At 39.4% G+C, this 144179-nt stretch overlaps 1 protein-coding gene across 1 annotated transcript; it reads left to right on the top strand.

Moving 5' to 3' along the window:
* The first annotated feature begins 34843 nt into the window (after positions 1–34843).
* CENPF (centromere protein F) lies at positions 34844–93955 on the top strand. Its single transcript, XM_065880293.1, has 20 exons — positions 34844–34960; positions 37603–37801; positions 38808–39004; positions 43531–43652; positions 44067–44158; positions 46607–46898; positions 48372–48574; positions 57192–57317; positions 58493–58621; positions 61396–61518; positions 67610–67745; positions 69926–73320; positions 74612–77353; positions 78582–78734; positions 81865–82041; positions 82382–82543; positions 84830–84992; positions 86213–86689; positions 88097–88275; positions 92978–93955. The coding sequence occupies exons 2-20, from the start codon at positions 37640–37642 to the stop codon at positions 93179–93181; spliced, it is 9234 nt and encodes a 3077-aa protein (XP_065736365.1). The 5' UTR covers positions 34844–34960; positions 37603–37639; the 3' UTR covers positions 93182–93955.
* The last annotated feature ends 50224 nt before the right edge of the window (positions 93956–144179 follow it).

The raw sequence follows: 144179 nt of genomic DNA, 5'->3' as shown, positions 1-144179 counted from the left end.
CTTGCTGACTTCTTCTGCTGCCCTCGGCCCAACCTTGTCTTCCAGCTTTCCCAGGCTTGATGGGAGCACACAGCTTACTCCCCACACTGTCACATGCACACACACGTCCAGTCATCACCATATCCTCTGTGGGGCACGCTGCCAATGGAGTGTACCCACCCCTTACTGCTGAAAACCATCCACCATCCATCCAGTGAAGAAGACTTTACCTCCAGAATCTCTTCTGGAGGGCTACTTCATTTCGATTTAAATCACTTTAAACTTTGTAATGGAATAGAGTCATTAAAAAAAGGAAGGAAGGGAGGGAGGAAGGAAGGAAGGAATGAAGGGAGGGAGGGAGGGAAGGAGGGAGGAAAGAAAGAAAAGAAAGAGAAGAAGGAAAGAAAGAAAGAAGAGAAAGGAAGGAAGGAAGGAGGGAGGGAGGGGGGAGGGAGGGAGCGAGGAGGGAAGCTCTTCATAGTCATTTACATGTGATTGGTAAACTCAAAAGCATACTCTAATGTTGGCTGCAACGGATCTGGTACTTAGGGCCAATTGTCTTAGTACAAGTTCCTTATTGTTCAAGCAAAAAAGGAAGATATTGGCAGGATACTGGAACTGTCTTGGAATAACAAGAAAGAAAGAGGGGCGGGACCAGAGAACCTTGAGGGTATTCTGCTTTCCTCCCTTTGGCTGGGGGGATACTATCTTACTCTTTTGCCTGTACCCAGACTTGATAGCTATGTGACCCTGGACAAAGTACTAAAGCTCTCACACCTGAATTTCCTCACCTGTAAAAAGGGGAATGATGAACATAGCTATCTCATGGGGTTGTAGTAAGAAGTAGTAGTAAGACTGTGGTGAGTGAGTCAATAGGTAGGAACCCCTTAGAAGAGTACCTGGTACACATTGAGCTGTCAATATGTTACCTATTAATATTATCATCAACGTCATTCTGTCTCTGCAGACTGGATTTCTCGCCTTCAGCAGGAAAACCCAAATTTGAATCTCAAATCCAAATTCCCAAGAGAAGGAATATGGCTTCAGTTGTGAGTCTAGGGTCTTGAAGAAGGAACAGGCTATTGTGGCTGGGCTCAGCCCTTTGGGTGGGAAGGACAGTTCTCAGAAAGCAGGAGGGGCCAGGGAGTCACCTGAAAGCACAATAATCAAGGAAGGGAGACATTTTTTACCAAAGTCAAGTCTCGAAAACCTCTGTTCACCCTCTCTAACTGTCTACACCATCTGTGCAAAGGGCCAAACTTGGCTTCTCATGTGTAGGGAAGAAAGTGACCCCCTAGGGAGACGAGTGACACAGGGCTGAAAGGAAGGGAACCAATATTCATTGAGCACTTGCTATGCTCTAGGAGCAAGGCTAGGTCCTGTATATACACAGTCTGAAGTAATCCCTGTGACAGTGTTTGCGTGTTTTGGACTGAATTGTGTCCCTCCAGAATTCATATGTTGAAGTCCTGACCCCCCAATATGGCTATCTTTGGTGATAAGGACTTTATGGAGATAATTAGGGTTAAATGAGGTCATTAAGGGTGGGACCCTAATCCAATCGGACTGATGTCGTTATAAGTAGAGGAAGAGATTCCAGAGCTCTTTCTCTCCACATGTGCACAGAGGAAAGGCCATGTGAGGACAGAGCGAGAAGGAAGCCATCTGCAAGCCAAGGAGAGAGGTCTCTCCAGAAACCAAGCCCAACAGCACCTTAATTTGGATCCATGCTCCAGAACTGTGAGAAAATTGATTTCTGTTGTTTAAGTCACACAGTCTGTAGTATTTTGTTATGGCAGCCCTAACAGACTAATACATTGAGGTTAGCGTTTTTGTTGTTTAACAGAGAAATAAAATGAGACCTCAAGACATTAAGTACCAGTATTTAGACGAGTACTTAAGTACCTAAGTACGTGGCAGAACCAAGATTCAAATATGGACGTCTCTAATTCCAAAGTTCATGTTCTTTCTAAACCATCCTGTCGCTACAAAGTTTATTGAGTACCATTATATGTCAGGAATAGGGTTAGGTGGTGGCCAAGCTTGTATGGTAAAAACAGGGGCAATAAAACCATCAAAAGTGTAGTGTCAAAATTCCCCATTACAGCAGTTGATCAGAGGACAGCTCTACTTGGCTGATGTTAAATTTTACTAATAAGAAGACACATATCCAGGGTACGTGTCTTCAATTATCTTAAAACCTTCTTTTCCCATATTTTTCTGAGTGCACCTAGTAAAAAAGGGGAAGGGAAGCTGCTGCCATATGATCAGGGAGCAAATCCTTTCAAAGAACTCTAATTCTCACTACTCTTTATTTCATTAGCTCCCAAGATTCCCATGAGTTAATGTCCCCACTTTTTAGCTGCATGAAGTCCAAGAAGTGGCAGTTTGGGTCCATGGTCCTTCTAGCACACAGGAGGTCGCCTTCGACTGGCATGAGGTCACGGTTTCTGGGAGTGTGGAGTCATTTCTGTTCATGACATCAAACTCAAGAGGTCAGAAATACCCTACTTTCTAAGAATAGTTACTTATGAATCTCTCATAAATCCATGAACTGAGCTAAACTGTTCTTCATCCTGATTATATCCCTACCTGGGCCACCTCTTAGGAAGGTACACAGCTATAGCATTTACCATGGCTGGCCAAGGAGCCATCAACACCTCCAAGGAGCTGCATGAGGGCAGGTCAATAAAAGCTGTAATTATCCCTGTCTAACCATCTCCAAAATATCTGCCTGTTGCCATTTTGCGTCATGATAGTGGGAATAGGTACCAGGTTGCTAAAAATAACTGGGATAGGGAAATTCTGTGTAGAATCTTAAAATCATTGTTCACAGGGGAATTCCTTGGCAGTCCAGTGGTTAAGACTCTGCTTCCACTGCAGGGGGCGCAGGTTGGATCCCTGGTCGGGGCACAAAGATCCTGCATGCTGTGCGGAGCTGCGGCACTGGAGGGGGACAGTTCATAGGAGATAAAGAAAGTGATGGCCAGGCACACTATTATAAAAAATCAAGTCAGGACATTTCTGAGTGAAAAGTCAATAGATTCCCCCTCTTCATTATGTACATTTTTCTGTCTTTTCCCACCAACCTTAGAAGAAAAATATTTGGAGCCAGGGTATCTATCTTTACCTTCTTAAAATGATGGTGTTCAGAATAAAGGGGCCAGTCCAGATATGGCTCTCTTCCTGACATTGTCTGTGTTTGCTAATATTTGTAGCTGCCCTAAACCTCTGAAAATATATCCAGCCTGACAAAGCTGGATTCCAACTTTATGGGCCACTGACTCTTCTTCTAGTGTCCTAAATGCCACATTTAAATAAATGCCTAGGGACTTCCCTGGTGGCATAGTGGTTAAGAATCTGCCTGCCAGTGCAAGGGACGCGGGTTCGAGCCCCGTTCTGAGAAGATCCCATATGCCACAGAGCAACAAAGCCTGTGCGCCACAATTACTGAGCCTGCGCTCTAGAGCCCGTGAGCCACAACTCCTGAGACGGTGTGCCACAACTACTGAAGCCCACGTGCCTAGAGCCCGTGCTCTGCAACAAGAGAAGCCACTGCAATGAGAAGCCCGCGCACAGCAACTAGAGAAAGCCCGCGCACAGCAACGAAAACCTAACGCAGCCAAAAATAGATAATTAATTAAAAAAAATAAAGTCCCAGTAAGTGGTAATTCATTAGTTTGTTTTTCCCTCGCCTCTTTGGTTCTGAGCTTATTTTTTAATGTAATTTAAACACCTAGGTGAAATTGTCAATAAATAATAATGCAAACTGTACTACCAGATTTATGGAAGTAAAAACTAGATGGACTTCCAGGTGGATTACAAATTCAGAGAGGACTGGAAAATAAAGCAAGAAAAGAGTGCATTTGTTTCTAACATTGGCTGCTATAGCCAGAACACCCCTCTGAGAAGTATGGGCCATGAAAGGAATCTTCTGCTGTGATTAGCAACAAGGAACAACCTTCTTTGGGGGAGGGAAGGATCAGGTCGTGTTTGGGATGGCTTTCTAAAGAACATGGACGCTCCAGCCTGCAGGGGTGAGATAGGGTTACCCCCAAGTATGGGCAGGGCTATGTAAGTGAATCCAATATCACTAAATCAAAACCTCCCCTAAGACCTGGCTGCTTCCTGGCTGCCTCTTCTAGAATGAGGGGTGACTCAGTGTGACTGGCACTGTGACTTCAAACATTTCTGAGTAATTCCCACGGACCTAGACAAGGGCAATTAGAGAACTGGTTTGGAATGACCACTGAGATCGAAAGATACTTCTGGTGGCCAGCAGGAGAAAGGCAAATTGCCTAGGAAGCTCAATTTTGAGGTATCTTCTGTTACAACTAGGAGACAGAGGTACCTTCTGACATTCTAAATCCTAGACACTAGAGCTTACTAATGTAGGAGGGTGCATCCTGGGCTTCCCTCTACGATTGGCACCTTTGATGTCGTGGAATACACAAAGACAAAAATTTTTAATGGTGAAAGAGAAACTGAATTTTTAGTGATAGAGGAAGACCCAAATGATCTGGCCACTGTCTGGCTACCTTTCTGATCTAATTTCCAACTACTCTTCACTGTCTCCCTCTGCCCCCGGGATGCATTCTGCTATTCCTTGAACATACATTCCAACTACTCTCCCACCTCAGGACCTTTGCATGTGCTGTTTCCTCCGCCAAGAACTGCCACTCCTTTAGATGTTTCCTGGAAGTTTCCTCACTTCATTCCTTGGATAGATCTCTCGCAGCCATCCTATCAAAATAGAACCTCTTCACATTCCATTCTCTATTCCTTTACCCTGCTCTAGTTTCCTTGGTAGCACATTCACTACTGACATTATATTATCTATTTGTGTTTATTTGTTTATTGCCCCTCCCCGCCCCTCCAGAAGCTCCATTGCAAGTAGAGATTTTTCTCTGTGTTGGTCACCACTGTATTCCACTGCCTAGTGCATAGAAGATCCCCAACAAATATTTTTTGAATGTTTGAATAAATAAAAATTTTATTATTTTTATGTGATTATATGCAGTTATCTTCCTGTGCTCAGAATTCTACAGGTACTATTTTATTTAATCTTAACAACAACCCTACGACGTAAGGGTTACACTCTCCCATTTATAGATGAAGAAATTGAAGATTAGAGAGATGAAATAACTTGTCTGTTTTCGTTGTTATTTCTAGGTGTTTTCTGTGTTTGGGAGGTTTATGACGTTGGTTTGCTTTTAAGGACCTCAGTCACAAGGAGACATCCAGACTTATCCCCATTCGGAACACACTCCGTTCCTCACTTTATACACTGCCTCTCTTTTGCTTATTTTATAATTTTTCCCTTTATGCCCTATTCCTAACTTGGTTTTCCTCCTCCAGATTTGCATCTGATATAGTATATCTGAGGCAGTTAATTATAGTTAAGGGTCTATACTCCAGCTAGTTTGCCTGGGCTGACCTCCTGGCTTTGCCACTTAATAGCTGTGACATTGGGAAATTTTGAACTTTTGATCTCCCTCCATTTCTTTTTTTTCCTTCTGGGGTCCCTAATACACACGCTTTGACACCTGATTCTCCATGTTTCTTTTCTATTTTCCATTCTTTACCCTTACCCTTGCCTTGCCTCCTGGGGAAACTCCTCAACCTAACCTTCCAGCTCATATTGACTAGGTACCTTCATTATTTAAGCAATCCATTGAATTATTTATTCAATAATTACAGTTAAAAGTTAACTTTTTTTCACGTTTATTGTGGTATAATTGACAAATAAAGTTGTAAGATACTTAAAAGTATACGACGTGATGACTTGATATATGTAAACATCGTGACAGGATTTTCCCCATTAAGTTAACACATCTATCATCTCACATATTTACTTTTGGTCGGGGTGAGAACATTTAAATTGTACCCCTCTTAGCAAATTTCAGTTATACAATACAGTGTTATCAATTATAGTCACCAGTTACACATTAGATCCTCAGACATTATTCATATTTTAAATGAAAGTTTGTACCCTTTTACTAACCTCTCCCTATTTCCCCCACCCTCGAGCCCCTGGCTACCACGATTCTACACTCTGCTTCTATGAGTTTGACTTTTTTTATTTTTAGATTCCACATGTAAATGATACCATCAGTACTGTCTTTCTCTGTCAGGATTCATTCTAATTCTTTTACTTTTCTAGTAAGAACGGCTTATTCTCACTTCATGTTTCCAGTATCTTCTCTCACCCCTTCAAGCATATTTATTATTCTTGTTTTAAATTCTTCTCCTGTTTTCCATGAGTTCTGTTTTCTCTGGTATAGGTTGTTCAGTTTGTTGTTCCTCAAACTTACAGTTCTCGGTATTTGTTCCTTTGGGGCCATTAGCTGCCTTGATTAGCAAAATGCATCTGTGGAGGGGGCAGATGTCTATAACAACTTGTGCTGCTCTAGATGAATTGGTGTGTATGTTTGTTATGTGCATTTGTGGGAGAGGCACGGTACTGTGCTCAATTGGTCTCCAGAGAACTTCTGAATAATCTTTTCTTGGAGGCAGCCACTCGGTATTATAAGTGGGTGCCCACAGGAGGATAAGAGCCAGGAGATGTATGTATGAAGGGGGCCTTCTCAGGGACTGGTCAGACCGGATACACTCATTGCCATCTGCTCATAACCATACCCCATCCAAGCTCTGCCTTGTAGTTACCCCACTGCTTCTGTGTGCTGAAATCCTCCTCTACAGTACCCAAAGGAGGGGCACATCTACCTAGGGCAGCACAAGGATGAGGAAAAGACAGAACTAAAACATTTTCCCCCAAACTGAGTCCCTACCTGTGACCCCAGGCCCTACCCACCTCTGGCCAGTTTCCCTGCCAGGAGATCAAGTCAACTTCTATCCACCCCAAGAGTTTCTTTCCACAGCTAATTTCTGAGCACAGCTCCAAAGTTCATCTCCTGTGGCATCTCTCCGGGGGAGAGCACTCAATTTGTGTTGCTTTGCTATCTTGCCCTGAACCAGAAGCCCTGTAGGCTTCCCAAGATCACCAAGCTGTAAGTGATGGAGCTGGGATTCAAACCTTGATCTTTTTGACTCCAGCACTTGTGATTTTAACCCCTATACTATGCTCAGGGTTTGCTGAAGGGTGATTGGGTCAAATTATCCATCCAACTAAAAAATTATTTCATTCCAAATCTTTCCCACTAAACAGAACCTGGGCTCCTTAGAGAAATGGCAAACTCCAAGTCTGAGGAAAGAAATGTACAAGAAAGGTATCAAAAGAACACTAGGGTTGTAACCAAAGGACTCAGAAACCACCTTGAAGAGACTCTCAGTGGCTACAGGTGGACCAATTTTAGCATCGATAAGGGTGATAAAAGCAATTAGTTATACATTTTCAACTGCGTTGAAATCCATAAGTTCATAATGGTACAAAGGGAAAAAAACGAGCTAGTCATCATTGGAGCCAAGTCATTATTTTGAAAAATGATAAATGAAGGCATAGAAATAAATCGTTCATCTTGCCTTTCTTAAGAAATGACACCACTGGTAACCAAGCAGTAGATGAGGAGGGATTTTACTTTATGGAAATATCCTAGATAACAAGTAAAAGGGATGATAAAATTAGAATATCACCATTTTGCAACCTCTGATAAAGTAATGGATCTAGGCAAGACCTTCAATGGTTGCTAACATCACAAAAAAAGAGATAATCAGACATCAGACTGTCACTATTTTGTTTTGAGAAAGACAACCTGTACCTGATCAGGCCTCTAGATAGATTCAGCTACCAATTTACAAAAAAAAAATACAAGTCAGAGGAACATGTTCAAACAGACCTCAGAGATCAGCATATGAACAATTGGCAAAATGCAGGCTGTGGGAAAGTCTAGAAGAAAACATTTTTTTGAAAACAAATATATTTCGATGGCGGGGGGGGCGGGAAATAGGGGTAATCTATAGATTAAAAGAGACTTAAAAGACATATCAACTCTCACAACATGTAGCCTTATCTGTATGCAGATTCAAATAAAATCTAAAACAAAAAAGCTATGCCATGTATGGGGACTTTTGAACACTGATTAGATATTAAGGAATTACTATGAAATACTTTAGATGTGATAACTGATATTATTTTTATGTTAAAAATAGAGTCCTCTTCTTTTAAATATATATATTTTTTATAGTTGAAATGTTTTATGTGGGTTTTGCTTCCAAATAGAACAGGAGCCAAGGAATGGATGGGAGTACAGATAAAGCAAAGATGGCAAGGAGTTGATGACAGCGGAAGCTGACTGATGGATACATGGGAGTTCATTATACTAATTGGTTAATTTTGTATAAGTGTGAAATAATAAAGTTAAAAGCCTAATAATAATAAAAAGTTTAAAAGGAAAAATATATTATAAGAACAGTATGTCCTCATTTCAAATAATATTGAGGTACATAATGAAAAGATGGGTTGCCTGTTTTCACTTCCCATTTTCATATTAACATTCCCTGGAGGTAATCACTTTAATTCTATACTGATACAGAACAAGGCTTTATGCTTTATTTTATAGATATATATGTTAAGTGCAAGAAAAAGCTGAAGTGAGGCATTAGCTACTACAAAATGCTGTCAGCCATCCTACATTTTGGGTGGGACACACACAGACTATTTTAAAGTCTGGAATTATATATACCAAACAATATAGAGGAGAAAACTACATTTTCATTTGTAGTAAATTTGAGATTTGAAGGTATCAGAATAAGTTCAAAGGTACCTCCCTTTGGAGAAAACACAATATAAAAATTCCAAGCTTAGGAAAAAAATTTGTTTTAGATTGGATGAGAAGGAATCTTCACTTAAAACAAGTAAACAAGTATCATATAGCTTAGGGCTTCTTTAGATTGTGAACTCCACTACTGATTTTGCTTTTTACATTTTATTAAATGTATACATAACTTCTCACGTGCACACACATGCACACACCCCATGATCCATGATCTGGATTTGAAGTCAGGAGAACTGAGTCTATAGGTAACCTGTGTGTAGGGCACCAAAATAACTGGTCAATCCTGTCAATTCAGTTTTTAAAACTAGCTGTTTCAGCTAGAAATATTCTATTAAAATATCTGATAAATTAATCACAGTAGACCTGTCCAGGAAAGAGGAGAAAAGAAAGGTTAGCAAACATAAGAATATAAATAGAGACCAAGTATCATAACTATATGGACCTTATTTAAAAACAGAGAGAGAAACACTTAGCGTGTGCATTGATCTTATCTCTTCTCTGACAAGAAGCAGAAAGATGGACTTGTAGGGCCCTTCTGCATGCCGGGTACCACCTACTCCCATCCATCTGCCAAGCCAGCTCCATATGTTCTCTAAAACCAATGTAATCTCTTTGTGAGACTTTTTTTTCAATTAAGGAGAATATCTTTTCCACCCAATTTTTCTGCAGACTCCTTATAAACACTTATATGATTGTATTTGTGTAAAAGTTTAATAAGCCCTTACTGTTTGCTAAGTGTTCATAACACACAGTTGAATAAGACATGTTTTGGGGGCAACTTTTTAGACAATCTTCTATATTTAGACTAAAGCAGGTCTTTGTTGTCAGCTTTTGATAACTTCCTATACTTAATACAGAATTATGAATCAATACAAGCTTTTTGATAAAGAGGAAAGGAGTTTTTTTTTTAAATAATAGAACTTGGGAAAAATGTTCAATAGCTACTTTCCTTGAAAGAACATTATTACCACATTTTTCTGTATTCTTTAATTTTAAAAGGAATCATTCAAATTAAATGATCCTTGACATAAAACTTCAAAAAATATTATGACATCATCAAATCATGAAACCAGCATGAAGATTTAGGAAAATAGTCCTTAGTAGGAGCACAAAAACACCATTTCTGGCTAAACTAGCACTTTTCTGTAAGAACTGTAAATGAAGGATATAAAAAGAGTCTGACTTCAAAATTCCTAATGTTTGAAAATCATACAACAGAAGAAAACCTTGTTAAAATAAGGAATGAAAAATTTCAGCCTAAATAATAGCTGTTCTGCAAAGTGAGTTACATCTTTATGTGTGTTTTATATCTGACTGAATACACATTTTTATTGATTTGCAACCAGCAAAGCCATTGGTACCCATTTCCAGAAGAAACATTCAAGAAAACTCCCTATATTTGTGGAGGAGTAGTCATTTCTTAACCAAATTCTGTAACCAAGAAAGAAAATGTTAATACATGGCCATATAAAACTATCAATTTCCTCAAAAATGCACAGAAATAAGTGAGTTATAAAAAGTTGGCAGGACAGGGATGTGATTCATGTATGAGATCCTCCACTAGAGCTATTGATGGCCATGCCTGGGCCACTGGAGCACAGGGCGCTGGCCTCACTCGATGACCCCTGCTGAGCTCACCGACGTCTTCGCAAGAGTTTGCAAGGGGAGAAAGTGACATTTTCGCTCCTACTAAAATTGAGATCTCATCAGAATAGTTCAGCAGTGCCTCACTTTGGAGAAAACCTAATATAAAAATTCCAAACTTATGAAATAAATATATTGGGGGATTGTTTCTCATTCAAGGTAAATAGCCAAGGCTCTAACCATAAGCTCATTTATATTATGTGCACCAGTATTGATTATACGTCAGAATTCAATATTTAACACACACACACACACACACACACACACACACACACACACGATGTAGTATTTGGACTTGAGGTCAGACATGAGATTATTACAAGTTGTAACAACTGGCCGTGTGAGTCTACAATTCACTTATAGGCCCTTGTTTCCCAAACTATGCAGTAAGGAAAACTGGCCTAAAGCCTCCTTTAACTCTAAAATTGTATGATTCTCTGATTTCTCTAAGATAAATCTTCTACTACGTCGGTGGCATAAGTTCATAGTTCCTTTATATGCCTCTTCCCCAAACTTCTTATTCTGAAAAGTGGTAATTTTGGCTAATGCTCTAGGAACTACACAAGTAATGGACTTCCTGTGGTTCCTATGGCTACTGTACATCTGGGTTTTTCTGGACATGTCAATAAAAAATAAGTTTTTAATTCCCAAATACCAGTACAGAATTCTCCATAAGTACTGAGATTTTCTACAGGTAAAATAAAATAACGGTTGTCTTTTCTAAAAATCTCTGGAAAAGTAAGTTAATATGTAAAATTTTCTCAGTTTGCTGTGTTTCTCCAAATAGTCTCTTAAAATTTCCAGGGGCTGCCCCTGCTTGTCTATTAGTGGTGGAGAGCAATATAAAAAGGTAGCAAATTAATGTATATGGAGAAATAGAAGACTACTGATTTTTAGTTCACAAATTTATTTATGCCTATAAACTTATGGCTTTAATTTTCTATTCCTACATAAACTATCATCATTTATTAACTCAACAACTATATCTTGAACTCTTACTACGTGCCAGGCTTTGTGCTGGACACTAGATACAAGTAGATAGAACCAGACAGGCTTTGGCCTCATGAAAGTTACAGCTAGTACAGGTCTAAACGTTGAATAAATTGTTATACCTAATATATTTGTAATTACAAATTGTGCTAAATGTAATGAAGGGGGAAGAAGACAATATTCAGAGAGAGAGAATGAATCTCCTAACTTAGAATTTGGGATACCTGAATCTTCAAAACAATTTATCTTTTATGTAAGGTGTCTCATATAGATCAGATGTGATCTCTGAGACCAGGCTGAGTGTACTAGTCAGGGGTCTCCAGAGAAGCAAAACCAATAGAAGTTATATATATTATATATATGGAGAGAGAGAGAGATTTATCCTAGGGTTGATTCACATGATTATGGAGGCCAAGAAGTCTCATGCTCTGCCATTTGCAAGCTGGAGAACCAAGAAAGCTGGGGGTGTAGTTCAGTTCAATTCCAAGGGCCCAGTAATAGGGGAGCCAATGGCGTAAGTCCAGGTCAGATCTGAAGGCCTGAGAACCAGGAGAGCAGACATCCAAGGGCAGCTCAGGCAGAAGGAGCAAATCCCCCCTTCCTCTGCCTTTTTGTTCTATTCATGCTCTCAGTGGTTTGGAAAATGTCCCCCCTCCCCACCCCGCATTGGTGAAAGTGGAGTAACTTTACTCAGTTTATTCATTTAAATGCTAATCTCTTCCAGAAACACCCTCACAGACACAGAAATAATGTTTTACCAGCTATCCGGGCATCCCTTAGCCCAGTCAAGTCAACACATAAAATTAACCTTCAAATACTATGAAGAAAAAGTGAAAAACAATATTAAGGGAGAGAGTAACCTAGAACTTGGGATATTTGAATCTTCAAAACAATTCATCTTTTTAAAAAAAAATTTATTTCATTTTATTTTTTTTTTGGCCACGTTGCACGGCTTGAGGAATCTTAGTTCCTGACCACGGATCGAACCCCAGACGCACAGCAGTGAAAGCACCGAGTCCTAACCATTGGACCATCAGGGAATTCCCTAAAACAATTCATCTTATATAAAAAGCAGATGTTATCTCTAAGGTCAGGTTGGGGCATGCAGAACATCCTTCCTTTCTTTACCCCTCTCTTTTCTCTTCCTTCTTCATCCCCAGGTTCCCAGAAACCAACTTCTTTCCTTCCTTCTCTTTCAGAAACAAACAAACAAAAAATTAGGCCCCCACGTACATTCAATTATGAAAACCAGTACCTAGGAGATCCAGTAATCACCTGGACTTAGCCATGATAAATGGTGAATGGTAAATGAGAACACATTAAGTAAATAAGCAAGCACACCAGACATCAGAACTCACAGAGCAAGGCCATGGTATCAAGCCCTATGTTCATTTTTCTGTCCTAGTTGTGCTTGGCTTCTTGGCAGTAGTTCACTGAGTTGACTACTACCTCTTTCCTGAAACACAACACCTCTGGGTACACACTCTTACTCTCTCCACCCGCGCCCCCTTTGAAACTCTCTAGCCACTCTTTCTCTACCCTGTCTCATCTCCTTCTCTCCTTGATTAATCTTGTTTATTCATGTGACTTCAAATGCCATTTGTAAGAGACGCCTCCTAAATTTATATCTAATGCTGAAATCTTTCTTCTGAACTCCAGTCAAAACTAAACTCTTAATTCACATTCTTTAATCCTGTTCCTCTAGCAGTCTACCCCATTGGATATGGTAACATCACCATCCACCCAATTGTATGAGGCAGAAACATAGGAGCATCTGTGATGCCCTGACCTCCTACCTTCTCCATTCATTCCATCATATAACCTTGAATCAGCCCACATTTTTCCATCTCCTCTGCCATCATACTGGGCCAGGCTATTACCATTACCCACCTGGACCACTATAGTAACCTTCTATGTGTTTGTTGGTCTCCATTCTCTTCTCCACAGGCAGCCATCTTTCTCCAGGTTAAAAACCTTAAATGACCTCCTACAATAGTTTGAAAAATAAGTTCAAGTATTTTACTAAGTGTCTTGTATGATCTGACCTCTGCAAACCTCTCCAACCTTATCTTGGGCCATCTCTCTTTTGCTCACTGTGGCTAAACCATCCTGATTTCTTTTTCACACCCTTATTTATCCCAAGCTATTTCCTATCTCGGGGCCTTTGGGTATGCTCTTCCCTCTGAAAGGAACATAATTAAACTCTACTTTTCATATAGTTGGTTCCTTATTCATTGAGGGTCAGTTTACTCTCACCTCCTGAGTTCTCTCCTGGTGACTCTCTGTATCAAGGTCCTCCAGAGAAACAGAACCAGTGAGAAAGGTAGATAGATGGACAGACAGACAGATAGGTGGAGCTAGGTAAAGAGACAGATATTTTATGGGGGGTGGGGCATGGGGGTGGCAAATCTGAAATCTGTAGGTCAGCCCAGCAGGCTGGAAACTCCCAAGCAGGAGCTGGTACTGCAGTCATGGGGCAGAATTTCTTATCTTCCTCAGGGAGATCTCAGTTTTGCTCTTAAGGCCTTTCGACTGATTGGATGAGGCCCAGCCTCATTATGTAGGATTATCTCCTTTATTTAAAGTCAACTGAAAAAATAAAAAATGAAGTCAACTTAATTGTAGATGTTAACCCCATCTGCAGAATACCTCTATAACAACATCCAGATTAGTATATGATTGAAAAACCGGATACTATAGCCTAGCCACGTTGACACATATAGCTAACCAGCACACCCTGCTAGAAGGATTGGACTCTTTTTAATCTTTATTTTTATGCGGTTGGCATGCACATTTTATTCCCTCACACCAGGTACCTTGATCAGAGCCCAGAATTTTTCCCTCATTACTGCTCAAGGCTGGACTGAGGCACTCTTGATGTGCAAAAGAATTTCTGGGCTAGGGAATTTCTTCCACAAATTTCCCTTCATCCATATTTTTCCAGTCTAAAATTTTGCGGGTTAGAGATAATTTGTGTCAAACACTGTCAAAATGTAAACTCTACAAGTGGTAGTAATAATTATCCTGTTATTGGAAATTCTAAGCCGGTCTTAGTAAAGAAAAGGAAAGGGGAAAGTTAAGTTTGTCTACAGCACGGTTTTGAGTAGGACTCACTCTGACTCTCATAGGAAACAACCTTCTCTGACCCTTTTTCCATCTAGTCCCTGCTGTTTACACCTGCTTGAATTTCCTCCTCTCTCTTTACAATGGCTTCCTATGACGCTGAACATTCTTTTTTGTACTTAAACCTGATTATTCTAGAATACTTAATGTCTGATGTTCCCCAGATTATCATCTAGATGTGTTGTCTAGTATTTGTAAACCCTGAAATTTTCCTTGCAAGAAGATAGGGTTTTTTTTTTCTTATAATGATTTATAACAGGGTATATACAGTACATATTCTTATACAATAATAGGATGAGTACACATTGTAAAATGACAGAGGAAAATATTAGGGAGAGGCAGCACCTCAATCACTTTCCAGTATAGGCAATAATTAATAATCATGTCCTATTGAAAACAATGCAAAATTCCCCCCTTCCCAAAGAATGGGAGAGAGAGTAAAAACACAGAAGTTCACTAACTGTAGTCAAATGACTTTAGCCGTAATTAAGCTAAGGTTCCCAAACTTGGCAAAATCTAGGGTATTGACAAATTGGAAACAGATCAAGACCAGAGATAATTTCCAAATTAAAAATCTCATCAATATTAAAGTGATACTCACCTGTAATCTTTGCATAATTAAGTGATGAAGAGGAGACTAGCTGGGTTGTGAACCATGTAGGCCACTTACTTTGCCTTTTTTTCCTCAGAATGATCTTCCACCCAACTGACAGCACCTTGGGGGAGGGGGAAGGCAGGAGTGGGGACAGGATATTATCTTCAACTTAGTCTACCTTGTAGAAGTACCAGTAGAAGGGAACAGAGGTTGAAATTAATGAGGTGGAAATGAGATTCTGAATTATCAGTGCGTTTCAATGATCTCTGCTCACCCTTGCAGGTTGACTGCACTCAATTTCCTTTAGGTTTCCCTAGGTAGGGAAGTTTAGACTCATGAGAAAGAATTATTTCTCTCTCATGGAATCTCTATTCTCTGTATCCACCTTTATTACTTTTAAGGGAGATTTAAAAACTTAGGGAGACCCAAGTAGAAAAATATTTCTACTTTTTGCTTCATCTAAAAAATCTTTTTATTTTATTTTTAATTTTTGGCTGCGTTGGGTCTTCATTGCTGCACACGGGCTTCTCATTGTGGTGGCTTCTCTTGTTGCGGAGCACCGGTTCTAGGCACGCGGGCTTCAGTAGTTGTGGCGCACGGGCTTAGTTGCTCCGCGGCATGTGGGATCCTCCCGGACCAGGGATTGAACCTGTGTCCCCTGCATTGGCAGGCAGATTCTTAACCACTGCGCCACCAGGGAAGTCTCTAAAAAGTCTTTAAGGGACTTCCCTGGTGGTCCAATGGTTAGGACACCGTGCTTCCACTGCAGGGAGCACGGGTTCAATCCCTGATGAGGAATTAAGGTCCAATATGCCGTGTGGCACGGCCCAAAAAAAAAAAAGTCTTTAAGACATTTTTGTAAATAGAGAGAGGGTTTTCTGTAGTATCTTTGGACCGTATCTCTGAAAAGTCCCTCTAGGTTACTTCTCTGCATATGCTCCCAGAGTAGAATAATGTAAGTAGCATAATATACCCTCCACGTACTCACTTTTTCTTCAGTTTCTCTCCTCCTTGCTGGAGAAACAGCTTCCATTCTTTCAGAATGCTTTTAAATTCTAATGTCAGAGAACTTTTGCGGAAACCAAATATGGACTTGGGTTGATTGCAGTGGATTAAGCTGAAATAATATCATGCCTGGATGCAACAGCAGTGAAAAGTCAGTTATGTTCCACCTCTGTGGATATAGTAAACAATGATAAAAGTCAGGCAGGGAGGGCTTCCCTGGTGGCGCCGTGGTTGAGAGTCCGTCTACCGATGCAGGGGACACGGGTTCGTGCCCCGGTCCGGGAGGATCCCACGTGCCGCAGAGCGGCTGGGCCCGTGAGCCATGGCCGCTGAGGCTGCGCGTCCGGAGCCTGTGCTCCGCAGCGGGAGAGGCCACAACAGTGAGAGGCCCGCGTACCGCACACACACACAAAAAAAAGTCAGGCAGGGAGATCATAAAGTTATTTATTTATTTATTTATATTATTATTATTTTTTTTTTTGCGGTGCCTCTCCGCTGTTGTTGTGGCCTCTCCCGCTGCGGAGCACAGGCTCCGGACGCGCAGCCTCAGCGGCCATGGCTCACGGGCCCAGCCGCTCTGCGGCACGTGGGATCCTCCCGGACCGGGGCACGAACCCGTGTCCCCTGCATCGGTAGACGGACTCTCAACCACGGCGCCACCAGGGAAGCCCCTATTTATTTTTTTAAGAAAAGAAAGAAAAGTGCAGCCAGGAAAGAAAGAGAAGGGCTTTTGTCCCTAGTTGACTAGCTAGCTCAAAGAATCTACCAGAAATAGTGTAAACTGCAGCAGCTTCATGATGGCTTAGAGAAACGAGAGCACCCTTGTGTTGAAGCTCTTTATAGGTGAGGCTATTCTGAGATGGACCTGGAAGGAGGCGAAAGATTGGGTTAAAGAGGTGGGGAGAGAGAATTCCAAGCAGAGTTTGAAAAGGGGCACAAAGGTCGGAATGAGCACAGTGGTAGCGGTTGGGGGTGTTGAGGAAGGTTGTTTGTTTTACCAAGGGAGGGGCTGCCTCAGAGGAATAGGACACCAGCCTCTTCTTCTCTGAAGGAGGGTCGGGGACACGCCTGAGCATGACTGCCTAGTGGCCTGCGCTGCTTCTGTCTGGCAGAAAGCCTTCATTAAGAGCTTTTGAACTGCCAAGGAAATTAGTCCCCAATTCAGCTGAGTTAAAAATTCAGCTCTCCCCCACCCCATCACCAACCCTTCAAGATCCTGTCCTTTGGCCATAAGACCTTTAAAATTGCTGCAGTAATGGGGCAGAGAAGAAAAGGTTAACAGTTTTCCCTAAGCAATTAATTTGGGCATGATATTTGAATAACGAGTGTTCTAGTCTTCTCTTTATTTTTCACTAAAAATTCAAAGCAGACTTGTAACTATTCCATACAAGGACAAGTTCTGGAATTCTCTCTCCCTCTGTATCTCTCTCTCCTTTTCTCTTTGTTACACACACACACACACACACTCACTCACTGCCAGAGTTACAATCTCTCTCCCTCACTCAGAGTTTCCATAGGTTCTGACCTGGGGCCCGTTTACTAACACTGCACTTGTTGGTGAAGGCAGTAGAGGAAATCTTGACATTTGACTTTCCGCTCAAAGTAAACATTGGACTGTGTATACATGTTGCATAGGAAAGCACAGAATTACACCATTTGAAAAAAAATCTGCCATTTCCCCCAGAAGAAAAAAAATCATGTTGCTCCAAGAATCTTGTATTGTTCTTCTCTTCTTTTTTCTTCCCTCTTAATTCCTGAAACCTACCAAGAAGATCCCAGAGAATGATTAGTTTTCCAAGTTTGTTTCTTAGTTATTCTGAAACACTCCTCTATGGGATCTACATGGGTGTGTGGATCTTTATTAGTTAGGCCTTTGCCCAAATGCCTAACTCAGTCTGTTCTCCTCCTGTTATCTTCAGGTGAAATCCAAGTCTCCAGGAGGAACTTAAAAACAACAACAACAAAAACACCTGGTCTGGCACCCAGAACCCTGAGGGCTGAAAGCCAGAGCGGATTGTCCTATAAGAATCAAACCATTCACCTTCTGGCCTTCAGGTTCGGTCTGCCAGCCAAGAGGGAACAGGAAGCTTGTCTCTGAGTCCAGGACTATGGAATGCAAACCCCCAAGCAGTTATTTGCTGTGGTTTTAAGCTTTGTCCTGGAAGGTAAGAACAATGTGAGCTCTCTTCTAAGTAACATCCTAGTCAATAAATACCAAACTAGCACCTAAAGTCTTTGAACCAACTCCAGTATGCACCCTTTACACACTATTTTAACACCATATTAGTTTTTAAAGCCGATCTAATATGGGTACTAGTGTACAGAGGGCCCAGATCGCCTGGCTCATTAGGTTGCTATTTAAGACTGAGGGAGATCAAATACCCTCCCTAAAAATCCTTAGTAGGCATTTCAATGCTTTATGTAAACCTCAGCCAGCTACTGGACATTTCTCATGGGTCACACTTGATTTATAGTTTACAGTTTTGTCTAGGGGTAGGGGGCAGTTTGAGAGAAAGGGTCTGAGTTTACTGCAGCTATTACACATGTGCATTTAGACCAAACACTTGCTGGCAATCCAATGTAATAGCTCATTTCCAAATCCTTTCTTGGAAAAAGAATTCAGATTACATAATCGTGAAAAACAAACCTGTTGCCACTCAGCGTGAACTAACATGTTACAGTATTTTATGGCTGAGGGTTATTAAGCCAGCACCCAGTTTCATGCACCAAGGAGAACACTGGGAAAATGAAAATCTGCCAGTTTTGTTAAAGTTATGTCACTTAGTGGTAATGACATAGGCAGTTCACCTTTCTTGTTAGATCACATTACCTTGGGATTTTGGGTAGATTAAGTAGGTGCTCCTTTACTGCTGATTAGGGCCGTTTGATTGTTAGCAACCTAGAAGCCTATTAGAGCAATTCGTTAGATCAGCTCTTCTTAGTAGGAAGACCACCTTGGATGTCCCTAGGCATCCTCAAGTTTCCCATCACATAAATTCTCCCCTGTGTAGCCTTCCCTGACTGCACCCCAGGGTAACAGAACTAATGAGCTCTGATCTGGTGTAGCTGTTCACAAGGATACATTGCCTATTAAATTCAACCAAAGAATTCTGGTGTTCTGAGTTTTTAAATGTTTCAGTTCAGATGGGCTTGGAGATAAAAGACTCTAAACTAGATTTTAATCTATGCTTCCTAGCTTAAGAGCCATATACAGGCTCTGTCCTAACACTCCTGCTTGTGGTTCCCAAAGGAAATCTATTAATATCAGCTGTGGGGCTGGGTTGGTGGCCAGACATTAAAACGGGTTACCTTCTCATTTCAGACAAGTAACTGAATAAAAAGATTTTTCTGCCTCAAGCAAAAATTTGACCTAAATTTCTATTTTCAACAAAGAAGTGAAAATAGAAAACAATCTGACTCATCAAATTAGGCAACCACCAACTCATGGTATAACCTTTCCTATGATTAATATAACTTATAAATTTACTATGAGGCGTAAAAATCACCTTAGTTCTTCCAGCAGAAATCACAGGTGATGAGATGACACAGCCTATCCAGGACAGTACGTACCATCTGGACCTTTTGAGTACTTACCATGTGGCCCAGTGCTAAGAGCTTCACACATTATCTCAATTAATCCTCATAACAACACTATTAGGTGGATAATCTGCCCAACGTCTCACAGCTGGTAGGTGGTGCCCTGGGCCGTGATCTTCAGTTTGATACCTACAGCCCTACACTGGGCTGCCTCCGGGTTACCAGGCAGGATAGGAATCTAGAAAGCAAGGAAAACACTCTTCAGTTGCTGTGGTCAACAGGTCACCTTTATATGTTCTGAACTCATATTTTGTCATCTTTGACTTTTCATGAAATAATACCTTTTCTCTTGGTAATTAAGAGTCACATGCAAATCTAAAAAGGGTTGGTTACCGGTTTTTAAATAATCAGGTATTCCTATTTCCTGGTTCTAGGATCCCAGAAGCAAAATCTCCTCAAAAGGAAAATATAAGGGGTACTTTTTTTTTTTGCGGTACGTGGGCCTCTCACTGCTATGACCTCTCCCATTGGTGTCCCCTGCATTGGCAGGCGGACTCTCAACCACTGCGCCACCAGGGAAGCCCTTATAAGGGGTACTTTTATACCTTTTATCTCTCAGGTACCTGGCTAGCTGATACCAGCCAAGAGAGGATAGCTAGGTTCCTTCAGTTGCTCTTCCTCCTTTAATTTCCAAGAGGCAAAGGAGACAGGAATAAAGGGTTGTCCTCAATGCATTTGTGGTTTGTTTGCACTTCAATCCATCCACTGAGCTCTTGGGCAGGGCAAAAAGGAAAATGGTTATTCCCCAACTTTTTCTCTCCCGTCCCCTCCTGAGGACTTTCTTTCACCACATAGCTGGGTGAGTACATTTGGATGAGTTTCCACCTTTCAGGGGCGCTTTGATCTATCATTCACAAGTTCTACATATATTCATTGAAACTTACTATGTGTCCACCATTGAACTAGGCATTAAGATTCAATGCTCAGCTTTTTTGGTGGATATGTGAGGAAATGGATTCCTTATAAGGTCAGGCAGTCCCCAGATGCTGTTCAAATATTGCATCTACTCTCATAGGTGGGAGTAGTTTTAAGGTTAAGGGTGTGAAGAAGCAGAACTCAGGGCTCCCCTGGGGAGAAAGGAGAAGGAAGTGAATCATCATACGATATTTGTCTTGGGTTTTTCTGGTTTGAGAAGTGAGGACTGGAATATAAAGGAGCCATAAAACTTGATGTCTACTTATTTTGAGATATAGCAAAGGTAAAGAGTACCCTTTCTGAAATCGTGGCTCAGGCCCGGTATTCATGATTTCCTTTCTTCACATGCGATCCCGGCCTCACCTAAACACACTGGAGTCTGAATTCACTTAATAGATGTAGGGAGACCATCAATTTTGGCTTGTCTGAGACTGTCACAGTTTTAGCATTGAAAGTTCCATGTCCCAGGGAAACCGTTCTTCCCTCCTGGGCATTTGTCATGTTGGTCATTCAATGGCTCCTTGAAATTTAACAAGCTAAGCCTACCACCTCAATAAGTAGGATTATGTTTTGCTTAGAATCAAATGAGACAGTTTTTTGTTTGTTTGTTTGCGGTACGCGGGCCTCTCACTGTTGTGGCCTCTCCCGTTGCGGAGCACAGGCTCCGGACGCGCAGGCTCAGCGGCCACAGCTCACGGGCCCAGCCGCTCCGCAGCATGTGGGATCTTCCCGGACCGGGGCACGAACCCGTGTGCCCCGCATCAGCAGGCGGACTCTCAACCACTGTGCCACCAGGGAAGCCCCGAGACAGTTTTAGAATGTTACATTCTCTGGTCTTTTTTTTCAATGTCCTATACCCTAAAATAACAATAAAAGAACCTCCATCCAAATCCATTTGAAAATATTCTAGAACCAATATAGGGCATGAATGATTTAACTGCTTCTTAAATTTGGGCTTAAAATAGAGTGAGTATACAGTTTAGCTGACAAATATTTTTGAGAATAAAAGGGGTGACTAAAATTATTTAGCATGTGTCATTTTTAGCATATTCATTTATTGACCAATAAATTGGTTTTTTACATTGTTGGATCTATAAAATACTTTCATTAAAAACCATTTTCAAAAAAATTCTCTCATAGGGGCTTCCCTGGTGGTTCAGTGGTTGAGAATCCGCCTGCCAATGCAGGGGACACGGGTTCGATCCCTGGTCCGTGAAGATCCCACGTGCCCCAGAGCAACTAAGCCCATGCACCACAACTGCTGAGCCTGTGCTCTAGAGCCCATGAGCCACAACTACTGAACCCATGTGCTGCAACTACTGAAGTCCATGTGCCTAGAGCCCGTGCTCCGCAACAAGAGAAGCCACCGCAACAAGAAGCCCACGCACTGCAACGAAGAGTAGCCCCCCGCTCGCTGCAACTAGAGAAAGCCCGCGTGCAGCAACAGAGACCCAACACAGCCAAAAATAAATAAATAAAATAAATTTTTAAAAAGAAACAAGTATATAAAAGGGACTTATCTGACAGTCCAGTGGTTAAAACTCCATGCTTCCGCTGCAGGGGACATGGGTTCGATCCCTGATCAGTTACTAAGATCCCGTAGGCCACTCAGCATGTCCGAAAAAACAAAACAAAACATATATACCCATGTATATTAAAGCAAACTTTTGGAAACATTTATATTGTTTATCTGAATATTAAAAATAATATGAGCAGAATAGTTGTTGGTTTATACTTATATACTTTCTTCAGTTTCTTAGCTGTATCATTTGCTAATACTCTGTTACTGACATATTTCTGAAGAATATATTGTTTTCAATATGATCTTTTTTTTTTTCATTAAATTGCCACAATCTTTTCCAATGGACTCTTCTCTGGAGCCCACAATATTTTCAACTGAGAAATTATTCTTCAGGTGGTGAGACTCATGGTAAGCTCAGAATAAATTCTGCTAAATGGACGGATTCTCAATTCTATTTTTAAAATTTTGAAATGCGTAAATTTTTCAGCCAAGGTTTTTTTCACAGGTGCCTTATGTTTGCCTCCAGACAAAACTTGTCAGTAACTTGTCTCTATTTATACTTCTTTAAAATATTTTGTGTAATTTAGATGCTTCAAAATTGTTAGCTTTTGCAGTTTCGTTCTCTCTGAGACAGAGTATACATTTATGAAATGAAAGAAAGAGGCTCTGTCAAAAGATTATTCCACAAGTCTGAGTATTCCAAGGCACAATGGTAGAATTTCAAAGATAAAACTTGTAAATTGATTATGCTCTCATTGTTTAATTTGTTCAATATTTTCCCAGTTTCCAAATTTTGTTTTTAAGAACTGTAATTCTCCAAAAGCTTCAAAGAACATTTCTGCTCTATTTCTTATTTAGCAAGAAATTTATTGATAAGAGACAGACTGTATGTAGAACTTGTACTCATATGATCCTCACAAAACAAATAACTTTATCTTTAAAATTAAACTTCTTGGGACTTCCCTGGTGGTGCAGTGGTTAAGACTCTGTGCTCCCAATGCTGGGGGCCCGGGTTCCATCCCTGGCCAGGGAAATAGATCCCACATGAATGTCACAACTAAAAGTACACATGCCACAACTAAGGAGGCGGCGAGTCACAACTAAGGAGCTCACCTGCTGCAACTAAGACCTGGTGCAACCCAATAAATAAATACTTAAAATTAAACTTTTTAACTGAATTTACAATAGTATTCACAATAAGATCTGAAGAACTTTTTTTTACTTTGATTCCATGAATTTCATGAAAAAATGAACAATTACTAGAATTAATTTTTTAATTTGAAATAATTGGTGACACAAAAAATGAGTCATTTAACTGTCTGCAGAGGTCTTCTATTAATTAAACCAAACACATTAATAGCTATTTCTTCATCGTTCATACTTATCCAAGATAATCTTAAAATAACGTCTAAGATTTAAAGCAAATTCTGGGGTTTTAAAAATTTTTTTGGCTGCGTTGGGTCTCCATTGCTGTGCGTGGGCTTTCTCTAGTTGCGGCGAGCAGGGGCTACTCTTCGTTGCGGTGTGTGGGTTTCTCATTGCGGTGGCTTCTCTTGTTGCAGAGCACAGGCTCTAGGCACGTGGGCTCAATAGTTGTGGCTCGCCGGCTCTAGAGCACTGGCTCAGTAGATGTGGCACACCGGCTTAGTTGCTCCGCGGCAGGTGGGATCTTCACGGACCAGGGCTCGAACCCGTGTCCCCTGCATTGGCAGGTGGATTCTTAACCACTGCACCACCAGGGAAGTCCCTGGGGTCTTTATAGCATATTTATGCCTTCTAGTTTTAGTTACTACAGGTCCCATGGTACATGGTAAATGTTGGCAAACATTTTATGTATGTTGTACATTTAGTACCAACTTTACTGAAAAATAAAAATTCTGTACTCAATTTTCACTAAACATGTGTTTTTGTTTTGTTTAGCTTTGTTTCTTGAGCTCATTGCTGCTGAGAGGGTTCATTGTAAAATCTTTAAAAATTGTTGCAGCAATAAAGTAAATACAGGTTTCCCCTGCTTTACAGAAGTAGAGTGTTCCTACGAAATCTTTCGTAGGAAGATAAATCCAGCTAAAGCACAGATGCTCACAGACACAGTTCAAAGCTCTGGCGGCTTCATGCTGAGATGCTGAGTGTGGTCCCTGGGGAAGGAGTTGGTGACGCCTCACCCAACGCTCCAGGTATGCACCGCCTCTCTATGGGCTTCTGCAAAACAAACACAAAATGCTATTTTTGCTTCTTGCCCTTTTTTTGTGAAAGCAAAAATCCTCTTCAGATTTGTTTCAGTTAGCAAAGAAAGGTACTAGAAGTGGCGTAAACCGAACGTTCGAAAAGCAGAGGATAGCTATAAATTGTAGATTTACAACAATTTGGCTAGTATAAGCAAAAACCACTTCAGCAGGATGGCTCACACTTCTCTGTACAAGCTCTACTGCAGGCATGCTTCACCCCCACTTCTCACGTTTATTTCTCATGCACCAAATTTCTGATTTCCCACGTTTCAAAGTGATACCACCCACTGGGAGACTGGCAGCCTACTTGGCTTCCTCATCTCGCAGGCCTCCCTCTGAACTAAGGCGCAACGACTCATCCACCAGATGGCCACCAGGGGCAGAAGCAAACACTTCTCCCACATCACTGGGGACCAGAAGTTAGTTGTCCCAAGCCACCTGCCCTTATGCAGCCACACTTTATCAGCCAGCATCCTGTATGCTATCCTTAAAGTGGTGGAGTTAGTTACCAGTGTCAAGACAGGTTTTGAAAAAGTGAGGGGGGGTTATCACTCATGGTTCAGATATAACCACTTGTTAAATGCTGGACTCTGCTTACTGCACATGCAGCTCACATGCTACTAAATAAGGCCATGGTAGAATATGGAAGTACAAAGTGATCTACCAAACCCAGCCTGGCTTATTTTAATACAATTATTTTTAATAATGTTTCCTTAAAAACAGCAGCAACGACAATTCTGGGACGCATGTTAAACCAGAGGGAGGCCAGGACAATTGAAGTAAATCAGAAAGTATATTCATCTTATCTACTGACCACAGGGGTGCTTCATAAAATGGATTTCTGTACTCCACTCGAAACCTGTTAAATCAGAACAAGGTTTAGCCTCAAAATTTGCATTAAAAAAAGCTCTCCATGATATTCTTGTTTGTTTGTTTTTAAATTTATTTATTTAATCTTTTATTTATTTTATTTTTTAATTGAAGTATAGTTGATTTACAATGCTGTGTTAGTTTCAGGTGAACAGCAAAGTGATTCAGTTATACATACATATTTCCTATTTTTTTTTCAGATTCTTTTATAGGAATATTGAGTATAGTTCCCTCCATGATATTCTTAGGGACACTAAAGTTTTACTCCTGGTTTAGGGAATTCCTTCACCTTTCATTCCAAGGTGTCAAGCCCCCTTGTCAGAGAGGGCTGGAGAATCAAGCGCTTTACTCCATGGCTAATCTAACACCTGGATCAAAGCTATTATTGAAAATGAGCTAGAAAAAAAAAAAAAAAGAAAATGAGCTAGAGACAAATTGAACTTAAATTCAGTCACGTGATAAAAATATTATGTCCTTGAGCAGACTTGTCTTGCAAGTTGAAAGATTTATTTTTGGCTATATCATCTCTTTTTTTTTTTTTTTTTTGCAGTACGCAGGCCTCTCACTGCTGTGGCCTCTCCCGTTGCGGAGCACAGGCTCCAGACACGCAGGCTCAGCGGCCATGGCTCACGTGCCCAGCCGCTCCGCGGCATGTGGGATCTTCCCGGACCGGGGCACGAACCCGCGTCCCCTGCATCGGCAGGCGGACTCTCAACCACTGTGCCATCAGGGAAGCCCCTCGTCTCCTTTTGGGGAACTTGGACCTATACCAGCCACTTTCTTTCTTTGAGGTTCAGGTTTACAGCTAAGGAATAGATAATATAATGAACATTGATTTTAATACTTTGGAAGAAATAAGCACTAGGTGAGCCTTTTTCCCCATAAAAAATGCTACTAAAATTTTTAAAACATATAAATTATTTCATTTCATTCATAAAAATTACTATTGTAAGGGTTGTAAGAATGTGTTTTGAGTTTCTGTAAGGTGGCTGATACCAGAATGATGATGTTTTATCTGTTTACACCATTTTCTTAATTTGCATTTAGCAGGCGTGGGGTGTTGGGTTAGTAACTAGTTGTCTGAATTTTTAGAAATATCTTGATCTCACTGACCTCAACTACAAAATGATCTAGTCTGGTGGATGGTCAATGCTTATTCTAGTTTCCTGAATTTGTCTTTTACACTTTTTTGAATGTTTGGAATTTTTTTATCAGGTGCACATGTTATTGTTTTATTATTTTGTTAATAAGAAAGATTTTATACGCAGTAGGATTATGAGCTATTATTTTTTCCTTTTATTTTCCTCTACTTTAAACAAGCAAGTGTTATTTTGAAAAGAGAGTAAACAAGAACATTAGATACACTAAGGGAAGGTGGAGTGGGAGGTAGAAGGTTAATGTAGTAAACCAGGATGTATGAGACAGCAGTAATGGTTAAAGACTTTCTAAGGCATAGTATAGGGGATCACCTAGTGGTGCGAATAGAAAAAGCTTAAGATCCTTTTCCTTGTGCTTCAGTACATGTTACTGAGCAAGTGTCCATGCAATGAATTTATTTAAAACATATGAAGATTTTGAACACATTTTTTGTGATCAACTTTATTTAAATCATGCTAATATGTTGAATATTTAAATATTTACCCCGAAGCCTCTCTTTCCTAGAGGGTTCAAAAATCCCCTAATATTAAGCTTTGAAAATTAATTCTTGTCCCAAAGAATGTGTTAATTCACGGTTCCATGGTCAAACAAAGTTTAGATATGCACAAACTAAGCATGAAAGCATGCCCCTTACCTATCAGAAACCCCTGGTCTAAAACCATCAACACCAGGCAAATGCATTATGATTGCACTTCTAATTTCACAGATGAGGTAGCTGAGGTTCTATATACATAATAGAAGCTTTAAAACATTTGGGACCACGATGGAGTTTTCACCTGTTGAAAATAATAAATCATACGTGTATGGCAACTTCTGTTTAGGTTGAGTTCTGCCAAAAGCAGAGATTATGATAAGGATTTGAATGGAAGTAGTTTATTTGGGTGATGATTCCAGGAAGGGAAGTAGGGAGCAGCGAAAGTGAGACAGGGGAAGCGGAGAAGCCAAGAGAAGGGTGACAAATTGCAGTTGTTACTGTAGATGCCAGTGGCTTGATTCTCCCAGCATCTACCAGAATTGCCCATGGGGAAGATGGAACCCTTGGATGTTTATCTGATGCCTCCTGACCCCATTCATTGAGGATTGCTCCTGGGTACAGTGACTGTCCCCATGTTTCCAAGCTGTGCTGTGACCTCCCTCAGCTTCAGAGAAAGCCCTGGAGCAGAGAGGTGGAGTGACCTATGGCTTGTTGAGGTAGAAAGAGTCTGAGGCCACAGAGAACTGTCTACCACAACCGTGGCTGAAATCAGAGCTGGGCCAAGGGGATGTCATAAAGTACCTGCTATAGACCACGGCTTACACTAGTTAGATCCCTCTGTTCCCCTATTAAATTCGCTTTGTCATTGTGCCTTTAAAGCGGTGGCCACATTTCTAGAAAGGACTTTGTGCAGGAGAAACAGTGGAATAAGCTAATAGTGCCTGCTGGTCCCAAGGCCATGACTGAGATTCATCAACTTTCTCCTCTACCACTTATTCTAGATGACCTCATCCTTGGCCAGCATTGGCTGGTCGAATTTATTTGGCTGGTAGGGGATCCCAGAACTTCATCTGAGTGGTCAGGCCTTAGATTGCCTTGCCCTTGTCAGGCTGCGGTGGCCGCAATTGCTTGTTCACTATTATTATCAAATACACAAACACATAAGGGTACCCCAGTGAACCCCCTGAGTTCCAGACACATTCTTCCCTGTCCCCTTAACATAGTAACAATTCTAGCTTCTCATGATAATCAAGGTTGAGTAACCTCACCAGTATTGTAACTCCTTTCTTTGCCTGCTGTTCCACCCACATAAGGAAAACAAAGAGACGAGTTGTAGCTTCAGATTTTGTGGAACCCTTTTGTGTCACTGGGAGTAGTGTTCCCCACTCCCCACTTTACCCAGTAGAGCCCACACTAGAATGGGAAACACAAATGGGTTATTATGAGTGATAACGAGAAGGGCTAATCCTTGTTCCACTTTCTGGCATCTGGATCTGGATTTTCGAGCTATGAGGGACACAGCTTGATATATTGGTTCAGTACAGATAGTGCGTTATGGAGGATAGTTCCCCAGTTCTATAGGATGTTGCCTTAGCTGAGCTGTTAATAGGCTATTCCAATATGGTATTTTTTTAAAAGATTTTTTTGATGTGGACAATTTTAAAGTCTTTGTTGCATTTGTTACAATATTGCTTCTGTTTTGCTTTTTTGGCCACGAGGTGTGTGGGATCTTAGCTACCGGACCAGGGATCGAACCTGTACCCCCTGCATTGAGAAGGTGATGTCTTAACCACTGTACCACCAGGGAAGTCCCTCCAATATGGTATTTGTATTGGTTTCCTGAAGCTGATATAACAAAGTACCAACAACTTGGTGGCTTAGAACAACAGAAATTTATTGTTTCACGTTTCCAGATTCTAGAAGTTTGAGATGCTGTTGGCAGGATTGGTTCCTTCTGTTGGCTGTGAGGGAGACTCTGTTCCATGCCTGTCTCCTAGCTTCTGGTCATTTAGCAGCCATCTTTCGTGTCCCTTGGCTCGTGGCAGCATAACTCTATTCTTTACAGGGTGTTCTCTCTGTGTCTCTGTCTCTGTGTCCAAATATCTCCTTTTGATAAGGACATAGTCATATTGGATTAGGGCCCATCCTAATGACCTCATCTAACTTAACGGATCATATTTGAAACGACCCTGTTTCCGATTAAAGTCACATTCTGATGTACTGGGAGTTAAGACTTCAACCTATGAATTTATGGGGGACACAATTCAACTCAAACAGTATTAGACCAGCTACTTCCAGAAAAAAGTAGCATATGGTAGAACCAGCAAATCCCATGGTCATGTACACATTTCTCAATAAAATAGGTCCCTTGGCACAAGGCAATCTTATGCAGGATTCTATGACTGTTATCAGGTATTCTATAAGCCCTTCATAGAGTATTTCTGGCAGAGGCACTGCAGAAAAAGAAGATAAACCCATATCAGGAGTGGGTATCAATTCCTTTAGACAGGAAGGGCTCCAATACAATTGACTTGCCATCAAGAAGCTGGTTGGTTGTTTTTACTTGGGATACTGAGGACACAGTGTCGGTCTGATGATGACAGGTTGATTATGCAGCAGAAATAGTGGTTAGACCAGCTTTTTTGAGAGGGAGCCCATGCTGTTGGGCCCATCTATAGCCACATCCCTGACACCATGGCTATTCTGATGATGGGACCATTGTGCACTCGGGTGACTGAGGGCATCCACTGGACAATCCACCAGACCAATCATCCTGTCCATCTGGTTGTGTCTTCTCTGTGGTGGATGCTCTCTAGAGGGCATTGACATAAGACCCAAAGACTCAAACTCTTTGTTCTCTTTTCTGTAAGGTCTACCCAAAACCCTCTTCTCTAAAACTCTATGTCTCTAATAATTTCATCCTGCTCCTTCCAGGCCCCTGACATGTCAGCCAAATCATTTGCCCAGAGGTATATCCTGAACTTGGGCTACCTTTTCTTCCATGTGAAGCAGACAATCAACTGTTCTGCTCACAGCTCTGCACACTGGAATGCCCCCCTGTGGTGCTGTAGGGAGCATCAATTTGTTTTCAGGACACCCCAACATATGAAGCCAACCCATCTGTGAACGAGGATCAGGCATTTTCTCCTCTTTGGCTTGTTTGGGGAACCCACAATGAGACCATAGATGTGCATTGAGACAAAGCATTGGTGAAACAGAACAGGTGACTTGTGGCCACTTATTTATGTAAGTTATTTGTGGCTTGGGCTCCATCATAGAATGGCTTGCTGCTGCACCCACTAGAACCCCTGACTTGGTGGATCTGACAATACTCAGCTAGTGATGGACATACCTGATATTCCAAGGTCAGGTGCTCAGTCTTTAATAAAGCCGGTAGCACATCAGGAGTCTTTTTTCAAATCGTGAGTCATTCTCTACTGGAGGAAACATGGCTTTGCTCCAGGAAGCTGGGGAGTCTGTGCAATGAATTTCTCCTTGAGGCTTGCCAGAGGCTTGGCCTTATTGGCCACAGTTATCTCTAGTATTATTAGGTTTGCAGATGATATGGCCAAACGCAGGGCCCCGCCTTGATTTTGCACGGTAGTGGCTCTCAGCTTTCTGCTGGGCCAATGCTTGAATCTTTCTGGTAATATAAATCAAGTGAAACCCAAGTGTGTTGGCCATTTATCTGTCACCTAGGAATACAATCCCAATCAAAATTCCAGAAGGCTTTTAGAAAAATTATATTCTTATTCTGAATTTTTTTGAAAGATAAAGGCCCTAGAATAGATGACACAATTTTAAAAAGATCATAATGTAAATCAAGTATATACATTACCTAATTTCATGACTTACTGTAAGACCTACAGTAATCAAGACTGTGATACAGGTGTAAAGATAGACATATAGATAAGTAGAACAGAATAGAGAGGCAGAAATATATCCATATTTGTATATTCAACTAATTTTCGATGAAGAAAGGATAACCTTTTCAACAAATTGTGGTAGAATAACTGGATCTCTATATGGGAAAATGTAAATGTTAACCCTAACTTCACACCATACACAAAAATAAACTCAGAATGAATCATGAACTTAAATGTAAAAGCTCAAATTATATAATTTCCAGAAGAAAACAGAAGAAACAGTCTTTGCAAATTTGGGATAAGAGATTTATCAAAAAAAAAGCATGATGTATAAAGGAGAAAATTGAATAGGCTCCATCAAAATCAAATGTTTCTGCTTTTCAAAAGACATCATCAAGAAATTGAAAAGACAAACAATGGACATATATCTGACAAAGGTTTTGTATCCAGAATATATGGGAAATCATACGAAGACCAGCTTAATAAAAACATAGACAAAATATTTTAATAGATACTTCACAAGATATACAACTAAATAATAAGCATGTCAAAAGATGCTCAATGTCGTTAATCATCAGAGAAATGCAAATTAAATCCAGTGTGAAATACACACACCAATTAGAATGACATAAAGACTGACTACCACATGTTGGTGAAGATGTGGATCAGAGATAGAACACTCATGTATTGTGGCAATGTGAAATATACAACCACTTTGGAAAAGATTGAGGATGTTTCTTAAAAAGTTAAACATCCATGGTAACTAGACTTATTGTGGTGATCATTTTGAAATGTGTAGAAATATCGAATCACTACATTGTGTAACAGGAACTGCTTCACAAAAATAGGATGTTGGAAATGGAAGCAGGCTTTTCAGTGCTTTTGTGGCAATCTCAGGATATTCCAACTTGACTTTAATCCAGAACGTATGAAGATTTGAAGTTGTCTCAAACATGCATTTTTTTACATTTATTTATTTTATTTATTTTTATATTTGGCTGTGTTGGGTCTTCGTGCTACACACGGGCTTTCTTTAGTTGCGGTGAGCGGGGGCTACCCTTTGTTGCGGTGCGCGGGCTTCACATTGCAGTGGCTTCTCTTGTTATGGAGCACGGGCTCTAGGTGCACAGGCTCAGTAGTTGTGGCTCGCGGGCTCTAGAGCACAGGCTCAGTGGTTGTGGCACACGGGCTTAGTTGCTCTGCGGCATGTGGGATCTTCTCAGACCAGGGCTTGAACTTGTGTCCCCTGCATTGGCAGGCGGATTCTTAACCACCGCGCCACCAGGGAAGCCCTGTCTCAAACATATTTTTAAGGCCACCGTCATTTGCAATCTCAAGCAGTTGATCCTCTTCTAGGACGGACAAAATCGATTCACCTGGCTTATTCACAAATGGGTCACGGATCCATTCCTTCCCAGTTCGGGGGTCTTTTGTGGTTGGGAAGTAACGCTCAAAGTCTTTTGAAAGCTGAGATAGCTGATCATGCACCAGCTGGGAGAAAGAAGGCCCTGGCTCAGTCTCTTTCAAAATCTCTGCTAATGTTTGAAACATGTCAAAAATCCCAATGTGCACTCATCGCCCCCAGAATTCCAGTTTGGCTTTGAATGAAGCCACTTGATCTGCTGACTTGAACACAGTTGTCGTTCTCCCCTGAAGTGACAGATTGAGTTCACTGAGCAGGTTGAATATGTCACACAAGTAAGCAAGTTTTGCGACCCATTCTGTGTCACTGAAATGTGCTGCCAGTGGTGACTCTTTCTAAAAGAAATCTCTAGAGCAGCTCTCATAACTCAGAAACTCTGGCCAGTGATCTACCTTTAGAAAGCCATCTCACTTCTGTGTGTAAGAGAAGACGTGTGTGCTCTGCGTCCATCTCCTCACAGAGCTGTGCAAACAGACGTGAGCTAAGGGCATGTATTTTAATACATGATAGTATTAATTGATAATAATATTGATAATTGTTCATTATCAACTTAATCACATCCTGCAAAACACTGTTAAGTTCAGTTGACATTTTTCGGCTAGCCAGCATCTCTCTATGGATGACACAGTCTGTAGACTCACATTCAGAGGCGACCTCTTTGACCCGAGTAGTGAAACCAGAAAGCCGTCCAGTCATGGCAGCTGCTCCGTCCATGCATATAGTGACACAAAATGATCAATTCAGTTTTCCTGGTATGTAATCATTCAAGGACTTGAATAGTTCTGCAGCTGTGGTGTTGGTTGGCAACAATAGTGCACATAACATATCCTCATGCACATCCTCCTGAAAAATATATTGCACAAAAACAAGCACTGTTGCCTTGTTGTCAACATCGGTAGACTTGTCAACCTGGATTGCGTACCACGGTGACTCATTAATCCTCTCTAACAATTGTGCCTCAGTATCCTCTGCTATTTCATCAGTGCCTCTAGTTATGGTGCTAGCCAAAAACAAAGCTGGGGAAAAATAGAGGCAGGGGAAGGGAATCATAAAATTTAAGTCACAGAAATATCACTGAGGTTGCTACAATAGTCTCCATCACATAATTCCCTTGTCCAAGAAGTGAATGTATTTCTTTATTATTTATTATAGAATAGTGTAGCACAAAGCTTGGCTATGCAGTGGTCGCTAATAGACATCTGCTTAGTAATGAATGAAAGAATAGTAACTGCAAATTTCTCATTTAAACCTTGAGAATCCTCTATTACACGTCTTTCTAGTTCTGTTTTCCTTAGGCAGCTAATACATAGTTGAATAATTACCCTAGGAAGCAACATAGTTGGAATTGTTGTTGGCGTCAGAATTCGGTTCAAATCCCCAGACAGCCAGATACTAGACTGATAAGGGAGAGTGTCTCATAAAATTCTCTTCCCTGACCTGCTCCCTCCTCTCTCCTTGGGGCTTCAAGGAGACTGGAGAACAAGGCCTTTCTCCAGCTGGCAGTTTTACTTCCCAAGATAATTTTATTTTTAAGTTCTATGTGTAAAATTACTCGGGAGTTACTAGGGATGCAAAGATGAATTTTAAAAGATTTTAATCTACAGGAATTTCTGAGTCTGAAGGGGAGCCAGACGTAAACATAGATATCTATATGTATAACTATATTTATCTACCCATCCATTATAAGACACGGCAAAAATCCTAAAAGTGAAGTATAAACCAAGCTCTAGGAAAGGCCTAGGAAATTATTATTTCTAAGGGGTGGGTGGGAATAGCGAAATTTTAAGAAGAAAGTGGCATATGAATGGTGTACTGAAGGATGAGTGGAATTTCAGTGAAAGGTAAGGGGCTGCAGGAACGGTCTAATAAAAGATAGAGAGGGAGACAGAAAGATTGGAATCTATTGAGGAAGACAACAGCATCAGAGATGTATTAACTTAACAATTCATTGTTTTGCTCCTGCCTTTAGAAGCTTATTTTTAGTTGAGAGAGATAAAACGGGTACATAAATACCCACAATACTAGTGAGCTTCATAGAAAAGGAGAGGTTGCCTCCTGTTTCGACGATTTTTCTGGCTACGGTGTTCTCCCCTGGAATCCCAGCTAACAGATGTTCAGAATCACCTCTTTAGAATATGATCACTAGAGAACAGCAGTTAAGAGTGAGATCCTGCATGTTCTAGATTCAATTTCAAATGACTTAGCTTCTATGTGCTTCAGTTAACTTTTAAATAAAAATAAGAATATTTTCCTCAAAGAATTGTTAAGAATGACACGGGATGAAGAACACATGGCAGCACAGTACTTATGTCCTAAGTTATATATTTAATAAATAAGTAGATATGTGTGTACAGTATTGAGTTTTCACCAGACAGCACACTCCCGCGGGCTGTAGCCGATAGGCCTCACCCTCCTAATCAGTCTGCCCATTCCCTGGCTTTTGCGGAAAGAGCGGTTCATAACGCCTCCCAGCCTCAGCTAAAGCACGTGGACTCCGCCTCGCCACAACAACAAAACACCCTGTAGCACCAGCACCGGCCGCTCTGCTCCTGTGGCTTGATTTTTTTTTTTTTTTTTTTTTTTTTGGTGGCTTGATTTTTAAATCCATCCGAAAGGACCAATCAAAGGCGGCATTCCGAGTGCACGGAAGCGAATTGGCTGACAGCTGATGACAGTGACCAATAGGCTTTGAGATGAGTTTGGTCTGGGCCGGAAGCGAGCGAATCGAAAACGGGTGGCGGTCGCGGGCAGTTTGAGTTGGAATCTGTGCTCCAGCCCGCGGCGGCTGTACTAGGGCCCGACTCTCTGAGTCGGGTTTTTCCCGACTCTGCCAGCAAGGTGAGCGTTCTGCTTGGGTCCCGGCTCTGGCGGCGGGAGTGAGGGAGCTGTTGGCCTTCTGCAGGGGGTTACTGGGCGGGGATGCCTGTGGAATCGCCCTCCTAGGCACTGAAGGTGCAGCGGGCCGCCGCCTCTTCCCTTCTGACGGAACTGGGGAATCGGCCCCGGGCCAAGTTCTTTGTGGTGTCGGCCCCCCTCTGCTCCTGGTAAAAATGGGCTCGCACTAGTGTCCGGAGGCCCTGCTCGGTCACGGGCTTGCCCTTTGGAGGATCAATTTCCTCCTTTGTGAGGTAAAAGACTTGGGAGATCAGCAGGTATTTACTAGCAGCCTTCCGCCTATTTGAAATTTGGACATCGGTCCTTTGTTGCGTGGAGGACATGCAAACTTTAGTTTTGAGGGTTTTGATCCAGGCAGCAGGTTGGTGTGCCTATTGTTAGTTGCGAGAGCATTTCTCTCACGCCTTCCACGTTCATTTGGCTGCGCCTGTGTTCCTGGCTCCGCTATGGGATGAGGACTCAGAAATAAGTGACTTTGAGCCTGGTCTAGAGGAGCAGGCAGAGTTTTCATTCACAGGCTCCGCGGTGGCACTTTAGGCGGGAACTTGGGTTTCTTGGTGGAGATGGGGAATTCTGATAAAGGGAAAGCGCAAAACGGGCCTGCCGTGCCGGGGGTGGGCGAGTCACAAGGTCACAAAAGAGCTTCCTCGGGCACTTTCTGGGGTTGAGTGATTCGGGCATGGACAGTGTCCTCCCCACGGTTAAGACAGAAACAGTATTTTCTGGAAGGAAGATAGTCCTGCAGATCTTTTTTGCAGGAACCTCGATATCCAGGGCTTTTCTACATCACCCACCCCCGCCCCCCACTCCCATCCCTTTGCCCCTCACATCTTTGAGGATTGCATTTTTTGTCCTTTTCTCCCAGTGGCTCCATAGAGATTGTTGAATGGTTGATGCCTTAATCTGTCAAAGTCCCCTCTAATCAAAATTAGCTTGGGTCTGGTGATTGCTTTAACCATTTATTTGTTGCTGTGTCTTAGACTTTAGAAATGGAAAAGCATTTAACTTGCCAGTCTTCCTTCTGTTTATTTCCATCACCTCTATCATCTTTTTAAATTGCTCCTTTTAATATTTTGTTCGCTATGGTGTATGGATGTCATGATTTCAGTGGCTGGCAGAATTGTTCAGGAGTTGTAGTTGTGTGCCTCTGAGGTATGATATACCCACCCGTGAACCCCTGAATGAGCAAGCCAGTTTGGAATAGGAGTAGCCTATTGGGGCAGTGAAAATTGTCCTTTGTTGGTGGAGCGGCATGAGACTCCTTTAAGTAGTTTTTGGGTAAATGGGAATGGTTTCAAAGAACTAAAAGGGTGGGGTGGGAGGTGAGAATGGCAGAGAAAACAGCTCTCCAAGGCTTGATACTAAAGTATGTGTTTTCTGAGACCCTTCCTTCTCTTTTAATATTTGGAAAAAGTTTTATTATACTTAGTACTTTCATCAACTATTTATTAATTGTTCTGATAAAAAATGTCATTGATAAAGTCGACTGAAACAAAACGCTAAAAATGGTTGTGGACTTCATTTAGTAAAAAACGGATTCTCATCCTGTTGCTAAAGGAACTGGAAAATGAATGCTTTTTCTTTCATTTAAGTTCTAAAGGCTAATGAATAAAGAATAATTGCCATACTTTTCTCCCAGCTGATTTAAATTTTCTAAGATATGTCTGAGAAAGAGGTAGGCCATTTCTATCTTGGTGCCATAGGCATCAGTATACAAATGAAAAAGCGTTTTCAGTGACTAATACAATCGCTAATATGTATGGAAAGCTTACCAGGAGATACTGTTCTAAAGCTTTAGGGAACCACCACCATTATTATTCGCATTTTACAGATGAGGAAACCGAGGCACGGAGGTGTTAAATAACATGCCCAAGGTCATGCATCTTGTAGGCTGCTGAGCAGGGGTTTGAATCCCTAAGGCTATATACCTGATTCCTGGTCAGGGTCTCTCTGGAGAATGACTTTACTGCATTTTGCAGTGATTCTAGTGCTAGTATGTCATTCACCCTTTGTTCATGCATGCATTGACTCAACAAATGATAACCTCTTGGGAGGAAAAGGAGGTACCTGTGCCATGAGAGACTCTGATGGGGAGATATGACCAGATTATGATGGTTGTCCTCAGGGAAGGCTTCCTGGAGGAAGAGGGACAGAGTATGAGTGGGAATTAATGACATGAAGAGAGGAAAGAAGAGCATTTGCAAAGTAACTTATCATGCATTTTATTTGTCCTGTAAGACCTATTTCACCACAAACCTTATAGCAAAATATTCATGTCTTGTACAATGAAAACAAACTGAGTGGTAGAAAGCAGGTAGCCATATAAGAGTCAAAAATGAGATACAAGAAAACCAGAAAGCAAGGGGAAGCCAAACAAGCATACTGTGTACGATTGACACTTCACAGTCAGTTATTAGTAGTCACCTTGCAGAGGGTGGAGAAGATGGATGTTATACTTTGTTATCTTTTGGAACATGAAGTTTTGAAACTTGATTCTTAGAGGTGGTTATGTAGATTAGTTAGTCTCTGAGACTGTATAGTAACTTATACTATAGTAAGACCAACAGGTTGTTTATTCTTTTCAGTTTATTTATAAATGTTTGAATAATAAAGGAGAGCAAAATGAGCTGGGCTTTGGAAGAATGGAAGGAAGGCCTGCCTACAAGAGCTCTTCAGAAAATTCAAGAGCTCGAAGGACAGCTCGACAAACTGAAAAAAGAAAGGCAGCAAAGGCAGTTTCAACTTGAAACCCTGGAGGCTGCGTTGCAGAAGCAAAAACAGAAGGTATCACTGAAATGCTGGTATTTAAAACTGTTATCTCATTATTTGGACGAATGGTTTTGTCTTGGTCTTTTCAATTTAGAGAAAAATGATTTTGCCGTCTTCAGGTGGTAATCCCCCCTCCTCTCCTTTATTGAATCTTTTTTTTTTTTTTTTTTTTTTGGCCACACCGCGTGGCATGTGGGATCTTAGTTCACCGACCCGGGATGGGACCGCGCCCCCTGCAGTGGAAGCTCAAGCTGAGTCTTAACTGCTGGACCACAGGGGAAGTCCCCTCCCCAATTGAGTCATTTTTATTTTAATTACCTCATTTTCTCCGTTCTTTGTTTTTATTTCTGCTTACCTGCTAATGTGTAGGGCTGCTGAGTTCCATTTTCACTTCTGTTTAGGACAAAGAATTGGGCATCGCTTTTGCATTCTGCACTAAAATGGCCGAAAATCTCTGGCTCCGAATCTGGGATCAGTATTAGAGCACTTTGCAGTCCAAATAGATATTGCTTTCTGAGAGTGAGCTTTTCACCTTGGTATTCCCACCTCTCTCCAGGACTAGTAAATGGAAACTTAAATAGTACTTCTTTCGTATCTTTGCATTAGCCAACCCATAGTAATACAATTACTGCTCCTAAAATGTTTTTGCTAGTGGGAGAATTTTTCAGTTTCTTACAGTAACTGGCTTTAGCAGCTGAACTTGAAAATGAATAGCTAAGGGAGGGTTTATAAGATTTATTTTTGATTTTTTTTTTTTAATTCTCGAAAGCCTATTAAAGCCTCTCTTTCTAGGATGGGTTTGTGTAGCCCTAACCAAAGACTGTAATACATGACTTTGCAAAACTTTTCTATCAATAGGCTTCAAAGTGAGATCATCTAACATTTCGGTGTACATCAAGCACTGACTTCTGGACTTTTTCAACCATATCTCAGAAACTTAGTCATCAGTGTTAGATTAACAGATACTATTTGGTAAATTCATGAGTAAGAGACCTAGTTCCTTTTGAATAATCTGCATTAGGTTGAGAATGAAAAAGCTGAGGGTACAAACCTGAAAAGGGAGAACCAAAGCTTGATGGAAATATGTGAAAATCTGGAGAAGACTAAGCAGAAGATTTCTCATGAACTTCAAGTCAAGGAGTCACAAGTGAATTTCCAAGAAGGACAACTGAACTCAAGCAAAAAGCAAATAGAAAAACTGGAACAGGAACTTAAAAGGTAACTTTTTGGGGAATGGTATTTATTATAGATGTCTTTGTATATATTCATCAGATGCGACTATCTTTTCCTTTTATGGTGTAATTATTACACATTGACATTTTTTCTTTCCAGTGGAATGAACAATGATTTGAGGAACATTAATTCTTTTTTTATATGCTTCAGTCCTATTGTTGCATGGCTCAGTACTATGTAAATTCACTAAATGGTTGCTAGCTTATTCATTATATGTTTATTAATCTGGTTCATGTGCCAGGCACTGTGTTTGTTACTAGGGTATGCAATAATAAATAATACCAAAACTATCAACAGTGGTTACTGAAAAAATGGAGGGAAGTTAAAGCATGGCTTATATTGATGGTTTCTGTTTTCTCTGCGTGGAAAAGCTGTTGTAGAGAATCAGAGAACTAGGGAACTTCAAAACGACTGAGGAGCACTGAGGGCTCAGTTGAGATTGGAGGCCAGGAATTTATAGTGGGACCAATCTATAGCGTTTAATGAGTTTTTTTTTTTTCCTTTCTTTAGCATATAAATGCTGAGAAGGTATACAGGAGGATCGATTTAGGGTTTTTGGGCGAGGGTGATGGGATAGAAGACAGTGGAATAATTGAGGATATTGGAAGAGAGTGATTGAAGTTGGGTGCCATGGAATCTCAGCTGGAGAGGAGGGAAGTGAAGTCTAGAAGACTTTCCTACTGAGGTCCCCATCCAAGAGACCCATCTTCCATCTTAAGCATTACATAATCAATTCACCAATATCAATTCCATATTTAGGCAATAAAAAAAGGTGCTTATTACTACTTTTCCATTAAAAAAAAATCCCCCAAACAACTAGAGGCATTATTCAAAATAAATTTAATGGGACTTGAGCACTGCTGGCTTATAAATGGAATCTTCTTGTTCTAGTAGTGGAATTTTGTCAAAATAACAAGGAGTGATAAACACTGAAAGCAAAAAAGACTTTAGCAAATTGCCCTATTGTTAATTCCATGAATATACACCCAAAAATTTTAAGAAAGCATTTTGTTTTGAAATAACTTTAGACTTCCAGAAACAATTGTTAACATCTTACATAACCAGAGTACAATGAACAAATCAGAAATAAACATTAATTCAACACTATTAACTAAACTACAGACTTTATTGGAATTTCACTCATTTTTCCAGTAATGGCCTTTTTCTGATCCAGGATTCCACACTGCATTTAGTTGATGTTTTCTTACTTTTTTTTTTTTTTTTTTTTTTTTTTAGTATTTATTTGGCTGTGCTGGGTCTTAGTTACTTTTTTTTCTAAGCTCTGATGGTTTCTTGTCTTTTGTGACCTTGACATTTTTAAAGAGCACTAGTCTCCTTTATTGTAGAATAGTCCTCAATTTGGGTTCGTCTGCTGTTTTTCAACAATGGCAGAACTGACATTTTGGACTGGATTACTCTTTGTTGTGGAAGGCTGCCCTGTAGGCTGCATTGTAGGATACTTAGAATTCCTGGCCTCTACCCACTAGATGCCAGTAGCACTTACACCACCTCCAAATTTTGACAGTCAAAAATGTTGCCAGGCATTGCCGAATGTCCTTTGGGAGGGCAAATTCATCCCGGATGGAGAATCACTGGGTCAGATTGAGGTTATGAATTTTTGGTAAGAATACCACAGAGGCAGTGACACACCTTTATAGTGATGTGTATAGTAGTGACATGCATCATATCAGAGTGTACATGATTTAATTTGACTTTTAAACCGATCGCTTGTTAGGGTGTTTATCTGGGTTTCTGCATTATAAAGTTACTGTTTTTCCATTTGTAATTAATAAATATTTTGATGCCAAGAATTTTTTTTCCTGGCATAGCTGCAATCTTAATTCTACCTACAAAGGAAACATACTTTTGAAAGTTAAAACGTTTAAAAATTACAGTTTGCCCTCCATATCCATGAGTTCTGCATCCACAGATTCAACCAACCAAGGGTCAAAAATATTTGAAAAAAATTCCAGAGAGTTCCAAAAGCAAAACTTAAGTTTGCTGCATGCAGGCAACTATTTACATAGCATATAACCTAGAGATGATTTAAAGTATACAGGAGGATATACATAGGTTATACGTAAATACTACATATGTGATTTTATATGAGAGTTGAGCATTTGCACATTTTAGTATTCAAGGGGGTCCTGGAACCAATCTTCTGCAGGTAGATTGTTAGGGACAACTATATGCTTGTCTTTTGGTGAAGCTGATAACTTAAGTGCACAGAAATCTTTTTCTAATTTTGTTTCCTATCCATGTGGGAAGGTGGCTATCTATAATTTGCAATGTTAGAATGATAAATAAATTTCTGTCTTGTTGAGTTCTTTGTTTTCCTAAACTCTATCCTGGTCTGTGTTGTTCATCACTGTATTCCTAGCGCCTGGCAATTGTAGGTCCTCAAATATTTGTTGAATGAATGAATGAAAGAGAGGCATTTGTTTTGGAAAGCAGGTGCTCGGGAAGTAGGAAGCTCACTTCAGTATGCTAGAATAATTATTTCTTTGAAAAGAACATTTTGGCTGCCAATGTTAGAAATATTGGTTTAATAATTTATTATTTCACCTCAGCAAATTATTTTTTAAAAGAAAACAAAAAACGAACAAACAAAAACAAACAAATAAAAACTGGTGAATATTAGCAATCTCATATAGTTAAATTAGACCTAGGAGAAAACAGCTTAATTTCGTGTTTTTTTTGTTTGTTTGTTTTGGTGGTGATGATTTGTGTTTTTTCTCTCCCTAGGAGACAGGAGATACAAAGGTTTATAAAAATAATAGGGTATACTTTTATTTAATAGTTAAAATTAATAAACTTTTTTTTTTTTTTTTTTTACTGAAAAGATGTGAATTTGAGAGGGCAAAGAAACATTAGTTTTGCAAAGTTCTTCAAAATTCATCTCTGGAGTTTTACCAATGTTTTTACACCTTTGGAAGTCTATAGACCTGCAGTGTCCAATATGGTAGCCACTGGTTACGTGTGGCTGTTGAATACTTGAAATGTGGCTAGTGTCAATTGAGGTGTGCTGGAAGGACACAACCCAGTCCAAATTCTGAAGATTTAGTACAGAAACATGTAAAATATCTTATTAATGATTTTTGCAATGATTATAAGTTGAAATTACAATATGGAAAATATGGAGTTAAATATTAAGATTAAATTCATTTATTTCTTGTTACTTTTTTCATGCTAATACAACATTTCTGTTGGAGGGCTCTTACCTGTTATAAATTCGAATGTGACAATTTGATTTGCTGAGCAGCCATTTTCAGCTCATACATTGCTTCTTCCTTCCCGGCTTGAATTTGGAGCAGGCAGAGCTAGGGCACTGAGGCACTTTCTTCACTACTTTCTTCACTCCCTGCTTTGAGTAATGTGTCCTTGGCAAAGAGAATGGTGCACATCATTGGCCATTCTACTAGGGTGTTCATTTTATTTCTTGTGTTAAGTTAAACTCAGAGACATTGGAGACTTGCAGGAATTGAGTCCTCTCTTAGGTTTGCTTCTGAAGGGTGTTACAACTGAAATGGTAGGGATACTCTGTACACATATACAGTACAGTCGGCCCTCGTATCCACAGGTTCTGCACCCACAGATACGGAGGGCTGAGTGTACGACTGCTGTTTTATATAAGGGACTTGAGCACCCCTGGATTTTGTTATCTGCAGGTGTCTTGGGACCAACAACCCACAGATCCCAAGGACGATTGTATATAGCTCACTTTCTCCAATTCTTTGGATCTGTTTCCTGCCAGTATCTTTTCTAGATGCATTACGTTAACTTGATTTTTAATATGTGTTTTAAAAATATCACAAAAGACATGATATGTATATCAAATCTCCGTTTGTTTTTGGTTTTTTTGTGGTAGGCGGGCCTCTCACTGTTGTGGCCTCTCCTGTTGCGGAGCACAGGCTCCGGATGCGCAGGCTCAGTGGCCATGGCTCACGGGCCCAGCCGCTCTGGGGCATGTGGGATCTTCCCGGACTGGGGCACGAACCCGTGTCCCCTGCATCGGCAGGCGGACTCTTCAACCGTTGCGCCACCAGGGAAGCCCCAAATCTCTGTTTTTATAATGACAATATTATAAGTAATGCCATCCGGTTTTATGATTTGAGCCCATGCTCCAATTTCCTCCTATGTTTCTGAAATTCTGGTATTTTGTAGCACTGTGTCTTTCTTTGGCCTAGAATATAAAATTTCATTGGAATGTGTCCCAACCCTCCCAACTCTTCTTTGCTACTGTGGTGGTTATTACAGATCTTCATTATCGTCTTTATCACATTGTAATTACTGGTCTATATTTCTGTTTTCCTAACTAGACTGAGTTCCTTTGAAGACAAAGAACTGTCTCATAAATTAGTTCTTATTAAACGTCTGTTGGATAAATGAAGTGGTAAGAATTCTTAGAGGGTTGGTTTTTTTGTAAGTTTATCGCTTTCTGAGAATGTGTGGTGTTGGTATTCTACAGCTGTTGCTCTGATTTGCCATCCTCTCGGGTCCTTTTCTCACAGGTGTAAATCTGAACTTGAAAGAAGCCAACAAGCTGCACAGTCTGCAGATGTCTCTCTGAGTCCATGCACTACACCACAAAAAATTTTTGCAACTCCACTCACACCAAGCCAGTATTATAGCGGTAAGGATATTTTCCCGTTGTATAAATAGCTCTTTTATTGAGATTTTAATTCTGCCAAAGAAATGAATTCATTCAACTTTGAATTCAACTTCTAATTTTAGCATTAAAAAAAAAGCAGCCATTAGTTACATATACATTTGTGTATCTGTTGAAGTATGTTGAGCCATCAGTAAGCCTTTAAACTTTTCACTTTATCCTATGGTATTTTAAAACATAATTCAGTTTTGGAATATTTAAAACACCTATGTTTCCATGTATTTTGATATTTGAGTAATTTGATCAGTATCCGTTGCCTTAACCAAAATGTTCTTTCTATCTGATGTACTAAGATACTCATTTCTAGGCGATCTATCATAATGATTCTTTGCGAAATCAGTGATCGATGTAAAACTGTATCTCAATATCTGTGTTTAGGTTCCAAATATGAAGATCTAAAAGAAAAATATAATAAAGAAGTTGAAGAACGAAAAAGATTAGAGGCAGAGGTGAAAGCCTTGCAGGCAAAGGTAAATTAATTATGGACCTTTTAATAGAGTATGCAGTTGAAGAAGTACTTGGATATAGGATGCAACAAGGATAGAGAAAAATCTGCTTTACATAGGGCTGGCACATTTTTATTACACTGAGAAAATAAAGTTCCTGGCTCATTGGTTATGGTATTTTAAAATTTTAAAATAGGTAAGAGTAGAGTAAAATAGATTGGGGAGGTGACTTTATCCCTAAATATTAAATGTTCACCGAATTCCGTGGAAACTCTGGTAATGTAATTACTTCTCTGTTAAGATCTAATGATAAAGAAGAAGTTTCAAGAGGGTGGGACCAGAGTCATAACTGACACTCGCTAGCTTTGGAACCTGGAGGCGATTGCTTCCTGTTCAGGCCTTCTGACGCAATGTGGTGATTGCTACCAGGGACGTGAGGTTTGGGGGTCATTATTAATGAACTGTTTATTTCAGGTGAGAATGTTATCAACGTAATCTCCCCAGTTCTTTTAAATAAGTTGCTGACAAGTGTTTTAAATTACATTTTGATAGGGGTAAAAAAAGCAGAGAGAGGTGGGTGAAAAGATTTGTTTAACATCAATAAAATAAACAAAATGCGTATTTTGGAAACCCCAGCTTTTAGTTTCAGGACTGACCCAGAAAATACCTGGTGTCTATAGAATATACCTTTCCCATTTCTGTGCACGATGTTATTTATTATTTATTTTATTATTATTTTTTTGCAGTACGCGGGCCTCTCACTGCCGTGGCCTCTCCCGTTGCGGAGCATAGGCTCCGGATGCGCAGGCTCAGCTGCCATGGCTCACGGGCCCAGCCGCTCCGCGGCATGTGGGATCTTCCCGGACCGGGGCACGAACCCGTGTCCCCCGCATCGGCAGGCGGACTCTCAACCACTGCGCCACCAGGGAAGCCCGATGTTATTTGTTTTTTAAAAAATTCCAGTTTGGCACTTAATGGCACAATTCTAAACATATGAACTTGGTGAGATGGCACAACTTAGCAAACAGTTTAAGGCTGAATTTATAGTAGATGCCTTAAATACTGAGGATCAAAAAAATACCTGTTAGAGCTTTAACAATTTAAATTCTTTTTACGCCTTTAACCCTTGTTTTGAGATCACCAGGGTTTTGATATGTAGCAAAGGCATTGCTTACAAGATGAATAAAATTAAACAATAATTCTCTGGTCTGACTTGGAAATATGTGCTTTGTTATCCAGTTCAGTCATTGGTATCAATTCTGGCCCTGACATCTGTTCCCAGAGTTATTTTGTGGAGGACTATGAGTCTCCAGAAGCCTTAAACCTTTCCCTGTGGCAAGAAAAGCCTTTGCTATCAAAAATTTAACTTGGGCTTCCCTGGTGGCGCAGTGGTTGGGAGTCCGCCTGTCGATGCAGGGGGCACGGGTTCGTGCCCTGGTCCGGGAAGATCCCACATGCCGCGGAGTGGCTGGACCAGTGAGCCATGGCCGCTGAGCCTGCGCGTCTGGAGCCTGTGCTCCGCAACAGGAGAGGCCACAACAGTGAGAGGCCCGCGTACCAACAACAAACAAACAAACAAAATTAACTCAGCTTCTATAGCCACATAGTTTTCAGAATGCAGGCAGAGAGAAGAACAAAAAGAAGAGTTCAAAACAGCAGAAAATCCACAAATGTGTATTATATAATAAAAAATACCTCATACGACATTTTTTGGGGGAGAGTGTTATGGTGGAATGTGAGATTCTTGAAAGAGTTCTTTAGGTTAGTATTGAATTTTGAGTCTCAGTGTGCAAAGCTACGGGGGAGGTGACCAAGGAGGGGCAAAGTAAAATCAAATTTCAGAATTCAAAATGGCAGTGAGTACTCACATGTGTTTTTATGAAGTATATGAGGGATGCAGAATAAATACAAAAACTGAGCCCATTTAAAATAGATTGGACCTCAGATGGTACTGATTTCACCCTTCAGTGCCAAGTCTGACCATTAGAACATTTCCTCACTGGTTACTGGGACCCAGTGGTTCCCTTGACTTGATGAATGTTCTTTCTTGGTACACAGTGGAAGTGTTACCTTCTTGGCATGGCTTTATGATCTATTTGAAAATAAGTACATAATCTTTTTTTTTATTGCAGTATTGCTGATTTCCAATGTTGTATTAGTTTCAGGTGTATATAGCAAGGTGATTCAGTTATATATGTTATATATACATATATACTTTTTCATATTCTTTTCCATTATAATTTATTGCAAAACATTGAATGTAGTCCCCTGTGTGTAAGACCTTGTTGTTTATCTATATTATATGTAGTAGTTTGTATCTGCTAATCCCAAACTCCTCATTTACCCACCCTCCCACCCCCACTGCTTTCCCCTTTGGTAACCATAAGTTTGCTTTTTTATGTCTGTGAGTCTACTACATAGTCTTAAATATTTTGACTTCTAAAGGGCTCTAAAGAGTTTCTGTTTTTACAGAAAGCAAGCCAGGCTACTCCCCAAAGCACCATGAATCACCGGGACATTGCCCGACATCAGGCTTCATCATCTGTGTTCTCATGGCAACAAGAAAAGACCCCAAGTCGTCTTTCATCCAATGCTCTAAAAACTCCAATTAGGAGAGATTTCTCTGCATCTAGTTTTTCTGGGGAACAAGAAGTGACTCTGAGTAGATCAACTTTGCAAATAGGGAATAGAGATGCTAATAGCAGTTTCTGTGATAATTCTAGCAATTCTCATCTTTTGGATCAATTCAAAGCCCAGAATCAAGGTAACTTCTTGAGCTAAATTAAATTTTCCTGAGATAATTTTAGAAGTCTAGAAATTTCTAGACATTTTTAGCCCTAGAAAGTGCTCATGTGTTTTGTTAGACCCATCAGTGATCAATATCCCAGCCTGGTGATGTGAAATACTGTCTTTGGGATAATGAGAAAAGATATCACCATTTGGAAAGGTACCTTTATTTGTACTATAAAGCTGGTGCTGTGAAGACTTGAAAAGTAGGGTGAGTGGCTTTGACTTTACAGAGTGGGGCAAGTAGGTGGGTTACAGTTGACACTCCCCACAGCTCTCCCCTGGCTCCTTTTGTGGCCCATGAAACAAGCCAGTTTTGGGCAGAGGTGTGGCATGTGTCTGTAGGAGAGCTTTGCTGTGTGCTGCCAGGTTGTGTGTATGGGAGAAACCTGTAACCTTGGCTGCTGCTGACAGCCAAGGGTGCCAGGTGGTGTTTTGGAATCTAGTCTGCAGACTAGATGATAATTTCCAGTGCTATGGTAGATTGAAAATCACCATCTGTGTGCACTGGTGAGACCTGTCACATGGCCAGTGCCATTGGAACCAATATTGTGTATATGTGGGGAAAAAAATGAAAAAAAACATTGTTAATTTTGGCAATGAGGAGGTTCACACTGTCTTGCTCTTTACTGGAGGACAAGCTACTAGAGAATGTGGGAGGGTCACTGCTTAGCACTCATTTGCATTGATATGGGCACAAAAAATGTATTAGTTTGTGGGTGTATAAAACCAAGTGGTAATTTTAGTGCAGGCTGTTATATGTGGTACACTTTTTGCAGTCTTGATAAGATACTATTCACTTTTTTTTTTTTTTTTAATACTTTTACATCTTTTTTTTTTTTTTTTAACAAATGTGTTTTTTAATTTTTTTTTTTAATTAATTAATTTATTTATGGCTGTGTTGGGTCTTCGTTTCTGTGTGAGGGCTTTCTCTAGTTGTGGCAAGCGGGGTCCACTCTTCATCGCCGTGCGTGGGCCTCTCATTATCGTTGCCTCTCTTCTCTGTGGAGCACAGGCTCCAGACGCGCAGGCTCAGTAATTGTGGCTCACGGGCCCAGTTGCTCCGCGGCATGCGGGATCCCCCCAGACCAGGGCTCGAATCCGTGTCCCCTGCATTCGCAGGCAGATTCTCAACCACTGCGCCACCAGGGAAGCCCTATTCACGATTTTAGAAAAACATTTCTGCCCCCCCCCCAAGTTTCTCTGTGAAAACTTATGAAAATTTGTTTCTCCTGCTTTCTGTAGGGTTTTTGAATACAAATAACAATAAAGATTAAACATTGAAATTAAATCCAATTAAGGTAGCTTCTTTGTTTAATGTGAATTGATTTATGTTTGACTCACCAAAGATTTCAGAGAAGAGTAACATTGATACATTCTGAGTTTAGTTGTAAATGTCTTTGTGAAAAATGTATGTTAATTGAAGTGTGGGTTTTGTTTGTGATTTAAGAGCTAAGGAGCAAGATTAGTGAGTTGGAACTACGTCTGCAAGGACAAGAAAGAGAAATGAAAGGCCAAGGGAACAAGCTTCAAGAACTCCAACTCCAAGTGGAGAAAGCAAAAGCGGAATTAAACGAAAAAGAGAAAGTTTTGAACAAAAGCAGGGATGAACTGGTGAGAACAACTGCACAGTATGACCAGGCATCAACCAAGGTACTTGACTTTTCATGAGTTATTGATAAAGCTCCATTTTTTTCATATCATTCTTTGGAAAGAGTACTCTGCACTTAGCCTTGTGAAATAAATATTAGTAATGAACCTTATTATATACTAGGCGGTATTGATGCAGTTGAACAGTAAGTTCTTTTAGAGTTGGGTAGATCTGGGGTCAAATCCGGACTGCACATTTTCTCAGCCAAGGGACCTGGGCAAGTCACTGATCTCTTTTATATCTCAGAGGGTGGTGAAGAATAAAGATAATGTATGTACAGTGCCTGGCAGGTGCCTAATATATAAAGGAGGCCTTAAAGTCATGGAGCTTTAAAAGGTTTAGGACATACGATAGAATTGAATAGACCTACTCCTGGGATCCAGTGTATACACTCCTACCATTTAATCTAAGGCTCTAATTAAGGCCAAACTTCATAGGCTGTTATTTGGGGGTTGTCTTTGTTGTTGTTGTTGCTTTGCCCCCAACCTACCTCTCTAGTCTTTTCTTCTCTTTTTTCTATTATTCATTCATTCACTGACTCATTTGACAAATATTTATTGACCTTCTACTGTATGTCAGCCACTGTTCTAGACCTGGGGATGCAGCAGTGAGTAAATAGACAAAAAGAATGGCCCTTGTGGAGCTTCTTCATAATGGGGGACGTAACGTAGATGTACCAGTCACGTAGATAGTGTGCTATATGGAGAAAAGTGTAGAGCAAAACGAATTATCTTCTAGGACCAACTGCAGTTATTTGGTGTTTCTTGAACCTAATTGGTGTCTGGGTCAGTGTTCTGCTCACATTTGCCTTTCTGCTTGGCATACCCGCCTCTTGGAATACTCTTGACATGCTCCCCATCCCGTGAGCTCCTTCTCTCATTTCTTTTTTTTTTTTTTTTTTTTTTTTTTTGCGGTATGCGGGCCTCTCACTGTTGTGGCCTCTCCCGTTGCGGAGCACAGGCTCCAGACGCACAGGCTCAGCGGCCATGGCTCACGGGCCCAGCCGCTCCGCGGCATGTGGGATCTTCCCGGACCGGGGCACGAACCCGTGTCCCCTGCATCGGCAGGCAGACTCTCAACCACTGCGCCACCAGGGAAGCCCCTTTCTCTCATTTCTTAGTGCGGTGAGGTCTTTTCTCCTGGCTTCCATCCCCATTATGACCCTTTTATTGTCGTTATTTATGTTCTAGCTCTTGTAGTTCCCACACTTGGCTAATTGTCAGAATCACTGAGAACCTTGCAGAATTAATCTTCTTAGACTCATGTCTGAAGTGGGCCTATGGAATTTACCTTTAATAAAATCTCTAGGTAAAAACCACTGTATCTTCTATTTGCTTCCTGGGAACAGGCTCTTTCTTTTTTTTTCAAATTAATCCTTTTTATTTTAAGATAATTATAGATTCGTGTAGTTATATAAAACAATAGCTTGTTAATGTAATGGGTTACAATGATTGCTTTTCAGATATTTGAATGTCTTTCATCCTTGGAATAGACCATACTTGGTCTTGGTGTATAATTCATTTTATATGTTTCTGACTTTTATTTGCTAATAACTTGTTAAGGATTCTTGTGTCTATATTTGTGAGGGATGTTGTTCAGCTGTTTTCTCTTTTTGTACTGTCTTTGTCTGGTATTTGTATCAGAGGTAATGTACTAGCTTCATAAAATGCATTGGGAAGCATTCCCTTCTCTTCTCGGAAGAGATTGTGCAGAATTGGTGTTATTTCATCTTTATACATTTGGTAGAATTCTCCATGAAACTATCTGGGCCTGGAGATTTCTTTTTTGGGAGATATAAAATTATAAATTCAATTTTTAAAATAGTTACACAGCTATTAAAATTATTTATTTCACACTTGATGAGTTGGGTTAGTTTGTGATTTTAGAGGAAGTTTCATCTAAATTGTCAAACTTGTGCATGTGGAGTTCATAGTATTTCCTTATTCTTTTGATGTCTGTAGGTCAGGTTTATTCCCTGTTCATTTCTGATATTTGTCTTCTCTATTTTTCTCTTTGTCAGTACTGCTAGGAATTTGACAGTTTTGTTGCTCTTTTATTGATCTTACCAAAGAGCCAGCTCTTTAATTCATTGATTTTTCTCTATTTCCTATTTTCAATTTCATTGATTTAAAAATTTTTTTTCCTCTCTGTTATTTCCTTCTGCTTGCTTTAGGTTGATTTTGCTCTTCTTTTTCTAGGTTGTTGAGGTGGGGAGCTTAGCTTACTGACTTGAGACTTCTTCTTTTCTAATGCAGACATTTAATGCTATAAATTTCCCTCTCAGTACTGCTTTAACTGTGCTCTGCAAATTTTGATATATTGTATTTTTTAAAATAATTTTTAAAAACATTTATTTATTTATTTTTGGCTGCTGTCTTCGTTGCTGTGCACAGGCTTTCTCTAGTTGCGGGGAGCAGGGGCTACTCTTTGTTGTAGTGCGTGGGCTTCTCATTGTGGTGGCTTCTCTTGTTGCAGAGCACAGGCTCTAGGCGCATGGGCTTCACTAGTTGTGGCATGTGGGCTTAGTAGTTGTGGCTCGTGGGTTCTAGAGCACAAGCTCAGTAGTTGTGGTGCATGGGCTTAGTTGCTCCGCAGCATGTGGGATCTTCCCAGACCAGGGCTTGAACCCGTGTTCCCTGCATTGGCAGGCAGATTCTTAACCACTGCACCACCAGGGAAGTCCCTGATATATTGTATTTTAATTTTTATTCTTTAATGTACTAAAAAAAATTTTTTTTCTTGGAACTTCCTTTTTGGCACATTGATTATTCAGAAATACCTTGTTTAGTTTCCAAGTGTTTGGAGCTTTTTCTCTTTTTGTTATTGATTTCTAGTTTGATTCCACTGTGTTCAGAGAATATACTTTATGATTTCAGGTCTTTTAAATTTGTGGGAGTTTTATGGCCTAGTTTATGGTCTATCTTGGTATATGTTTCATAGGCACTTGGAAAAAAATGTATATTCTGTTGTTGGATGGAATGTTCTAAAAGTGTCATTAGCTCCTGTTGGTTAACGTTCTTTGTTGAATTCCTCTGAATCTTTGCTGATTTCTTGTCTAGTTGCTCTAGCAATTGTTGAGAGAGGGATATTGAAGTCTCCCATAATTGTTGATTTGTCTATTTCTCCTTTCTGTTCTATCAGTTTTTGCTTCACTTATTTTGCAGTTCTGTAGTTTGGTCCATACACATTTAGGATTGCTATGTCTTCTTGGTGGATTGACCATTATCATTGTGCAATAGCCCTCAGTGTCTCTGGTAATTTTTTTTATTCTGAAGTCTACTTTATCTGGTAGTAATATAGCCACTGTAGCTTTCCTTTGGTTTATGTTTCATGATGTATTTCTTTCTGTCTTTTTACTTTCAGCCTATCTATGCTATTAAATTTAAAAGTATGACCTAACTATAAATTAAAAAATAGGCCTAATGTGAGTTTTGTGTGGACAGCGTATAGTTGGGTCGTATTTTTTAATCCACTCTTTTAAAACACTATTCCCTTTTAGAAACACTATCTGTCTTTTAATTAGTATATTTAGATCACTGATATTCAATGTAATTATTGATATGTCATGGCTTAAGTCTTCCATCTTATTTTTTGTTTTTTATTTCTTTCATTTTTCATTTCTCTTTCATTTTTCCTGCCTTCCTGTAGGTTACTTGAACACTTTTTAGAATTCCCTTTTGAATTATTGATAGCGTTTCTGAGTGTATTTCTTGGTAGAGTTTTATAATGATTGTTTTAGATAATGTATATATACATACAATTTATCACAGGTTATTGGTGTTGTCATTCTATCAACGCTAATAAATTATCGAAAATTTACTTCTCTTTTTGTCCTTATACCCTCCCCCATTTATAGTATGATTTCCTTCAGTGTTTTCTCTACATACATTTAGAACCATATCAGACAGTGTTATAATTTTTGCTTCACTTGTCAAACATAATTTAGAAAACTGAAGAAGAGATGGAAAGCCTATTGTATATATGTTTATTGTTCATTAACTTATTGTTCCTTCCTTCATGATTCCTTCCATATTTCCTTCTTTCATTATTTCCTTTCTGTTTAGAGAACATCCTTTAACCATTCTTTTAGAGTAGTTACAAATCCTCTAAATTTTCTTTTGTCTGGGAATGTTTTGATTTCCTCTTCATTCCTGGAAGATATTTCTGCAGGGTATAGGATTCTAAAGGTTAACAGTTTTTTTCTTTCAGCACTGTCTTATTTTTCCTTGGGCTCCAAAGTCTCTTGTTAATCTTCTTTCTTCTCTTTTTTCAGAGCTTTTTTATGTTTGTTTTAATGTAATGTGCAAGGTTTTGGATTATTCTTGGTGGGAGGTAGAGGGAAATGTTCATCTCTTCCATCTACCTGGAAGTGGTAGTCCAGGTTCATTTTTAGAATTCTTCTAGTGCAGTGCTTTGCACCGAGAAATTCTTGGTAACTGTGGCTTAGATGTATGAAGGAACATGATTTCCCTTGATCCATATATTTATTCTCTTTGTGCAGTCTGGGTTTGTAATTTGGTTTTCTAAGTTAGAAAGACTTGGATTCAAACCCTGGCTCTACTACATCCCAATTGTGTTGCTTTGGAACTATTTAATTAACTTCTGAACTTCAGTGTCCTAATCAATAAAATGGTGTTAATAATAATGCCTTTGTCATAGGATTGCTGTAAAGTTTGTGATAATTTTTTAAAAATATTTATTTATTTATTTTCCTTGTTTTTTCTGGCTGCATCGGATGTTAGTTGCAGCACACGGGGTCTTTGTTGAGGCATGTGGGATCTTTTCGTTACGGCGTGTGGTCTGCTCGGGTTTCTCTCTCGTTGTGGTGCACAGGCTTCTCTCTAGTTGTGTGCGGGTTTTCTCTCTCTAGTTGTGGCACGTGGGCTCTCTCTTTGAGGTACGCAAGCTCAATAGTTGTGGCACGTGGGCTTAGTTGCCCCATGGCATGTGGGATCTTAGTTCCCTGACCAGGGATTGAACCCGCGTCCCCTGTGTTGGAAGGCAGATTCTTTACCACTGGACTACCAGGGAAGTACCTGTGATAATTTTTATAAAGGTTTTGGCATATAGTGCCTGGCACATGGTGAACTTATAATAATAATTGTTATTATTATATCAATAAAGTTCCTTGTCAGTGAAGCTCATTTTCAGTTGCATTTCTGCCAAGTCACGCCTTCTCATATAAGAGAATTATACTTATCCTTTTACATTTTGTCTTGTTGGTTTTGGTGTGACAAGGTCACCAAATGCTTGTACTGACTAGCATATTTGATGAAGTCTCTTCTTACCAGATCATGAATTAGAATTTTTGACTAGGACAGTGCTGAGAATATAGCTCTGGCTTTCCTTCTGTTGGAGACGCCTCTCCAAGTTCTTAAGACTCATTCGTTCAATGCTTTTTGTATTCCATTTTTTTCCTGTAAATTACAAACACACCTAACTGAAAATTCAGTCCACCTTTCTCCATCTTGTCTCTAAAGATAATATGACCTTGTCCAATATGTTGCTGAAATCAGATTATGCTTTGTTTATGCTATTCCCTGATGTACCATTAGAACTACCTATTAAATAAAATGGAGCTAATTTAGCCAAAATCAATACCATGTGCTTTAGTGAACATACGCTGTTTCTCGTATGCTTGTTTTCCAAGTATTTACAAACCGTGTGGGATGCAAGGTTTGAACTCATGTAGAAACAGAGTGCTGGGGCTGGCAGCAAAGCTAGACTTCAGCACCCGTATTTTACAGCTAAAAGCTCATTGGCCCAGAGCACTGAGTCTCCAGGGTCATATGCTGTATATTTTTAAAGGACTTGAGCTCTGGACCCGTTTTTAGAGTATTATGGAGCATTCATGACACCTAGTGGCCAGGTACTTGCACATGGATTGTGCATCATAAATATCAGCATAAAAAATAATCTAAATAAAATATAAATTACTCTTAAAGGCTCTTTTTTAAGCTACTGTTTCTAATAAGAAAGAATTGATTGATCCTGAGATCCTATAGTGGAATATGTTGCAGTTTGACGGAGTGCCAGCAGAGGGTGCCAAGGGTTCATTCATCTACTCTGCCATGCATTTTTTTTTCCCCCTGAAAATTGTCAGAATTTTATTTTTATTTTTTATATTTATTTATTTATTTGGTTGTGATGGGTCTTAGTTGTGGCAGGTGGGCTCCTTAGTTGTGGCTCAGGGGCTCCTTAGTTGTGGCTTACCGACTCCTTAGTTGTGGCATGTGAACTCTTAGTTGCGGCATGCATGTGGGATCTAGTTCCCTGACCAGAGATTGAACCTGGGCACCCTGCATTGGGACCGCAGAGTCTTAACCACTGTGCCACTGGGGAAGTCCCTGTCAAAATTTTAGACCATCATTTAGGCAACGATTTTTGTCTGAGTTGTTTACTGCTATATCCCCAGTGCCTAGCATGGTGCTAGACATATTTGTTGAGTTCATATTTATTATTATTAGAAATAATTTCTTTCATACTTTTCCTTAGGGATTTAAAAATTCAAGAACAATAAGGTTAATGACAAAGGTGTCTTAATGTTCAAAGCAGTGGATTAATTTGAACAACTGCTCAATATTTTACTTTTTGAATCCGGTATTTTAAAGTTATGATATTTGCAAAATCAGACCAGCTTTATCTTTTCATCTTTGGTTAGTTAATAGTTGGTGTCTGGTCTTCCAGGAAAGTCTTACATAATGTTTTCTTTTCTTCTGAATTCTCTGTTAAATTTCTAATAGTTCTAATAGTTCTAAATCGGACTATAATGAGTCTCAGAGAAATACATTAGTGGAGAGATTTGCCAAATTGGGGCACATTTCTTTTGGAACAGGAATTCTCCCCCACTAATGTGAGTTGTTCTTATTCTTTCCTGGGAAGTTAGAGTTGCTTTGTAAGGCAGTTCAAGGATTTGAACACCACAGGGAAGCATCAGAGGAATGGGTTTTAACACTTGAAGATTTAATTTTAGAAGAGCATCCTAAATTTTGATGTAGTTCATGTTTTAAAAATTATTTTAGAGATAACTGGCTATGCATAAAAAAGAATGAAATAATGCCATTTGCAGCCACATAGATGGACCTAGAGCTTATCATACTAAGCGAAGTAAGTCAGACAGTGAAAGACAAATATCACCTGATATCACTTATATGTGGAATCTAAAAAATGATACAAATGAACCTGCTTACAAAACAGAAACAGACTCACAGACATAGAAAACAAATTTATGGTTATAAAGGGGAGAGTGGGAGGAGGGATACATTGGGATTAACAGATATACACTACTATATATAAAATAGGTCAACAGTAAGGACCTACTGTAAGGCACAGGGAACTATATTCAATATCTTGTAATAACCTATAATGAAAAAGAATCTGAAAAAGAACATATGTGTGTGTGTAACCAAATCATTTTGCTGTACACCTGAAACTAACACAACATTGTAAATCAACTATACTTCAATTAAAAAGAAAAGATAACTGGCTATGTAAAAAGGCAAATGCATGTTCTTCGTGTTGCCTTTGGCAGCTTGGTTAAAACCCATTGTGATATTCTTTGGAGTGCTGTGAACCTCCAGACATTTAAAATGGCATAGTGGGAGCGTTGTGGAAAGATGCATATTAATATTTAAGTTTCCCACAAAATCTGTTGTCCTTGAGAAACACTATCATATGAGGATAATGGGTACCCTCTGGTTATTTTATAGCCTCTAAATTATGCAGGTCAACATCACTGCTTTTTTTTTTTTTTGCGGTACGCGGGCCTCTCACTGTTGTGGCCTCTCCCGGACGCGCAGGCTCAGCGGCCATGGCTCACGGGTGCAGCTGCTCCGCGGCATGTGGGATCCTCCCGGACCGGGGCACAAACCTGTGTGCCCTGTATCGGCAGGCAGACTCTCAACCACTGCGCCACCAGGGAAGCCCAACATCACCGCATTTTAACCTCTCATTCCCGTGCAACAAAACATTAGGTGAGGGCTTCCCTGGTGGCGCAGTGGTTGAGAATCTGCCTGCTAATGCAGGGAACACGGGTTCGAGCCCTGGTCTGGGAGGATGCCACATGCTGCGGAGCACCTAGGCCCGTGAGCCACAAGTACTGAGGCTGCGCGTCTGGAGCCTGTGCTCCGCAGCAAGAGAGGCCGCAATAGTGAGAGGGCCCGTGCACTGCCATGAAGAGTGGCCCCCACTTGTCACAACCAGAGAAAGCCCTCACACAGAAACGAAGACCCGACACAGCAAAAATAAATAAATTAATAAACTACCCCCAACATCTTCTAAAAAAAAAAAGCAAAAACAAAAAAACATTAGGTGAATCATTATTCAGACATGCTGGTTTCTTTTTTCATGGCACAAGTTATGAAGTATTTATTTAAATGGTCTAATGCTTTACATCCTTGCTAATATTTCCCAAATATAAATTTTATGTGTGCTAAAATAATTGTAGTGGTTTTGGTACTTGACTAATTGTTTTAAACCCAACTTTTTATGAAATAAAAATGTCAAAACACTATGTTAAACTTGAACCAGATCATGGGACTAATTTTTCTAAAATTCAAAATGTTTGCTTCTTTCCAAGAATAATTTTGTTTTGTACTGAGTGTCTTAATTTGTTGTTAGTGTATTGCTTTGGAGCAAAAACTGAAAAAATTGACTGAAGATTTGAGTTGTCAGCGTCAAAATGCAGAGAGTGCCAGATGTTCTCTGGAACAGAAAATCAAGGAAAAAGAAAAAGAGTTCCAAGAGGTAAGGTAAATGGATTCATGAGGAGTTTGTCCAGAAGGCTCTTGTCGGCATTTCCTAGTTTGATCATTTGAAAAGAGGAGTGTCTGTCATTATTTGGGATGTTCCACTAGAGGGGAAATGCTTTGTGCGGAAAAGGCGTTATATTTTCCTTCACACTTTTCCATCTTTTAGTTTTTGACTGGAGAAGGGACTTAGAATGTTCTTTTTTATCCACATTTTCTGATTTGTTTGAAATTTGACACCAAGTAGGAAAGGATTGCATTTCTTAATTTCAAACACTCTGTGTTGTAAAGGAAATTGTATTACATTCACCAGGTGTTTTTAAAGGCTGTGAGTTGGCAAATACATTAGGAAGGTAATTGATGGGGAGGGGAATGAAGTTGGCAGACAAATTAGGGCTGAAGATGCCCTTGCATAAGGCTTGGTATCAGTTTCAGGTGAGTTAGCCTTGAAATGGGTCTATAGTCTTTCAATGAGAGTGACTGGAAATGTTAACCTGGTGTCCCTGTGTGATTATCCAAGTTAATTGGTGGCATTTCCTTCCTGTCATTCTCAATGGTCAGTGGCATAAGCTATTTGACATTTTAATTTTTTTTTTTTTTTTTTTGCGGTACGCGGGCCTCTCACTGTTGTGGCCTCTCCCGTTGCGGAGCACAGGCTCCGGACGCGCAGGCTCAGCGGCCATGGCTCACGGGCATAGCCGCTCCGCGGCATGTGGGATCTTCTCGGACCGGGGCACGAACCCGTGTCCCCTGCATCGGCAGGCGGACTCTCAACCACTGCGCCACCAGGGAAGCCCTATTTGACATTTTAAACTACATTTTTGAGTGTGTTGATTTCTCAGCCGAGTTGTGACCGGCTACAGCTCAGCTCTACTCTTTTGCCCCTGGATACTTCAGAACAGAGGTGATTCATTTAAGTCGGGGATGAGGCGGGAACAGGCCAGTTTCCATGTGTTCTCCTGGCGGACTCCTTCCTCTTCCGCTCAGAGACCCGGATCTGATGCCCGGGACCCGTGCTTTGGCTGCCTATATCAATCATCAGGTAGTCGCAGACCGGCTCCCATAATCTTCTGCTCTTACAGAAGAGCATTGCCTGGGGGAAGAATGGGTCTCGCCCTAGGCTCTCCCTTGTTAACCAGCATCAGTTTGATGCATTTGTCTTTTGCTTTTTAGGAGCTCTCCCGTCAACAGCGTTCCTTCCAAACCCTGGACCAAGAGTTCACTCAGACGAAAGCCAAGCTCACCCAGGAGCTACAGCAAGCCAAGAACATGCACAACATCCTCCAGGCTGAACTGGATAAAGTAGGGTGCTAACTGATTTCTCCCTCCTCCTTAACCTCCCCACCCCCTTTTTAATACAAGTCATTTCTATACCACAGCGGACATATGATATCTTTAAAGAAAGAAAAAAAAAGCTCTATCCTCACTTTCCTTACATATCAAAGTGGAGAGCAAACTGAACCTTTCTGGGTCTGGGTTTTCTTGTTTAGAGAAGGAGGGCAGTGAGTGAGGATCTCAGATCTGAAGGTCTGTGGGCGTCTCTGATATTCCAGTGGTTCTTGGTCATGCCACCAGCTGGGAGCTATCCCAAGTATTTATGCTTCCAAATAGTCAAAGCACTGAAAATTATAATTTACTTATTTAACACTCCCTGCACAAATGATCTCATCTGCTTTTATGGCTTTCTGTGTCATCCATGTGATGATGACACCCATGTTTATATCTCCAGCCTGGATGTCTGGTCTGAATTTCAGACTTGTGGGTGTGCATCTGATATTTCCAGTCACACATGTAATAGGCATCTCACACTTGAAACATGTTATTAATGGAACTCCAACTTTTTTCAGACTTGTTCTTTGCTTAGTCTTCCTTGTCCCAGTAAATAGCAATTCCATTCTTCACATCTCTCAGGCTAAAACCTCAGTGTCATCTTCACCTCCTCTTTTCCTCTCAACACCTCAAAGTAATCCATTAAAACTCTGCTGGCTCTACCTTTATTTATTCACACACGTGTGTGTGTGCGTGTGTATTTGTGTATATCTGTGCATATGTATATTTGCATGCATGAGTATATGTGTGTATTACATGAATAGTATAAACTTTTTTGTGTGTTAGAACACAAAATCTATATAGAACAAACGTACAACAATAAATTACTATAAGGCATGCCTCTCTTGTGACCATTATATATGTCAGAGGATAGAATCTTGTTGGCTACCCCAGAAACCTTTCATGTGCCACATACCTCCCTGCTAAGAATAAACCTGATTTCTCTGTCTTTATGTTTTATACTGGATCTGACTGCTTTCACCATCTCCAGCTCTATATGTGGTCTAAGACACATCATCTCTCACCTGGGTTTCTGTACCAGCATCCTAACTGGTCTCCCGGCTTCCACCCTTCCTCTTCACAGTGTGTTTTCAATCAGCAGCCAGAGGGAGTCTTTTCATCTTTTCAAGTATAGGTCAGATCATGTCACTCCTCTGCTCAGAAGTCTGCAGTTACTCCCCATTTCTCAGAGTAAGAGTAGGGTCATTCCAAATGTATGCAGGAGCCTAGGTGGCCTTCCCACCACCTTACCCGCTCACCCCATCTCCCACTCTCCCCTTGCTTACCTGTCCACATGGCCTCCTTGCCATGGGGGGACACACCCAGCAAGTGGCAGCTTTGGGCTTTGCTCTTGGGGGTGCTCCGTCCCCAGACAGATCTGTAGGGTGTGAGCCTTCACTATCTGAAGCCTTGCTGCTCCAGTGTCACATTATGAATGACATCTTCCCGTGGTCACTACATAGACCCTTGCCCTCAGGTACTTTCTGTTTCTTTACCTTGCTTTATTTTTCTCCATGAGATCTATCACCTGACATATAATAGAGTTATTTGTTTATTTAAATATCTTCTGGGGCTTCCCTGGTGGTGCAGTGGTTAAGAATCCGCCTGCCAATACAGGGGACACGGGTTCGAGCCCTGGTCCAGGGAAGATCTCACATGCTGTGGAGCAACTAAGCCCGTGTGCCACAACTACTGAGCCTGCGCTCTAGAGCCCGCGAGCCACAACTACTGAGTCCGCATGCTACAACTACTGAAGCCTGTGCACCTAGAGCCCCGTGCTCTGCAACAAGAGAAGCCACCGCAATGAGAAGCCCACGCACTGCGACGAAGAGTAGTCCCCACTCACCGCAACTAAAAAGAAAGCCTGCACGCAGCAACGAAGACCCAATGCAGCCTAAAATAAATAAATTAATTAATTAAGAAAGATATTATCTTCCTTCCATCACTCAGATCTTTCCATGAGGACAGGATCTCGTCTGTTTAGTTTCCTGCTCTATCTGCAATGTGGAAGCACTAGATATCCAGAGCTTTATACTGTCAGAAGAAGCAATGTGGTCATTCTTTTCTTTTCTTTTTTTTTTTTTTGGCCGCGCTCTGAGGCTTGTGGGATTTTAGTTCCCCAACCAGGGATTGAACATGGGCCCTCAGCAGTGAAAGCGCAGAGTCCTAACTGCTGGACCGCCAGGGAATTCCCAATTCACACTTTCTTGATTACCACTGAGGTTATTTCTTTCAGAAGGTGATTTGCCATTTGTATCTTTTGTATAACATTTCTGTTTCTGTCCTTTGCTCTTTTTTTAAATGGGCTTGCCTCTTTGTATGTTGAATCATAGATATGCTTTATGTGTTGTATTTTGGAAATATCGTTTTTATTCTGTTGTATTTATTGCAAATGTGTTCTCCCAGTTTGTTTTCTCAATTTTTGTTATTTCTTATCTCATTTTTTAAAATTAGTTTATTACTATTTAGTTGTTTTATTTTTTTGTGGTTAATTGTTTTCCTTGTGGCTTCCTCCTCAAACCCAGCCTTTTTCATCAACATATGCTGCTGCCAAGTAATGTCACAGGTTGACATGACGGTATTTTAAGTTCAACTTCTGGGGCCTTATTAAGCTGTTATGTATAGTGGGTCTCAACCAAAATAGATGATATCAATTATTATATTCCATGACCTTTTTATTCTTTAAGAATACATAGTTATTTAAAAAGTAAAGAAACATGAAGCTTTGCTTTGTTTTCTACTTGTAGGTCACATCTGTAAAGCACCAGCTGGAAAAAAAATTGGAAGAGTTTAAGGAAAAGTTCAGTAGAACTGAACAGACCTTACAGGCGAGTCAGACCAAGGAAAATGAGCTGAGGAGAAGCAGTGAGGTAAGTGAGGGGTAGAGAAGAGTATTTGTCAACTTCTGTACAGGAGGAAGTGGGAGGGTTAAAGAATTTCTATACCATTTTCTAGTAGTTTATTATAGCTACATTTTTGTTTTTAATTTGCCAGAAGTATATATTACAGTGTTTTGTATAAAATCTATGACATAGAACATGTGTTTTTTTTTTTCACTTTCTATTCTGATATAACTTACTAATATACATCTAGCAATTATAGGAAAGCATGACTTACATTAAGACCATGTACTACTCTTGTTTTTTCTTAAGATTGTTTTAGACCACCAGTGTGGTGGAAGGATGGAAGAAAGCAAGGGATTTTCTAAATAGAAAGAAACAAAACTGGTGATGGGAGGTATAATTTAAATCCGTTTTCCAAGGGTTGGCTTTTGCATCATCAAATATTAAAAACCTTGTGCAAAGTGATAGACTTAAATATAAAATTTTTTACAGATAAAGAGTTTCTAGATTTCATATTGTTATAAAAACCTCAAGTAATTGTAAATTGTATTACTCTGGCTTCAGCAGTCAACATTAACTTTCATGTTGAGTGTGTGCAGGCATGGGTGATGGTGTCTTTGCTGGGTTTTTTTGGGTTTTTTTTGACCATGCTGCATGGTATATGGGATCTTACTTCCCCCACCAGGGATCGAACCCGCGCCTCCTGCAGTGGAAGCACGGAGTCTTAACCACTTGATCACCAGAAAATTCCCATGACGGTGTCTCTGGAGAGTCATGGTAACGATACAAAATTGTGGATGAGGTTTCCCAATGGCACGGAGTACAGGGCGTACCCTGATGTTGCTTCACCGATAGGATTTTATCTGTACTTTATTTATTTATTTATTTTTGGCTGTGTTGGGTCTTTGTTGCTGCATACAGGCCTTCTCTAGTTGTGGCAAGCGGGGGCTACTCTTCGTCGCGTTGCTCGGGCTTCTCATTGTGGTGGCTTCTCTTGTTGCGGAGCGTGGGCTCTAGGCACACGGGCTTTGGTAGTTGTGGCACACGGGCTCAGTAGTTGTGGCTCGTGGGCCCTAGAGTGCAGGCTCAGGAGTTGTGGCACACGGGCTTAGTTGTTCCGCAGCATGTGGGATCTTCCCGGACCAGGGCTCGAACCCGTGTCCCCTGCATTGGCAGGCGGATTCTCAACCACTGCGCCAACAGGGAGGTCCCCGTACTTACTTTAATTTGCTTCTCTCTGAATATATTTAGTTGCTTGGAGTTTATTTTAAAGGGCTTAATTAAGAACCATTTAGGGACAGTTAATAGACTGAAACAATATGAATAGAGTCATAAATCTACATTGTAGTTTTATGAAAAAGCACCGCAGAACATTAGAGGTTTCTTTTCCAGCAAATGTCACAGGAAAGAATTTGTTTTCACTAATCTTTTAACTATTATGCAATTACTTTTTAGATTGTACGGGTTTTTTTGTTTGTCTTTTAAGTTCTCTGTAAAGAACAGTGATTTATCCAGGTGAGGCAAGTCTAAATATATTTATCCCCTCAGCTTCAAGGAGTGTATTATGGTTATAAAATCAGAACGTCTGTCAGTAGCAAAGAAGAGGTTGTTAAAGCAGCTATAGCCTCAGAGGGATAATACTGCTGGAGAGAGGAGGCCACAGCCCCAGAAACCCGAGTGGAAGAAAACTTCATATCTGATGATGATGGTTTCATCAGCAAACGTTTTTAAATGAAAGCGTTTGTTTCAGCAAAACAAATGTTCGCCGTTTGGCCAGTGGGGACCAACCAACAGATGCTTCTGCTAACATTTCCACAGGCAGACTGGCACTGAACTCTTCCCTCTGTGAGCTTCCCTTTCAGCCAGGAACTCTCCCGCGACTCCACTGGCTGCCTGGTGGAAACATTTTGTAAAATCGATCGACTGGTTAAGAGGGTCCAAACACTTTGCAAACGGTTTGCTTGGCGAAGGCTCCATAGTGGGCTGGACATTTCTTGCAGGTGTTTCTGAAGACTCATGCATCCCTGCAGGGCCTGGTTTGTCAGCTGTGGAGCTGTCCACTATGAACTCTAGCTAAATGCCCGTCATGTTGCACTTAATATTTCATTGATTTCTGTGTCCAGTGAGGGCAGTCATTGGAGGTGTGTAGCTCAGGGCCAGGGAATTCATTTAGTATTTGTCTTTAACTTACGTTTTTGTGTGTGTGCCTTCTTTTGAGGATGATATCAAGAATTCAAAGGGTTTAGCTGGCTCTTGCAGTTTGAATTGGGATTGGAATCAGAAAAGCAATTTACCCAGTTAGACTGGTGGTATAACTTCGAGGTAAAATTTTGGTGACTTTAAAGTGAGCGAGATCTGAAATTGCATCACTTTTCTGCCACCTCCCTGCTGTGTGACCTGGGGACAGTGATTACCATTTCTGAGTCTGACTTTCCTCATCTGCATATGGGGACTAATACTAACCCTCCAGAGCTGCATTAATGATTAACTTAAATATTGTGTGTCAAATGTTTAGATCCGTGCCCAGCAAGCACATAGGGGCTCTTTGGTCTTCACAACTGTTGTAACTTTTTGATGCTACCACTGTTTGCTCTCACCCATAGGCACAGAAAGGATGGGCAAAGGAAAGGGCATTTGAGATTTTTCACATATAAAATTGCAGCCCATTCTAGTCTTATCGTGCTGGGTATCTTTCTGTATCTAATTATAAGTACAAACAAGTTTAGCACGCTTATAGGTTTTGGATGCCAAAAAAATGAGACAGTTGTACTGAAATTTTCCTTGTCCATGTTTAGCAAACTAATATGCTGCTCACAGTGAGAAATTATCAGTAGTGGAAATGTGATTTAATGGCCCAATCAAGGGTAAAGTTAGCATTTAGTATCAAAGTGAATGGAAGGTTTAGATAAGCTGCTCATCCAGCATCCAGTGCCAACCCCGTAGCATTGGGGTTAGGCAATGATATACCATCGTTTGACAGCCAAGATGAGGGAACACTTGCTTGGGGACCTTCCCGAGCGTGGGGACCTGTATTACAACAGGGTCCGCTAAGGGGCCTGGTCTGGCAGGCAAGAATGATGAGGTGGAAGGAGAAAAACACATCCTTTGCATCCATCCCTGGTCCACCATATAGACTTCGCCCAGCAGGGGACGTATTAAGCTTCATTCATGGATGGGATCATGAAATGCCACACAGTAACTGAAATTTGTTTTGTCTGGTCCTAGGAAATGATGCTTCCCTGGTTGCTCCTAAACCAAAGTTGATCTGGCTGGAATTGCTCGCTAAGCTCTAAGGCTGGCTTGTGGTTATAGGGTTTTTTGTTGTGTTTTTCCAGACTAGTGCCCAACTCTGCAAATCATGTGAGGTCGCAAGAGCTGCCTAGGAGAATATATCCTTGTATGCTTAACGTATCATTGGCAATGAGCCACCCAGTCAGGTCCTAAGTGGCTGTAAGCTGTGCAGAAAATGAATTGCTGATGGGTGGCAGCCTACAGCTCCATTTTCAGATGTTCATTTTCTAAATTCTGGCTTTTTAAAATTCTTGGGTTGGCCATAGCCATAGCATGATAAGCCTGCTGGGTCTCAGGATTGGCTGAACATTTCTTCATTTGAAACAAGTATTTATGGAACTACTGCCAGAATAGACAAAGACTTGTTAATCTTTTCATTGAGCTTAGTATTCATTTAAATGTCTCCAGTTATACACAGACATGGATAGAGACGAACAGACACATAAACATAAGTTGCACCCTCCCTCCTGGGGTCCCTCCCCACCTCTTCTCCTCCTTTTCACCTTCCTTTCTCCTACTGGGATGCACCCAGCTTTGCATACAGTGTCTTGTCAGCTTTCTTGTCACGCCTCTAGATGTACGTGCCATTTGATTTGATGATTTTTTTTTAGGGTAAAAACTATAAGTTGCAAAATAAAAATGCTAAGTCAACTCAGATGGTTGCATTCTAGTTACTCTCTTATGTTGAGCTCATTTAGCTGATCTTAGCATTGATCACACACATCTAGCTGCTGTTAAATTTTAGGAAGAAACACTACTGATAATGCTCCATTACCCTTGTTAAAGTACGTTAAGGTATTTTTCCTTTCACATCTGTGATCTCATTTGAGTGGTGATTATTTTGGAGCCTGAAGAGCAAACAAGCGATTATAGATTCTCTAGTTGAATGATGCTAGTTTAAGTCAGTAACATCATTGCACTTCAGTGATCATTCTTTGCAGAATTTCACAATGACTGGTATGAACGTCAGTCTTGAGATGAGTTGGAGCGGGCTTTTAGTTCTGGTTGATCTCTTAATTTGATAGCTTGTCAGTTGAGCTCATGGAAGGGAGGTAGGATCAGGACAAAGGAGACAGAAATATAACTACAACGGACTCTGTCTTATTTTGATGATGAAATGAACATATATACATGAGCACAGCAGCTGCCAGCGAGTTTTCAAGTACTTTCTACCAGCCAGATTCTCCCTCTTCTTGAATTTGGCTTTGCTACGTTGGTACCCATCTGCTGGTAGTAACCAGACTGATAATTGAAGGCAGGCTTCCAGCACTGAATTGCCAGGGCCATCTGTTTTCCAACAGTGCAGTAGGGTTTTGGAGGATGGGTCTTAATTGTTTCTTTAAGATTAAAAAATTTCCCCTACTTTTCAGCTTTTCAGAGGGATATTTTTTAAGTGTGTGTGTGTGTTTTAAAGTCGGGCTTATGAATCCCACCCCCCCCCACCACCACCAAGGATGGGAGTTGCTTGATTCTGTCAGTTTGTAATGATATATGCCAATTCCCAGTGTTCCAGAGGGTGGCATATAATATAGGTTGAAATACTTATCAGCTGTAATGTCATTGAAGGTTGAACAGCAGGTTGAGGAATATGGATAGAGGATTTATAATATTTATTATGCAAGTCATGTGGTTAATAAGAAGCATTTTTATTCAGCATGAAAATATTTCTTCATTTTAAGACTCAGAAAAATAGACAGATCTCCCTAGAAAATAGTATGGGGCTGCATATGTGTCTCTGCTACTCTATGGCACATCGATGCATGGGTCCTTCATTTAATCAGGTACCCAAAGGACCTTTTTTCACTGTGAAATCTCAGATTCCTCCACCTAGAATTAATTCTTCCATGCTCCAGCCCTCTGATTTCCCATAGGACACTTCATCTCTCTTGAGGATGTAGTGCATCTTGGTGTGTATTAAGTGATTGGTATTACATCGTCCCCCACTGGCGGGTACCTGGTCCTGGGGGCAGAGACTCTCTTAATTTGTAGCTGCATCTTTCATAATGCCCATTCCAACATCTTTACATTGCAGACTTTCTTAAAGAACATTTATTAAAGGTAATTTTACTCAAAGACATTCCCATAACAGTGAACCTTAAGATGGTTTTATAACGAAACATCAAAATTTGTCACGTGAATTTTTTGTTTCGTTAGCACCTCAGAACTTTGCAAATATATGTGTGTGTGTGTGTATATATATATATATATATATATATATATATATATATATATACTTTTTTTGTTTTGTTTGTTTGTTTGTTTGTTTTTTGCGGTACGTGGGCCTTTCACTGTTGTGGCCTCTCCCGCTGCGGAGCACAGGCTCCGGACGCGCAGGCTCAGCGGCCACGGCTCACGGGCCCAGCCGCTCCGCGGCATGTGGGATCCTCTCGGACCAGGGCATGAACCCGCGTCCCCTGCATCGGCAGGCGGACTCTCAACCACTGCGCCACTAGGGAAGCCCGCAAAGATATATTTGATCATTCAGGTGTGATGGGGACTTGGAGCATTTGTGCTTTGGGGGAGCTTGTAAATAGGCTTTTCCTTATGAACGAACACTTTCACAACCATAGGGACATCCAGAAAGTTCAAAAAATATATTTCTCGAAGTAAAAAGATTATCATCCATTTTGGATTCTGTGCTTTTGACTTCTATTTATAAAATCATTTTATTGAAGTAAAACTATGTAACTTCATTGCTCAAAGGGAAAGTGTGATTCCTCCCCTAGTGAGATACACACACAGTCCCATTAGGGACCCTCACCAAGGCAGAAGTCCTGAGTTGCTTGAGCATCTGCTTGGGTGATAACTAACTAAACCTGTGCTTTAGGAAATGAAGAGGGAAAACAGCCTCCTTAAGAGTCAGTCTGAGCAAAGGGCCAGAGAATTTTGCCACCTGGAGGAAGAACTGAAGAAGGCCAAGCAGCGTTTGAGTCAGAGCCAGAACTTTGCAGAAGAAATGAGGGGTGAGTAAATGTAGCGTTTTTGAGTTCTTTCTCTAGGCTAATGTTCCCATGAGGGAGGATGGATATCATTAGAAGCTTTGAATTTTTCCATATCTTCTCCCAGAGAGATGTCTGCAGTTGATGTGGAAAAAGTTTTTGCTTTTCCACTTTTTCGTTTCCAGAGTGATAGTTGGACTTTTTTTTTTTTATTGGAACACACTGAGTCCCCAGATGCCTGGTTTTCAGCACTTTGAAACCAGAAGGGTAAATATTTTCCACACAAAAGTAAATTGTTGGGGCTGTCTCTCGCCTCAGTGCTATTTTGTGTCTCAAGTGTGTTTGTTAGTTACATCCAGACGGCACATCTTCTCACCCATCACCATTTCCCTTATAATGGAAAATCCTATGTTAAATGCATGTTTTCCCAGCCCTTAGTGACCATTGTTTTGGGATGGCTTACTTGACTGAATGATTTTATTTCCTTATTCTCTGTATAGCCATAGAATGATGCTGTATACACCAAATGAATCCACTGTTCATTTCACATTTATGTATATATAAATGTGAATGAGTCTTTCCTTACATTTATGTTCTCCCCTGAGGTATTTGCACATCTTGGATTTCTTTTAACCTGACTTGTGGAATGGGTGTCACACTTCTCTGTGACTGTTTTCTTTTTTAAATTCCAGTCTCCCTAAGACAGCTTTCAGTTTTTCCATGGCAGGAGGTAGAAATGTCAATCTTCAGCCTTTTTTAAAGAAAACTATAGGAAAAGAAAGGGTTAGGGTGTTTTTCAGTGTTGGTCACCAGTATCATTGTTTGAGGTCCTCACACGCGAAGTGGACTGATATCCCCTGTGGCGCTATCTCTACCAGCTTTCCACGCTCAGTATGTAGACTGAGATTAGGGGGCTAAAAATAGGAATGATTTCTAGTTACATCTGAGTTTATAATACATGCTACTTTTTCATCTACTATTGAGATTCACAACTTTTATTCTTCTTCAACATACTTGGGAAGCCTTCCCATCATTGTTGAATGAAAGCAGTGTGGTTATTCTCAACTAGCAGGGGCCAGTGGGCAGAGGGGAGTTTTTAGGCAGAGGACAGGTGGTAATGGAGTTTGTGACATCTTCCTGATGATTCTCATCTTCACAGGCACCACCCTCACTGTGAGGGGCCGGGATGTGGGGGGATATTGCTTCCCAGTGATACTCACACGTAGGCCTCGAGAGTTACTAATATATAGCACCATATACTATTAAGATATATATATATATTACTTGAAGTATAGTTGATTTACATGTCAGTTTCAGGTGTACAGCACAGTGACTGTGGTTTTTGTTTTTTTTTGTTTTTTTTTTTTTTTTTGCTGTACGCGGGCCTCACTGTTGTGGCCTCTCCCGTTGTGGAGCACAGACTCCAGACACGCAAGCTCAGCGGCCATGGCTCACGGGCCCAGCTGCTCCGCGGCATGTGGGATCTTCCCGGACTGGGGCACAAACCCGCGTCCCCTGCATCCACAGGCAGACTCTCAACCATTGCGCCACCAGGGAAGCCCAATGACTGTGTTTTATACACACACACACACACACACACACACACACATATATCCCTTTTTCAGATTTTTTCCCCTTATAAGTTATTACAAAATATTGAGTATAATTCCCTGTAACACTTTATACTCTAGTACTTATGCCTGATCCTATGGATTTTTTGGCTAAAATGGCGAAGACGTTATTTACTTTTCTGAGAAATCTGGAATACTCCATAGTATTCCTGAGATATTTCCATTTTAGTGCTGCTCTTGTCACACTTTTCTCTCCTTGAATAAGTATTTCCAAAGGGCAAAAATATGCATATACATAAACACATACAAGGAAAAAGAATAAAAGAAAGTTTCATGTGCTTAGGAAAATAATCCCTTGGTATTTTATACAACAACACTTTCTTAAGCTGCTGAGAAAGGAGATAAACAAATGTACTGCCATCCTGAAAAGGACCATTTTCCATTGTCTTTATATAAGCTTAGATAATTATCAGGCAATCTGTTTTCAAGGAGGTATGCAGGCAGTAATGCCAGTTTGTACAGGACTTGAGAAGCTGTTAGTTTGTTTGGGTTTTTTTTTTTGAGAGTTTAGAATTCTTGTAGAATAAATATTTATTAAAATCATGACAACTTAAAAAATATCTTTTTTAATAGCTAAGAATACTTCTCAGGAAACCATGTTAAGAGATCTTCAAGAAAAAATCAATCAGCAAGAGAATTCCTTGACTTTAGAGAAACTGAAGCTTGCCCTGGCTGATCTGGAAAAGCAGCGAGATTGTTCTCAAGACCTTTTGAAGAAAAGGGAACATCACATTGAACAACTGAATGAAAAGTTAAGCCAAACAGAGAGAGAGTCCGAAGCTTTATTGAGTGCTTTGGAATTAAAGAAGAAAGAATATGAAGAATTGAAAGAAGAGAAAACTCTGTTTTCTCGCTGGAAAAGTGAAAATGAACAACTTTTAAATCAGATGGAATCAGAAAAGGAAAGCTTGCAGAGTAAAATTAATCACTTGGAAACCTGTCTTAAGACACAACAAATAAAAAGTCACGAATACAATGAGAGGGTAAGAACATTGGAGATGGAAAGAGAAAATCTGACTGTCGAGATCAGGAACCTTCACAATGTGATAGACAGCAAGACTGCAGAGGCAGAGACACAGAAGCAAGCTTATGGAGAACTACAACAGAAAGCCGAGTTCTCAGATCAGAAACATGAGAAGGAAATAGAAAATATGTGTTTGAAAATTTCTCAGCTTACCAGGCAAGTTGAAGATCTAGAAGATAAGCTTCAGTCACTGTCAAGTGAAATAATGGACAAAAACCAGCGTTACCAAGACTTGCACGCTGAATCTGAGAGCCTCAGGGATCTGCTAAAATCCAGAGATTCCTCTGCGGTGACAAGTGAGTCTCATCAGAGAAGTCTTTTGGCATTTGAACAGCAGTCTGCAGTGAATAATTCCTTTGCAAATATAATTGAAGAACAAGAAAGCGTGCCTTCAGAAAGGAGCGAATGCCATTTAGAAACAGACCACAGTCCTAAAAGCTCATCCATGTTACAAAACAGAGTCGTTTCTCTTGAATTTTCATTAGAGTCTCAAAAGCAGATGAACTCAGATCTGCAAAAGCAGTGTGAAGAATTGGTGCAAATCAAAGGAGAAATTGAAGAAAATCTCATGAAAGCAGAACAGATGCATCAAAGTTTTGTGGCTGAAACAAGTCAACGAATTAGTAAGTTACAAGAAGACACTTCTGTTCATCAGAATGTTGTTGTTGAAACTTTAGCTGCCTTGGAGAGCAAGGAAAGAGAGTTGCAACTTTTGAATGAAAAGTTAGAAACTGAGCAGGCAGAGATTCAAGAATTAAAAAAGAGCAACCATTTACTTCAGGAATCTCTAAAGGATCTACAACTTTTGTCTGAAACTCTGAGCTTGGAGAAAAAGGAAATGAGTTCCATCATTTCTCTTGATAAAAAGGACATTGAAGAGCTGACCCAAGAGAATGGGACTCTCAAGGAAATTAATGCAACCTTAACCCAAGAGAAGATGAACTTGCTCCAGAAAACTGAGAGTTTTTCAAACTGTATAGATGAAAGAGACAAAAGCATTTCAGAGTTATCTGACCAGTACAAACAAGAAAGACTTACTTTGCTCCAAAGATGCGAAGAAACGGGAAACGCATTTCGGGATCTTAGTGAAAAATATAAAGCAGAGCAGGAAAAGAACTCTAAATTAGAATGCTTGCTGAATGAATGCACGAGTGTTTGTGAAGATAGAAAAAATGAATTGGGACAGCTAAAGGAAACATTTGCAAGGGAACACCAAGCATTTGTATCACAATTAGCATTAGCTGAAGAAAGAAACCAGAGTTTAATACTAGAGTTGGAGACAATGCAGCAAGCCCTGAGATCTGAGGTTACAGATATCCAAAGCAATTCCAAGAGGGAGGCTGACAGCTTAAAGCAAGAAATCATGACTTTAAAGGAAGAACAAAGTAAGATGCAACAGGAAGTTAATGCCTTATTACAAGAGAAGGAGCACCTGATGGAATTAATGAAGACGAAACATGAGCATCAGCATCTAGAATTGGAACCAATTCAAGACTCTGTGAAAGTAGCAGAGAGGAAGATAAATACACGTCACGTTCAACTTCCGATGGACCTTGAAGTTAAAGATGCTTCTCTAGACAGTTATAACGCGCAACTGGCACAAGGAGAAACTAAAGTGAGAAACATGGAATTAAAACTTCAGGAGAGTGAGAAGGAGGAGTACCTACAGCACGAATTACAAACTGGAGGAGAATTAGAAACTGGAGATGTGCAACAAGGCATTCAGTCACGAGATATTAGTGGCCTTGGAAACTTTGAAATAGATCCAGAGGAAAAATACGTTTCGGTGCTTCACGAGTTATCAGCAAGTCAGCAGGACAATGCCCACCTGCAGTGCTCTCTACAGACGGCAATGAACAAGCTGGACGAGTTAGAGAAGATGTGTGAGGCATTGCAGGTGGAAAAGCTTGAACTCATATCTGAGCTGAACGACTCAAGATCAGAATGTGTCACAGCAACTAGCAAAATGGCAGAAGAGGTAGGGAAACTAGTAAATGAGGTTAAAATATTAAATGGCGAAAATGGACTTCTCCAAGGTGAGTTCGTGAAAGAAACGCCAGAAAGTGAATTTGGTGAACAGCAAGATGAGCAGACGTCTGTGTCCTTAAATCCTTTGGATGACAGTAATTCCTATGAGCACTTGACAGTGTCAAACAAAGAAGTTCGCATGCACTTTGCTGAATTACAGGAGAAATTCTCATCTTTACAGAGTGAACACAAAATTTTACACGATCAGCACTGCCAGATGAGCTCTAAGATGTCAGAGCTACAGTCCTACATTGACACGTTAAAGGCTGAAAATTCAGTCTTGTCCATGAGTCTGAGAAACTCTCAAGGTGACTTGGTAAAGGAGGTGATGCCAGGACCCGGGGAGAAGCATTTTCTGTCCTTGTCACTCTCTGGTGTGACTGACAGCCCTGGTAATGCAATAGAATCCTCTTTTTACAAAGATGTTTTAGAGCATATGGGAGAAACATCCCTTTTGAATAATTTAGACAGGACTGTTTTGGCAAACCAGTCCAGTGTAGAGAAGGTCTCTTGCAGTAGTCTGGAGGAGGAGAATCTGACTGAGAGAGAAATCCCCTCTGTCCTGCTGAGGAGCGTTGAAGAACTTGAGACCGTCTCTCAGATGTACCTGCAGTCCTTCAAGAAGCTAGAAGAGAAAATTGAAAGTCAAGGGATTACGAAAAATAAGGAAATCGAAGAACTCGAACGGTTACTAAGTTCTTCAAGGGAAGAGCTTGACTGTCTCAGGAAGCAGTATTTGTCAGAAAAGGAGCAGTGGCAGCAGAAGCTGACAAGTGTGACAGCAGAGATGGAGTCCAAGTTGGCGGCAGAAAAGAAACACACGGAACACCTTACTCTTGAGCTCGAAGTAGCGCGACTCCAGCTTCAAGGTCTGGACTTAAGCTCTCGGTCTCTGCTTGGCACCGACATAGACGATGTAAGTATGTGGGACTGACATGCTATTTCTCTAATCGAGTGCCTAGTGGGCACGCAATCAATGTTTGTTGAATTGAAATCGAAATTAAATCTAAACTAAAATATTTTTAGGGTTCAAGGACATAAGAACAGAATATACCAAAGCTTTGAAGAAATAAACCAGAACTTTAGGAAAGTGAGTCAACTTTATTTGAGGAGTAAATTTCTATCATGATTATCTTTAAACACTATTATATTGGACATTACTAAAGATGTTTTTTAAAGACTCCTGGAGAAAATCATGTTACAGTGTCAGAACATGTTCTTCAGGACGTTTGTGTGTTTTCACTCTTTGTGAGTTAATAAAGCACATTAAATATCAAATTGGAACTTAGGAATGGTAAGGTGATATGAATTTTAACCTCTTTTGCCTTTTTCAGACTTTTTAATGTTAGAGTTATAGTTGTGAACCTAAATATTGGAGTTTATTATGTATTTCTGAATACTTTTCTGACAATTTGCTTGGTACAAATTTGGATATCAAATCTCTGATTTGATATCAGTCATTCAAAGAGACATTTCTTTCTTTACAGAATATGAAATTGTTCGGTTACTTACACCTTTCTCTTTTCTAGTCTACCAGCTAAACTAGTAATGGCGTACAGACAATGAGACTCACTTAATTCCCTCCCTCTACCTCTGTAAGGTAGGGAGGGCAGGTGAGAGGTGACAGCAGTTGTAGTCAAAGTAGCAGATCCCTATTTTACAGAGAAGAGAAAGTGAGGTTCAAACATGTGATTTATCCAAGAATATAGTAAGTGCTGGATCTGTGATTAAGTCCTTGGGCTGGGAATCTGGTCATGAAACCCTACTGCCTTCTCTTATCGAAGAATATCATAAATGCTGAAGATGGAAGCCGACCATTTTATGTGGAATTTGTTAGCCTCTTATTTGATAATCCCAAAGAAAATTTCATATTTAGGTTACCTACAATATTGCTAGCAAGAAAAAAATTTTGAAATGTAACTACATCACAATTTAGATGATCACGTAACTGACCCTGAAGGGTTTGTGTTCATGATAAATACCCAGTACCTTGCCCACAGAGAACACTCACTGAATGTTTGTTTAATTGTGTTGAATATTTCGATGGAGAGAGGTGAATTTGGTGGGAAGAATGCCCTTTGAAGAGATGTGTTTAGCAGAAGCAAGTAGCCACTTTCTCAAAAATAATACTATAATTCAGCCTATTTATTCTATTTTGATTCTTCTTGAAAAATAAAGTGGCTTCTCATTATATCTTACAACTACAGGCTATTCGGGGTGGAGACGATAGCTGTGAAATAAGAGAATTGGAAGACTATACTTCAGAAACTAAAGAGAGGACACCAAAGCATGAGATTCATCAGATTTGTGAAAAAGATGTTCAGCAGGACCTCAGTCTAGAGATGGAGAAAATAACTGAGACCAGTGCAATCAAACTTATAGGAGAGTGGTCCAGGGAGCAGTCCCCAGAAACCAGTCATAGGACCCCAGTGGAAGACACAACCCAGGGCTGTTCAGAATGCATTTCTGAATTGTCACTTTCTGGTCCTGATGCTTCGGTACCTATGGATTTTCTGGAGAATCAGGTAACCATTCAGACTCTCCAACTGCAGGTAAAAGAGACATCAAATGAGAATTTGAGATTACTTCATGGCATAAAGGAACGTGACCAAAAAGTTGAAAGCTTGCTAAACGAAATCAAAGAGTTAGACTCAAAACTCAATTTACAGGAAGTACAACTAACTACCAAGATTGAAGCATGTATAGAATTGGAAAAAATTGTTGAGGAACTTAAGAAAGAAAAGTCAGATTTCAGTGAAAAATTGGAATCCTTTTCTCGTGATAACCAGAGAGTAGAAAGTTCGAGAGGCCTCACTTCTAACTTAGAAATGGGCACAGATAAATTGTCACATGAAGGTATTGAAGATGAGGTAGCCGAGGTGGCTGACAACTGGAGAGAGAGATGTCTCAGTGTGGAAAATGAGCTGCAGAGGATGAAAGCTGAGAGAGGAAGCACAGAGCATCACGCCCTCTCTGCGGAAGCCAACTTAGAGGTAGTTCAAACAGAGAAGCTGTTTTTAGAAAAAGACAATGAAAATAACCAGAAAGTTATAAACTGTCTTGAGGAAGAACTCTTGGTGGTCACAAGTGAGAGAGACCAGCTTCGTGGAGAATTAGATACTTTGTCAAAAGAAAATCAAGAGCTGGATCAGAGGTCTGAAAAGATGAAGGAGAAAATACAAGAGCTCGAATCTCATCAAGATGAGTATCTACATCTCCAAGAGCAGCTGCAGAGTTTGGAAAAGGACTCTCAGGCACTGTCTTTGGTAAGAAGTGAGCTGGAAAACCAAATCAGACAACTGAATAAAGAGACAGAATCACTCGTAAGGGAATCCGAGAGCCTGCAGACCAAACTGAGTGAATTGGAGCATGAAAAGCTGACCGTCACCGAGGCCTTGGAGGCTGCACTGATGGAGAAAGGCGAGGTCGCGGTGAGGCTGAGCTCAACGCAGGAGGAAGTGCACCAGCTGAGAAAAGGCATTGAGAAACTTAGGGTCCGCATTGAGGCTGATGAAAAGAAGCAGCTCCACATCTCAGAGAAACTGAAAGAAAGCGAGCGTAGGAACGACTCGCTTCAGGATAAAGTTGAGACCCTTGAAAGGGAATTGCATATGGCAGAAGAAAACCAAGAGCTGGTGATTCTGGATGCTGAGAATTCCAAAGCAGAGGTGGAGACCCTAAAAACACAAATGGAATTGATGACTGAAAGCCTGAAAGCTTTAGATTTAGACCTTGTCACCATACGGTCCGAAAAAGAAAATCTGGTGAAACAACTACAAGAAAAACAAGGTCAGGTGTCTGAATTACACACGTTACTCTCTTCATTGAAAAATGTATTAGAAGAAAAGGAGCGAGAGAAAATACAGATGAAAGAAGAATCTAAAGCTGTGGTGGAGATACTGCAAACACAATTGAAAGAGCTAAGTGAGGAAGTAGCAGCCTTGTGTGATGACCAGGAGACCTGGAAGGCGGAAGAACAGAGTCTGGACTCCCCAGTGCAGGAAGTACATCAGCTGAGAAATAACATTGGAAAGCTGAAAGTCCACCTAGATACTAATGAAAGGAAGCAGCTCCATATCTCAGAAAAACTGAAGGAAAGTGAGCATCAGGCAGCTTTGCTTAAGGATACAGTTGAGAACCTTGAAAGAGAACTAGAGGTATCAGGAAAAAACCAAGAGCATGTGATTCTTGAGGCTGAGAAGTCCAAAGCAGAGGTAGAGACCCTGAAAGCAAAAATAGAGGCGATGGCCCCAAATCTGAGAGCTTTGGAGTTAGATCTTGTCAATACAAGGTCAGAAAAAGAAGATCTGACGAAAGAATTACAAAAAGAGCAAGGTCGAGTGTCTGAATTAGAAACATTAAACTCTTCATTTGAAAATCTATTGCAAGAAAAAGAGCAAGAAAAAGAACAGATGAAAGAAGAATCTAAAGCTGTGGTGGAGATACTGCAGACACAATTGAAAGAGCTAAGTGAGAAAGTAGCAGCCTTGTGTGATGACCAGGAGACCTGGAAGGTAGAAGAACAGAGCCTGAGTAGTCAGGTAGATTCCCTTGAACATGAGAAGGCTCAACTGCTACAGGGCCTTGACGAGGCCAAAAGTAATTACATGCTTTTGCAGTCTTCTGTGAATGGCCTCATTCAAGAAGTAGAAGATGGCAAACAGAAACTAGAGAAAAAGGATGAAGAAATCAGGATACTAAAAAATCATATTCAAGACCAAGAGCAGCTGGTCTCTAAACTGTCCCAGATGGAAGGAGAACAGCAACTTTGGGAGGAGCAAAGAACAAAACTGGAAAATCTGATGGTGGAATTGGAGCAGAAGACCCAGGTGCTGCAATCCAAAAATGACACTTTGCAAGACACCTTAGAAGCTCTGCAGAATTCTTCCAAGGATCTGGAGAAAGAGCTTCAATTGACAAAAATGGAAAAACTGTCCTTTGTTGAAAAAGTAAGTGGCTTTATCTCTGTACATTTGAATGTGTTGTCATGCGGGAGGGTCAACCACTGTGTGAATTCTCTTTCCTTCTGGACAGCTTTTGCAGTATTGGACCAAACTTTGTAAAGGCTTTTGGGGTCTTGAATTGTGGGGACATTGAGTTGGCTCCAGCAGTGGTGACCCTTTGCTTTGGCACACACTTCCATGGGGCACCGGTACGGATTGGCATGGTTTTCACTGTGGCACCTGGACAGGGCAGAAGCTTTTGGGTTGTGCATGGTTCCTTTCTCACAGTACATCAGAATAGTAGCCCCCATACCCATACCCAGTTGAGAACCACTGCTGTAGAGAGTATAACAGATATCAGTTCGAATCAGTAGGGATCCCCTTTGCTGCTGCCCTGCCTTTTTTTTTGCCTTTAGGAGAAAGAACTATTAAAGATACTGATACAATTGTAACTGATAGAACCCTCGTGGCTCCCGGGGCATGTCCTGGGGATTTTGTGATTTCAGCCCCTCTTTTGTACCTTCTCTTCGGGCAGTCTCCTGTTCTGTTAGCTGATGTTTAAAGGGGAAAATCTGCCATCTGGAAGCTCAAATATTAAAGAAAAATTACGTTTTTGCCCTATACTTACTGACCTAGGAAAGTGATTCCTTCAAATTAAGTTTTTACTGGACAAATATTAAGAGACTGTCCAGAAAATACAATCAATCATACCTCTGTATTTTCCAAGAATTTCAAGTTTTTGTATGGCAGTTATGGGTGGAGACAGACAAACTATACCAGGCTGTTTCAATCTGATATAGGGACGAATGTAAACAATACTGCTTTAACTGGTTTTAATGAATCATATTCATGTTTCTTGCATTTTAGCATGGCATTGGAGAATTAGCAAGAGATCCAAGAGCTGATAGATGAAGTCACTGCCTCATACAATCTCTGATATTTAAGTTTAATTCAAATCTTTACTTCTATGAAGGATTTTAAGACTTGGTAATATTATCTTTCTTTGTCATTCCTTTCCTTATTGTTTTCTTTTATTAAATCTTGCAGAGAAGAAAAGGTAAGCTTACCAGTAGGTTTTGAGAATATTAGTTGAGTGGATTAGTAAAGGGAGAACTAGCTGGGTTTTATTTTATTATTGGAGGCTAAAGCGAATGTCGTGAATATGCCATATAAGAGTGATTAATTTGATCAAACAGACAACCATAAGCAGATCCTAACGAAGAGGAAATTTCAGGTAAACACAATGACTGTGAAGGAAACTGAGCTGCAGAAGGAAATGCTTGCGATGGTACAGAAAACGACGGAGCTGAAAGAAGAATTTAGTAGGGAGAAAAACAGGCTAACTGAAGATTTAAAATTAGTGTCGGAAGAAATGAAGAGCGGAAAAGTAAGTTTCTCTGTGACAGATTCATTACACTCTGATAATTCTTGTGTGCTCTCTCCTTGTTTGTTTTTGTTAAGACCTTCTGTAATGTACTAAACTTTTTTTTTAGCTTTTGAAAAGAGTAACCCAAGCTCATGTCACCATCAGACCTGCAGTAATTTTCGCCATCCAGCACTGTCATGAGCCCGGAAGGAGTCAGGCGAGGCCCCTGAACACATGAAAATACCTGTCATGGAGCCCAAATATTTTTTTCATAGAAGATGACCCTTGTAACTACATTAATGCATACCAGAAATGGATTTCATGCTGCTTTCAGTAGGCTGTTGTCCTAGCCTGCCACAGATTACAAGCCAGAACTTGCTAGAGACAAATGCACTGATCTTGCAAAGAACTAACAAAGTAACAGAAAGAAAGTCATAGTAAGATGTAAAGTTGGAGCAGTCTTGGGGTGCTACTTTAGGGCAGGTTGTGGCAGAACTATAGCGTTTGGGCTGCCACTCCCACTGCTGGTCCCCTAATACACATTGCTGATTCATGCGCTTTCTCCTGAATCTCTTTAACACCAAGTCTTAGGTAGCAGCTACCATGCATGCAAATGGTAAACACTCCTATATTCATGTAGTCCTTGTGCAACTTCATCCCTAAGTAATTCTCAGAAAAGGACAGCAAAATATAATTGTGATTATGACCCAGAGTAATCACAAAAAGTTGAAACGATAATTGTAATGGCCTGTATAAGGAGTTGGGGAAGTTAGTGCTTTTCTTTAAATGTGGTATTTAATCTAATGAACATTGAAAAGCTTTGGCATTTAATCTCAAGAATTGGCTCATGGAATTTTCCGGCAATGCTGTGTGGAAGGAGTTCCTATGGATGATATTTGAGTCCTGCATCTGCTAAAATCTCCTTTGGTACTGAGCAGCTTGGGAGTATCTCAAGTATATTGTTATTTGTCTTTCATTTATAGGCTCTACTAAAAAGGAAAGCTAGGTGTTCAGCCTCAAGGCCATACATATGAGTTTGTTGGTCTGCAATGGCTTTATTCATTCTATAAACACGGCTAGGGTCAGAGGATAGAATAGAGGGTGATAGCTGTCCTGTGGTTCTTCCTGCACCCATAGAACTTACCATCTTGACATACAATAAATCATTAAATAGGAAATATATCAAATAATCATAAACTGTTAAGTGCTATAAAGGAAACAAGATTCTTCACTGCAGAATATTTGGGAAGTGGAGTGTGGGGTAAGGAAGAACCTAATTTAGATGGCGTGGTCAGAGAATGTCACGTGCAAGGCAAGGCGTCAGCCACGTGGAGAACAGGGCAGACGAAGAAGCCTTCTAGGTCTAGAGAGCAGAGTGGTAGAATCTCTGAAATTAGAAAAATCTTTGTACATTTTAGAAATGGAAAGGAAGCCATTGTGTCTGGAGTCAGATGGAAAATAATAGGAAAGAAGGTTGGAGCGGTAGGAAGCCTTGGTAAAGAACTAGAGTAGAATCTAAAGTGACACCAAATACATGAGGTTGGAGATTGAAGGAAACGTTTAGGGTGGATACATGAATTGGGCTAGTTCAGAATATAGGTAGTGTTTAAAAAATTATGGGAATGGTAGAAAACATAGATGGAGAAGAGAAGATGGCTCAGGGCCTAGCCCAGATGCCCTCCAGCATGTAGGGTGAGGAAGAACCAGCAAAGAAACTGAGAAGACAAGATGAGGCAAACCAGGAGAGTGTCATGTTCTAGAAGCCACACATGGAGGCTGTCTCAAGACCGAAGGAGTGATCAGCGGCAGCACATTCTACCTGGAGGTCGAATGAGATGAGGGCTGAGGAGTGCTCCTGGGATTTGCAACATGGAGCTTAACGATGCCGTGAAAAGCCATTTCAGGAGGAGCTGGGATGAAAGCAGGTTGGAGTGGGTTGAGGGTGAACGGTTGCTGAGGAAGTGGACACAGCATGTATATAAACACGTATAGAAACAGCTATTTGGGGTCAGGTACGGAGAAGCCAGATACCTCTAGGGCTGCAGTTTTGTTTTGTTTTGTTTTGTTTGCGGTACACGGGCCTCTCACTGTTGTGGCTTCTCCCGTTGCGGAGCACAGGCTCCGGACGCGCAGGCTCAGCGGCCATGGCTCACGGGCGCAGCCGCTCCGCGGCATGTGGGATCCTCCCGGACCGGGGCACAAACCCGTGTCCCCTGCATCGGCAGGCGGACTCTCAACCACTGCGCCACCAGGGAAGCCCTAGGGCTGCAGTTTTGATAGTCCTGCACAGTGAAGGGAGAGAAGGGCAGAAGAGTGGGGGGCCTTTGGAGGGAAATTCTTAAACTGATAGAAGATGGAATCTAAGCTGGCCAAGGAAGAAAACGTAAGTCTGGAGGGGCTTGAGTGTGAAGGTGGTGGTGATGCTGCTAATGAGGTCAAGAAATTACTGCACTAGAAGTACTTAAATAAGTGAGCCTGGGAGCCTAGGAGGGTTTGGTCCAGAGTGTTTTAGTAGCGAAGTCCAGGTTTCAGAGACTCTGTGTTCCCCGTGGATGTAACCTTGGGCTGGAGCAAAGGAAATTGCCACTGGAGGTGAAATCACCATTTAAAGTGAATACAGTCATCCCTTGGTATCCACGGGGCATTGGTTCCAGGCCCTCCCCAGATTCCAAAATCCGCAGATGCTCAAATCCCTTATATAAAATGGCATAGTGTTTGCATATCACCTGCACACATCCTCCTGTATACTTTAAGTCATCTCTACATTACTTAAAATACCTAATACTACCTAAATAGTTGTAAATACAATGTTAATGCTGTGTAAAAAGTCGCTGGTACACAGCAAACTCAAGTTTGGCTTTTTAGAAATTTCTGGAATTTGTGTTTTGGAATATTTTTGTTCTGTAGTTGGTTGAATCAGTGAATGTGAAATCTGGGGAAACAGAGTGTTGACTGCACATTGCTAAGGATTTATAGCACTAATTCTATATAGATTGTCTTGTCTGTAAACTATTACAGGCAAGACGGTATTCAGTATTTTCTAGATATAGATATATATATCCAGTACTCAGTATTCAGTATTTTCTAGATATTGATATATATATCCAGGCTCTTAATTATCTTCCCATGATTTTATTATTTTTCTCATTAGGGTCAGCTGAAGGAGCTCATTCTAGAAAACGGTGAACTGAAGAAGAGTTTGGATTGTGTACACAAAGACCAGATGGAAAAGCAAGGGAAGATGAGAGAAGAAATAGCTGAATATCAGCTACGGCTTCAGGAAGCTGAAAAGAAACACCAGGCTTTGCTTCTGGATATAAACAAACAGGTAAAAATGTGTGGTCTGGTGACTGGGGGAACTGGAGAGAGTGTGTTGACCATGGTGATGAGGCATTTTTTCCAAGAAGGTCAGTGTTCTGCATTATTATTATGATGTATAATCCTATGAACATCCCATCCTATTAAGTTCCCTATCTTTCCACCAGTTACTTGTCTTATTTTATGACTTGAGTTTTTTAAAAATACATTTACGTCTTGGAGTAGAATAGTAAGGGAGTTGCAAAGACCATTTGAAATGGTCCCCGGATCAGCAGTTTTCTTTTTTGTTTGTTTTCTTTACAATATTTTCACCTGAGCCTCCTGGCTAAAGTAACATTTTTCTGCCCTAGTATGAAATGGAAATCCAGACATATCGAGAGAAATTAACTTCTAAGGAAGAATGTCTCAGCTCCCAGAAGGTGGAGATAGACCTCTTAAAGTCCAGTAAAGAAGAACTCAATAATTCTCTGAAAGTGACCACTGAGATTTTAGAAGAATTGAAGAAAACCAAGGTATGTTCACTTATCATTACTTCATGACTTAGAACGGTTCATACGTCTAACAGTGGTTTTAACAGTATGAAATTAAGTGCTTTCATTTTAATTTTCATGAAAAAAATTTTTTGTTATCATAAATAATACCATTCATCACTTGTCTGCTGAGTTGTTTTTAAAAATTAGAGGATAGCCTGCAGTTCCATAGCTTGAATAAACTTCATTCATTGCTCGGTGAATCCTTTCAGAGTAGAGGATGTCAGAGACTTCTTGAGATGGATATGAAGAGCAAGCCAATAACAGATCAGGGCAGGCCCCTCCAGGTGTGGATAATAATAATTTGGTGGTGAAAGTCTTGCATGACTGGTCTTCAGGTTCACTGCTGTCACCAAACCCACTTTACCATGGCTTATGGGGAGATCAAGCACTTGGTCAGGTACACGTATGTGTATGTTCTCCTTTTCTTTTCCCTGCAAGGACCATAAAACTTTTTTCTTTATAAAAAAAAGAAGGTGAGCCCTCATCTCAGTATTGTGAGACTGTAGAAGGTGCTACAGCAATTCTACCTGGAGAGGGAGGCTGTTTTGATACCCACAAAATTCTTTTCATAAAACGAATACCATCCAGAATGTACAATATGAACGTGGAAAATAAATATTTTTCAGTAAAGGTCAGAAAACTAGGTATAGATTTCTTATGTTTACAGCTCTTATACAATGATCAAGGTGAAGGAAATATACCAGTAAAATACAAACTAAGTGCAAAATAACATTAATGATCAATAATGTCCTGTTGCTACAAAATGAGAGATGTTAGGTTTAATAACAAGACAGAAGTAGCTTCAGGTCTAAGTTTTAATTTACTCACTTTCTCCTTTTTTTTAATCTTCGACAGTTGTACTGTGGGGAACGTCTATTTATATATATGCCGTGTACAAAATGGTACACTGTTAGTTGAGTCTATACAAATCTTATATAATTTTAATGAAGTAGAAGTTGATAAGCATTGCTTTATTTATTTACTTATTTATTTATTTATTTTGGCTGCGCTGGGTCTTAGTTATGGCATGTGGGATCTTCGTGGCAACATGCAAGATCTTTAGGTGTGGCATGTGGACTTCTTAGTTGCGGCATGCGGGCTTCTTAGTTGTGGCATGCATGTGGAATCTAGTTCCCTGACCAGGGATCGAACCCAGGCCCCCTGCATTGGGAGCGTGGAGGGCTACCCACTGGACCACCAGGGAAGTCCCAGCATTGTTGAAATTGAATTAAATCTATCTCTAATCCAATTACTGTTGGAATCAGAAATAGAAAGTTCTGAAAGCGCAGATTTACATTGCTAATAAATTATTTCAAGGTGAAATGTGCGAAGAATGAAATCTACTTTAACATGAATGCGATGCTCAGGTTCTTCTTTTTTTTTTTTTTAATAGTTTGGTCTGCCTTTATATGTTCATGATCTCTTATCAGAAACTCTTAGAGCTAGATTGTTTTACAATTCTGCGTTTCTTAGATATTGCATAATACAATGCATATGCCACATATTACATAATGTCCCATCAGAATCTTGGGGTAATGCTTCATAATCAAATTCATATTTCTACAGCAAAATGTATGAATATTTTTCAAGGTGGGATAAATAAAGGAATAAATTCCTTCATATCTGTTCAAGTCAAGTTTTGCCTGGAAATCATTTTCAGATCTTTTTTTTTTTTGATCTTGCAGTTGTGCTTAAGGAACTGTGAACATGTTCTACTGAGAAGTGCTTGATGACATAAGTCTGCCACCATTCTATTCACTTTTTGTTTGAGCTGCTGTAAAATTTAAATTTGTATTGTAAACCATAATATCATTTGGCCTTAAATTTGTGTTGTGAGCCATTGGTAGTGTCAATTGGTGTGACGAAACAAATGCCATCTTAGGTATTGAAATTGTGCAATAGCACAGATCACAAAAGGGAACAATTCTGTCATCTAGAGTGTTTGACCTACCAAGAATAAGTGCATGGACCCTTGGCCCCTACCTCCCGGTGTGATTCCTATTGGATAAACACAGACATAGTGGGCTACTTAATAGGACATTATGTTAAGAACTGTGACTGATGCTTGCTGACACTAAGAAAGGGAGTGACAAAACCACAGTGTCTACTGGGGGGACTTAGGACACTGCGCAGAGAAGATGAATTGTTTTGAAGATATTAGTTCTTAGATTTACAGCACATGATTCTTAATTATATCTTATTATTTTTCCATATGCTTATGAAAAGCAATTCGAGGTTTTAAGTGGAATTACTTCTGTTTTGTAGATGGAAAATCTAAAATATGCAGATAAGTTGAAGAAGGAAAACGATCGTGCCCAGGGGAAAATAAAGTTGTTGATCAAATCCTGTAAACAGCTGGAAGAAGAAAAGGAGATGTTGCAGAAAGAGGTATCTCATCTTGAAGCTGCGCAAGAGAAACAGAAAGCAGGTCGGTGTTAACTGGGTACATCAGTGAACCCAGACTGTTTTCCACTAGTGAATCATACATTTACGGTGTGTCTGCATGGGAAGTGTCGTTAGTGCTCTGTTCTATGACTGCATGCTGATTTTCAGCAGTTAGCCGTTTTCAGCATTTTCCAATTTCAGAATTTTGTGCTTAGCTTGGGGTCATTAATAGGATTCAGAATGAAGCCTGCATTTTAAAAACAGAATTATTGCATCTTCTGTTCTATAAAACATACAAAAAACTGGTAGCCCTTTCTGCTAATGAGCCTTTCCAAGAAGAGTTTTTCATGTGGATGTCCATGATGTAGTTCTAATGTAAAGGAAGACTGGCATGTGAGCTGGCATTGGTAATTTATAAACAGCTGATTCTGGTTGTCCTTGGCCCATCCTGGTGGGTCAACTAAATGGAAGGGTTGGGGGCTATATTTTTGGGTATGGAGGTGAAATAAAAAAGAAATGACAACTCTTCCTGCCACTTTTCTCCACGTATGCCCCCAGAGTGGAATGCTTTTTCTGTGTGGATAGATGATGGCAAGCATAGTATAAGTGCCTCTTTTGGACCATATATAAATTGGCACGGGTGGGAGGTCAACAGTCTTGCCTCCTGAGAAGAGTACTCAGAATGGATTGGGGCTCCAGGGAGTGTCTCTAGTGGAATCAGTGCCAACCAGGCAGCTATAAGTTACTGAGACCTCTTCCCTTATAGTATCCCTCAAGCCCTTGTCCATCAGATCCTCCATTGCCTCCAAATGGTTTTCAGAACCTCTTTGGCCTTGTCTCGTCACTGGCCCTTTCCTATCTCCCAAAGCCATTACAGCAGTGACTTTATATTCTCTTTCGACTTTTACTGTTCATTCCCTTACAATAGAAAGGACGGACGGGAAAATCGGGGATGTAATAAATTAATTCATTTGATGTCATATGATAACTACAAGAAGGTTTGATGGATTGGCTGAAATATGAGTTTGAGATTTTGGTGGGTTATGTTTAAGCTATCCCAATAAGTATGTAACTCAGTAGAATATGTATGTTGATATGATCCCTCCCAAACAAGAACTATAAGAACGTATACAGATAGACCGTCTGCCACTCTTCCTAAAAATAAAAATCAAGAAGCAAGTCTAAGGTTATCTGCTTGCTGATGCCCAGTGTTAATCAGAGAAGCGTCAAGTTACAAATGATGTGTCGCTTTATTTTTGACAGGTACTGTTGTGGATGCTAATGTTGATGAATTAATGACCGAGATGAAAGAATTGAAAGAAACCCTTGAAGAAAAAACCAAGGAGGCAGACGAATACCTGGATAAATACTGTTCCCTGCTTATAAGCCATGAGAAATTAGAGAAAGCCAAAGAGATGTTAGAAACACAGGTTGCCCGTCTGAGTTCACAACAATCTAAACTTAATCTTCGAAGTTCTCCTTCGCTGAATTCAGTTGTTCCAGGACCATCCCCAGTCCCTTCTGCTACTGAAAAGAAGTTATCATCTGGCCAAAATAAAGCTTCAGGCAAGAGGCAAAGGTCCGGTGGGATTCGGGAGGATGGGGGAGAAACCACACCTTCTACACCAGAGAAATTTTCTAAAAAAAGCAGGAAAGCAGTCAAAAGTGGTATTCATCCTGCAGAGGATGCAGAAGACGCTGAGCCTGAGCCAGAGGGACTTCCAGAAGTTGTAAAGAAAGGTACTCATAATTCAAAAAGTATTTGTGTTCTTTTGAAAGTGCTCATAAAAATTCACATACAAAAAGACAGAAGCATTTATTTTTTAGGTTATTGTGTAACAGTACTCGTTGACCTTCAGAAGCAATAGTCCACTGTTAAATTGGTAAGGTATATACTTTCTTTTCTGTCATGAGAGAATGGCTAAGATCTAATTACTCATGTCACAGTACCAAAAGTACTAGGAGATTTGAAAAATGGCTGTCAAAAACCTGTTTAGAAATTGGCATTTCTGCGTTGAAAAATCCCCAAGTCAAAGACACCCTTCGAGCTTTCCCACCTTCAGTCCTGTGTGACCCCTGATGCTGGACCCCTGGCTGAAGCCACTTACCGCTTTTTTTTTTTGAAACCCACTGGTGCTCCAAGTGCGGCCCAGAGATTGGGGCCAGTCTAGGAACTTTTGTTACTGCTCCATGATCAAAACAATGTATAGAAATCAAGAGTAAGAGTTTGAAATTTTCATAGCCCTTTGCTATTGTTGCAACATTCAAGCACATAATCAGTTCTCTATTAGATCCATTCTTATTGTACTATACAAAAGTATCATTCCACAGCAGATGGGAAATTACTTCCCACCCCTCCCCCGCAAAATATCAAAACCAATTTTTTGCCATAGATAGTTTGAGAAGCACTGCTCTGAGTAACTCTAGGCTTTAGGAAATCAAACCCCTAAATAGTTAGCTATCTCTTTCTCGTTTCTGTTTTTTATTTGTAGTTAAAGGGTTAAAAACAAAGCAAAACCACATGCTGCTGTAGTTACTGTAGTTACTTTAATGCTGTGTGTGACATGCTTTCTTTAAGTATTCTTGGCATTGCCCTTCACCTCTCAGTCATCACAGGTCCTGTCAGTTCCCTCTGTGGAAGGAGATGATGAGTGCAGAGCAAGGTCAAATCTCTCCTCCCACATAGTTTTTCTGCCTGAGAGTAGTTACCTCAAGTAGCTGCTACCATTTCACATTTTCCTCCTTTCAACAAGAGCAGACCTTTTCTTTTATCTCTTTCCTTTCCATTTCACCCGTTGTTTCCTCCTCTAATCCAAATCTTTCAGGAAGGCCTGCTGGTGTGTTCTTCTTAGAAAAGTGCGAGTTAAGACATCCACATAAAAGAAGCAGGAAAAATTTTTTCTGTTTAATGTTATTTTCCCCACGTGGTTTCTTAGGTTTCTAATAAGAAAAAAACCTGTTAGTGATTTATTCAATTTGATGACTCCAGGGTAACTATGAATAAAGCGTGTCCATTGTCCACTGTGGCTAGGAGAAAGTGTTTTCAGAGTCACCCTTATCCTTGTTCAGACTTTACCTAGTGAGTAGTACTCCCACCGTAGATAGAATTGGAGCCAGCAGTGTTGACAGGCAGCTTTTTGCCTTTAGGGTTTGCCGACATCCCAACAGGAAAGACTAGCCCATACATCCTGCGGAGAACAACCATGGTGACAAGGACCAGCCCCCGCCTTGCTGCACAGAGGTTAGCACCATCCCCCCTAAGTCTCAACAAAGAAAATCTCGCTGAGACCTCCAAACCAACAGCTGGTGGCAGCAGATCACAAAAGGTAAACCACTGTGAACATGTATCTACCGTTTGAAATCCAGGAAGTGACAGCATTATCTGGGCAAGGGTTTGACACTGCGCCCTCTGACTCAGGAGCTCTTCAAAGTCTGACCTTCCCCCTGGGATATAAAGAAGTCAGTGGTGAGGAAAGTCGCGAACAGATGCGAGGATAAACATCACGTTACCCTGCCGCACAATCTTGTCCTTGACCCAGCGGGCCACTTGTAAATCGTTTGGCGGGAATTGGCGTTGTTAGATCAGAGCTCAGAGGGTCTGTAAGAAAGTTTCGGGCAGTACCATCGAAGGATTTGGCATGGGTACTGGTCATCGCTTGCTTCACAGGTTTCCCTCTCACCCGTCTGCCCCCCAGCTGCTGACTCTTTGTGTTTTATTATTCCTTTACTTTCTACAAAAAGCACATATTTCAGTAGATATCTGGAGAAAGTAGCTCTGTTTATGGATGTCTCTAGTTTGATTGTTGAGGGTAGGGAGGGCTGGGATCTTAGGGACCTCTCTGCACCTTCAACAGCCCAGTCACGTTATTTAAAGCATAGAGGATATTTGCTTCACAGATCTTTGTCCCGTTACAATAATCCATACCAGCATCTACCACTTATGTATGCAAAGTATATGTATTTTATGGAACTCAAGTTTTATTTTCTTATTTTATTGTACTCTCCTAGTAAGTAGTATTATAAAAGGAGAAAGAAAGTAAGACTTACGAAGATTGAACCTGCCCAAACTTAACACCTACTCTCTCTCTCAGCTCCAGTCTTAATCTTTTCCCATTGTTTCTCAAACTAGGGATTGCAGGAATCTTGTTGGAAGTTTCTAGAATGGCTCACAGATTTTTTTTTTTTTAATGTCGTGATTTTACTTTGATTGCTTACTTGTCAGAGTTTAAGTATTCAATGATTACCTTGAACCAGCCAACAAAGCTTTGAAAGTGTAGTAACCCTATCTGTGTAATGTAGTAATTCTTAAGTGGGCAGGCATGCTTCTCAGGAGGATTTTAGACACCAAATACAAAGACACTGGTGATTAGCTGCATCAAAGCAAGAACGTATACGCACATGTTTGCTATGTTGATGTATAAGGGCTTTAAGGATTAAGGAATTTATGCCTACTATTAAGTTTGTTCATAACTTACATTATAATAAAAATTTGATTAACTCAGGAGTGAGGAAGAAGGGTCTGAGGTTTTCTTTCACTTATTAAAATGGGCCCATTCATGACTTGTATTAGAAATATTCTACTGTTTTGTGCAAATTTCTTCCCCATCCCCACCCCTCCACCCACCTTTTTATCTTTTTTTTTTTTTTTTTTTCCTCACTCACTCACTCACTCACTCACATTTGGATTTAACTCTTGGATGCTGGTAGCAATAGAACACTGAAGAGTACACTGGAGTAGGTCCTGACTTTCCAAGGGACAATAAGAACAGCTTCTTTTCCATAAAGTAACTAGCACCTTTAAAGAGTGAAGCTTCCAGGTTTGACTAAAGCTATTAACCGCAAGCTAATTCCTGAAATGAAGTATTTGGCTCTTTTAAAACAGGAAATCATGATACAGAGGTAGTACCCTGTACCTCCTGCTATTTCACGGCAGCTCACTTTACTGTAATTACTCGCCTAAATATCTGCCTTCTGAGTTCCAGTATGACTTCTGTGATGTTCCTGGGTATGTTTACAGTTTACCTGTGTCCTCATGTCTAATAGAGATATTTGTTGAATGAATGGAGCTGTGGATGTCCTGAAGTGATTGCAATAATAGATGTTTAAAGGTGTGTTAGGAAATCACCTCATGAAATCATCATATGGGTCATTTCTCCCTTCTTTTATGAGGAATTGATGTTATTTAAAGCAGTTTCCATGTGGAGTTTAGACTTACTATCTAAGAAGGAGAGCTTTGCACGCTAGGGGGCCTGCTCTCCACGCTGCTGTCGCATCTGCTGAGGACAGAGCAATAACCATGGCCGCCTGCAGACTTGTGTGCTTGCTTTAGCTACAGGCTGCAGTAGGCACCAGTGGTTATGAATTGCTAAGCAATTTTGTGCACTTGTGCACATGAATGGAGGGTGGTTCCTCTTGAAAGAAGGTTATAGGGGACTTCATGATTAGATGTAAGCCTTTGAAACCCGGTCTATTGATTTTTTTTTTTTTTAATATATATAAATTTATTTTATTGATCTTTGGCTGCGTTGGGTCTTCGTTGCTGCGTGCGGGCTTTCTCTAGTTGCGGTGAGCGGGGGCTACTCTTCGTTGCGGCGCGCAGGCTTCTCATTGCGGTGGCTTCTCTTGCTGTGGAGCATGGGCTCTAGGCGCACGGGCTTCAGTAGTTGCGGCACGCGGGCTCAGTAGTTGTGGCTCACGGGCTCTAGAGCACAGGCTCAGTAGTTGTGGTGTATAGGCTTCGTTGCTCCGCGGCGTGTGGGATCTTCCTGGACCAGGGATCGAACCCGTGCCCCCTGCGTTGGCAGGCGGATTCTCAACCACTGCGCCACCAGAGAAGTCCCAGCCTATTGATTTTTAATTTAATTCAGCATTTTCTGAATCACCTTATAAAATGCTTGCCTCATTTGTTGAGCATATTTCATCATTCAGTTTGAAAAAAGAGAGAGCAAGGTGTCGTTTCCTAAAGCAGTTGCTTAGAAACTTGGGATTATGAGCCTTTGCCTGAAGTCACTGGCTGAGTGTCGAGAGATTTCCTAGATCGTTTAATGGAACCTTTAGTGACATCTGACAAGTTCAAAGGGGAACATGGGTAAAATGCAGATTAGATGAGGATCACTCTCTGTTATGTCTCTGGGGTAAATAAGCCCAGAGCTCCCAGTTTGCTGGGAACGAGGGAGTTGTGATTGTGTGTAAACTTGATCTGAACCTAGGGTTGGTAGTCAGCTCCAGAGGACCGTCCACTGATTGTAGAAGATGATGGTGAGGCCGTCACCACAGAGTCGGTCAGCAGTTTCGTGGGGTCTTAGCTATTTTTCCTACTAATGAGATTCATTTCCAATGAGCCATTTGCATACCTGCCCTCTCCCCACTGTGGCTGCAGACACAGTTTGTAAGACAGTCAGGGTATGGGTGCACTTAATAGCTTAAGTACCTGGTAAGTCCGACCTCATCTAGTTATGGGTGAGTCTGAGGCTAACTAACCAACATGAGGATCAAATCCATAGTGTAAACTCTGATCACCGGCTACAGTTTCGTCAATTCAGAATCAAAGAAATTGAGTCTAGAGGGGGAGGCCAAAGGGTGGGCTTTGGCTATTTAATTGGGTTTCAGGAATTGAGTAGCTTAAATTCTCTTTCCCTAGCTTGATCTCTCCATCCCCCTGCTTTTAATGGTGAATCTAAAGGTTTGATTCTCCTGCAGCTGTTGGGTTCAAGGGAAGTGTGTTTTTGTATCACTTTCTACTTTAAAAAAAAAAAAAGAGGAAAAGAAAAAGGAGTGCCAGTAAAACTCTGGTTTTTTTTCCTTCAACTTTCCATGGACAGTAATTTTCCATTAAGCCCTAATTCTTCAAGGCTGCTCCTTTTAAATGTCCTGCACATCCTCTGAGGTAGAGGCAAGCTTTCCAGGGATCTGATCTGTCGGCCAGATTTACTATGTTTTCTGTAATGAAGAGTATTTAGCTGCCTTTTAAGACCACGTACTTCCTATGGAAAGAATATAAACGGGGAAATAATTTCCATTCTTTCTTCTTACTGCTTCAGAAGGAGGTCACCGGCAGTCCGTTGCGCAGGGAGTGACGTGTTCCATAGCCCTTATCAGGCTTGGTACTGAGCACGTTTGTGCTGAGCACCCTTGTTAAGAGTCCTTCCTCTTTCTCTTTTACAAATCTTCCTACCTGAATTGTCTCCTCTTGCCTTTCACTTTGGTTAAGTGACGTTTTTTCTGTGCTTCCTCTGTCGTGCTCTTCTTTCTCTTTCCCGACCCCATATCTTTTTTTGCTACCATGGAAACCTCAAAAATATCTCGACTTTACCAGCTACCCTGCCCTTTCATCTCCTTCTTAAAGTCTCGCATTTTTGAGATTCCCTCTTTCTCTTAAAAGGCAGGACATCAGAAAGGGAATTTACTTTTTTCTGGACTTTATTTTTAGATAGCTGCCCTTCTGCCATAAACCAAATATGGGAATGAAACAGCCATGTAAGGGGAATGATTAAAATGCTGGTATGTGAGGAAGAGGTTCTAGGTCTTTTAAATGTTGTAAGTAAAGCTTCTACTCTGTGAAGGTGGTATTACCCGTTTGGAATACGTTCATTTGAATGACAGCAGGGGCTCAGTTAAGATAAATGGAAGCTGCTTTGGGTTCTTATTTAGGCAAATATTGAGTGTTTGCCAGGTAGGCATATTCTGGGCACTATGCATGCAAAGGTAAAGAGGACATAGTCTTTGCCCTCAAAGAGCGTACCTTCTGACCTGAGAATGTCACACTGGCCTTGGGAGTGAGTTTGCGGCCGTCAGAGGTGTCAAGGGAAGCTTGCAAGGCGGCTGGCTGGTCAGAGATTGTGTCCGACTCTTTTCTCTAGCTTCTCTGTTAGATGGGGGCCTGTTTTCGGGGAAGAAGAAATAGTAAAACTGTGTACAACTCCTAGAAGAAGAATTTAACTTCAAATTTGGTGATCTAAGTGCTTGATTTTTCGTGCTGTAGAAATGTGAATGTGATTTAAACCCCTAACAACGACGCTTGTGTTGCAGGTCAAGGTTACTCAACAGAGCCCAGTGGATTCAGGCACTGCCCTCCGAGAACCCACCACCAGATCTCTCTCCATCAGTAACCTTCCTGAGAGAAGTTCGGCTGACAGCCCCAGGGAGGGCCTGAGGGCCAAGCAAGGCCGGCTGGCTCCCAGCCCAGAAGCTGGCCCCGAGTCCAAGGGCAGTGAGAACTGTAGGGTCCAGTAGAAGAGCCCTTGTGTGTCAGCACCCCTGGAAGGTGGCTGTAGTTGAGTAGAAGGCAGTGTGTCTGTGGGGTTTTTCTTTATTAAGGGAGCACATTATCAGAGGGAAGAAAACTATTCCTTATAAATCTAAATATGTTGGACTCTTTAGATCGCCCCTGTATAACAGTTAGAAAAGTTTGGAAGCACTGATTACCTCTTCATTGATATTCCTCTTCTGTAATGTATAATAGTCCTGTATAAAGCTTTCTGGTAACGTTAACACAACTGGCAAGCACTATGTAACAACTCCTGTTTTTATACGGACTTTTACACTAAAAAATTGCAACACATTTTTTACTTGCAACAAACAGCTCCCAGGAAAATGTAAACTTGCTTTATGGTATTTCCTTGGTATAGTGTTAAGCATAAAATAATTTTAGATCAAGAATTTCTTTGAGTTGAGTAAAACAAAAGAAAACAATGTTATATGTGTTCAAGGAAAACATGCGCACAAATACGTATGTGGGTGTGTCCCTCCTCTTCCAATGTGTTTTCTAAATCTTGGCTTATATAACCTGTACATATTTGTGTGTGGGGTAGTGGGAGTTGTGTGTTGATTTCCGATTAGCCTGGTTGCAGACTCCTCAGAGGTGTAGCATATCAAGTTTTCTGTCATTGTGCTGTTTCTGTTGAAGACCAATTTGTTGTAGTATTTTGGTATGCATTCTGATAAATGGTGGTCTTCTATTAAAATATGGCATCTTTTCTATTAAAAAATTCACCTTTGTTTTCTGTAAAAATGATTCCTAAGTACAAATATACTATGAACATTGGTACCATTTCTTGCTAACTTCACCAGCCTCTTATAATAGTAAAAATGTTTTAACAACCGATATTACTAGATTTAGTGAATGTATTCAGTTATATTAAAAGACGTGATTTGGAATATGGGTCATGAAGATTATGTAGGCATATAATATGTCCAGCCAGCGCTTCGCACATCGTGTGTACCCATTAAATCCCATCAGCAGGGATACAAGTATGTGGTATTTTCCAGCTCATTTACGGATGACAGGGTTTTGAAAATATGCAGGCATCATGAGCCATATCAATTCCACAAACTTTGGAACAAGTCCTTGTGTCCTTGAATCGGGGTAAAGATGTTTTCCAGGACATGAGCTAGTAAAAGATAATTTGCTCTTGACTTCCAGTTCAGATTGATGTGTAAACCTTGACAAATACTATCGTTTATATTTTAAATTGTCCTTTGCCAGATGGCCTCTATGGTTGGGTAACCCTTCAGTAATATTAAGCTACTCAGCATTCGTCCACTGAAAGTGGCATCCTGACTTTCCTCCTGTTGTTTCTGTCGCTCGAGGTTGTGGTCTGGTGCAATATCCTTATCATAGATCATCCCAAGGCTGCCACGTGCTCAAGGGCATGGCCCAGAGTAGACATTGCTGGGATCAGGCCATCAGCTTTATTGGCTGTCTCCAGTTTTTGGAAGATTCCACTCAATAGGTCTGGCTGGGCGATTTGGTGAGTCCTTGAAAGCATCTTCATCTTTTCCTAGGTGAACTGTAGTTGCTTTTCCTTGTTATAGGAAGTACTCAGCATGCCTTCCATTTTCAGAATTGTAGAGAATTGTTCACAGTCTTATAAATGGACAGCCAGGACATTAAATGTCCTTTTCCTTGAGCTAATAATACTTGTTACACTGGGAGCTGAGCTGCATATAGGATGAAAACTAAACACACTACAGTCCCAACTCTGAAGTACCTAATAAGCCAGGTGAGTCATAAATAAGATCCCAGCTGACAAATCATATGGGGAAATAACCAAGTCCAGAGATCTAGGGATTTGATTCTCATCTGTTCAAAGAGGGGCTTGGTTGAGATGATTTTTCCCTCTTGAATATTCTGTAGGAACTGAGATGGCCCTTTGTGTTATTGGGAGTTATCAGGAGTCCAAAGGGACTATGCTCTCCCTCCCACTTCTACTCACATAAGCTGCCTTCCCTTTAGAGGAAGGGGCTTCACGCCAAGTTCACTGACTAGGGAGAACACTGAGGGAATAGAACTTGGGTAGCTTCAGAAGAACCAGGCCGTTGGCCGTTCGTCCTAATTAGAAAAGACTGAGGACCTGAAACTAGCATCCTACCTCCAGGTAGAGCTATGTATCTAATGGCACTATTCACATGAGCTATGGCTCAGCTACTTAAAACACAGTGTGGAAAATTATAGTCATTTCACATGTTTGCTCAAACCTTACACCTTTGTGAGGTAGACATTAGGATCTCCATTTCATAGGCTAACATTAAGTAAGAGACACGGAGCTTCTGACTCATGTCTGGAGAGAGCTTGTTAATAATAACAATGTGTCTCACAACAAGCTTGCAAAATGGGGATTATACTTATTGGATAAAAGATGATGTAGGCTCAGAGAGTTGAAGTATTTCAACCATGGTGTTCGTGAACATAGAGCCCACTCTATTTCTTGTTTATATTGTGCCTCTCTAGGAGCAGTCTGTTCCAGAATAATTCTGATAGCACAAATATTCCTGTGATAGAAGTAGCTTTTCCTCTCTGTGCAATGGAGATGTCCTTCAGTCTAGGATGATGGCATCTGACTTGTGTTACCTTCTATTGAATTTTCAAAAATGAGACAAGCTATAAATTTCAACTTCTAAAAATTCTAACTACTAACTCAGTGCATAAGCACTATTTATTTAAATAAAAGCAAATCTTTTTAAAGAGTGTTTTGGAAAACTTGAAAAATCTAAAGATTTGTAAGGCTTTGAATATGCAAGTTTAGTATAATGTAGACGTTAAAAGTCAGGTGTCAGAATGCCTGGGCTCCCCAAGTGACCTTGGGCCAAGTTTGACCTCCACTATGCCCCAGTTTCTTCTGGTAGAATTGGGAATAATAATAATACTCCTGACGTTGTCATGATAATTAAATTAATCGGCTACTATTTAACTATACGTAGGATTTTGCGCTCAAAATGTTGGTTATTCTGTATACAGATAATTAGATAATTTTTAAAATTGCGTTTACAGTTGTTAGATAAATCTTCTCATCCAACACTACACATTAATTTCAGATGAAGTTCTGTCCTACAGAATTCTCACCATTCTCAAAACCACTAATGCTTATTTTGCAGGTGAGTTTAATCACTGTAGAATTGTTCATCTCATTCAGTTACTGATCTTGCGAATGTACTGTCCACTGGTTTTGGTTTTTCTTTGGTTGGCTCACTAAAAATACCCAAAGAAAACAATTGCTGCAATTTTAATTACAAATGAGTTGTGTTGCTGAAGTTCATATAAACTGACCATTTGGAACTCAAAATACATTTCTTTATAGAAACAACATTGCAAATTGTGCCTAATTCAAGCTTAGAAAGTTAATTGAGTTCACACATAATATATTAAAAATGGGAATTACTTTTGTTTCAACTATCTGAACCTCCACTTACAGCATTGTGTCACTGGAAAAATATACTTTAAGCATTGAGTTACCAGAAACTCATTTTTTACCCCTCAACCATTTTTATAGCGTGTTCTACCCTTCCCATCCTGTGGTGTTGGACAGGAATTTTCTAGTGGTTTCTGGAGAGTAATAGGTGCGCAGATTCCTGTCTGCCACATTTCTAGCAGCAGCCTGTCCCGGTATGAAAGGGAAAGGGACGGCTTTTATGTTGGTTCTGATGCTGCAGGTAAGGTCTGTCCTGTGTGATGCTGATGTATTTATGTGTGTAAATGTAAGTGGTATGTTCTATTGATGTTTTAGAAAATCACGAGGAAACACGCATATCCCCAAAGTTCATACATTTTTGTTGACTTGCAGATTGAGTTCCAGCACAAAAAATCCCACCAGCCCTCATCCCCTCAAAGTAAAGAATGTGGGAGGTGAGTAAGATGACAGTTCTTTGTTGTTCCTCTCCTCTAGGACGCCTTGAGGATGATCACGGGGTAATGTTTACATGCATAAAAATACCAGATTTGTCAAGCCGAATCCTTGCAGTTTCAAATGCTTTATCTTATTTGATATTTAATAATCTTGTGAAGTGGGTCCTATTTTGCGACTCAAGAAGACACCCAAAAAAGTTATTAAGTTTGTGGCAAAACGAAACTGAGGTTCTAGACCTGATCTCCAGTCCAAGGCTCCTCGTATATTACCTTACACCCCCCAGTAGAGAGGAAAGAGGCCAAGAAGCTAACTACCAGCCTGATAAGTTCTTTTTAGGTTCCTATTCTGAACCCAGTGGGGGGAGTTTCCTTTTTTTTAGGGCTTAGGACAACTCCACACCTAAGGAAAATGTGCTTTATTTAACCCTCAGTTAGAGATGGATTCCAGCAGAAGTTACACTGTTGTAATCATAGGGAATCTCACTTCTTCCCGCTTCGAATTTTTCCCCAGTGCTGCTTCCTTCCCCGAGGAGGCAGGAAAATGGCAGCTTTCCACAGTTACAGACTTTTTAGGGAAACATTGAGATATTCCTGAGTTTTAAATGTGAGCTGATCCTCTGGGTGTTGAAATCACAGCTGTGTTATCTAACAACGTGTGCTGGCTGAGAGCCCACTCCTTCCTGCTAGACCTTGGGCAGTCCACACGAGGGTTTAACTTGTCCTGGATGCCATCTGCCTGTTGTTTTAATGGTCATCTTCTTGGACGTGGGCCAGCAGAGGGTCATGAGGGCGCCCTGTGTCAGCCCATAATGCTTTGTCTCCCCTACGCTATTTATGGTCAGCCCATAGCTTATACCTTCACAGCAGGCTGGTGGTCATTTCCCTCCAAATCATAGCCCTGTGGGGAAGGAAAGAAGTGTTACTGCCGATTTGTAAACAGGTGACTATTTTTCTTTGAAAATGGCCACGACGTGGAGCAGGTTAAGTGAGTTACGTCTTGGCTCTGCCCAGTTAGGTTCTTTCAGAGGTTTGGGTATTCGGCTTATGAGACAAGTTGAAATACCAGACGTTCATGGACTTGCATATAACAGATTTTAATGGCAGAGCTAATGAATGGAAGATACCCATCATTCCTAGAAGTTAAAACAAGTTCTCACTGAGAAGATTTACTGCAGATTCCACTTACCAATATGCTGTTATAAAAACCAGAAGCCCAAATTAGCATCCTAAATCTCATTCCAACATGTAGAACAAAATTAGAATTTTTAGAATTTTTTCCTCCATGAGGTTGTCATAAACTCATTGAAGAAGAGAATATATTGGTTTGCAAAGAGTCTCACACTGATCTTCCAAATGTGGCATGCGTTGTAGTCAATGAAGAATTCTTTTTTAAACCAAATTCAGCCAGTTAAAAATAAAATTATCCCTAGACAGAAAAGATGGTTGATTGCCTACTCAACTGTCACTGCCACTTTCTTTCCTGCCAATAGAATTCGCTTTTGTTCGGATGCTGGGCAGCGTTTGCTCAGGAAATGTGGCCCCGCTCACAGGGAAGGAACGAAATTAGGATAAGCCAGTTTTGGTCATTCCGTTCTCTTTTGCCAGTGATTGGTTATGATGACCACCCTGCAGTAACCAATTCTGAGACCAGAAATAAAACATTTCCAAAACACAGATGCCAGGTCAGAAAGGTGGGTCACTGACAATTACGTTAAGCCTCTGAACCAACCTTGGGTTTCTTGTCAAAAATAAGCTATGATTTTTTAAAGCAACTTCCAGTAGGAAATTCTGTTACTTCACCCACAAGCTTCCTGATATAATTGCAAAGCCCGTTTTCTGGTTTTTTGTTAGTCCATCCCTACACTCTTTATCCTTTCTTTGAGTCTGGCCTGCTACCTGAGCTAGACAGCTCTTTGAAACCCATATGCTTAACAATCTTACTCTCTCCAGGTCTGTCATGAAAAGCAATTCTGCTTGGATTGGCACAGGGCACCTGTCTGAAACCTAAATTACACAGGGGAGGACGTGAAGAAAGTACATAATGTCCTAATGCCTATTAATGCCCACCTTGAAAGTCATTCATTATTCTGCCTATTGTGATTTTTCTTAACATCAGGTAATGAAAATAGCTGCAAGTCCAAAAATAAAATGACTTTTGGGGCATCCATAACTTCTATTATAATAATATGGTTTAATTATCTGGGTTTTCTTTATCATTTTGAAGATGAAGAAATTGAGATCCTGAATAAGAAATAGTTTTCTCTGCCTCCCACACTTTGTCCTAAAATCTACATTCCAGCTACTCAGAATGGTGCTTTTAAAAAATAGAGCATGTGAATAATATTTACAGTTTTTTTTTTTTTTTTTTTCTCTAGAAATGATCATTCACAGCACTGGAAGGAATAGCAAGTTTGAACCACATCAAGAAAATCGGATCTTGAGTTCTATGAGGGTCAAATATCCCTTCATTCTGTCCCAGCCTTAAAGACCAGGGGATTTCACTAGGAAAACCCACTAGGGAAGCCATGATTAGGGTGCCAGCTGCAGAGAGATAGACGTGTGTATGTGTTAATGGAATAGCTATGGGGACAAACACACAGAGTATGAACACTCAGTGTTTCTGGTGACAGGCTCACAGAAGCTCTCTACTTTCCTCACCAGGCTTTTCCCCCAAGCCAACACCCACACTGGAGCTGCTTCTGTGTGCTCTAGGACTTCTTTCTTAGTAGCTCCCAAACATGGCTGTGGGTACCTTTTACACAATTAGGGCTTTAGATTTTTAAAAAAATCCTCAGATAGAACCTGTCAGAATTTTAAGACCTTCTCCTTCTCCCATACTCCTTCTCTTCATATGTACAAACCACATCCTTGTTTGATTCAATTTATGAAAACCAGAACAAAATCAGAGTATGAATATCATACTTTCCAAATAATTCCCAAGCATTCCCTTTAAATGACAGTGGATGGGAGCCCTACCATATTGCTTTGGGGACAATTAACCTCTTGACAGAAAGACTGAGTTTTAGAGAGAGATTTAATAGTGAGGTTTGTTAGAGGGTCACACCCACCGAAGATCAAGTAGGAGGAATACAGATGAAGAATCTGCAGTGGTCACTGCAAAAGTGAAATATCTTTTAAGTCAATGTGATAGTAAAAGAATTTCAAGAATAGAAGGAAATACCATCTATAAACTCACCCTAACTCAAAAATTATTTTTATCAGAAATAATAGAGATATTGAGAAGACATTTTTTTCTCATGTAACTTTTCATGACACATCAACAGAGAAGGGTTATTAACCACACTTATCCTAGTTAGATAGCTATCCATTAGGGTTTCCTCTCAAGTCTGTGTTTATTGTTATATATTTTTTAAGTTCAAAAAGATAAACACTTTAAAAAGTCTTTTGTTTTCTGGTTTCATACGTTAAGTGTCCACTTTAACTGGTTTCTAGTCTCCAAAATAATTTTTGAAATGATTGAGGTAAATGAGCCCTGGGGCTTAAGATTGGTTGGCTTAGATACCATAATCATCTCACGGTAATTGATAATATATTATTGATGGTGATGATCAGGAAATGCTGAGAGATGGACAGTGAGGGAGGAGAAAAAAAGATGGGAAGGAGGAACGTTGAGCAGCTGGGAAGAGATATGGGTGGGAAAGGAATGAAGTTTGGGGATCAGAACAACCCAGAGAACATTAGATGTTTTACAGTCACAATTCAAGAATTGGAAGTTTGATTGTCTTCTGAGGACTGCTAAGTCCAGGTCTGAGCAGACCTTGGAACTCCATCTCACAGCTATTGCCTGCCAACGTCCTTATTTTACAACCACGAACTCATGGAAGCCACTCCAATGCTCTCTCTGCTGTTTAAACACCTCCCCCCCAACACACACTATTTTTCAGGCATAGTCAAAAAGCCTCTGCTTATTTAAAGAAGCTAGTATAGAACTAAAATCAGGTTATTTCAACTCCAACTCTGATTTAACTAATAGTTTTAGCTTCCGCCACCACATTTCTGACAAGCGATGCTATCCTATATTGACTTGGACTGGTTTGTATTCCTCTACCCTAGTCCTACTTAATCTTTTAAAAGTACCTCTATTACCCTCTATTATCACCTGCTGGGGGTAAGTTCATGACCTCATTTGGTTAGCATTTCCATCACAACGTTACATATGCTATATTTTTAACGTATATTCCTATTTCTTCATCTGAATTCCAGGCCTCTTTGGGGACAGTAGAATGTCCTATATACATTTTTATACTCCCATTTCAAGCACAGGGTCCAGCCTGTAAATACTTATTGATGATTATTGCTTGGATGACAGTTGCCTTCTCTTTTTTTATCAGGACATAGAAGGGTGAGAAACTGACAGAGATGTACTGATTTCTCAGCCTTAACCCTGGCTGGTACTGAAAGCCATCTTCTCGCACTTGTTTTTGATAAAACTAGACCAAATCCTTCTTAATAAGTAATCAAATCTTTGCTGACATCTGTTTCAACTGATGAATTGGGTGAGCATCTTACTGAAAGTTCTGATGTGATTAATCTCTGTCCCAGAATCCACAGAACTATTCCCATTATCTAGGAGAATGGTACACGACAAACTTTCTTCCCACTAGTGTGTTAACTATTTACCTCCAGTATAGCTAATTTCACTCTTTGAGAGAAATCAAGATGGTATAGTTCAAGGATCTAATCACAGAAAGGTCAAGAAATTGAAGCCCGGAAGGTTTGTAGCTGCTTTATCTTTTTCCTTTTAATGAGATGACCTTATATCACTTTGCAGGTATGGTAGAACCTAATGTATCCATTCCTTACCAATTTGGAATTTGTGAAAATGTCTTATATGCTCTAGATTGCTATTTGTCTGCATTATCTGGGGAGAACAGGCTTTCCATTTTGCTATTTGTCTGCATTATCTGGGGAGAACAGGCTTTCCAAATGGGTTCAATTTACAATGCTCCCAACACTCATCAGCCTCATTGCCCGCCCTTAGAGAACCAGCACCTGCAAGGCCCTTCCTCCAGGTTTTTTTTTTTTTTTTGCGGTACGCGGGCCTCTCACTGTTGTGGCCTCTCCCGTTGCGGAGCACAGGCTCCGGACGCGCATGCTCAGCGGCCATGGCTCACGGGCCCAGCCGCTTCGCGGCACGTGGAATCCTCCCGGACCGGGGCACGAATCCACGTCCCCTGCATCGGCAGGCGGACTCTCAACCACTGCGCCACTAGGGAAGCCCCAGGTATTTTTATTTTAATAATTTTCACCTCTTCCCTTTGTTCCTTTGGTCTTAGGAATGGTTACTGCTGATTGCACTTGCAACCTCTGTAAATCCTTTGCATTCTTTGTTTTGCTTTTTCAGTTCTGCAATATCTAGTTAACGATTCTTTGTTAAATTCACTCTGTTTAAATAGCTGGTGTCATTTCTACATCTTGGTTGGACCGTGACTGATATAGAGCACCCACATTCTCTTGTGTATTTGGAGGTAATAGAAATATTGTAAATTCTTTAATATCTGTTTTTTACCTTTTAAAATTTCCACCAAATGTGCCCGAATTAGTAACATGTTCTAGAAATCATATTTTTCCTTCAGCAGTAATCTGTTTACCAGGCTTGATGCTAATACTTTAAGACAAAAAAACAATTCACAAATCTCCATTTCCAGCAAGTGAGAGTTGATATTGTTCTGTTTCCCTGTCCCCCCGCACCCCAGAAAGAGGGGATGACTTGGAACAGGAGTATCCAAGTCAGCCCCACTCTTGTGACACCTTCCAAATCACAGAGGGGGCAACACAGGACACTATAGTCATCATCTCCCCCAGGAAGCAGTGATCCTGGGTCTTTCTTGCTCTTGGCAGGGGAGGAGAAGCCCCAGTGGGAGCAACAGAATTGATTTAAATATTCCTTTCAACATTGCTCAGCAGGAGCACAAATGGGTTTTAGGGACAGAGACTTTGGCTTGAAGTTGGCTATTCTGAGGTCAGAGGAAAGTTTCTCCCTTGAGAACTTCTGTGCTCAGAGCAGCTCATGTGCCATTACTCATTTGCTAGTTACATTTGCTTCTCTATCAGGTTTTTTTTTAGTCATTACGGAATGGTATCTTTTGCAGGGCAGAAGTTTTTAACTTCAGCAAAGTCTAATGTAACAATTTTTTCTTTCATGGGTGTTTTGGTGTTGTGTCTAAAAACTTATCATCAAATCCAAAGGCACATAGATTTTCTCCTATGCTTTCTTCTAGAAGTTTTATAGTGTTATGTTTTATCTTTAAGTCTATGATCATTTCGAGTTAATTTTTGTGAAAGGTATAAGGTGTCTAGCTTTTGGGTTTTTCCCCATATGAACATCCATTGTTCCAGCACCGTTTGTTGAAAAGACTATCTCTTCTATATTGAATTACCTTTGCTCCTTCTTCAAGGATCAGTTGACTATATTCATGTGGGTCTAAATCCTGAGCTTGCTCTTCTGATCCAGGTTCATTCAAGTTTCACATAATGTTTATTAAGCAATTACCAAATAAAATTAAGAGGATTCTGCTTAGGTACAAAGAGAAAAGACAAAGCCACTGCTGCCAGCAGCTCTCAGTCCTGATAAAGTAATGGTTCACAGTAGAGCTTAGTAAAGAATACAGTGGAAGTACTAAGAGTCCCCAGAACACAAACATATAAGGCATCCAACCGTTTCTTCCCACCTCTGTCATGACTGTTTCCATCTGGGCCCAGGGCACTACTATTTTTCACCTGGATTTTTTAAGTTGCCTTCTAACTAGATTCTCTGATACTGGTCTTGCCTTTCCTTTTAAAGAAAGTGGAATTATGTCATTGCTCTGCTCACAGACTCCAGTGGACTCCCTTCTACCTTAGAGTAAAAGTCAACGTCCTCTCCATGGCCTTCGTGAGCAGGATCCCATCATGTTCCTGCCCTCACCTCCTTTTCTCATACTCCTGTTCTGGCCTCTCTGGCCTCCTTGCTATTCTGTTAAAGTGCCAGGTGCTCTTGTTTTAGGACTGGCATTTGCTCTACTCTCTGCCTGGGAAAATCTTGCCAGATAGCCATACGCGCCCCTCCCCCAATTCTTTTAGATCTTGGTACAATCTATGCTATCAGTATCTATTACCTGCTCAGTATTTTAGCTCTTCTTTTTCAAAAAAGTTATCTGTCTCTCCCCAGTAAGTTCCACGAGGTTATGGAATTTTATCTCTCCTTCTCTCTCTTCCTTCTCCTCTTCCTCTTTTTTCCCCTGTGGTGCCTAGAATAATGCTTGGAATATAGTATGAGCTCATAAAATATTTAATGGAATGGAGGAATAAAAGCGTGAAAATAAAATAGGGACCTGTTGGTAATCCCAGTAAACTGTCAGCTTCTCAAGGAAAGGGGAGCTTATAAAAGCCATCATTGATTCTCAGGGCCTAAGCCTGAAACAAATGCTGAATAAATGAATGAATGAAGAACAATATACTCAAATAACCATTTACAGTTGAGAACACTGAGGCACAAAACTTTAGATTTCTTACCCCTGTAGTGGCAGACATTACCTTTGAGACTACAGGGATATTTTTTTCTTTTCATTGCGACATTTTAAGACTACAATCTCTAAATAAGATGAACTAATTGAGTCAAGGGAATTAATTAGATGCCAGGAGAAGGCTTCATGGGTTAGAATGTTTCTCAGTAGGGCTCTGAAGGAAGGGAGCCTCAATTAAAAGGTAAGAAAAGAGGAGTTCTTCTCCCTTCCAAATTCCATATCTTGGCTGAGAAGCTTGCCAGTGCAGGAGTGTGCACCAGAAGGTCCTGACAGCAGTCTTGACAAGTGGCCATTGTGACCTTTGCTTGCTAATTAACAGAGGCTAAGAGGGTAGGGGCTGAATGGATTTAACATCCCAGCAAGGCCTTCTTCTAGCTGCATAAAAAAGCAAATACTGGTAGATTAGGAACCTGAGGTACCTAAGATGTAGAAGCAATTTTCTCAGATGTGGGCTCTTCTCAGGGAGCGCCAGAGATTACCTGGAGAAAGTTACCCTGCTCAGGGTCCTTTTCAGAGGATCTCTCTTGGCCCAAGCTGGAGATGCCCAGCCCAGCCCAGCTCTTCCAGGAAAACGTGGAAAAATGGTGAGATGTAGCTGACTCTGCTCTCAGAGCTCTCCAGTGTGTACGGTGGGTGGGAAATGTTGGCCTCGATACCTCCCTCAGTTCAATTCAAAAGCAAGTGGCTGTGGAACTGCTATAATAATATCACTGATGCTCTCACTGGTGCTTGTGCCTGTAAACGGGCATGGTTGTGTCTGGTCTCTCCATCAAATGGCATTTGTAACTTTTCTTTGTTTGTATTAACTTTTTGCCTGAAAACATATGCCATCAGAGAACAAATAATACTGACTTTCAAGATTTATATAATGAATTCCATATGGCTTTGACAATTCTATCACATTTTTAGGCAGTTACAAAAGACACTGTTTTCCTATAGGATGTCAGGATAGCAACTTGGATAGCTGATGGGTGTCTTGTGAAGTATATAAAAGTTTAGAAAGCAAAAACTAACTTCAAATGTTTTTACCAAAACTGGTCAAGGAAAAAATGAGGAGAGATATTCTTTATCATGATACCTCAGAGTAAAAAATGCTGCTCTGTGGTTAACAAAAACCTTTTTTAAAGTTTATTGTCTATTAGTAAACCATTACTGTCTTAAACATGTTCCGAATTTTCTCTTTAAATTTGCCATGCTTATCATTATTCAGCATACTTGATTAAAAGTACATCTTTGGAATTTCAGAAGCTTGATTAAATGGATTCATCACTCAATAAAGTACAACTAAGAAAGAATGGAACATTTTTTAAACTGAATTTTTGGTTTGTAATTTTATACTTTTATACATGTTACAAGAGAAAAAAAGTTTTCTCTTTAGGAGAAGCGTCATGACACCAAATCTCCTCATCCAATATTTCCACTCAAAGGACCTCTGAGTAAGTCAACTTCTCTTTAAGACTTAAAGGGATGGAAAGAGTGACTTGATTTTTCACTGTGCGGGGTCTGACTGACAACACTGAATTTTTCTTTGCATATGGATACATTTTCTTGTACTTACAAAGAGAAAAAAAAAAAGCTTGGAACTCTTTTTATTCCCTCTGAGGGTTCTTCTCTTTCTTCTCCTCCTCCATTTGGCTGAAGGAGCAAAGATGAATGTGAATGGTTATTAAATAATCACTTGTTACAAGTAACTGATTAGAATGTGGACTATGTCAACAGTGGTTGCTTGCCAGCCACTTGGCAAAGCGCTAATCACGTTAGGTTTTGGGTAATCAATTTATTCTAATACAAACCATATTGGATGATTGAGATTTTATGCCTTTTTATTTCCTTTAAACAGCTTTCTGAACCAAATGCTTATTATTTTGAAATGCAGCCAAATTCTGGCCACCACAGGAGTCCAGTGTTAAGATGGAGCTCCTAGTACTTTAGATATTTTCTTGGCTTATGCAGAAACACTTGGAAAATTGGACCAAAAAGTTATGTTTCTGATTTTCTCTTTTAGCTGCTGATTATTCGAGTTTCATTAGGATAGTGACAGTAACTTTTTAATCTATGGAATATTTTTCTGTAATCAAAGCTTCCTCTTCTTGTTTTATTTTGTCTACATTTTAGGTAAACAAAGAGTACCCAAACATTTAGTATTCAAATCCAGTAATAAACGGCAACCATGGGGTGGGTGGAGCCGCAGAGAAAGGAATAAAGGCAGGGTCTCCTGGGAAGATATCATGGAAATTGACAACGAGCAATGCAGGGGATTAGAAGAGTGATTAAGCTGAGAGGTTGAGCATAGAAGTTATTTAGGGCTTTCCATGGGAATGAGGCTATTAAAAAAGCCATGTTCTAAAGGTTACATAAGGATGTCAACAAGCTGAATATATTAAGATATATTCGGCAGCAGAAGAAAGACAGGAACTTCAAATGAGCACCTGTTGATGAGATGGAGAGGTGACTAAGGTTTGAGAGAGGTGGCAAACGAATGTCTGCAGGGGGTAGGCAGGTGACCTACATGTAGGGATGCTATTAATAACGTTTCACAGATACGGTACCAACATTTACCAATCAGAACAGACGCTGGCCACAGAGGTGGAGCAGGGTGCAGTAGGTTCCTTGTGACAGCTGGCCTTTCTCCTTTATTTCCTGGATCTTGGGGAGATCTGAAGGATCCTCAGGGAGTGGTGATGGGACAGCTGCAGAGGCAGGGATACGTCTAGAAGGCACAGGATAGTGCTGATTTACCAGTATATTTAATAGCCTCACAACTCATTGGGCTAAACTGTACGGGTGGATTATCAGCCCTTCCCACATGGGTAAAGTGCGCTCTATGAAGCTACAATAGAGAGTGGTACAGACTGTGCTAAGCCCGAGCAGCCACGCCACTGTTAGCTGCAGTCCAGCGGACTTTGTGTTCATTGGAAATCTCCTTTTTAAAAACTATTCTTTAACCCTGTGTGGGTGAAATAAAACACACCTGCAGTGTGATCACACGCCATCCTTTGTCATCATATGAAACTTTATACTCAGGTTTCTATCTTAATAGCTGGTGCATTATAACACCAATGTCTCAGGTAAGAAACCTCAGTTGTTTCTGACCTATTCATTCATTTCTCCGTTTTCTTCATTTATTTATTCAATACTACTAGGGATTATCTTTGTTCTTCATGTTTTATCACTTCCTAATATCTTTCTTAAGCTATCCATCTCCACCTCTCAACTAACTTCTCAGAATAGTATCTGAGCCTGTCTTTCCGACACTTTGACATCATACAGTAATTCCAAAATTCATTTGCATTTTTGTTTATTTAATATTTATTGGATAACTTCCATGTACCACGGACTATACTAGGTGCTGATATAAGACTCATAAGATAGTCTCTTCTTATTGCCCTCAAGGAGCTTACTCTCTAACTCAACTCAACTATCCACTGATGAAGTATTATCAAATTCTGGTTGACAGTATCTTACTCAATCCTTGGAGATGCTGATTGAATGGTCTTCTCTCTTTTTTGCTTTTCACCTCTCTCTCCTCAGGCTAACATAGTGATTTCCTCAGCGTCTCACCTCAGGTCCTTGTTCTTGTTCTGTGTTTCAAAGTCCTTACTGAGCTACCTTGGCAAACCTCGTCTCTCCAGTACCTTCATATCTATCTCCCTTCCCTTTGTGGCTTTTGGACTTGCTTGCTCAATGCACGTCCTCCTCTTCCCCCTCAGCCCTCCCAGCATGCACAGGTCTCCAGCTGCACCAGGAACATTTGCCCCAGGCCAGTTCATGAAGGCCTATGGCTTTCTCTGAGCTGCTGCCTGGATCAAATTTCATCTGGGGGACATCTGTGCCCTTTGCTCTTGGCTGGTACCTAACAACTTTCCTAAAGGATCAGGTATAAGATGAAACACCACATCCAGTAGTGGAAGGATGCTGCTTAAAAAAAAAGAGCAGTAGACACATCAGACTGACTTAGCAGAGGGAACTGAGGAGAAAGACAAAAGGAGAGATGGGCAAGTACACTTTTTTTTTTATTTTTTAAAGGAAAGGCCTTCGTTATGTAAACTTCCTGGAAGCTGTGAATAGTGGTGAGTTCTGAGAGCGGCACTGTGCAGGCCAGACCACAGAGCTGGTCTGGTTCGAAGGCTGGGGAAATGATGCCTTGGGTTCCATTCAAAGTCACTTTCTCCTCAGTCTACTGCCAAACTTGCACACAGCCAAACAGAGAAGACACTAGGGAAGGTTAAACATGAGCAGATGAGGCTTCTCAATATCTCCTGCTCAGAGTCATGTGCTCAATACTGTTTATGTGGAAATGGGAGGCTGCCTGGACCTCTGACCTGTTCCTGTTGTCTTTCAAGGATTAGAATGAAAGAGGGGGCTTGTTAGCATTCGGGGATCCGCCTACTTCCATACAAGGAAATTATTGCTTTACTGACTGTTTTGTGTTCAACTGTGTCCCCTGGAAAAGATATGTTGAAGTCCTAACCCCAGAGGCCTCAGAATGTGACCACACTTAGAAATAGGGTCTTTACAGAGGTTATCAAGTTAGAATGAGGTCATTAGGGTGGGCTCTATCCCTATGACTAGTATCCTTATAAAAAGGAGGAATTAGGACATAGAGACGGACACAGAGGGAAAACGATGTGAAGATACACAAGGCGAAGTATGCATATACAAGCCAAGGAATATCAAGGATTGCTGGCAAATGACAGAAGCCAGAAGAGGCTAGAAAGGATTATCCCCTAGGGTTGTAAGAGACAGCATGGCCCTGCCAACATCTTGATATTGGACTTCTTGCCTCCAAAACTGTGAGACGATACATTCCCTTTGTGTCAAGGCATCCAGTTTGTGATGCAACTAATACTCCTTCTTACTTTGTCAGCAGTCCCACATCAGGTCTGCCTGTGGCTTACCACAGGCCATATAATAAAGGATAGGTTTCTTCTGCTTAGAGTATGGAAAGAACCAGTGTTTTGCAGACACATTTGCACACAGAGGCAGTATTTGTCTATAAGCTAGTAGTATATAACACCTCCTCTGTTATTCTATAGCAGCACTGTCCAATAATATAGTTACCACTAGTTATATGTGATTCTTTAAAACTCAAATTTAATTTAAAGTAATTAAAATGATTGAATCAAAAATTTAGTTCCTTCGCCACACCAGCCATACGTCAAGTGCTCAATAGTCATATGTGGCTAGTAGCTACCGTACTGGACAATACAGGTACAGAGCATGCTCCTCACTGCAGAAAGCTCTACTGCACAGCACAGTTCTAGAGAAAGAGGTGTTCTAGTCAGCTGAATGTTCTGGGTAATAGAGAGATACTATGTATGGCTAAAAAAATAAAAACCAAAGAAAGAAGGAAATGAAAAAGGAAAGAGAAGTCAATACAGTTAACTTAACCCTGAAAATGTACTTTGATAAATCTGAAGGGATGCTATCACCTTGAAATGTTTTAGAGGTGGGAGTATGAGTTTCAATACTCACTGTACTGACAGTGGACCAGGATGCTGGCAAATTGAGAGCTGGGTTGATTGAACTCTAAATAAATCAGCCTCTGCTGTCTAAACTATAGCCACAGTACAAAATCTAACCAAGTCTGGGGAATAATTTAGGAACATTTAAAGTCATTAGGATCATTAGATCAGACTCGAGCAAAGCAAAATAAACAACTCTCCCAGCCTGATTTGGAACTAGTTCTTCTACTGCCTTATAAGTCAAAGTGAAATCCTCTGAGTTTAAGTATATTACACATGTTTTTCTTTGTTGGGCTATGTTTATTCTCACTTCTGTTTTTTCAGTGTTCATTCCATTGTTTTCTGTACCCTAATTACTCACTGTGTTAGAGCCATAGGACTGTTAAGTACTGAATTGTCTGGTTCCGGCCTTCAGTCCGGAACTCAACTGATCTGACTATCTATACTTCTGTGTTCTAGGTCCATCCTTCATGGGAACATAATCATCCCAGGACTATACCTAGCAGTTTGACATTGCACCATGATTTCTCTTGCCCCCTCATTTTTCATAATAGCATTTTTACATTCTTTTCAAACCTTTGGGTCAGGGTGCCATTTAGTCTGCTCCTCTGATCTCTAGTTGTAATTTTCTTTGTCTGGGCTATGGGGAGGGACACTAAATTTCCCTTTTTATTGTGGTTAGAGGGTTCACCGAGGAACAATGGCAGGAATGTATTCAATAGCTCTGAGTTCTAAAATCATAGATAACTAAATAATACTTTACAGACAGAGGGGACTCCAAAAATATTCTTTTTTTTTTTTTTTTTTTTTTTTTTTTTTTTTTTTTTTATGCGTTACGCGGGCCTCTCACTGTTGTGGCCTCTCCCGTTGCGGAGGACAGGCTCCGGACGCGCAGGCTCAGCGGCCATGGCTCACGGGCCCAGCCGCTCCGCGGCATGTGGGATCCTCCCAGACCGGGGCACGAACCCGTGTCCCCTGCATCGGCAGGCGGACTCTCAACCAGTGCGCCACCAGGGAAGCCCCCAAAAATATTCTTAACTGACTGGTTGGCTTAAAGAAATTAACACCCTTCTATAAAAAATAATTTTGTCTGTATTTAAGAGATATGTGGTACTCTAAATTTTAAATAAATTGCTGGAGAAGGACTTCACCCCAACTCTTAAGGGAGAAAAGTCACTATATTTGGCTTTATTGATAACAGTGATTTTGACATTTATTTCTTTTCTTCCACCAGAGAAATGTCATGCCAGTTATGTTGCCAAGAGCTACAGAACGAACTGGGCTCTGATGAAGGCTTATCAGGATGGTATGATCAAGAGGCTCTCCTGGTCAAGCAGGCTGAGTCTCAGCTGGTGCCCTGTGTGCTCCTTGGGAAGAGAATTGGGCCAGTGTGCTGCCTACCTTTCCAGGGCCAGCCATATGATTATGTGATTGACAGATTACTATGTCGACTAAGAGGAAAGATGAATAGATGAAACAAGAGAGGGAAGTTTAATAGGAGGGTATTTTCTATGTTGAGAGTAGAGAGGTTCTATCACATTTTCAAGCGACCCCTTACCCTAGGCAGTGTGCCCTTCTCCCAAGTATGGAAGATACATGGTGTTTCTCATTTTAAGAAATTCTACAAACAAAAATCTAGACAAAGAGACCCCGAACATCTTTAGAAAAATAGCAATTATTGAAAAAGGCTTTCCAAATTACCAAATAATATCTATGCAGGATTTCTTTGAATAATGAGATTTGGCAGAAATCTCTGTTCTGGCTTTATGCAAATTCTTTTTTTTTTTTTTTTTTTCTTTTCTATTTGGGTTCTGGACACTTCACTCATGCTGGTTTACAATGGGTTGCTTTTTCTCTTATACTGTGACCCTTATTACAAGTTATAGACAATTCTTGGTCTCTACTCCCAGATTTGGAGCTCCAGCCCACACCTCTTTCTGGGACTTCAGATCTATGTACCCAGTCATCTAGGCAGCTTTTCACTTGATGGTCCCATGGACAGCTCAAACTTAACAGTGCCCAAGACTGTCTTCTAACCCCAAATCTATTCTACCAGTAGTCTTCCCTGTGTCAGGTTTGGGTAATACCAAAATTCCATCTGCTAAGGCCAAAAACCTTGGAATCAACCGAAACTTTCCTTCTCCCCCACTCCCCACTTACCCACATTTCACATCTACAAGTTAGGATTTCTCTCTGGAAATATCTCCAGAATCTGACCACTTCTCACCTCTCCCACTGCTGCTGCTAGCCACCATGATCTCCCACTTTGATTACTGCAGTGGCCTCCTAGCAGCTCTCTCTTCCCATTTATAGTTTCTTGACCCAGTGGCCAAAGTGTAGGAGCCATTGCAGGGTTTTGACCAGAGGAGTGACAAGATCTGACTTTTGCTTTAAGTCTCCCTTCTCAAGTATTCCTCACTCAATAAGACTTAACAATAAACACTCAGTTTAAAATTACAAGCTACCCCTCCCTCAGCATTCTTAATGCCCTTAGCCCAATCAAATTATACATAACATTAACCACTTCTAACATAATATATAATTTACCTATTTATCACATTTACTGTTGTCTCTCATCATACCTCCCCTCTCCCACCCCAATAGAACATAGATATTTGCTCTGTTCACTGCTATTTCCAAGTATGGAATCATACATGGCACATTGAAAACATTCCTCATACTTGCTGAATGATTAAAAACAATTTTCTTTGTAATCCATCCAGGGGTCTTCAACCCTGTGTAGTGAAGTCTACATTTTTTGCCTTTCTCCTAGATAAAGTCTTAACCAGGTCCATAGCTTTTCTAGTTAGAGTTGAATAATGAAAAGGCTGTGGGACACTTCCTGTCACAGGGACAGTTTTATTTCAATGCTTTAAATGACCCAGTTCCATAAAAAGCTAAGATTCAGACTTCTAGTCATATTTAAAGTGTTTCCCCATCCCCAGTTTCTGAATCCTGCGCTGGGGAGGGGAGCATGGATGCCTCTGTTCCATATCCTCACCTTTTCTAAACCCTGCTCACTAGTCCAGGCTTCTGACTCCTTCTGAATTGGGAAGAAGGCATTAAGGAAACACACAGTATCCAGAGATTGATATTTGTACAATCTGTCCTTGGTGTTCATGAGGCTTGGCAAATGTAAACCTAGATCTTTCCCTTGGGATACATCTTGTGGGTTTCTAGGAAACTCCACTGGTGGGAATCTTCGATAATGACCAGTCCTGTGACGTGGGATGTGGTTGGCCACTTAACAACACAAACTCTCAGACCTGGAGCGTTGGGCCTTCCACCCTACAAGACTCTCTGTGGTAAACCTCTTGAGAGCAAGGTCTTTTGGAAGATGGCTCCAGTCTGGCTCCCACGAGACCCACATATGTTTGAAGAGAATCTCTCCTACATCTTTGCCTGTGTGAAGTGCAGTTTGCTTCCAGTGCCGCCACTTCCTCTGAATGTTTCTCGTTAGCATGACTTTAGATATTTCAGCTGAGTCAGACAGCAGTGCATTGAGTAGTCTCCTGGTATATCCCCAGTAGATCTCAAAGCATAGGGGTAAAAGATCCCTCTTCTTCCCTTTTGTGGAAGAGAGAGGGCAAGGGAGTGGATGCAGAGCAAAATGACAGCTTCTCCAGAGAAATTCTTGCTCTCAACCTTTTCAACTCCAACCCTGTTGGAGCCTCAAGATGGGTGATAGATTAGGGATTGACAAAGGGATGGCTGGGTACCCTCTTTGCAATTCCAGTGGGGATGTCTGGGATCTATTACTTTGCTCTCAACCTATGGAGAGAACAAACTGATAGAACAAGCCACAGTTTAGCATGTTCTTACAGTTGTAAAATAATAAAGAAATGAGTGGGTGTTGTCCCTCCTTCGGTCTTGCCCCCGTATGCTGCTTTCTGGGCTTGGAGCATTCATGCGCCTGGCTCCTCTTCCATTTCAGGTCTCGGCTTAGATGGAGCTTCCCACAGAGGCCTGCTTGGCCTGCCCAGCCTAAGACGGGCCCCTGTTGTGTTCTCTTAGCTCCTTCATTTCCTTCATATATTTATTACAGTGTGTAATCATACATGTATTGACAGGGTTCATTTCTGTCTCCCACACCAGACTAATTAGCTTCAGGAGGTCAGTCTGCTTGGTTCATAGTAGCCTCCTTGGAGCCCAGGACAGAACTGAGCATACAGCTCCTGCTCAGAAATGTTAGGGGATGCTCAGTGCTGCCTGGGGTGAATGTGGCTCTGCCGCTTACTAGTCGTGTGCTCTCAGGAAACTTCTTTTCCTTAGCTGTAAAGTTGGGACAACAATAGTTCCAATTATTAGGTGATATTTAAATATTTATAGTGTTTAGAAAAGGGACTGGCAGATACTTTAAAAGTGTTTGCTGTGATTATTAACTCCATAAAGATGATGCATTATCTAATTGGTAAGTTAAATGTTTTTAGGAAACATTCAGTTAAGAAAGGGGAATCGTTCCACTGCAATCCAGAGAGAACCCACCAGTGTAATGTGGTTCAGGGAATGCGAAGGCCCTAATGCCCTGGTGCTGAGAGGTGCTCCCTAGTCCCTGCATCACGTAGATCTGGGGAGAGAACATTCAAAATAGTGGTCTAGCTTAGCGGTTCAAGCACAGGCTGTGGAAGCAGACAGATCAGGATCAGATCTTGCCTCTTCCACTTATAAACTCTGTGATATTGAGGAGTTATTCAATTTCTCCAAGGCTTGATTTCTCTATATTTAAAATGGGTATCATAATACGAACCTCACAGGGCTGTTGTGAGGATTACATGATTTTAGATATGTGATATTATTTGGCTATCATAAATGCCCCAAAAGGCAGCCATTATTAATATTGTTGCTAGTAACAGTAACTATAGCCATAGAAAAACAGTGGGCAAGGACTCTGAACTTTCGAAGTAAACTTTTAGAAATTGCATATAAGACAGTATTTTTTGCAATCAGTGTTGTGACTAGCACGTAACTGTTGGATGTAATCCCATTATGAGGAAATAAATACCTCCCCCCCCAAAAAAAATCTCAGTATTAGATTAATAAAAAATATTTCTATTCCCTGCTTATTCCAAGTAGCACTCACTGCAAATATTTCCTAGTAGATAACACAAATCAGATTGCAAACGTGAGGAGTGGTTTGAATCTCAGTAATCTCTGGATTTACTTGCGTGTGAAGCATCTCCCTGTGAAGGGCACTTTGAACTCTTAGTTCTGACAGCACCATCAAAATCAAAGGTGCTGGTGTTATTTCAGCCAAACTCAACTTCTGGAATACTCTCTCCTTACACAAATAAATCTCTCAGTTTTAAATCTGCAAAACATTAACATAAGATTCTCAGCGTTTGGTTTACTGGAAATGATATTTGGATTACTTTAGAAATGCAGATTTCTTGTTAGTTCTATGATAACTGGATAAAAAGCTAGCTTTTTATTTAGAATTTCTTCCACTGACATTTATTTCTTTGTTTAAATGGTGTACCCATTCATTTTAGCAGGGGGCAAATGAAGTTGAATAAAGACATTCTACCTACAAGACTAAGTCTCTATTCAGAATAGTCTGGGAACTCTGTGCTCTGGGGAGAGTAGCACTCAGCAACTCCCCATTATAATCAGTCTTCATGATTAAACATTTTGAGGACATTCTCTGGGTCCATTTTTTAAAGACAGTTATTCTCTTTGACTATATATACTTGACGTGATGTCACTTTTTGTTTTCTCAGGGAAGCTAAATAATTAAGCTAGAATTTAGATTGTCCATTTTTTTGTTAGTGCTTATGGAAATTGAAGTACATAATATATTTAGCAGGACTCCAAATCTGCGGTCACTAGTTTGCTCATGACAATCACATGTTTCTGCTGCTCACCAGAAGCCTAGGGTTGTTGTGCTTTCTTTGATCTCCCCAGGATGCACTTCTGAACTGTGGGCTGTAGAGTGTCAGAGAAACTATCCCAACTGTCAGGGAGTCCCGTGGCTTCAGGCAGGGCAAGCCCTTGGGTTGCCTCTTCATCCTGGGTCCATTTCCTGTGTGACCCTTTCTCTCTTTCCACATTTGGTCACCGGGAGTTCTCTACATTCAGGGAGCCAGAACTCCGGAGATGGAGGAATGTGATAGAGAAAAGGGGCCTTTCTTTCCATATCTCAGTATGGTGAAATGCCTGGTCAAGGTGTTTGAGAAGAAAGCTCAGCTGCTCAGTTACTCTCCTCTCCTGACGAGCCTTTCCTAGTAAACCTTCCCCCCTTTGCCCAAAATTTTCTTCTGTTGCAGAGCCATAGTCTGTAGCACCTGGATGTTGTAAACTGGCAGAAAGCGAATGGACCCAAGGGTGACCAGGCTGAATTATCAATATATATTGCCCTGTGATATATAGTAGCTCCTCGTTTATCTATTTTATATATAGTAGTGTGTATCTGTTAATCCCAAATTCCCAGTTATCTCTCCCCCCCTTTCCCCTTTGATAATCATATGTTTGTTTTCTACGTCTGTGAGTCTATTTCTGTTTTATAAAAAGTTCATTTGTATAATTTTTTAAGGTTCCACATATAAGTGACACCATATGCTATTCATCTTTCTCTGTCTGACTTCACTTAATATGATAATCTTTAGGTCCATCCATGTTGCTGCAAATGACATTATTTCATTCTTTTTTATGGCTGAGTAATATTCCATTGTACATATATATACCACATCTTTATCCATTCATCTGTCAATGGACACTTAGGTTGCTTCCATTGGTTGGCTATTGTAAATAGTGCTGCAATGATCATTGGGGTGCATGTATCTTTTTGAATTGGATTTTTCATCTCTTCTGGATATATGCCCAGGAGTGGGATTGCTGGATCATATGGTAGTTCTATTTTTAGCTTTTTAAGGAACCTCTATAATGTTCTCCATAGTGGCTGCACCACTTTACATTCCAACAGTGTAGGATGGTTCCTTTTTCTCCACACCCTCTCAACATTTATTATTTGTAGACTTTTTGATGATGGCCATTCTGACTGGTGTAAGGTGATACCCCATTACAGTTTTGATTTGCATTTCTCTAATAATTAGTGATGTGGAGCATCTTTTCATGTGCTTGTTGGCCATTTGTATGTTTTCTTTGGAGAAATGTCTATTTAGGTCTTCTGCCCAGTTTTTGATAGGGTTGTTTGTTTTTTTGATATTGAGCTGTATGAGCTGTTTGTATATTTTAGAGATTAATCCCATGTTGGTCATGTCATTTGCAAATATTTTCTCCCATTCTGTAGGTTGTCTTTTCATTTTGTTTATGGTTTCCTTTGCTGTGTCCCTGTAAATTTTAGAATAACTTCTATGTCTACAAAAATATTGTTGGGATTTTGGTAGAAATTGCTTTAAACCTGTAGATCAATTTGAAGGGGAATTGACATCTTTGAGTCTTCTAATCCATGAACAGAGTGTGTTCATTTACTTAGTTCTTTGATATCAATCATCAGTGTTTTGTAGTTTTCAAAGCCTGTTTTCTTAGATTTACACCTATGTATTTAATTTTCTTGGAGTGACAGTAAATGGTATTACATTTTAATTTTAGTGTCTCTGGATTCATTACTAGTGTATAGAAACAATCAATTTTTGTACGTTTATCTTGTATCCTGTGACCTGGTTAAATTAACTTATTATTTCTAGTTTTGTTTTGTTTGTTTGCTTGTTTTGTAGATCCCTTGGGGTGTACTATGTAGAAAGCTATGTCATTTGCAAAAAGGGAGAGTTTTACCTCTTACTTTCTGATATACACACTTTTAGTTTCCTTTTCTTGTCTTATTGAGCTGGCTAGAACTCCCAAGTGCTATGTTGAAAAGAATGGTGACATCAGACATTCTTGCCTTGTTCCCAATCTTAGGGGAAATATTCAGTCTTTCACTGTTAAGTATAATGTTAACAATCGGTTTCTTTATAGATGCTCTTGTCAAGTTAGGGAAGTTTCCCTCTAGTTCTATTTTTGATAATTTTTATCATAAGTGAGTGTTGCATTTTGTCAAATGCTTTTTCTGTATCAAATGATATAATTATTGACTTTTCTTCTTAGCCTACTAATATGGTAGATTGCATTGATTGATTTTTGAATATTGAATCTACCTTGTATCCCTAGAATTAATTTCGTTTGACCATGTTTTATAATTCTTTTTATATATTGCTGAATTTTATTTGATAATGTTTTGTTAAAGATTTTTGTATCTGTATTCATGAGGAATATTGGTCTGTAGTTTTCCTTTCTTTGCTCTGTCGTCTGGTTTTGTTATTGGGGTAATACTAGCTTCATAAAATGAATTGAGAAGCATTCTTTCCTCTTCTATCTTCTAGAAGACCTTCGGGAGAATTGGTGTTATCTTTTACTTTATACACTTGATAGGATTCTCCAGTGAAACAATGTGGGTCTAGAGTTATCTTTTTGTGGAGTTTTTATGTTACAAATTCAATTTCCTTAATAATTACAGGGCTATTAAAATAGTCTATCTCATATTGAGTGAGTTGTGCTACCTAGTGATTTTTGAGGAATTATTTCATTTCATCTAAATTGTCAGATTTAGGTGTGGAGAGTTGTCCATAGTATTCCCTTATTATATTTTTGGTGACTGCACAGTCTGCAGTGATATTTCCTGTTTTATTTATGATTGGTAATTTGTGTTTTCTTTCTTTTTCTCTTTGTCTATCTTATTAGAGGATTGTCAATTTTATTGATCTTCTCAAAGAATCAGCTCTTTGGTTAACTGATTTTCTCTATTGTTTTTGTAATTTCAATTTTATTGATTTCTCCTCTTATCTTTATTATTTTCTTTTTTCTTCTTGCTTTGAATTAATTTGCTCTTTTCCTAGGTTGTTGAGGTCAAGGCTTAGATGATTGATTTGAGGTTTTTCCTTTTTTTTCTAATTGATGATTTAGTGCTATAAATTTCTCTCTCAGTGCTGCTTTAGCTGTGACCCACCAATCTGATACATTGTATTTTTCTTTCCATTCAGTTCAATGTACTTTTTGATTTCCCTTAAGATTTCCTTTTTGACTTATGGATTATTTGTAAGTGTTTAATTTCCAAGTGTTTAGAGATTTTAGTCTTATCTTTTATTGATTTCTAGTTTGATTCCACTGTGGTCAGAGAACACACCCTGTATGATTTTAATTCTTTAAGGGTTGAGTCTATCTTGGTTTCATGGGAGCTTGAAAAGAATGTATATTCTATTGTTGGGTGGAGTAAAAATGTCATTAGATCCTGTTCATTGATGGTATTATTGAGTTCTTCTGTATACTTTCTGATTTTCTGTCTAGTTGTTCTATCAATTGTTGAGTGAGGGGTGTTGAAATCTCCAACAATAATTGTTGGTTTGTCTATTTTCCTTTCTTTCAGTTCTATCAGTTTTTGCTTCACATATTTTGCAGTTTTATAGTTTGTCACATACACATTTAAGACTGCTATGTCTTCTTGGTAAATTGACCCTTTTATCAATATATAATGTCTCTCAGTGTCCCTGGTAATTTTCTTCATTCTAAAGTATATTTTATATGATATTAATATAGCCATTCCTGCCCTTATTTGATTTATGTTTATCTGTCCTTTTACTTTCAACCAGTCTATATACATTATATTTGAGGTTTCTTTTAGATGACATTGAGTTGGGTCTTTTTTTTCTCGTCAAAGATTTAGTTTATTGTTACAAAATTTAAAGTTTTGACAGCTTCAATTAAACCTTCCTATAGACCATAATATTTTATTTATTTATTTATTTAAAAATTTTATTTTATATTGGAGTATCGTTCATTAACAATGTTGTGTTACTTTCGAGTGTACAGCAAAGCAATTCAGTTATACATATATAAGTATCTATTCTTTTTCAAATTCTTTTCCCATTTATGTTATTACAGAATATTGAGCAGATTTCCCTGTGCTATACAGTAGGTACTTGTTGGTTATCTATTTTAAATATAGCAGTGTGTACCTGTCAAGCCCAAACTCTCAATTTATCCCTCCCCCCCACCCATCCTGCCTGGTAATAATAAGTTCGTTCTCTAAGTCTGTGAGTCTGTTAATCTGCTCAGCCAGTCTATTTAAGTATGTTTAGACCATTTATGTTTAATATAATTATTGATATTTTAGGGTGTGTCTGCCATTTTTTTCCTGTTTGTTCTTTACACTTTTCACTTCTGTTTTCTTTTTCCTGACTTCCTGTGGTTTACTTGAACATTTTCTAGAATTCATTTTGACTTATCTGCAGCATTTTTGAGTGTATCTTTTCATAGACCTTTTTCAGTGGTTGCTCTAGATATCGCGTTGTATATACATAACTTACTTCATTGACTGGTGTCATCATTTTACTAGTTTGAGTGAAATATGAGAACGTGTTCCCTTTTATGTCCTTTTAACCTCCTCATTTGTAATATAATTGCCTTAAATATTTCTTCTATTACAGCAGCGCTCCCCAGTTCCTGGCCACGGCCTGTTAGGAACTGGGCTGCACAGCAGGAGGTGAGCTGCGGGTGAGTGAGTGAAACTTCATCTGCCACTCCCCACCACTCCCCATTACTCGCGTTACTGCCTGAACCATCCCCCCCCCCCCCACACTCACATTACCACCTGAACCATCCCGCGCCCCCTGGGTCCATGGAAAAACTGTCTTCCATGAAACCAGTCCCTGGTGCCGAAAAGGTTGGGAACTGCCGTATTACAGGTAGTACCACATAAGACAATGTTACAATTTTTGCTTCAATTGTTAACCAAATTTTAAAAATTGAAGAAGAGAAGGAAAGCCTACTGTATTTACTCATATTTTTACTTATTGTGCTCTTTCCTCCTTTATGACCTACCAAGGTTTCTTCTTGTATTGTTTCCTTTTTGCTTAAGGATTTCTTTTAGCGATTCTTTAGGGTACTTCTGCTGATGACAAATTATCTTAAGTGTCCCTTTGTCTGAGAATGTCTTGGTTTTCCCTTCATTCTTGAAGAATATTTCATTGAGTATGGGATTCTTGGTGATAGGGTTTTTTAGCACCCGAAGAATATCGTGCAACTTCCTTCTGTTCTTCATGGTTTCTGATAAGAAATCAGATCTCATTCTAATTGTTTTTCTTCTATAGATAGGTATTGTTTTCTTTGGATGCTCTTGAGATATTTTCTCTGTCTTTTGTTTTAAGAATTTTAATAATGATGTGTTTTGGTGTGAATTTTGGGGGGGATTTATCTTGTTTGAGTTTCATTCAGATTCTTAATTCTGTCAGTTTATGTCTCTTGCCAAATAAGAAGTTTTCAGCTATTATTTTTTTTTCATACTTTTCAGCCTCATTCTCTTTTTACTCTCCATCTAGGACTACAAGGACATGGATATTGGATATTTTGTTATAGTCTCACAAGTCCCTCAAGCATTGTTCATTGTTTAGCCTATTTTCTCTTTCTTTTTTCAGATTGAGTAATTTATATTGTTCTATCTTCCAATTCACTGTATCCTTTCTGTCTTCAACATTCTGCTGTTGATTTTATTTATTGAATTAAAAAATTTAATGAGGGGCTTCCCTGGTGGCGCAGTGGTTGAGAGTCTGCCTGCCGATGCAGGGGACACCGGTTCGTGCCCTGGTCCAGGAGGATTCCACATGCCGCGGAGTGGCTGGGCCTGTGGGCCATGGCCACTGAGCCTGTGCGTCCGGAGCCTGTGCTCCGCAATGGGAGAGGCCACAGCAGTGAGAGGCCCGCATACCGCAAAAAAAAAAAAAAAAAAAAAATTAATGATGTATAGTTGATTTACAGTTGATTTACAATGTTGTGTTAATTTCTGCTGTACAGCAAAGTGATTCAGTTATACATATATATACATTCTTTTTCATATTCTTTTCCATTATTGTTTAATGTCAGGATATTGAATATAGTTCCCTGTGCTGTACAGTAGTACCTTGTTGTTTATCCAGCTGAACTTTTAATTTTGTTATTTGTATTCTTCAGTTCTAAAATTTCCACACAGCTCTTCTTTATATCATCTTTATATTCCATTGATGAAATGTTCTATTTATTTGCTGAGGTTTTCTTTTTTCATTTGTTTCAAGTGTGTTTATAATTGCTTATTGTAGCATCTTTATCATGGCTGTTTTAAAAGTTTTTTCAGATACTTTTAACCTCTCTGTCATCTTGGTGATGACATCTGTTGATTTTCTTTTTCTTATTCAGTTTCAGATATTCCTCAAGTGATTTTTCAGTTGAAACTTAGACATTTTTGTATTATGTTATGAGACTCCGGATCTTATTTAAATATTTTGTTTTCACTGGTTTTGCTTGATGCCATTCTGGTAGGGAAAGGAGAAGTTTGCCTTGTTATTGCCAGTTGGAAGTGAAAGTCCAGTTTTCCCACTCAGCCTCCATTGACATGTGAGAGAGCTGCCTCCTCATTACTGTTGGGGGAGAATGAAAGTTCCTGCTCTCTACATGGTCTCCATTGACACCATGGTGTGGTGGTCTTATTAACACTGGGTGATAGTGAAAGTCCTGGGTCTCTACTGGACCTCCTTTGATGCCAACCCAGTGGAGAAATGTTTGGGTGCCTTGTTACAGCCTTGCTAAGGTGGAATTCTGGGCTCCCCCTTTACCCTTTGCTGGCATGGGTAGGAGTGGGGTTATAGTGTTTTCTGTGTTGTTTGGTAGAGTAGAATGGTTATTATCTAAAATGTTTCTCTATTGCTAGGCTTTCCCCTCTCCTGATTCTTTGACTAGAGACAGCAGACTTTTGTTGAGACTTCTTTGGTCTGTGCCTATTGTCATTTCTGAGTTGGTAGCTTCCTCAGCTCAAAGTCTGGTATATCTGAGGCAAAAAGAAAACCCACAGAACTCATCAATGGGTTGTTCCTTGTGTCCCAAGGTCCTTAGCCAATCTGCCATCTTCTCTCCATCTTTCAGAGTTTTCTTATGTTTGCTTTATATATAATATATGTTTAAATATGTTCATATTTATATAGAATATATAAACATATATTCATATTTATATATGTTTGTTTTATATATAATGTCCAGGGTTTTTAGTTTTTCTTGGTGAGAGAAATAAGGAAAAGTACATCCATTCCATCTGTCCAGATGTGGAAGCATCCCTCATTGATTTTTAGGATTTCTTCTAATATCCAAATATTTACACTTTTTCTCTTACTTGGATTGCAAGTATTTTCTCTCAGATGTAACTTTTCTTTTAATTTTGCTTTTGAAGTCTTTGACCATTTCGTTCATAGGAATTTTTAAGGAGACTGTTTTTTTTTAAATGGGTGAGAGAAAAGTAGACAATTAAAATAGAAAGAAATATGACTGGCTAACAACTGGTATATGAAATTTGATATCAGTGAGTTCAATTTGAAGAAAAATGATGGAATTATAGGGATGCTATGAATGTTAAAGTTCAAAATGTAAAAGCCCTGATGAAAAAAATTTAGTGAAATATCAGTCAGTCCATGGTTTCCTGTGCTAATAAGGAGCTTTAAAAATATATGCAATTCTGGAGATTCCCTGGTGGCGCAGTGGTTGAGAGTCCGCCTGCCGATGCAGGGGACACGGGTTCGTGCCCCGGTGTGGGAGGATTCCACATGCCGCGGAGCGGCTGGGCCCGTGAGCCATGGTCGCTGAGCATGCGCGTCCAGAGCCTGTTCTCTGCAACGGGAAAGGCCACAGCAGTGAGAGGCCCGCGTACCGCAAAAAAAAAAAAAAAAAAAAAAAAAATTTATGCAATTCTGGAAATTTTTTCATCCTACTGTGACATCTCTAATTGTTAAAAAAAAATTATAAATCAAATTTTACAAGGAATATAATGGAGATGTTAGAGATTCTTTTAAAACTAGAGATGTACAAAATCTGTTTTATTACATTTTTGCTATTTTTGTGCAATTCACAAAAGAGACACAAAATTAAAACACCGAAAGTACTTAGATAAGAATTCCTTTTTTAGGTGTAGAATTCTTAGTACTCTAAGTAAGATAAGTAGTCTCTGTGAGAGCTAAATGTTCCTTTCAGGGTATAATAGAACCCTAAATGCATCAAATAACTAGGCATCAAATTTACTAAATGCATCAAATTACTAGGCCCCAATAAAGAAAGAAATATTTTCTAAATATAAGTTTCCTTTTAGGGTAATGGCTTACTTTTCCTGTTTCCCAAGATGCCTTCAGTTGCTTATGTGCTTTTATTATGTAGTATTAATTTTGCAACACAATGCTCTTGAGAATTCGTAGCATATCTAGTTTCCCCAGAAAAGTAGTTTAGAGGATTACATTGCTTGGTTTTGTGTTACTGGCCTCACATAATCACATATACTGTATTATTTGACTGGATGAAAATAACCGTGGAAGGTTTGGGAAATTTTATGGATGGTAATGTAGATATCTATTTCACCATTATATCTGCAGTTGGCATTCAGTTTCTCCAAGGAAAGGGGACATAGGCACTGGATTAATCTCTAAACCTAATTTCAGCATTGTTCATAATAAAAAATTACTCAAACTATAAACTATCAGGAAGACTACCTTGATTCATGTTTGCATCTACCTGTCTATTTTCTGAAACAGTTGCTAGTGCAAGATGAAAGATGGGTAGGACTAATAAAGACAAGCAGATGACTGGATTAGTCACAGTTGGCTGGAAAGTTTTCATCTCAAGTTATAGAATCTGAAATACCAATCAAATATCTTTATGTCATGATGTAGGTATAAAATTAAAGTAATGATAATTACTGAATTGTGGAAAAGTGGTGATGTAGCTGAAAGGGAACATTTCTTAAACAAACAGTATGTCTCACTGTACTGGAATATGGTATTTGAATAGAGATTTTTAGTTTGGAATCATTTGGCCATTTTTATTGGTAAAATATTAACAATTTCAAATGGCTCAATCAACACAAATTGCCTAATGTGACCACATATATTAGGCAAAACATTTTAGAATAGCAAAATCCTAGATTGTGATGGGTGAGTAGGGGTGAGGTTGGGGAAAGTAGGTGTAGTGTGTTGGATCATATGACACAGGAAACAAAAATTCAACTCTTCTGAACCACAGGAGAGCAAGTTTTAAAATGTTGAACTTTACTTCTAGGCCAACTCTCAAACCTTCACCTCCACTCCACCCTCACCAGCAACTGTGTGCAGATGTTTTCAGAGGTGTGAGAGTCAATCAGCCCAGAGGAAGAAGAACCAGTCATTCCTAGCATGATAGGGATCTACAAATGGTGCTGAAACAGCATGAAAACATAGCATGGAAAACAGAAAAAGTAATCATGGAAAGATACAGAACTACAATAAAAGGAGCAGTGCATCGTATCTATTCCTATTCTGGTGTATGACTGTTTATATTTATTTGGCACTTTAATAATTCCCAGAAAGCTCTGATTTTTTTTTTCATAGACAGATCTATGTGCTGTACTTGCTGTACCACTTGAGAACTGGTTTGGATTTATGAACTAACATAGATCAGCGAGGGACAAAACCACAGTTCTCTATTTGAAATGTAGCTGGGTTTCTAGAATTAGCTGTTCTAGTTGCTGGCACAAGCAGCCCATGTAAGTTTTAAAAATTATACAACCTTCTGGATCTAAATTTCTGTTAGTTGTTTTTTTGCCAAATATAATATCTTTGATGTATTATTAAGAAGAAGTGCATCACAGACTACAAAGTGCTCCTGAATATGGAGCATTGACTATACACAATAGGGAGATAAAAGGAAAAGTAGCACAAAACACAGTCATTTGTTTCTTTTACTGTGTGTAGTTAATTGTCTCTGTGCATGTTCACTCTAGTTAAAGAGGGAATGCATGAAAGACATGAAACCAGATAGAATTTTGGAGTTATTCTCAAGGAGCTTCCCTTGTTCACTAGGGAATATACATGGAGAGCAACTACCGCACACAGTAAATAAAATAAAACTTTAACGTACAGTTATAAAATCTCAAAGAAATGTGTCACAATGTCCAGTAGAAAGGGGTTGAATTTATACCTTTGGCTGTCTCTGAGTGACTCTAAAATAATGCCTAGAGCTGACTTTTAAGAGAACACCCAGATAGCAACAACCAGTTGAAAAGCAACACTAATATGGAAGAGAAGGTATTAAAAAGGAAAACAATTCTGAAGTGAGTCTGGGGTCGGGGGGAAGCATGATCATTATAGGCACTCATTTCTTTCTACAAAGTTCCTTTCTGTCAAAAAGATTAACTGATTTAAAAGATTTCAACTTATTTTTCCTTAAGAGACTATTCACTGCCTACCGCATTCAAATTAAAATTTAAACAACCACTGGAAAGATCAATTCTATACTAATTGACAATTCACAAAGAATCCAAAATTATTTTTTGCATTTAGTGCACTTACAAAGTATGTCGATTGTGATTCCATTTTCATACACCGTACACATTTCACTACCCCAAACCTATCATGTAAAATAATGCAAAACCAAACATCAGGATGCTGACATTGTCTATGTATAAAAAGATAATACTAGAAAAAAGCTATGGCAAATCTTCAAAAATGTAGTCAGCCTGATACCACCACAATTTGAATAACTTTACAACCACATCTCATGCATTTCAGAGAGGTCTCTGCTACTGATTTGGTTATTGGAAAATGGTTAAATGCACATGAATATTATTAGGAAATCTTGAGGAGGCTATCACTACTAAGATTCAAATACATTATTATAATTACTTTAGATAAAATCAAATTGGTTGCAAATACATTTCTTTGAGAGCAGATTTCTGATTTATTTCTTAGAGGTCTCAACCACGTTGTCAAAAGTGCAAACATTCATCATCCTACTGAACATACTTTCCTAATCATTCCTCTCCATAGGCAAACGCAAACTCAGTAAAATAAAGAGAGCCTCTTCCCCACTGTCTGACAAGGGCATCCAACTCTACTGGCCAGATAGCAGTTATGCAAATTGCAGTACACATGATGCAGATTGAATGAATGAAGTGGTTGTTTGCAAAGTCAGCTTGGCAAACTGCAGTGTACTAACCATGGTGAGGGATTTCAGCCTCTCAATATTTTTCCATATATAATAATCATTTTCAAATATCAAGACAGTGCTGATGAAATATTCTCAGTAGACAGTAAGATTTCAAAAAGATTTTCTGCTTTTTTAATGTTTTCAACTAATCTCTGCCCATCTCTTTCTTGACAAATAACCTTGGCTTCAATTTTATAGATAAAATTGAGCTCTGTATCACTTACACGTCTTAGTTTTCCTCCTTGCCACCTCTAAAATCCCTATGTATAGATATTAGACCTTTGTGCACTTCCTTTCTAGGTAAAAATTGTCCCTTGTCCTTGCTAAGTCCAAACTGATATCTGAGCTCATGATTCCATTTTGTGTGTCCTCCCACTTGATTACACAGTGTGTAATCCCCAGTCTCTTTTAGGTCTTCACTTTTACCTTTTCTGCTTGTCCCACCTCCTCTGCCTCTAAACATGTCAAGTTTTCTGTTGTATTTTCCCTTGATCCTGCCACCATCTCAAGTTGTAAGTATCTTATGATATTGAGCATCTTTTCATGTGCCTGCTGACCATCTGTATGTCTTTGGAAAAATATCTACTCAGGTGTTCTGCCCATTTTTAATTGGGTTGTTTGTTTTTCTGATATTGAGTTGTATGGATATTATCCCCTTACTGATCATATAATTTGCAAATATTTTCTTCCGTTCAGTAGGTTGCCTTTTCATTTTGTTGATGGTTTCCTTTGCTGTACAAAAGCTTTTAAGTTTAGTTAAGCCCCACTTATTTATTTTTGCTTTTGTTTCCTTTGCCTTAGGAGACTGATCCAGAATAAAATTTTCATGATTTATGTCAAAACGTGTTCTGTCTATGTTTTCTTCTAGGAATTTTATAGTTTCCGGTCTTACATTTAAGTCTTTAATCCATTTTGAGGTTTTCTTTCTTTTTTTGGCTGCGTTGGGTCTTCATTGCTGCTCGTGGGCTTTCTCTAGTTGCAGGGAGTGGGGGCTACTCTTCATTGCAGTGCATAGGCTTCACACTGAGGTGGCTTCTCTTGCTGCAGAGCACAGGCTCTAGGCACGCGGGCTTCAGTAGTTGCAGCACAAGGGCTCAGAGTAGTTGCGGCATGCAGGCTCTAGAGCGCAGGCTCAGTAGTTGTGGTGCATGGGCTTAGTTTCTCCGCGGCATGTGGGACCTTCCAGGACCAGGGAGCGAACCTGTGTCCCCTGCATTGGCAGGCGGATTCTCAACCACTGCACCACCAGGGAAGTCCCTGAGTTTATTTTCGTATATGTGTGAGAAAGTGTTCTAATTTCATTCTTTTATGTGCAGCTGTCCAGTTTTCCCAGCACCACTTTTTGAAGAGACTGTCTTTTCTCCATTGTATATTCTTACCTCCTTTGCTGTAGGTTAATTGACCTTAGGTGTGTGGGTTTATTTCTGCACTCTCTATTCTGTTCCATTGATCTATGTGTCTGTTTTTGTGCCAGTACCATGCTGTTTTGATGACTGTAGCTATGTAGTATAGTCCGAAGTCAGGGACTGTGATAACTCCAGCTTTGTTCTTTTTTTTTTTTTTAAATAAATGTATTTATTTATTTATTTTTGGCTGTGTTGGGTTTTTGTTGCTGTGCATGGGCTTTCTCTAGTTGCAGCAAGTGGGGGCTACTCTTCCTTGCGGCATGTGGGCTTCTTATTGCGGTGGCTTCTCTTGTTGCAGAGCATCGGCTCTAGGTGCGTGGGCTTCAGTGGTTGCAGCACACAAGCTCAGTAGTTTTGGCTTGTGGGCTCTAGAGCACAGGCTCAGTAGTTGTGGCGCATGGGCCTAGTTGCTCTGCAGCATGTGGGATCTTCCTGGACCAGGGCTTGAACTGGTGTCCCCTGCATTGGCAGGCAGATTCTTAACCACTGTGCCACCAGCGAAGTCCCTCCAGCTTTGTTCTTTTTCTCTAAGGATTGTTTGGCTATTCAGGGTCTTTTATGGTCCCATATAAATTTTAGGATTTTTTGCTCTAGTTCTGCAAAAAAATGTCATGGGTATTTTGATAGGGATTGCTTTAAATCTGTAGATTTCTTTGGTTTGTATGGACATTTTAACAATATCAATTCTTCCAATTCATGAACAAAGGGTATCTTTCCATTTCTTTGTATCATCTTCAATTTCCTTCATCTATGTTTTATAGTTATCAGAGTATAGGTCTTACATCTCCTTGGTTAAGTTTATTCCTAAGTATTTTATTCTTTTTGATGCAATTTTAAATGGGATTGTTTTCTGGCTTTCTCTTTCTGATTGTTCAATATTAGTATATAGAAAAACCATAGATTTCTGTATACTAACCTTGTTTCTGCAACTTTACTGAATTTATTTATTAGTTCTAAGAGTTTTCTGATGGAGATGTTAGCGTCTTCTATATATAGTATCATGTCATCTGCAAACAGTGATAGTTTTACATCTTCCCTTCCAATTTGGATGCTTTTTATTTCTTTTTCTTGTCTGATTGCTGTGGCTAGGACTCCCAATATTATATTAAATAGAAGTGGTGAGAGTGGGCGTCCTTTTCTTGTTCCTTACTTTAGAGGAAAAGCTTTCAGCTTTTCAATATTGAGTATGAGGTTAGTTGTGGTTTTGTCATAAATGGTCTTTATTATGTTAAGGTATGTTCCCTCCATAAAAACTTTGATGAGAGATTTTGTCATGAATGGATGTTGAATTTTATCAATTGCTTTTTTCTGCATCTATTGAGATGATCATGTAATTTTCCCCCTTCATTTTGTTAATGTGGTGTATCAGTTGATTGACTTGCTGATACTGAAACATTCTTGCATGCCTGGAATAAATGCCACTTGATCATACTGTACAGTCCTTTTTATATATTGTTGAATTCAGTTTGCTAATATTTTGTTATGGATTTTTACATCTATATTCATCAGAAATGTTGATTTGTAATTTTTTTGTAATGCCTTTGGTTTCAACATCAGGGTAATTGTGGCCTCATAGTATAAATTTGGGAGTGTTCCCGCCTCTTCAGTATTTTGGAATAATTTAAGAAGGATAGGTGTTAGCCCTTCTTTATATGTTTGGTCAAATTCCTCTGTGAAGCTGTCTGGTTCTGACTTTTGTTTGCTGGGAGTTTTTTGATTACTAATTCAATATCATTATTAGTGATGTCTGTTCAGATTGTCTATTTCTTCCTGATTTGGTCTTGAAAGATTGTATGTTTCTAAAAATTTATGCATTTCTTCTAGGTTGTGCAATTTGTTGGCATATAACTGTAATATTCTCTTATGATTGTTTGTATCTCTGGGATACTGGTTGTAATTTCTCTTCCTTCATCTTTAAAAAATTTTATTTGGATCCTCTCTCTTTTTTTTTTTCTTAATGAGCATGGCTAAATGCTTATCAATTTTGTTTATCTTTTAAAAAACCAGCTCTTAGCTTCACTGATCTTTTCTAGTTTTCTTTTTTCTCTCTATTTATTTCCTCTCTGATTTTATTATTTCCTTCTTTCTGCTTTGAGCCTTGTTTGTTCTTCTTTTTCTAATTCCTTTAGATGGTAGATTAGGTTGTTTGAGATTCTTCTTATTTCTTAAAGTAGACTTTGAAATGCTTTTGCTTTTTCCCATAGATTTTGGAAAGTTGTATTTTTACTTTCATTTGTCTTGAGATTTTTCCTGATTTCCCCTTTGATTTCTTCATTAACCATTGGTTTTTAAGTAGCATGTTGTTTAGTCTCCATGTGTTTTTGTTTTTCCCACTTTTCATCCTGTGGTTGATTTCTAGTTTCATACTGTTGTGTTTGGAAAAAATGCTTGATAAAATTTTTTATATCAAGTGAGTGAGGTGATATCTCATTGTAGTTTTGATTTGCATTTCTATAATAATTACTGATGTTGAGAATCTTTTCATGTGCCTTTAGGCTATTTTTATGTCTGGAGAAATGTCTATTTAGATCTTCTGCCCATTTTTTTGAGGGGGTTGTTATTATTTTTTTGATATTGAACTGTATGAGCTGTTTGTATATTTTGGAGATTAATCCCTTTTTCATTGCATTGTTTGCAAATATTTTATCCCATTCTGTAGGTTGTCTTTTTGTTTTGTTTATGGTTTTCTTTGCTGTGCAAAAGCTTTTAACTTTAATTAGAGCCCATTTGTTTATTTTTGTTTTCATTTCTACTACTCTAGGAGACAGATCCAAAAAGATATTGCTGTGATTTATGTCAAAGTGTGTTCTATGTTTTCCTCTAGGATTTTTATAGTATCTGGTAGGTCTTTAATCCATTTTGAGTTTATTTTTGTATATGGTGTTAGAGAATGTTCTTCACATGATCCAGCAATTCCACTCCTGGGCATATATCTGGAGAAAACTATAATAATTCAAAAAGATACATGCACCCTAGTGTTCACTGCAACACTATTTACAATAGCTAAGACATGGAAGCAACCTAAATGTCCACTGACAGATGAATGGGCAGAAGAATGGAATATTACTCAGGCATAAAAAAGAATGAAATAATTCCATCCGCAGCAACATGGATGGACCTGAGATTATCATACTAAGTAAGCCAGATAAAGACAAATATCGTATGATAATTGTTTTTATGTGGAATGTAAGAAAATGATGTAAATGAACTTATTTACAAAACAGGAATAGACCCACAGACATAGAAAGCAAACTTATGGTTACCAAAGGGGAAAGGGGGGGAGGGATAAATTAGGAGCTTTGGACTAACATATACACACTATTTTATATAAAATAGATAACCAACAAAGACCTACTGTATAGCACAGGGAACTATAGTCAATATTTTGTAATAACCCATAATGGAAAAGAATCTGAAAAAGAATATATATGTGTATATATATATAACTGAATCACTTTGCTGTACACTTAAAACTAATGCAACATTATAAATCAACTATACTTCAATTTTTAAAAGAATGGTGGTCCTGTGACACTGTTCTGCTAATGAAATGTAAGTTGGAGTCTGTTGTAGGGAGGGTTCCTGTGAAAGATTTTGCTTTCATGAAAAAAGAGGTGGATGCACAGCTTTTCCCCTTTCAGTCTGCCTTAAATGTGGGTACAATGCTTGAAGCCTCAGCAGCCCTCTTGCACCCATGAGGGAAAATACAAGAGTGTTGCAGAGACAGTCTCCCTGATATTACTGCATCCCTGAAACAAATACATGCATCCATCTACCACCAGATTTGTGAGAAAAATCAACTCCTAATTGTTATAAGTGGGTTTTTTTGGTATACGTAGCTGAACAAAAGCTAACTGATATGTAGCTTATTTTCCACTGTATTTCTTAATTTGATACTGCTGGCATAGGAGAACACAATTTGTATAGATTGATGTTGCTGAATTTTTATTAGTTCTATTAAACAATTAGTTGTTGTGTTACATTGATTTGCTTGAGATTTCTTTGTAAAAGATGAAACCATATGCAAATAATGCTAAACTGTATCATTTCTCCCAGTCCTTATAAGAACTCTTTTTTTCTTGTTTTAGTGTGCTGGCCAAGACTTTGGAGTACCAATGGTCATTCATTCTACAAATATTTATTGAGCATGTATTTTATGCCAGATGCTGTACTAGCCATTGTGGCTAACAAAACTCCTCTACTATACTAAGGACATTCCTGTCTAGTTCTTTATCTTAAAAATTCATCTAAAGTTTCTTTTTAACCATGATATTTACTGAGGTTTTTGGTAAATAGTCTTTATAAGGTCAAGGGAGTTCTATTACTAATTTCTGATGATTAAAAATTAATTTAAAAAATTGTATCAGAAACTTTTCTGGATTGATTGTGATGATCATGTGAATTTTCTTCCATAATTTATTAATGTGGTGAATCACATTGATTAATGTGCTGAATCACATTAACTATCTGTGTTCTTGTGCTGAACTTTATTTGATTATGATGTATTACTGTATTTTAAAACAAACCATTGTATTCAGTTAATATTTTATTTAGTATGTTTTTGCACCTACATTCTTACATGAAATAGTCCTATATTCTTAATTTCTTCTTGTCTTTATATTTCAATTTTGGAATCAAGGTTATTTTAACCTCATAAGATAAAGTGGACTACTTTACTTACTGTTTTTTGAAACAGCTTTTTTCCCTGTAGTAGGTCATCTGTTACTTTAATGTTGGGTGGAATTCACTTGTACAATCTTCTGGATCTGTTCAAGTTTTCTATTTCTTCTAATTTGGGCATTTAATGTTTTTTCCAAAATTATGTCTATTTCTTCTAGATTATCAATGTATACTTTTTCATGTTATCTTTTTATTAAAGTATCTTTTGACATTTTGATATATAGTGTCATTTTCCCCTTTCATTATGTATCTTATTTAACTCCTTTTTTTCCCCATCTAGTTTTCAGAACTTTTTCCATCTTATTAAACCTTTCAAAGAATCTAATTTTTGTGTAGTTTATCATGTCTTGATTCTTTTGTTTTCTAATTCATTGATCCCTTATAGCTGTCAGTTTCTTCCTTCTTGTTCTTTTGGGCTTATTCCATTGCTCTACCTTTGCAAGTTGGACATGTAGCTTATTTATTTAAAATTTTTCTTATTTAAACTATAAAGTTTCTTTGAGTACTACTTTAGTGATGTCCCACAGATACTGACATGCAGTGTTTTCATTGTTACTCAGTTCTTAGCATTTAAAAATTTCCCTTATAATTTCTTCTTTAACCCAGGTATAATTTCTTCTTTAACCCAGGTATTATTTCTTAGAATATCTTTCTGTTTCCAGAGAGGCCAGCTGTCTTACTTTTGTACTGTCACTTCTGGACCAGTCTGTAAGCTCCTTGAGGGAGACACTGTGTGATTTTCCTCACTGTCTTTCCTTACAATATGCAACACAGATATGTTTTACTTCCATAAGTGCTTAATGCACTTCTATGATAAAATTGGTAATCTACAGGAGAAAATTACTAAATTGATGTTTACATAGCATTTTGTCACTGCTGGTTATAATGATTGCTTTTCTTTTTGCCAGACTGTAAAGAATTGTCCTCTCAGGAGAGGCATACCCTATAAATAGCCCAGCTGAAGAGATCTATTGAACAAACAAAAAGCTTAAGAACTGCAAATAGATGACTATATTCTTACTTTCGATGCAGCTATATGTTGACTTTAGTCATTGAGCAAATCTCCTCCTTTCGTTATGGTAGATGCCGGCCATAAAGCTGTGAAGGGTGGGAAACTTAATGATACAACTCTGATTCTAGCTCTGTATTTATTTGTTTGCTTAACCCAGTGAAGCTAAATGACTTAGAAGGAACTATAGATGCTACCATTTCTTATTTTTACATCCCATGGCTTCATATGTATGGCTACTTCACTGTCTGCTGAAGATATTTGAAACTCCTCTCTCTCCACCTCAAATAGATTGTGGGGTTTATTACTTTGCTAGAAATGATGAACTAAGAGTCATTATTTCTGGGTGACTGAAAAGCATAAATATGTATAAATTCCCATTTTAAATTTTAGTTAATTAAAAAAACCCCAGAGACTAAGATATGAACAAACAAGTACATCTTAAGTAACTTACTGGCACATGGCATTCATAAATAGTTTGACATAACAGTCCCTCCACTTCTGCTTTTATGCTGTTTATAATCCTGATCCTCTTATTTATGGATGACAGCCTAAAGACTGTGACCCAGAATGAACAGCTGTTCTGCTATCTCTATTGGTCACAGTAAAGAAGTCAATATGGAAACTGCCATCTCTTCTTCTCCACTCCCTCACCCTTTTATCATGACTGTTCAAAAGCTTCTGGATGCATGCATGCACATCGCATGGGTAATGATAATTGTAGGAAAGATGACCTTAATTTTGAATGCAGATCAAAGTTCCTTGGAGGAAAGAAGAATGCCTTTGTTTCATGTAGGGAGATTGATCAGCAAAGAGACACATCCTTGGACACATATTTGAGAAAGCCTCACCTAGTCCAAGTCAGAGAACCCTCCCCCACACAATATTTATATGTAGCTTTATATTTAGTTGTTTGTAAAAACATGTTTGTGCTTTATATTCATTTCTTTGGGTATGAAATATGTTTCCAGACATGAAAACTCAGTTTATATTATTGTACATATGTAGAATAACAGCCCAGTGTACAATATCTTGACTTGTAGCTGTTGTCCAAAGGACCAATAAGGTTGTAGTTTAGGGATCATTTGCATCTGAATATCTGTGCTTATTTCTTTTTCACAGGGGCATGCCTTATCACAAACAATTTGCTTTTTGTCCCATGAACATTTTCAGTTCATTCATTCATTCAACAGAGGATGCCCATGTTCTCCCTTGTATTTCTACCAGAGAAGAGTGCTACTCCTTTCCCACTGGGTGGGGGACTAGTGGAGTGAATGCTTCAGTTTTTTTCTCTTTTCACCTAATTAGATGGACTAACCAATTTTACTGGTTAGTGTTATTGCCTGACAATGGGAAATGTCTCTTGTGGGAAATGCCTGTGGCCTGTGTTCATGCAGGATGGTCCTACATGACTATTCTCCACATCATAGGACCCTTGTGTGGGGCTTTTTAAGGGACGAAGGACAGAGAAGGGAAAGTCTGACATTTTCCATTTTCTCTGGCTGCAAATGCTTTGCAGTCTCAACCGTTTTGAAGAGCTCCCAGTGTGGCCTCATGTTCCAATTACATTCCCTAACCCAGCTTTATCAGTCTAGATCATCACTAACTAAATTGATTTTCAGATCTCTATACATCTCCCAGCATCCATTCTCTACTGGGAAAGACTTGGATGGGAGGAAAGGTGTGTGTTTGACACTCCAAATCTCTAATATTATGAGATATAAAACATGTAAGTCTGCAGCCCTCAAGTAGCTTATAATGTAGTTGAGGAGGCCAGGAATGAGCATATAAAGTTCAATTAAAAATTTAAAATATCAAAAAAAATTTAAAGTATCAACTTACTAATGCAGACAGGGATTCATAAAAGACAGGAATCACTGAGTGTTTGGGTACTCAGAGTGAGGAGGTAGAACTCTGGAAGCAAGGTGGTTTCAAATAAGTAGAGAGCATACCAGAAGACAGAACTTGAGCCAACAGAGAAATTACAAAGGGCAGATTTTGGGACAAATATAAGGAAGCTCTTTCCAATATGGAAGATACATATTAATTTAAGATTATTGGTTCTAGGAAAGGACCAATTAAAGTTTACCACTTTGAACAAAAAACATAGTAAACAGCAAAAAAAAAGTTTGAGACTTTAACTTGAAGCTAAAATTTTGAAAATAAATTGATTTCATCTTAGAGTTAACAAGATGCTTTAAAATGTTTTTAAATGCACATATGTATTTTAGAGTAAAAATAAATGATTTTAAATAAAATACTTCTGATTATATTATATGATTGTATGATTTGGTAATCTTCACAACAAACTTGACTTTTGCAATCTGATCAAAAAATTTTAATCCTTCTTTGATTATTTTCTTCTTTTCTTTTCCAAATTAGGATGGCCATTGTACAGCACTGAGTTAATGATCATCCTTGTTTATTATATAGTTTAATCATTGGCCTTTGGATTCATTTATTTAATAATATAATTTGTACCCTTCAATCCATGATCCAATTCAAGAACTATGGTGCAACTTTCATATTTATGCTCCTCTCTGTTTCCTCCATCTACTTCTTCCCTTCCTGTTGTCACTATCTTGAATTTTGTGCTTATCAGTCCTTTGACTTATTTTTTTAGTTTTAATACCACATATGCTTCAATATTTTTAGTTTAATTTGCTTAAAGGTTTCATATTATATGTAGTCTTTTAGAACTTGCTTATTTCCCTAAATAAAATATTACAAAGATTTAGCCATATTACTGGATGCAGATTTAATTCATTAATTTTCATTGCTGTAAATTATTCCACTGTATGACTATACCACAATTTATCTATCTACTCTTCAGTCAATGTATGTTTAATTGTTTCCAGTTTGGCTATTATTATCTCATGCTGCTGCAAAAAGTCTTTTTGTTCACATGCACAAGATTGTCTATAGTTAAGAGTATATGTCTAAGAATGGAATTGCTAGTTTGAAGGGTATGCATATCTTTAGTTTTATGAGATCATGTTGAAATTTTTTCCAAAGTGATTATACCAATTTATACTCCCACCAGTAATGTATAAAAGAACCTATTAATCCACGTGGGCTACAAAACTTGGTGCTGTCAGGCCTCTTCATTTTTAGAAATCTATAGTTATAAAATGGTCTTGATTTGCATTTCCCTGATTTCTCAAGAAGCTGAGCTTTTCATATGTTTTGGTCATATGTGATTCCTCTGAAATGACTATTTATGGTTTTCTATTCTCTGAGTCTCAGTATTTTTTTTCCTTTCATCTGCAAATTCAGATAATAATACATATCTAGTGGAATTTAACCATATACTCTATGCAAAGCATCTGGTCAGTGTCTGTCACATAGTAGATCTTTATAGAAACAGTTTTTTCCCCTTCTTTTCTTCTGTTCTGAGATTATGTTCTGGTCTTCTCACACATTTCTGGATCCTTCCTTCTTTCCCTCCCACCTTTACTCCTTTCTTCCTTCCTTCCTTTTTTCATTCCAACCTCAGAGTCCTTCTCTTATATTCCAGCCCAGTGTCTGAGGCTCTGTAACCTACATGGGCCATCCAAGGAACCAAAAGGTGCTTACTGCCTTTTTGGACTTCCAAGAAACCTGTCTCAATGGACCACTGCTTCCCCCACTCCTACCACCCCCACTTATTTGGAAGTATGGTCTTCAACCATACTTTGTTGAAGTTTATGCTCAGAGACTTCTGTTTCCTTTTGGATGCTGTGCCTATTCCTCAGGTCGACTCTTCTTTGTCATATCAGCTGTGCGAAGCATTTCCCCAAGGCCTCTTATTTCAGTCCCATCCTGTGGTAAGTTAGCACACTTGCTCCCTGTGTCCTGAGATATGACTCTGCTGTGGACACCAAAGTCATCTAAGTCTGGGCTTTTTCAACTTTATTGTGCATGTGAATCACCTGCAGTTTTCTTAAATGCAGATTCTCATTCAATACATCTGGATGGGCTCTAAGAATCTGCACATCTTAACAAACTCTCAGGTGATGCTGATGCTGCTGGTCTGTGGACCACACTTTGAGGAGCAAAGGTTTAGATAATTTCTGATTTTAATAACCTGTGAGTAGTAAACATTCACATTCTATTCCTGAGAACACTTTGCTATCTTTTCTCTGTATCCTCTCTGGTTTATTAGTAATTGATTCATTTACTTAGTAAATGATTTTTGAGTACTCATAATGTGGCTGGCATTAACCTAGTGAAAGTGACACATCAGTGAACAAAACACCCCTGTCCTTAAGGGACTATCATAGTTTAATTGTAACTTCTAAATAAATGCAAATAACATGTATCTTTTATACTACATTTCTTCTGTTCCTCTTTTCAGGAAGTGATACTTTAATAAACTGTTTTTACATGACAAAGACAAATAGCATTATTCTTTGTTACTCTTGACTCTATATGGTGGTCTCTATTTAATGCTATTTTAAATTTTATTGGATTTAAAAATACTCAAATATTTACAATATTATTTTATTTGGAATGAACAATCTTTTAAAGTTTCTAATAGAATAAACCATGAAGAAAAAGTGTGCCAAAACGTTTGCAAAATAAAGCTATTTTTATAAATAAAAATTCTATTTCTACATCTCTTCAAGTTTTTTTTCAGATTGATTTCCCCTCATTTATTATCTTGCTTTTATTTTTCTCCACAGGAAGTAATTCTCAATAAACCTTAAAATTCAGGATGTCTTGGTGTGTATTTCTCTCCATAACACACTTCAAGGCAAAGCTTTTGAAGTGGAGCAAACTTCAAAGTTGGACCCAAAGCTTTTGAAGTGGAGCTACCCTCAGAACGATTTTCAAACCAAGTTATATGCTCATTCTCCCTTGTGCTTCACACATGACAGAGAAGGAATCTGTAGTGACAAACAGCACCTATACCAAGTCCTAAAGTATTTAAACCAATAAGCACAGTGTCCAAATGGTTTAACTTAAGATTTTGGAGGCAGAAGTAAAAAATATGTTTAAAAGTATAAAAGGAAGCTTGGAGGGTCTCTTTACTACCTGCAAACACAGTGGATTAAAACAATTGTTTAATTTTCAAGCTTGGTTGGAAGACGTAAGAATGACTGTGAGGTGACTAGAAAAAGGCAAATTTCAGATATTTAAATTAACCCATCTCATCAAGCCCAGGCTTATCTATTCTCTTTTTTCTTTATTTTGAAAGTTCAAACTCATAGGGAAGCTTTGGCACCTAAGGATTCAGCTTTCATTTTTTTTAATTAAAAAAATTTTATTGAAATATAATTGATTTACAATGTTGTGTTAAAGGTGTACAGCAAAGTGATTCAATTACATATATATACATATGTGAACTCATATATATATATATATATATAAAAGAATATATATATTCTTTCTTTACATTCTCTTGCATTATAGGTTATTACAAGATATTGAGTATATGGTAGGTCCTGTTGGTTATCTATTTTATATGTAGTGTGTATATTTTAATCCCAAACTCCTAATATAACCCCCCTCTCTTCCCCTTTGGTAAACATAAGTCTGTGTTCTATGCCTATGAGTCTATTTCTATTTTGTAAATAAGCTTATTTGTATCATTTTTTTAGATTCCACATATAGGTGATATATATTTGTCTTTGACTTACTTCACTCAGTATGACAATCACTAAGTCCATCCATGTTGCCTCAAATGGCATTATTTTGTTCTTCTTTATGGCTGAGTAATATTCCATTGTATATATGTACCACATTTTCTTTATCCATTCATCCATTGATGGACATTTAGGTTACTTCCATGTCCTGGCTATTGTAAGTAGTGCTGCAATGAACATTGGTGTGCACATAACTTTTCAAATTATGGTTTTCTCTGGATATATGCCCAGGAATAGGATTGCTGGATCATATGGTAGCTCTATCATATGGTAGCTCCATACTGTTCTCCATAGTGGCTGCACGAGTTTACATTCCCAACAACAGTGTAGGAGGGTTCCCTTTTCTCCACACCTTCTCTAGCATTTATTGTTTGTAGACTTTTTGATGATGGCCATTCTGACCATTGTAGTCTTGATTTTCATTTCTCTAATAATTAGTGACGATCATCTTTTCATGTGCTTTTTGGCCATCTGTATGTCTTCTTTGCAGAAATGTCTATTTAGATCTTCCGTCCATTTGTTGATTGAGTTGTTTTTTTTTTTTGATATTGAATTGCATGAGCAGTTTGTATATTTTGGAGATTAATCCCTTGCTGGTCACTTCATTGGCAAATATTTTCTCCCATTCTGTGGGTTGTCTTTTCATTTTATTTATGATTTCCTTTGCTGTGCAAAAGCTTTTAAGTTTAATTAGGTCCCATTTGTTTATTTTTACTTTTATTTCCTTTACTCTAGGAGGTGGATCAAAAAAGATCTTGCTGTGATTTATGTCAGAGAGTGTTCTGCCTATGTTTTCCTCTAAGAGTTTTATAGTGTCTGGCCTTACATTTAGGTCTTTAATCCATTTTGAATTTATTTTTGTGTATGGTGTTACGGAGTGTTCTAATTTCATTTTTTTACATATAGCTGTCCAGTTTTCCCAACACCATTTATTGAAGAGACTGTCTTTTCTCCATTATAGATTCTTGCCTCCTTTGTCATAGATTAGGTGACCATAGGGGCATGGGTTTATCTCTGGACTTTCTACCCTGTTCCATTGATTTATATTTCTGTTTTTGTGCCAGTACCATACTGTCTTGATTACTGTAGCTTTGTAGTATAGTCTGAAGTCAGGGAGCCTGATTCCTTCAGCTCCATTTTTGGTTCTCCAGATTGCTTTGTCTATTTGTGGTCTTTTGTGTTTCCATACAAATTGTAAAATTTTTTGTTCTAGTTCCATGAAAAATGCCATTGGTAATTTGACAGGGATTGCATTGAATCTGTAGATTGCCTTGGGTAGTATAGTCATATTCACAATATTGTATCTTCCTATCCAAGAACATGGTATATCTTTCCATCTGTTTGTGTCATCTTCGATTTCTTTTGTCATTGTCTTATAGTTTTTGGAGTACAGGTCTTTTGCCTCCTTAGGTAGGTTTATTCCTCGGTGTTTTATCCTTTTTGATGCAATGGTAAATGGGATTGCTTCCTTAATTTCTCTGTCTGATCTTTCGTTGTTAGTGTATACAAATGCAGCAGATTTCTGTGCACTAATTTTCTATCCTGCTACTTTACCAAATTCATTGATGAGCTATAGTAGTTTTCCAGCAGCATCTTTAAATACATTTTCTATGCATAGTATCATGTCATCTTCAAAGAGTGACAGTTTTACTTCTTCTTTTCCAAGTTGGATTCCTTTTATTTCTTTTTCTTCGCTGATTGCTGTGGCTAGCACTTCCAAAACAATGTTGAATAAAAGTGGTGTGAGTGGACATCCTCGTCTTGTTCCTGATCTTAGAGGAAATGTTTTCAGCTTTTCACATCTGAGTATGATGTTAGCTGTGGGTTTGTCATATATGACCTTTATTATGTTGAGGTAGGTTCCTGCTATGCCTACTTTCTGGAGAGTTTTTATCATAAATAGATGTTGAATTTTACCAAAAGCTTTTTCTGCACCTATTGAGATGATCATATATTTTTATTCTTCAATTTGTTAATGTGATGTATCACACTGATTGACTTGCGGACATTGAAAACTCCTTGCATCTCTGGGATAAATCCCACTTGATCATGGTGTATAATCCTTTTTTCATACTGTTGGATTTGGTTTGCTAGTATTTTGTTGAGGATTTTTGCGTTTATATTCATTAGTGATACTGGCCTGTAATTTTCTTTTCTTTTCTTTTTTTTGTGGTATCTTTATCTGGTTTTGGTATCAGGGTGATGGCAGCCTCATGGAATGAATTTGGAAGTTCTTCCCCTGCAATTTTTTTTGTAATAGGTTGAGAAGGATGGGTGTTAACTCTTCTCTAAATGTTTGATATAATTCTCCTGTGAAGCCATTTGGTCCTGGACTTTTGTTTGTTGGGAGTTTTTAAAACACAGATCCAATTTCAGTACTCGTAGTTGGTCTGTTCATATTTTCTATTTCTTCCTGGTTCAGTCTTGGGAGATTGTATCTTTCTAAGAATTTTTCTGTTTCTTCTAGGTTGTCCATTTTGTTGGCATATAGTTGCTTGTAGTAGTCTCTTATGGACCTTTGTATTTCTGTGGTGTCAGTTGTAACTTCTCCTTTTTTATTTCTAATTTTATTGATTTGGGTCCTCTCCCTTTTTCTTTTCCTTGATGAGTCTGCCTAAAGGTTTATCAATTTTGATTATCTTCTCAAAGAACCAGCTTTTAGTTTCATTGATCTTTTCTATTTTCTTCATCTCTATTTCATTTATTTCTGTTCTGATCTTTATTATTTCTTTCCTTCTACTACCTTTGTGTTTTGTTTGTTCTTCTTTCTCTAGTTCCTTTAGGTATAAGGTTAGGTTGTTTATTTGAGATATTCTTATTTCCTGAGGTAAGATTGCATTGCTATAAACTTCCCTTTTAGAACTGCTTTTGCTGTGTCCCATAGGTTTTGGATCTTCATATTTTTGTTTTCATTTGTTTCTAGGTTTTTTTTTCATTTCTTTGATTTCTTCAGTGATCCATTTGTTGTTTAGTTAGCATATTGTTTAGCTTCCATATGTTTGTGTCTTTTGCAGTTTTTTCTTGTAGTTGATTTCTAATCTCATAATGTTGTAGTTGGAAATGATGCTTGATATGATTTCCATTTTTTAAAATTTACCAAGGCTTGCTTTGTGGTCCAACATTTGATTTATTCTAGAGAATGGTCCATGTGCACTTGAGAAAGAATGTGTATTCTGCTGCTTTCAGGTGGAATGCTCTCTAAATGTCAATTAAGTCCTTCTGGTCTAACGTGTCATTTAAGGACCGTGTTTACTTATTGATTTTCTGTCTGGATGATCTGTCCATTGATGTAAGTGGGGTGTTAACGTCCCCCACTATTATTGTGTTAGTGTTGATTTCTTCTTTTATGTCAGTTAACATTTGCCTTATATATTGAGGTGCTCCTATGTTGGGTGCATATATATTTAAATTGTTATATCTTCTTATTGGATGGATCCCTTTGTCATTATGTAGTTCCCTTCTTTGTCTCTTGTAACAGTCTTTGTTTTCAAGTTTATCTGTCTGATATGAGTATTGCTACTTCAACTTTCTTTTGATTTCCGTTTGCATGGAATACCTTTTCCCATCCACTCACTCTCAGTCTTATGTGTCTTTAGATCTGAAGTGGGTCACTTGTAGACAGCATATATGTTTTTGTACCCATTCAGCCAGTGTATGTCTTTTGGTTGGAGCATTTAATCCATTTCTACTTAAGGTAATTATTGATATGTATGTTCTTATTGCCATCTTGTTAATTGTTTTGGATTTGTTTTTGTAGGTTTTCCTTTCCTCTTTTGTTCTCTTCTCTTGTGATTTGATGACTTTCTTTAGTGTTGTGTTTGGATTCCTTTTTCTTTTTTGTGTATATATCTATTACAGATTTTTGGTTTGCAGTTACCATGAGATTTGGATATAGCAGTGTGTGTGTGTACATATATATATATATATATATATATATATATGTACACACACTATATATATGTGTGTGTATATATATACACACACACATACACACATATACACACAGATACATGATTGTATGATTAAGTTGCTGATCTCTTAATTTCAAATGCATTTCAAATATCCTGCATTTGTACTCTCCTCCTCTCACGATTACTGGTTTAGATATCATATTTGTGTGTGGATTATTTCTTACCTTTACTGTATGTTTGCTTTACCAGTGAGGTTTCCCAGGTTGTAATTCTTTTTTCTAGTTGTGGCTTTTTCTTTCTGCCTAGAGCAGTTCCTTTAGCATTTGTTGTAAAGCTGATTTAGTGATACTGAATTTTTTTACCTTTTGCTTGTATCTAAAGCTTTTGATTTCTCTGTTGAATCTGAATAAGAGCCTTGTTGGGTAGAGTATTCTTGGTTGTAGGTTTTTCCCTTTCATCACTTTAAATATATCATGCCACTCCCTTCTGGCCTGAAGAGTTTCTGATGAAAAATCAGCTGATACCCTTA

Source organism: Phocoena phocoena, chromosome 1 (assembly GCF_963924675.1).
Source record: "Phocoena phocoena chromosome 1, mPhoPho1.1, whole genome shotgun sequence".
Taxonomy (NCBI): domain Eukaryota; kingdom Metazoa; phylum Chordata; class Mammalia; order Artiodactyla; family Phocoenidae; genus Phocoena; species Phocoena phocoena.
This window is presented reverse-complemented; position numbering and strand designations above follow the sequence as displayed.

What these genes read in the sequence shown, in the direction of transcription:
- CENPF (XM_065880293.1), top strand. Translation starts at nt 37,640, where the DNA reads ATGAGCTGGGCTTTGGAAGAATGGAAGGAAGGCCTGCCTACAAGAGCT. An exon ending in TGCAGAAGCAAAAACAGAAG is followed by an intron (nt 37,802 to 38,807) that starts GTATCACTGAAA and finishes AATCTGCATTAG; the next exon opens with GTTGAGAATGAAAAAGCTGA. An exon ending in TTGGCACCGACATAGACGAT is followed by an intron (nt 73,321 to 74,611) that starts GTAAGTATGTGG and finishes TTACAACTACAG; the next exon opens with GCTATTCGGGGTGGAGACGA.